This window comes from Callorhinchus milii, unplaced genomic scaffold (assembly GCF_018977255.1).
Source record: "Callorhinchus milii isolate IMCB2004 unplaced genomic scaffold, IMCB_Cmil_1.0 Scaffold16, whole genome shotgun sequence".
In the NCBI taxonomy this organism is placed as follows: Eukaryota; Metazoa; Chordata; class Chondrichthyes; order Chimaeriformes; family Callorhinchidae; genus Callorhinchus; species Callorhinchus milii.
In genome coordinates, this window is record NW_024704757.1 from 9,912,389 (window position 1) to 10,056,567 (window position 144,179).

At 41.9% G+C, this 144,179-nt stretch overlaps 1 protein-coding gene across 1 annotated transcript; it reads left to right on the forward strand.

The window, feature by feature from the left end:
- The first annotated feature begins 20,155 nt into the window (after positions 1-20,155).
- Positions 20,156-118,599, forward strand: LOC103178720 (netrin-3). The gene is made up of 7 exons (XM_042341044.1): positions 20,156-20,300; positions 30,464-31,531; positions 59,284-59,472; positions 78,589-78,738; positions 92,054-92,107; positions 113,342-113,416; positions 114,461-118,599. Exons 2-7 carry the CDS (start codon positions 30,511-30,513, stop codon positions 114,790-114,792), a joined length of 1,821 nt encoding a protein of 606 aa, XP_042196978.1. The 5' UTR covers positions 20,156-20,300; positions 30,464-30,510; the 3' UTR covers positions 114,793-118,599.
- Positions 118,600-144,179: the final 25,580 nt, after the last annotated feature.

The window sequence follows — 144,179 nt, forward strand, 5'->3', positions numbered from 1 at the left end:
GGGAGAGTGTTCCAGAATTTTGGGGCGTAGTGGCTGAATGGTGCGCGATTGCCGATGGAGGGGCAGAGGGTGCGAGGGACGAGCAGGAGGCCGGTGCCAGTCGAGCGGAGGCGCAGGGTGGTGGACTGGGAGTGAGGAGGTCAGAGAGGTAGGCAGGTGCCAAGGAGTGAATGGATTTGAACTGCGCTGGTATAAGTGTGATGAATAGTATGATGCACTTCTTTATCAGAATTATTTATGGTAAATAAGATACTAATCTGGCTGGTTAGTACCATGTAACATTCTGTTAATACTGGATGGTATAGCGTATTGGCCTGGAATTGCCGAGTGATGGTATATGATATAATTGCAGTACTGAAGGTATAGAATACTAAATCAGTAATACTGGGAGATACAATACATAAGTATTATGGGGTGATAGTGTATAATGCAATATTACTGGTTAATACAGCATTATGCACTCTTTTCTGGGTGGCACAGTATAATGAATTGGTATTACCGGATGTTATTCTTTGGTCAGCCGGGTGTCTGACACATACGGAAGCCCCTCACCATGCTTAAGAGTATCCAAACCAAACTGAGAATTTCATGCATCCCACCTACACATGGAAATTCCAGCGATAGATTGTTGAAATGCAATGCACACTCTCCATGGAGGGATGCATCCTGTTTACCTAATCCCAGAAATTATTACGTGTAGGTTGGCAGGAGCCAGGCTTGGGGACACCAGAGTGTGCGTTGGGGTCACTGCTGCAGTCTAACCAGCTAAAACCACAAAGCTTGCCTTTGATAACACTGTCTGCGATTTTTTCCACTGCTTGTCCAGTTAGTACCACCCTACCCATTAGGGTTTTGGCTTGCAGGATTAACAGGAGCCGAGTTCCCCCAGTGACTGGTCTGCCTTTCCAAGTCCTGCCGATGAGCCAAGCTGGCTGTGCTGTCATCAGCAGTGAGCTGGAGTACTGTGGACCTGCCTGGTTCAGGAGCTGGACTATCGAGACCACCAGACAGGATGAGTTCAATTCCGATATTCTGTTGTCAAACATGGAACCTTGGAGCCAGTTCAGCAGGTTTGAGCCCTCACTAGGTGGATGGTAGGCACCTGGAACTCTGTGCAAGCTTCCTGATGGGCAACAAAGCTCAGCATGAAGTGCATCAGAGCATTGCCACCATCTTCCTGTCCATAGCTCGGGCACACGTCCCTTGAGTGATGGTTCCACCAGTTGGAAGTGCGGAGTTTAAGCAGCAGCATCTTACCTCTTTGCAAGCCAATCAAGGTGGATTCCAGGCACTCGATGAATGAACATGTGTTTGCAAACTCGGATTCCAGGTGATATTTTCCAGCAGCTGTCTCCCCAAGTCTCGTCAGCTATCAGTATTACTGGATGACATGTTGCAACACACTGATATCACTGGATTGTACACTACAAAAGACCAGTATTCCGGAGTGGTAGATTATAATCCAATATTATGACTGGGTGAAACTGTGAAACACAACAATAACCATATAATGCACGCATTATACAGCATCCTATGCCACACCTATGTTACTTGGTAGTATGTTTAAATGAACACACATTAGTGAGTTGTACAACATGTACAATATAATTCAATTGTGAACTAGACAGTACAGTGTAATGTGCTGGCATCACTGGGTGGTACATTATAATAGACCAGATGTCTGAGTTATGCAATATAATACACTAAGCTTGCTTTACTGGATGTTTAAATACAAATGATGTGTTTGTGTTACATTGAAAAATATGCACAATACACATATGAACTCTGAGATGTCCCAAGCAGATTCCTGGTAAAGGCCAATTTTGCAATGTTTGCATATATATCATTCCATTGCATCATAAAATCTCCAGCAAAATTCAGTCTGCGGGATATATTATAGGCGTTTGTCAATATATGGATACATTTCCACTATTCTAAATGGAAATACCAGTTTGTAGTAACCACCTAAAAAATAAACTTCTTGCATTGCATAAGTGGCTTTCTTTGGATATTGTGTGAAGGCGCTAGTAGAATCTTAATGTCGTAATTCTCCAACAGAATTGTGGAAAGAAAAATATTTGAAATTCCATTGTAAATTATGGATTGAACACCCTGGCACAGCTACTACTTGGTTTGTTTCTCCGTTATCAGTCTTCTCTCCTCTTCATCTTCTAAAAGCAGGGACTCGCACTGGGCTACGGTTCTGACGGGCGCACATAGACCTCAACTGAGTGATTTCTCTTTCTTCATGTGGGAGCTGAAGCAATGAGTGTTAGCAGAGGAATCCGCTGGGGAAGGAGCATCAAAGCCAAGCTCAATCCTGTTCTAACCCTACATCCACCAAACACTTTCCATCAAGGGTCAATGAATAGCGCTCAAGCAATCCTGATTAATTGTCCCCACTATGAGGTTAATTGTAGCACCTTTCTGTTTAAATCAGCACAGATGGGGGACTGTGCCTGAGATTTTTCTGATCTGTATGGCACCGTTCCATACTGGCAGTGAACTTACCAAGTGAGCCATGAGGATAGCTCACTCCACAAACATTTATTCATCTATATCAGGGATAATTACTTAAAGGAGATACAAAGTATTAATTCCACATACAGAAAGAAGACATTTTCATGAATAGTGTGAACCTTTTTATAATCCGCAACCTTACAATGCTGTACCTTTCGTATGGAAACTCCTTAGAACTGAGCGGTTTCACTCCTTTGAAGCAAATCCTCTTTCACATTCTGTATAAATTGTATGGCTTCTATTATTCCAACAGTCTGCCAGAACACAGCAAGCTCAAAGCAATAATAATATGAAACAGTTTACGTTTTGGGAAATGTTCCACTGCAGTTACTTCTTGATTTATCTTGTCTACTCTCCTGCTCTTTTCAGGCTCAGGCTTGGTCTCGGCTGAAGTGTACACGTTGGCTCTTCATTTTAGTTGCTCAATTTTTTTTTAAAAAAAGACCTTTTGTTTCACTGATACTTTATTCTGAATTCCTCATTACTAAAATATAATTCTGTGCAATTTCAGTTACTGTTACTACAGGTCTTCGCTTTGTTATGAATTTAAAATCTCCCAAACTCCCAAATGTGCTTTTTAAACAAAAAAGGGAAAGATTTTTAAGTGGATTAATTAGCATCAAGGGTTACCAGCAACAGCGTAGCAACCTGATTTCACTCGCCTCTAACCAGACCTAGCCAGCATTTTGGACAGTAACAGATGTTATAAGCTTGCAACCTTGTCCGTTAGTACGACTGCCCGAGAGCAATGTGGAGGGAGGAATGTACAGATGACAACAACAACAACAACTTGCGTTTATATAGCGCCTTTCGCGTCAGACGGCATCTTGATTAGTCGCTTGATGGGGAAATAAAGCACTTGAGGTGTAAACAAGACGTATTCAAATATCATTGGAAAATGGAAAGTGATTATTTTATTGTTTTTCCACAGTTATTGATACAAAGGCCATCATGTACACACTCTTTATGGTCTGGAAACTACTGGCAAAGCACTCACACATTGTTATATGCTGCTGTGTCACTCACCTTGCCACTCAGGAGGTTTCTCCAGGCAGAAGCGGGTGTTACTATACCTTGAGAACACAGCAGACTACAACACAAGCAAAATCCACCAGTGGGTAACTACAACAGTACACCCCAATATCAATCAACAGTCTTATTCACAAAACGATGTCTATGACTCACTTTTGATCATAACAAAACGGCCTTCTGTGTCTCTATTGAAGCAACATACAACAAACGACTGTAACTGAAGAACAATTGCAATAAAACCAAGTGGCAAATAGTCCTCCAATGACTGGCTAAATAAATGCAGTGAGTATTTGAGCCGCAAAGACCAAGAAGATCCCATATTCAATCCCTGTTTGTGTTTAAATTAGATGCTTGAAAAAGAAAATCTGAAAGGATATGGAAAGCAAACAGAAGCATAAACTTCACGATTGCTGGGAACACTCAGCAGGTCAGGCAGCATCTATGGAGAAAAGCAGTGGGTCAGCATTTCGGGTCCATGACACTTCATCAGAACTCTGACCCACTTTGACATTGACCCACTTTCTTTTCTCTGTAGATGCTGCCTGACCTACTGAGTGTCCCCAGCGATCTCTGTTTTAGTTTTAGATTTCCAGCATCTGCAGAATTTTGCATTTTATTTAGGAATGTAAAATTAGATTAGGTGACTTACGTAGAGAGAAAAAGCAGTGCAAGTTTGATTGGCCAAAATAACCTTCATCTGTTGTAACATTTTGATACAGTTGGCATAAACGCTGTCGATTTGGAGAGGGGAAACTCAACCAGGATTCCTGATTGATATCCAGGCATAGAATTTTACAGAACACAAGGAGGCCATTTAGTCCATTGAGCCGGTGCTGGCTCACCGAAAAAGCCATCCATTTAGCCCTGTTGCTCTTCCAATAGAATCACAGAATTTTACAGCAGAAGGACGCTATTCAGAGAGTGACCTTTACTCAATTGTACACATGTTTAGGAGTTGGCTGAGGAAAGGATTGTGCTTGGCTGTGATATCTTTTCCCAGTCACTGTTGTTATGCAGGCAAACATGGCAGATAATGTGCCTGATAGCATCCCAAGTTTTTTGTGCTTTTGGATGAGGGAAGAATACTGACCTGCACACTTGGTAAGTTCACACTGGCTGCATTTGTCTGACATAATGCCAAAGGATCTTTAACGTCCACCTGAAGAACCAGATTGACAGATGCATGAAAAAAGCAGTTTGAGATGTTTCAACCTGATATTTGTCATTCTCCAGTTGTTCGCCACTAATTTCCAACCCGTCTCTTACTCTCTTGAAGGCATTTACTCCATTTTCATTCACTGCAGTATGGTTCTACAGACACCAGTCGACCTCTGGTACCTCATATAAGTGGTCACTATTGATGTAGGAGTGTTGATAGTGAATGTCAGCGTGCTTTTCGACCACCAGGGGTTTATTGTAGTATTCTACCCTCATCATACTTCCAAATATACCATGGCAGCACGACAAAAGTGCACAGATTCAAAGTTCTAAAAGGTAATTTTAGGATAGACACCAGGAAGTATTTATTTATGTAGAGGGTAACCAACAGCTGAAATGTGTTCCTTCGAAGGGCAGTGGAGCCCAGGGCACTGACTTAATTTAAGAAATAGCTTAAAGCTGTAATAGTAAGATGGACAGTGGTGCTTAAATGGGATGAAGGGCTTTGTAATCTTGTGGACATTAATAACTGCACTGAGGGAAATTGTAATGCTGGCTGGATGATAACCAGCTAACACAGCACCAATTTGGAGATTTGTGCAGCTTAGCCACTTACTGGAGATGCTGAGTCATATATTTAATTTAGATTGAAATCTTATTCCTACACAAACCAATTGTATAAGTTACTTACTCGTGTTGCCTCACAGTGAGACTTAATGTAAATGAGATAAGGCAATACACAGGTCATTATGTAGAATTTCCAGTGGACTGGAATTATTAGTGGGTTTAGAATTTAAAGTGCACACTTGTTCTTTCCTGGAATGTATAAATTTAGGACTTTTTCACAATAAAATCGGAAGTTCTTTCGTCCTTTGGCCTGCTGTATAAGGGGAATAAGTAGAAAGTTCTGTAATTGGGTTCATTGAAAACCTAATGCATTAGGAGTCAATGGGGGAATAAATTGACTTGGATAGGTTTAAACAAAGGGAATGTTAGTTTGTGCCCCTGAAATTCTGTACATGTACACGTGAGTAATGGCTACGTTATACTGCACTAATTGGTGCAATGTTGACTATATTTTCAACAGTAATGTGAGAAGAAAGCCACGGTCATACAGCCCATTCACGTCGCTGTGGAGTGGAAGAAAGGCATGCATATTCAAAACACATAATGCTGATTGCTGACTTCCGGTGAGATTTCTAAAGACGGGCAAAAGCTGCCAGGATACTTGGCTCTTTTCAGTCATTAGATTAGCAGTACAGCAGCCTGCCTGAATGGTTTTCTGTAAAACATACAACTTACCAAACGACCTACATGCTATACTTGCATTAGTTTAGCTGCTGCTCAGTGCCACCATCTCTGGTCTCACCTCAAATGTCAAGTACCCCAAATTTCACAAGTTATGCTACATCCACAAGCCTCTATTTACCTAGCAGTAAGTAAGAAGCTGGTTGTTTGTCGATTAGTGGATCAGTTTTCCGTGGATAATAAATCCTTAAAAAAAAATTGGTCACTCAATCCACGACTGTTTGTGGGACACTGCTGTGTGCAATTGGCTGCCGCGTTTTGCCCACAAAATATACTGTCAATTCACTTTGCAGTATATTCCGTGAAGCGCTTTGAGACATCTCAAAGACGTGATGAGGCATTATAACAAATTCAAGGATTATTATTATTATTACATGAATGTTATTCTTCCTGCAGTTGAATGTCAACAAGACCGAGGTGCTCCTGCTTGGCTCCTCTCAGCGCCACCATACCTTGGTCACTAACAGCATCCCCCTCCATGGATCCATGGATGCACTCTACATCTCAGAGCCATTACAGAATCTCGGCATCCTGTTTGACCCTCAACTGCCCTTCATACCTCACATTCGTGTCATGACCCACTCCATCTTTCCCCACCTACACATCATCGCCCAGCTGTGCCACTGTCTCACACCGCAGGCTGTCGGATCCCTCCTTCATGCATGCATTCACAACATCCATGCTCGACTATGCAAACTCCCTACCTCTCCAATTTGTCCCTCCATAGACTGCAGATCATCCAGAACTCTGCACCAGGCTCCGTGACCCTATCACCCATTCCTCGACCAATTCCACTGGCTTCCCGTCACACGGAGGATACAGTTCAAGATCCTAGTCCTCACTTTCGAAGCCCTCCATGACCCCTATCTCTGCGACCCCTCCCATCAACCTGCCTGCTCCCTCTGCTCAGCAGGCTCCGGCCTGCTTCACGTCCCCTGCCTCATCCATTCCACCATTGGTGGGTGGGCAGGCCTTTATCTACTCTGCCCCCATCCTCTGGAACTACATCCCACAATCCCTCCACGTCGCCCCCTCCCTTGCCTCCTTCAAGACCCCTCTCAAGACCCTCCTCTTTGACCCTCGTTCCCTGCCTGCCCTCCACCCTCCCCAATCCCGATCCCCAGTTCGGGCCCGAAGACAGTATATGCTGCACTGGATGAATACATGGCATTATTTGCAATTCAGTCGGTATAGTAATGAAAAGTATTTTTTCCATTGATGTTCATACAATGAGAGAAACCGGAAATATGTTTGGTCAATGGAATTCTAGCCAGTGGGAGTGAATGGGCAGGGTTTGACCCGTTGGGATTCTGCAAGTTGGTTCCAGTTTGTTCTAGTGAAATTCTATGTAATGGGAGTGAGTAATTCAATGCACTAAAACTCGATGCTTTGATGAGAGTTGTGGCTGAATTCTTGCAGTGCATTGGTATACAATATTTCATGTTATGAAGAAAGGCATGCAGAGTCACACCACATAATGCCTGATTATAACTTCATTTTATACGACTGCACCACATATCTACAAAAGAGATGTTCTTAAACATCTGTGATTAAACTTTCTAACCGAGCTTGTTTTTCACCTCAAACTTTGGAACGTGTATTGGATTCTGAGCATTATTTTGGCTCCGCTCTGTTCCAGCATTGAGTCGCCTACCATGGGTGAGGATGAGGAGAGACAGCTCATTTGGACTGACCATTGCCTGATGTGTTCTCATTCATTAATACACTGCACGTGGGCCCTTAAATGGGAATAACAAGAGAATGTGGCAGTAAAAATAGCCAAATATATCTTTGTACTCTTGTATTTTTGTACAAGACTTTGTATGAATGTCCTGCAGATCAGGAAAGCTACAGATACAGAATGAATCAAGGTGTTTAAGATGACACGAGATAGGTGTGTAGGATAGTGAGGGTATTGGGGATATGGAGAAAATGGGATTAAAAAGGATAAGCACTACCATAAACTAATAAAATGGTGGTGCAAAGCTCGATGGGCTCAATAACCCACTCCTGATTTGATGAAGCAGATCTGTCAAGAATGACATTTAAGTGAAATTACTAAAGAAGGTGGCCCAACTCAACACCCCTCTGTCCTTTCGAAGGAAACCAATGATCTTTTGTTGCAGGTTGGAATGACTGCTTTATTGGGTCATTTCTACAATGAGATTGCTCACCTCAAAAACTATTCAAAGTTGAAAACCACAGCACAAAAGTGGATTGACAGCTACTCACAGTCCCTTCTGAATGCACTGTGGGTGGCAGATCATTAAAGGTTTGCCTTATCTTCCTTTGACTATTGTCCTGGGATGGTGTGGTGTGGTGGTGGGAGAAAGGTAAGTGGGTGGTGAAATGCTTGATAGTAGAATGCTGGAATTGAGTCAACCCTCTGAGGCTGTGTTGGTAGTTGGGTGCCTGAACCAAGGACACTGCTGATGACAGACCAGCTAGTCTGACTCCTCTGGTAGGATTGGAGGGGCAGACTCCTCCACATTCGGAGTAGAGATTCTTCCCACTCTGCTCCTGTTATTAACAATAATAATCATAATACTAATCCTTGCATTTGATATGGCGCCTTTTCATGTCTTCGAGACATCTCAAAGCGCTTCACAGAATAGACTGTAAAGTATATTTTGTGGGCAAATCCTGCAAACCAAAGCCATTGACTTGACAAGCAGTGGGAAGCTAGCCAGACAGTGTTCTCAATGGCAAGCTGTGCGGTTTTAGTTGGTTAAATCACAGCAGTTCCCCAGAACACACTTTGGGTCCCTAAACCTTGGCTCTTGCCAACCTGTGCCTAATCCTCTGTGGAATCAGGATGCATCCCTCCAGGAAGCGAGTGTGCATTCCATTCCAGACGCACACATTTCAATGTGTTGGTGACATACATACTGTGTGCAACTCTGTTTGGTTTGGGTACTTTTAAATATGGTGCACGTGTCAGATACCTGGCTGATGAAAAAAAATCTTCCTCATAATTCTTCAGTGCATTTCCAGCCAGTTCTGCAGAACTGTTTTACAGCCATGTCTATAGAATATAAAACCATGACTGGTGCTATAACACCCCCTACTGTACATGTGGAGAAATCTCTGAATAACCGCAGTTGATGCTAGTTGGATTAGTGCAATATCTGGCTGAGAACACTAGTTGATAATATAGGTGTAGATGTTGATTGAGATTAACAATAACTGGAACACAATGATTTCTGTGGTGTAGGAGAGTAGGGGGAATATTGAAGCCAGGGTTACATAATGGAAATGTGGAAGAATGACAAAAAATCAAGTTTTGAATATAAGTTTTGCTTTGATTGCATTTGAGCATTGGGGCTATCTATGAAGAACCCCCAACAGATAGAGTGGGAAGGGTGACTCCCACAGCTTGGGGTAATTGTCTGTGGAAAGAATTGGAATTGATGAGGTGAAAAGCCTTTGCTCATTGAATGCATTCTTATAGTTCCTATTGTAAATTCTCAGACTATTGCTATAAGTCTCCTGATCCACTTAGGTAACTCATAATGAACAAATATTACAAATGGACACATCTGAAAGAGCTATCCGTTTAGCCTCACACCCTGCTCTCCGCCTCTGCCACTGCTCATACTCTTTCAGATTTCCCTTTTTCAAATATTTTTCTAATTCTCTTTTACAAATATTTTTCTAATTCTCTTTTACAAATATTTTTCAAATTCTCTTTTACAAGCTACTATGAATTCTGTTTCCACCACTGTTTTTCGTAGAGCATCCCACATCCTTGTAACCTGTGTGTAAATAAAATCACCTAATCTCTCCCTTTGTATTTTTATTAGTAATTTTACATTGTGCTCTGCAGTGACTCACTCATCAACCAAAGGAAATAATTTCTCCCTATTTACCTGATCAAAACTCCTAAAAAATATCAACACCTCCTATCAGTTCTCCGCTCTGTTCTAATGAAAACAGCCACATTTTTTCGATCTATATAGTGTAAAGTAAATTGACTGTATATTTTGTGGGTGAAACACGGCAGCCCATTGCGCACAGCAGTGTCTCACAAGCAGTCGTGGATTGAGTGACCCAACTATAATTTTAAAAAATAATTTATTTTTTGAACAGATTATTCCCCCCGGAAAAACGATCCACCAACCGGATTCCTAGTTACTGCTAAGTGAACAGAGGGGTGTGGAGTAAGGAAACTTGCCCAATGTTTCGCCTTGCCCTGGAATCAAACCCAGGTCCTCTCTCTTGCGAGGCAAGTGATCTAACCGCTAAGCTACAGGACTCCACAGAGAAAGAGAAAGGTTGGAACCAAGAGGTGAGAGAAAGATCAAAGGGATGAACCTATTTTGCCCAGGAAACTGAGAAAAAAAACCCCACTGGATATTGGAAGAGAGTTGAAGTCTTAGATACACATGGCTTCACGGAAAGTTGATACTGTTGAAGGGAAAGAAACTGTTTGGCACTTAAGAGGAAACCTAGCTTCTTGAAGACTGATTTGGCAGCACAGCCTGTGGCAATAATAAAATATCTCCACATGTCGGAGATCACAACTCACATCGGAGGCGTTGTTCAAAAAATAATTTTTACCTAAGACAAAAGTACCACCGATTTATTGAATATAAAATATTTAATTTGGGGCGTGTTAAGGGTCTCCATTGGTGAGATTGACCATTAAAACTCATTATAATAATAATAATAACCCTTACATTTGATATAGCATCTTTTCACGTTGGGAGGACGTCTCAGAGCACTTCAGGATATACTGTAAAGTTGAGTGACTACAAAAAGCTTTGAGACATCCGTCTGATGTGGAAAGTAGTATATCAAATGTAAGGATTATTATTAATAAATATCTGAAATAGGATCTGACACTTCACATCATAAAGTAACTTCTCCGTTGGAACTAAGCCATACAGACATGAAGGTCTCGGGTTTGATATCTTAGTTGATCCCATCTGGGGCGACAACAAAGGTGCCACAATTGGCCTCAGTGCCACTTGGCTAGGAAGGTGAACTGCTGAAACGTGCTTGTGTGTGGACACAGAGTAGTAGAAAGGATTGGGTTTGACTCTGATAACCCCAAAGTTGAATATCCCAATGCCACTCAATGTAGCTGGGTTCGGATTCAGTAGCACCAAGTCTTGGTGAAAATTTCGAAGAGTTGTGAAATAGAAAAATATTTATCATATGATAACTCCTTAAGCGATCAGGAGGCAGATCAGTTATCTTTCATAGGTATATTTCAAGTGAGGCTCAATCTCTGGCCACACATTGTGTCAGTAGATAAAAGAGGAGATAACAAGAGCAAAACTAAATGAATAAAAAGCAGGAATATTTGATGAGAGTAATTGATATAAAAAATAATCCCAGGCCACTGGGACCATTGTCAGTGGCTCTTATCACCTTCACCTCTAAACCAGGAGATTACACAGGAAGCACCTTTCTAATAATAAGGGCCTTTGCTGTGATCAGTCACTGGTGAAACTCTATTTTCTGAAAATCTAAATCTAACATGGCTACTTGTAAGAAAGTCAGACTCAGTCAGTGCCAGAGAATTTGTTACATTGGATATATGATGTTCTTCTATTGAGTAAACAGGGAGCCTGCGGCCATTATTCAGTGCAGGCAGCATCTCTACAATGTCCTCAGTCTGTCTGCAGATTCCCTGGAACAAAGTTCTTACACAATATCATCGGGAAGCATCTTGAGTATGTTTTTAGGAATCTTTTTGAAGGTGTAATAAATCCCTTAAAAAAATAACAGTGGTCACTCAATCCACGACTGTTTGTGGGACATTGCTGTGTACAATTGACTGCCGCGTTTCGCCCACAAAATACAGTCAAATCATTTTACAGTATATTGCTTTGAGACGTCCTGAAGACATAATAAGACCCTGCATTTATTTATTTTTAAAAACATTTTTTACACAGCACAGAAACAGGCCATTCGGCCCAACTGGTCTATGTCGGTGTTTATTCTCCACATGAGCTTCCTCCTGCCCTTCCTCAACTAAGCTTTCAAGCATAACCTATTTCTTTCTCCCTCATGTACCTATCTAGCTTTCCCTTAAATACATCTATTCTATTTGTCTCAACAACTCCTCGTGGTAGTATATTCCACATTCCCACTCTCTCTGTGAAGAAATGTCTTCTAACTTCCCTATTTGATCTATTTTATATTGATGGCCCCTGGTTTTGGTCTCCCCCACAAGTAGAAACATCTTCCCTGTGTTTACCCTATCAAAAGCTTTCATCATTTTAAAGACCTCTATCGGGTCAACCCTTGCCCTCCTTTTTTCAAGAGAAAAGCCTTTCCTGATGGGTATAACCTCTCACTTCTGGGATCATCCCTGTGAATCTCCTTTGAGTCCTCTCTAGTGCCTCTACATCCCTTCCCTAATGTGGGGACCAGAACTGCACACAGTATTCTAAGCGTGGTCTAACCAAAGTTCTATAGAAGTTTACCATAACTTCCCTGCTTTTCATTTCTATCCTTCTCGAAATGAACCCCAATGCCTGGTTTGCTTTTTTATGGCCTTATTAACCTGGGTTGCTACGTTTAGTGAATTGTATGTACCCCTAGATACCTTTGCTCCTCTACCCCATTTAGGTTGATTACACAGGAAATTCTTTGTATCAAATGCAAGAATTGTTATTATTATTTTTATTATAATCTCCCAGAATACATGTGGAGGCAACACTTTCGGCAATTAAATACAGAACAGAGTATTCGATGCACAAGTGTTGCCTCCACGTGTGTTCTGGGAGACAGAATACTCGCAGGTCACCTGAAATGAATAATCTATGAGGATTAAACAAGGCTCAGATAGGCGTGAAATTCACTGAAATGCCACTGGACTGTTGGGTTCAGGAATCCCACCATTCATTCTATTTGTATTGCAAACTTTGATACTTATTCTAGTTTAGAAGATAAAGTGTGATAATAAAAGTATAGCATTTGCACAGTTAGGGCCCCCTACCTATTAAAGCTTTGACTCACAGGGTTAAGTACATGTCTACATCTCCAAGTCTCATTGATGAGCCAGGCAGGCAGGTTAACCATCAGTAGTAGCCTGGATTATATGTTAGCCATATCTCCCGAGAGCCAATTCAGAGCGATGAAAAGTGTGCTTTCCTCCCCTCCTCCCTCTCCTCTCCCCCACAAAAGCAATTTTTTTTAAGGCATAAAACATATTCATCAACCTCAAAGTTATTCACGGTATACAGAGTTTATTCTGTGAAAAGCTTTGAATCGTCCCACTGATGAAATAAGACGCTATATCAATTGCAAGTATTATTATTATGCTAATTGATGCAATCAGGGATACTAGTGTGGTGTATGCCTGCTGGATATTAATAATACAGTGACCTGCCATGAAATGTATTACTTCAGCAAGATTATTACTAGTAACTAATAAACGCATGGATCATCTCCTTGTTGCGCTTTTTACATGGGGCAAATCCATTGAGGAATTGTTTTGATGTCAGAGGACATTGCCACAGTTTGTGTGTATGCTGGGGTAAGGAGGACACCCAGAGGCAATTAGAGGAACTGCACCCTGCTCCACACATTGCCTTTTTTCTCCCTTTCTCCTCTCACACTGAGGTCCTGGTCCACTGATTCCAGGCTCTCTCCAGTACCAAATCCGAAATTTGGTCCCTCACTCCATGAAGGTTTGTGCGACATTGCTGTGCGCAATTGGCTGCCGCATTTCACCCACAAGGTACACAGTATTTCTACACACCCACTTTACAGTATATCCTGTGATGCGCTTTGAGACATCTTGACAACGTTATAAGATGCTATATCGACTGCAAGGATTAAGTGTTTGAAGGTAGTTCACTGCTTATGGGATCATGAACTCAGAGAGAGAAAGCAATGGGGTCAGCAGTGAGACATTGGTAGCAATCTGAGAAAGTAAAAGGATTCCCATTGAAGTCAGAGTAAAAACTACAAGAAGCCACAGCAGAACCAGGGGAATGAGAATGAGGTTACAGATACCAGCGTAATAATGAATTAATGGGATAAAAGGAAAGTTGGAAATGGAAGGTAAACAATATCAATAAATATTAAAGGATGAGGGATGAGTATGAGCCAGTGGCACTAAGTGATGAATAGTGAAAAGCTGTACATGTCAACAATGTGAGGGTACGAGGAGGAGGAGGAGGAGGAGGAGGAGGAGGAGGAAGATATCATTGGCCAGAATCTGAAGAGTTAACCTGAAGAGGAACAAGGAAAAAAAGTTTGAAGAAATAACAAGTTTTGAGAAGAGAAGAAGGAAAGGAATGTAGCATGTACAAGGTTTTAATTTGGTTCATATCAACTCTTTCCACTTGTTGAGTCCAGCTGGTAAATATCCTCTGGTGACTGTCCTAAACTTTCTAACAGCCTAAATGTGAATGCAGGAATGAGGAAAACGTTTCATTTGACAGCAAGCTGTTTATTTTTCTGTGTATGAAAAATGACTTGTTAAATTTAAACACATTTACATGCTTCTTTTCATTTTTTAAAGAAATAAGATGAGATTTAGAAGTTTCTTTCATACGTTTTCTATCCTTCCTAATCAAAAGATATGACATTGAAACCAATGACCCATGGAGGGATTAATTTAGAGTGAGGGCTGAACGTCTCTGGCTGTATATAATAATAATAATAATCCTTGCATTTGATATAGCACGTCATCTAGACATCTCAAAGTGCTTCACAGAATATACTGTAAAGTGATTGCATATTTGTGGGCGAAACATGGCAGCCAATTGCGCACAGCAGTGTCCCACAAACAGTCATGGATTGAAGTGACCAAATTATTATTGTTTTTTTTTGAAGGATTATTATCCCCGGAAAAGCGATCCGTCAATCAACTAACAACCGGGTTCCTACTTATTGCTCGGTAAACAGAGGTGTGTGGGGCAAGGAAACTTACCCAACATTTTGCCCTGCCTGGAATAGAACCCAGGCGAGGTGAGTGCTCTAACCACTGAGCTACAATAACAACAACAAAATTACATTTATAGAGTGCCTTTCACGATGGGAGGACGTCCCAAAGCGCTGAGTCCATATAAGTCATATATGGACATATATATGGACAAGTCATATAAATCAGAAGCATTCTTATGGCTATTCTGGATCTTGTTTGGTAACAAAAAAGCTCTGTGAGACAATGGGGTTCCTTCAAGGCTGTAGTGTCAAAGCTTTCTCAGGTATTCATAGATTGGTATTCAAATCATACACAGGGAAGTTACTTCTTTCCAATAATCTCCATTCATTTTATTCATTTGTTTTGTTTTTTATTCATATTTTATTGCAACACACTCTCAAAATGCCTGCCATAATAACCTGATGTGTCAATTACTGAATTTATGACACAAATTGATCCTGAATGTACTGATCCAGCATATAATTCATTGCCATTTATTATAATAAGTTAAGATTAGGAATGTGACCAAAATAAGTTTTGATACTGACTTGGGGAATGTTTGAGTCCAGTGAATATTGCATAGGGTCAAACCAGGAGGTGATACTCTTCAGTACCATGGACAGCTTTTGGGCTTCAAGGCTGGACATGGACCAGTTTAATCACTGGCACCACATTATCTTAAGGAATGTAATAAAAAAGTCTATTGTTACCTATGAAAGGACTGACAGGCCAGTACACAGTGGACACTTTATAGATTACAAATCCTTTACAAATCATGGGTTAAAGGGATAACTGTTGGATGGGAAAAAAAACAATCACATCTGGTTTAATGGCATTGCTCCTTCATTGACATTGCAGAATATTGCTAAACACCAGAAGAAGCAAGAATGCTGGTGCTCAAGCTAGGTGTATACCCTATCAAACTCTCTTAATAAAACCTTTGCTGGCTTTTCTGGCATTTTACTTTGCGACTGACCAATTTCCAATCCTATATCTGCCATCTATGCATTCATACATCACATTCCTATGCCATTTAGTGACAGGAATTTGATCCCAAATATCTTGAAATAAGAAAGAATTATTTAAACCATCATAATAAATGTTCAGTTTTCATAATAGTATATATCATTACATTGTTATGAATAGAATAAAGAAATAGATACCTGGAAACTCAGGATGGCTGCCAATCTAAATATTTGATAGACAGGCAGCACATGGATATGGACTAGCACAAGGAGTAATGGCTTCTCTTTGTACAGGTTTATTCCATTCAACCCCCTTCATGGAGAATCCCAAACCCGGCATCCATCATAAAGGAATCAATGACTCAATATACTCCCAAACCCCAATACACCCAAACCCAATGTCAAACAAGCCTCCTGCCCCCCTCCCCCAGTTCAACCCACACTCTCCTAAAAAACTGCTTTCAGCATTGTATTACAAGGGAGGAAAAAAGATTAGCCAGGGTTTCCACTCCTTATTGCTATCCTATGAATCTTCCTCACAGCGAGGTTGATGTATGTAGATATCAGGCATGGACAAGATTGGACTCAGCTGCGATTCTCCCCCTTGGTTGAATAGCCTAATCAGACTCACTGTTTAGACTCACACATGAAGAATGGCCATTTAGTTGAGGCGTTGGACAGATGCCAACACAACAACAACAACATATTCCATTTATATAGAGCCTTTCACGTCAGGAGGCCTTCCCAAGGCACTGGACAGTCAGGGATCCACACCCTAGCTGCTGATCGGGATCAGGAGGGACGGAGGGCGGAGAGGGTAGGGGTAAGAGGGTGACTGAAGCCACGGCCGAAGAGGAAGGTCTTGAGATGGGTCTTGAAGGAGGCAAGGGAGGGGGTGAGGCGGAGGGACTGGAATGGTGTTCCAGAGGGTTGGGCAGAGAGGCTGAAGGCCTGCCGCCAATGTTAGGGTAGGCAAGGTGGAGAACGTGAAGCACCCTTTGAACTGGGCCTCGGCATGAACCAATGCCTTGAGAAGAGGAAGGGAAATAAGAATATTGATTAAAAGTGCCCCAAGCTACTCCAGATGATTGTTATAACATGAATGTCCCATTCATTAACTCGATAGACTCATTGAAATACATCAATGCTCTTCGCGCAATGTGACCTAACATTTCTCATCTAGAATTCAATCAACTGAGTTTACAACATCAGTTTATTCATTTCTCTCAATGTAAATATTAATCCAAGAATCACTTTTGTAAAATATTCTCCTCTTGTCTGCAATTCAAGGCTTTATCAAATCTATTATTTCATGTTATCTTCACATTACTTTAAACTGATTTAGCAGAAGGTGCAACAAGTTTGACATTTACATTTATAGAATGAGGAAATCTCGATATAAATATGTAAGAGTGATATTTTTAGGCTTACTCATACTTTTATTCACTGGCATAGTTGGTAGCAATTTCACCTCTAGATTAGAAGGTTGTGTCGTGCATTGGTCTGTGAACTCAAGCCTAGGCTGGCTCTGGGAGAACACTGATGTCCTTTGGAAGAATTCTTAAACCAAGGTTTGAATATTTGTGAAGTGAAAGAATACCAGATGCCAATGTAGGCATATGTGTGAAAGAGGTGATTCATTTCCTAAAAAATGCTGTATAAGATGGCAAGATGATGACTTGTTTCACACAGTCAGCCTGATTTGGTTGGTAGCGCTCTCACCTCTGATCAGAAGGTTGTGGGTTCATGCCGGAACTCTGAACTCACACTTTGGGCTGTGAGTTCAGTGTAGTATTGGGAGAAGACTGTCATGGGAATCATAAACTGCCACCTAAGCATAGATTATTTCCTTTATATGGAATGGAATATGCACTCTCCCTAGAGGTACATCTAATTGTGTAAAGAATCAAATTCAGGTCAGCAAGAACCAAGCCTTGGCGACCCCAGGATATCTGTTAGGGTATTACTGGTATTTAACCAATTAAAGCCATACAGTTTGGCATTGCAAACACTGTGCCAGCTATCTTATGATTATTCAGCTAGGGCCACTCTACCAGGTCAGGCTTTGGCTTGCGGGGTTAACAAAAAGGAGCTGAGCGTGAGTGGAAAGAATTCTGTCCCCGGTGACCTGCCAACGAGTAGGCCGGCTAGTGTGCCATCAACGTTGTGTTGAGGTACTGTTGACCCACTGGCTCAGGAACAAGTCAACCGAAACCACCACAAAAGGTGACGTGATTGCGATATTCCATTGCCAGGAAAATCACCTTGGAATCAGCTCAGCCCCAAGGAGTCCCAGCTTACTCACCACCCCCTCAAACCACCCCCCCCAACCGACCCCTATCCCAGAGGATAATCACAAAACTGATTAATTGCTGTCTTTCTTCCCAGTGATCAAGCCTGTGCCTAAAACAAATATAAACTTGTACGATCCGTGTCAACTGATGAAAATTTATGTTGCCTGAGATCCTGGGATTTTTTTTTCAAAAAGTGATCTTTCCTAACCCACACGTTTTTAAGATGTCAGCTCAATAATTAAATCTGTGATGTATCTGAGAAACACGGCCAATTTATCTTTTTTTTTAAAAAAAGTGGTTTTGGGAGTACATCCCAGATCCCATTCCATTTCCATGACCTCTTATCAGAGAAACAAATCCATTTCCAAGAAATATTTAAACCGGCAATTCATTTGGGTCTTATTTTAACATTAAAAATAAGAAACCTGATTTTGTAAGCTTTTGTGGCGAGCTCAAAGAATTTCAACCATTTTTGGCGATGATTACTTGGATCCGTGAGAGAAAAAAACTTTTTTTTTATCGATGTTTAGATATTCAGAAATCCAGACGTAGCATCTTTTTAAGTGTGTGTCCTTCCCTTGGCTTTCCCATGTGTGTGATTCTTTTATTGTGTCAAAGTTTCCTCAAATGCAATCCAATTTCTTTAAAAGAAAAACCTTTAAATGTCCATTTCCCAAATATACTCTGGAAAACATTTCCTTGACTTAGTCTGTGGCCAATTTCAATGTTATTTTATTTTATTTTATTTTCAATTGCCTTTATTAAACTGCATCTTGTGTGGAAAGGCGATTAGGGTGAGGTGAGGGGGGGTGAGGTGAGGTGGGTGGGGGGTGGGGGGGGGTGGTGTGGGGGTTGACCACTAGGTGGCACTCAAACGCTGCGAAGAAGATTGGAATTTACCCATACAATAACAGAGGGGGTGTGGGGGGGGGGAAAGGAAAAAAAAACCCTCAGGAAATCCATCACTTGAAAGCAGGCAGCTCCTTTGCACACAAAACTGTTGGAGGATCTTAGTCGAATCATCAAAGAGCACCTGCAAGACGAGTGTTTGGTGACGTGCTGGATGGAGGACATTGAGAAATATTAGTTCCTGAGCCTATTTGGGGAGCACTATGTGGAGTAGATCTGCCCATTACTTGGACAGGAGAGCAAGTGTACAAAACCAGCCCCCCGTTTGCTCCAGTTGAAAGCGTATTGTAAGTAAAATAGTCTAGGATTGATTTATTTTTCCCCAGCAAGGACTTTGTCTTGAGTACCTTGCACTCAGCCTGTGTTTCATTTCATTTTTTTAATATGTAGATATATATATATATACATATTCTGGAAAGTGCAGTTATTTTAAAAGTGACTGGCGAGATGGTGTGAGAAGCTTACCGTTTCTGGGTGGGGGGGGTGGGGGGGGGGGGGACAAGCTAGAAATAATAGGGAGGGTTTATCTGTTGCAAGTGGCTTCTTAGAATGAAGAACCTCTCCAGCATTTTGCATTATATCTTCCCTCGATATAGTTTATAGTCCTTTTGATTTCATTGCGTGTAACAATGTGAGCTTTCAGCTGACTTTAGTTATCATGGGGTGTGTGTGTGTGTATATATATATATATTTGAGTAAATGCCAAAACGGGTTTGTGAAGGGCACTGGGTGGGGGGGGGGGGGGGGAGAGAGAGAGAGTGTGTGTGTGTGTGTTTGTGTGTGTTTTTTGCACTGAAATGTCTCCTTGTGACGGTGAGGGAATTTGATGTCCCTTTTTTTTGTATTGCACTGGGTCTGTCCCGACCACAGCGAAGTGGAGCAGTGAGTGAGTGAGTGAGTGTGAGAGAGAGAGAGAGAGAGAGAGGGGCTCAGAGTCGGTATACGTTGCAAGTGATTTGAGCACCAGATGCAGCGACTGAGAGCTCAGGCTCTTCCTCATTCACATTTGACTTCTTTTTCAGGTGTGACCGACACATTGTAAAAAAACACACACACACACACCTCCTCCTTCTCCTCCTCTCTGCATCTCACTCTCTCTCTCTCTCTCTCTCACTCTCATTAATTCATTCATGCACTGCTGTGGTGGGGTGTGAAATCACAGGACTGGCTATAAGCACTCGCTCGCACCCTCTTAAATGCAGATTGCCCGGTGAGATCTTACTGGTAAGTGAGACCTTGTTTTATTTTCTTTAAGGAGGTAGTAAGGTAGTATTTTTCTTCTTAATTTTCCCTCTCTCTCTCTCCCCCCCCCCCCCCACTCACTCACTCACTCACTCACTGACCCACACACACAGCTCCAGCCTCAACAATATTGAGTGTTTTTGTGCTGTTTCGCTGAAGTTTGGAAAGAGCTGAGGCACTCACTCCAATGTTTTTTAAATCTGGTTTTGATTTTTGTCCTGCACACCACGATCAAGCTTTCATTTTCTGGGCTGATGCGGAATTTATTTATGTTCCCTTTTCTCTTCCCCCCCACCCCCCACCCATTCACCATCCACCCCACCACCCACCCTCCCACCCACCACCTCCCTCTTTAATTTCTCTGAAGCTGCAAAACGTTAAGTGCTCGTGTTACAATCTGCGTCTTTGATTTCATTTTTTTTGGGGGGTGTTCTCTGGAGGTTTTTGTCTTTTTTTCCCCCTCCTCCTCCTCCTCCTCCTCCCTCTCCTCCTGTCCCTGTTCAGCGGGTGTTGGGAGGAAGCCTGACCGTCGGAGGTGCTCTTTACAGCGGGGAAGCAGACCTGTCCGACTCGGTGGGTCTATCGTATGGCTATAATTTGGTCGGATGGGATGGGGGTGAATTACTTTAATGGAGTGGGTGTGGGTGTGGGGGGGGGGGGGGGGGGGAGGAGAGGAGAGGAGGAAGAAAAAAAAAAGTGATGAATAAGTAACATCGCACTTGTCTTTTAATGATTTCAATGCACCTTCTAATTAACGGTCCAGGTCGCTGGTGGTATTAAGACAATAAGTCCTGATGTTTAAATGCCAACTGGGAAATCGATATGTTTTGGGTAAGGTTCTCCCCTCTCCCTGGGGCGGCGTTGATGGTGGGTTATGCAATCTTTAAAACCCAATCCATCGCTCATTTCCCCCCCCTTTTCCCCCCCCCCCCCCCCTTTTTAAGTTGGTGGGAATTATTTTTTTTGACGTTGGTCACAAGAGCTACAGGTGCAGCTCTGCCAGTGCCTCCCCCACCCCCCCCCCCTCTCACCCCGGATTTGAGGCTCACACCCTGGGCTGCCTTTGCACACTCGCCTCCAGGGAGATCTCACCACCTCGGTCCTTGGGACCTTTCTCTATCTCTCTCTCTCTCTCTCTCTCTCTTCCCACCCCCCTCCTCCTTCTCCACTTTCTTCTCTCTTTCCTCCCCTTTGCGTTTTATCTCTCTCCCCCCCTCTCTCGCTCTCTCTCTCTCTCGCTCTCAAGTCAGAGGAATGATCTGCAGTCCCTGTCCCTTATCTCTGATCTTGTTAATGTGAGCTGATAATAGAGCGTAAAATTTGGGGAAATCGCCTAACCAGATAAAGCCCGTTTGTACTTTCTCTCCCGAGTCAAAAGGCGAGAGGTTTGTGGTCAGTCGCCTCGTTCCTCCTGTTTGCAAAGCAGGAACCTCTCTCAGCTGCCCAGAGAGAGAGAGATACAGAGAGAGAGGGAGAGATACAGAGAGAGAGACAGAGGGAGAGATACAGACAGAGAGAGAGAGAGAGAGAGAGATACAGAGAGAAAGAGGGGAAGAGATACAGATAGAGAGATACAGAGAGAAAGAGAGGGAGAGATACAGAGAGAGAGACAGAGGGAGAGAGACCGAGGGAGAGATAGAGAGAGAGTCAGAGGTAGAGGTACAGAGAGAGAGAGATACAGAGAGAGAGAGAGGGGGAGAGATACAGAGAGAGAGACAGAGGGAGAGATACAGAGAGAGAGATGGGGAGAGATACAGAGAGAGAGACAGAGAGAGTCAGAGGTAGAGATACAGAGAGAGAGAGATACAGAGAGAGAGAGGGGGGGAGAGATACAGAGAGAGAGACAGAGGGAGAGATACACAGAGAGAGATACAGAGAGAGGAAGAGATACAGAGAGTCATTGCAATCACATAGAACCGCAGCGACTGTTAAATCTTTCAGGGCATCTTTGCGGGGCCACTTGACTTGGGTTTTTTTTTAATTTTTAATTTTTTTTTAAAAAAGCACTCGATCTAATGATTGCTGATTGAGTTTCTCCGACCCCGGGTTTGTTTTCCTATCAATTACCAACGTTAATTGGTGTGGAGACAATACCCGCTCACGCAGTGGCATTTTGGAGTCTGCAAACTTCTCGCTGATGAATCTCTGGCAAACTCGTCTTCAGGGGGGAGTTCAAGGGGAGGAAGAAAACAATGTGCGTTTTTTTCTCTCTCTCTCTCTCTCTACTGGTTGTATGCATATTGCTAATTTGAATTTAAAAATGGGAACACCGAACCAGTGTGCAGAGAGCAACATCAGAGGCGCTTTATATCCCCTGACATCCCCTCCAGAGGGTATATAATATATATTTTATATATATAATGCAGCTTTGCCAATGTCACTGTGCGTCCACTTGACACCAGAGAGTGAACTCGTAAAGCACATCCTCACTTCCCCTTCGCCTGACTTGGGAGCGATCAACAGCTCGGTTCAAAGTTATTCCCTTCTCCTCCTCCTCCTCCTCCTTCTCCACCTCCTCCTCCTCCTCCTCAACCCCCGGACGTTTAGTTTAAATTCAGAATGGTTTGTTTTCTTAGGATATTCTATTCGCTGGGAAATTCTCCAAAATGCATTTGAATGGGAGAAAATGATGTGTCTCTGTGTGTGTGTGTGTGTGTGTGTGTGTGACAGTATATAAGTTGTCCTCTTTGTTTCTAACGTAAGAGGTTGGGGGAAGAGGGTGAGTTACATTATTTCCCTGTGCCTTTGCCAACTCCATCCCACCCCCACCAACTGGAGTGGAGATGAGGGGAGGGAGAGGGGGGAGGGGGAGGAGGGAAGAAGAGTGGAATCACCAGCATCGTCCTTTTGATGTTTTAATTGCATTATTAATTTTTAATGCGTGCATACACAGTGACAGTAATTCCTATTAGCTCAGCGTGCAAAGGCTTGAAAATTTATCGATGGAGTGGGGTTGGGGGGGGGAATGTTTCCCGGAAGGCAAATTAAGGCATTGAACATCAATTGAGCACACAAGCGACGTTCAATCACGATAATGTGTAAAGGATGGGGTGGGGGGTGTGGAGACTTAACGCTGCATTCAATGCAATGTACTGGACACATTCTGCAGAGAGAGAGAGAGAGAGAGAGACTGGTGATTGCTTTGAGCATTTGCTCCTGTTTGGCCGGACTGATGATGGGCTTCTCTTGCATCCAGTGGAACACAGTCCACCCCACTTGACCCATACGAGAGCAATTCATGTGAGGAACCTTTCTCCTCTTCTCCACCCCTTCAAATCCATCCGAACATCTGTCCATTTTTGGTTTCAATCCGGTGCGATTTTGTTCCCCCCCCCATCCCAGTTATCTTGAATTCAAAATGCACTTGCCAGGTTATGTCAATTTGACACTATTGCAGATTCCTCCTGTCTCCCACTCCCACATTCCTCTTGTCCCCTTTTGCCCAGTCTCCAGGTTGCAGGGGACACATTTGAGAGTCTCTTTGGTTGGGGGGAGAAAAGGCAGAAGCAATCAGTGATTGTAAATGTTATTCCCCAAAAGCCTTCTTTTTTTAAAAAAAAATTCTGGTGAGGTTGGGAGCGCCATAGACAGCTTAACACGAGAGAATTTGTTTCAAATCTAGGAATAAAAATTCCCATCTCAAAGCATCTGGCACTCTCTACATTTGTAAGTCTTGCAGCATTGACCTGCTTGCCACCTGCAGATAGAAAAACCCACCTGTAGTCTTATTCAGTCTTATTTAAAAATCTTATTTATTTATGCGACGCTCCCAAACTCGACCCAACCCCAGTCAGATTTTTATTTAAACCAACTTTTTTAAAAGAAAAGACCAAATTACAACACATGCAACGGGCTGGCTGGCTGCTTCCAAGTGGATGTGGCAGCTTTGATTCATCATTGATGCCTCATCAGGCCTGTATGTACGTGTAAGTCATCATGTCACAATAACGTGGGTCAACTCAACACTCAAAAGGAAACCCAAGTGGATGTTGCTTAAATGTCCAGTCAGATTTGACCTTTCTCGCGGCTGGAAGTTTGGCAGTGGATTGCTTTTATTATACTAGTTTCATTCATATCTATTCCAATTGCCAATACAGTGTGGTCCTGCCCTGATTAATAGTGGACAGACGCCAGCTGTTGGGCATGTTTCTGGGCAAAATGCATTGTAGTTTTCAGTGCATTTGGAGAAGCTTAGGACCACACAACAGTTTTAGCGTGAGATACTAAAAGAAATGATGGGCTTTCTTTGCGTTTGATAACAATCATCAGCTTTATTTTACTCATAGATGTAGGCGAAGGGCTTTCTCACAAGTTTCTCTTTGTTTCTGAAATCGGATGGCTGCTGCTTTGTGATGCTCATGGACTTGTGTATATTATCAGCAATTCTGTCAATAACCTGCATTTGAGAATGAGCATCAGTTACTCCTCATGAAGTGAGCATGTCCTCGGTTTTGTAGAGGTGGCGAGAGCCTGATTTCTCCCTGTAGCACCTGTCCTATTTCTGGGAAGAGGGGAAGTGTCTATAAGATTTTATCTTGCTCCCTCAGAGGGTAATACAGGTGTTATTTAGAGAATTTTTTTTAACCTTCAACAAAGACTGAGGACAAATGCATTCACTAGAGGCAGCAACCTTTTTGGTCTTCTCAAACTTTGACCGTATATGTATATTTCCCCCTTTACAAAATTAACTGGGGGTAAGAAAACAATATCTCTTCAATTATCTTTAAACGCCTCCCAATTCTTGCTCGTTCTCCATCTCTCCCATTGTTAGTCGATTTGAGACATTAATTTGTGCAAATGCACATGTTTTGTTGCCTACTGTAACTCTATACAGTTTATAATTTGAAAAAAAGTCCTTAACTAACTTTTGCCAGACATTCTGAGGTAAAGGAATATATTGAAACACAAATTGGATTTCAGAATATGTGCCGTGAGGCACACTGCTGTGCTATTGGTTGTTTCACACTGGGATTAAAGTTTGGAGGCTGGTGAGAAACTGTTTATGCAAAAATAGACCGACAAATCCTAAACAGTTGCCAATATATTAGCTTTTCAAAAACTTCAGGTTGTTAAAATGTTCACATAAATTAGGGACAAACAATACAGATTAATGCAAGTCGCAGTGAATGGCTTAACTTATTTTTTAAAAAAACTTTAGCAGATAAATTCCTTTTTTTCCAGTTTTATAAATGATTATTATTTGAAATGGAGCTTTTATCGAGTTGTGGAAAGTCTCAAAGTGCGTCGCAGGATTTATTGTACAGTGTAATGACTGTTTTTGTAGGTGAACGCGACAGCTAATTTGCACACAGCAATGTCTCACAAATGGCCATGAATGACTAATTTTATCTGGGGGATTGTTGATCAGGACTGCTGGGAGGGAAACTCCCTTCTCTTTTTGTTTGCAACACTGTCCGGATTTTTTTTAAGTGAAAAAGCTTTTCCTTAGCTGATCTCTCCTGCTGTTTCCTCCTTGTCGAAGCAAAATTTGTGCAGTTAGGTGGCAGTGGGGGTGCTGTAATTGGTCTGTGCCCTCGGTTAGGGAGAGGACAATTAGCTGGGGTTTTGAACCCTTGATTGTTATCCAATGTTCCTTTCTCGCGTCTGCTTGTGTGCACCAAGGTAAGACGTGCAGTTGGGTTTGAAGATGATGACCCCTTGCTGCTCTCACAATCAAATAGTCATCAACAACTCGCTATCTAGGCTGACTTATACAACCTAATGGAAGTGTACCTGAACGTAAGCCAGCTCTTTCAATGGAGGAGGAGGAGGAAAGGAGTGATGGGCACTAAGGAAAGGCAGGAACAAGAGATGATTGTCTGGGATTGCAGTGATTTCTCTGTTCGGTCGCAAGGCACTTGAGCTGCATCTCAGTGTCTGAATTTTGGACTTTACAGTTCCAACTGACCTGATGTGATTTCTCTGCAGAAACCTTAATGACATCACAGGTTTTCGTTTCAATTTTGGTGCTTGCTCTCATTCTCATCAGAATATAGTTAGTGGACTAAATTAAATCATTTTCAGGTTGCTAAGAACATAAGAATTGCTAGACAAAAAAAAACAAGGTCCATCCAGTTTGCCTTCTACCATCCTAGCAGTTGCATGCCCGTGTCACGTCCCAAATTGTTTACTGTATCCTGAGATATTATTTCCTAAAATAAATCTATAATTTGCTTTTGAACATTTCCTTGTTACTTTTTCTTGTCTTGCTGCTCTCAGCATTGCTCTGACCAAAGGTTAGTTTCGTCTCCTAATTCCCAACTCCATCCCCCCCTGTGGCATTCACTTAAAGTGGCATGACTTAAAGTGAATGCCACAGGGATATGTTAGCATATCGTTTGTTAGCTAATAATATGTTCATATTCTTGTTGACTATTCTGTCCTGACTTTTAAAAAAAACTTTAGTGATGAGAAATGGCCCCTCGTTTCTCCATTAATATTATTCCCCATCATGACATCTATGTAATTTTATTTTGAATAATCCTATGGGTTTGCCTCTGTTTGGTAGATTATTTTTTAAAAATTCTCACAAAATTATTCCTTGTTACTAGCCTTACCTGTTGCAGCTTCGCTTGCAACCAAAGAATCCAATATAGACAGAGACACAGACAGACATTTCATCTTTATCTATACTCAGCTGGGAGGACTCCTTGTTGGAGTACGTACATATGTGATGAGCTTGTTTAAGTTATAGCTTTTCTCTGTCGCTATTTTGTTGCAGAATACCATGCAGGTCTCATTTTTGGGGCTTATTTAAAGCATTTTTTAAATATAGCTCATCAACAATAGGAGATCCCTGAACAAAAATACGCCCATGACGCTACCCCATGCAAGACCTTTCCGATGAGGTATAAAGCATGTCTCTACGTCAATCAGTTATTGTGTTCTTGGCGGACACAGACATTTAGTCACACACAGACATTTCGGCTTTATTAGTATAGATGAAGAAGATATCGAAACTTACTTTTCACCAATTTCTGTTCTGAATACATCGATTTCACTTATCTCTACCATTCATATATATATTAGATAAATTCCCCTTTATAACTATCTTCATTCTAGACTGCCTTAATAGTTCCTCCCTTTGCATGTTGAGATCAGTTTTGTTGCTTGTCTGCATCTTTTCTAACGTATGTCTTATCTTCTTATGGTCTGATGGCTAAAACGGAATATAATAGTAATTCTTGCATTTGCCTTATGTTGTTGAGATGTCTCAAAGGTTCACAGGATATACAAACGGATATTCTAAACATTTATTACTAATCGGATTTATATAGCGCCTTTCATGTTCGGAGGACGTCCCAAAGTGCTGGACAAGAATAATAATCCTTGCATTTGATTTAGTGCCTTGTGTCGTCAAGATGTATCAAAGCGCTTCACAGAATATACTGTAAAGTGAATTGACTGTATATTTTGTGGACAAAACAATTTCCCCAGTGCATTGTGAAGTCTTAGGGTAATTTCTGATAACTTGTATTCTGTTGTTCTGGTGATACATTCTTACCCTGTTTAAAAATGTCATCTTGAGTATTGAACAATCATCAAATCATCAAATCAGTACCTGTCTTGAAATGGCTTTTACTTTATGCTGTGTGTTGGTGCTTTGCATAGCTAAGCAGTGTATGCTTTTTAAGGGGTTCTAGGGTGCCCTATGTAACCCAACCTCAAGTCTGTTTAGTTTCAGCCTGTTTTGAACATCTGGAACAACTTCATTTTTTTTTAAACACTCATTTTTTTTTAACTGTTAAACCAGAGTAGAAGTTCTGATGGCAGAGACTAGTTACAAATGTTTTAATGTAATAGAATTGGTTGTGACATTATACTAGGGTATCAGTGAGGGAGAGAGAACAGGATACATGTATATTTAGAAGAAATCAATACATACACAGCCGTGGAAGAAACCAATTGTATATAATAAACTCCTAATTCCCTTTGTTTCTCTGGTTTAGAGCTTCAGGTAATGCCCCTGACATTTACTAGGCAGGTTCTTGTGATCGCAGGACTTACTGCCCAGTATATTTTTTTTCCCTAACTGAATGGAATGCTTGGTTTGGATAGTTGCATATCACTGACCCAGAATGCACAGACTGGCAGAGGCTGCAATAATAGCCAGTGTGACACAAATTGAATAAAATGCCCCGTGAACTTCACAGTATATACTGCTGAAATACAATGTGATATCAAAAGTTTTGCAATATCACCTTGGGGGATTTGGGTGATAGTTGTAATCTGCTCATTTAACTCTTTCATGCTGTTATTCCAAACTCCTTGAATGAATTCCAAACTTTAAGTCATTCCTGGGGATTTATTCCACATACAGTCTGTGCTCCTTGATTGGATTCCAGCCTGTATTTCCCTCCCAGGTACTAATATCTATTTCTGTTGTGCACCTGTGTGCACCTGTGGGCTTTAAAGGAGTGGCTGGAGTTCAGCTACGATGCTCCCATGTCACAATCAAATAGCTCATGGATCCTAACTGTCTGGGCATGCATGAGAAATTGCCTCTTGGTGAAGTACAGTGGAACCTAACCAGCACCTGAAGAATTAATTATGTTAATATATTAGCTTTTATAGACAGAAGAGGGCTGGGGTGGGAAGTGAGATTAGCTGGGAGTAAAAATCGAAATGACGTAAATGGAGAAAGAAATCAAACAAAGGGCAGAGCAAATGTTGAAACAGACAGGAAGAAAAGAGAAAGTAACAAAGGCAAAGAGGTGAAGTTGAGAGACAGAGGAGGGTTAACGGGAGGGTGCCTTGCCTGCTGCTTATAACAAGAATCTCATTATACTGCTAAAAGCTCCTCTACATGCCTCGTGTTAATTAAACCCAGTGTGGGATGAAAAAATGTGCGAGAGTCCTAATTGGAAAACAAAATCTACTCCTGAACTCATTGATGTGTACACCAGCCCAGGTCACAGCTTGTGACGGTGACAGAATCAGTCACAACTCTGCCTTCACTGGCCGATCGGAGGGTGGGGGTGAGAAAGTCCCAAATCCCTTTAGCAGTCTGTTTCTTAGGATTTAACGATTATACTGCTTAGATTCCCCTTTTTTTCTACCATGGTCAACCTTAATTCCTGGAGGAAGCAATCGGGAATGGTGAGGGAGAACTGAGTGACAAGGACGCTGAGATTCATTGATTGAGGGGTAGTGGAGAAAATCATTGTCAAAAGATGTAGGAAATTGTGAGGAGCCTTAGTTTTTTTTTGTTTGGCTTTTTTGGGAGTCATTTTGTGAGGCATATCTTGGGGAAATAACTTGCTTGGACCATTACCAGAAATGGAAGAAATTACCATTTGCAATTAACCATCCAGCTGCTTCATGCAGTTTCTGCTGTGTACAGGGATGCTTTTCCACAAGTCTAAAGTGAATTTGAGTCATGGCATACATCTTTTATGATTGTATGTGAAGCTAATTTGCAGCATTGAGTATTTGATGGGCAGCTTTCATATGGACGTGCACTGCAATGGTTTATCTCAGTCAGCTGGCAGTCATTTCTAGAGTGTACCACAGTCCCTGACCTGCTTGGATTCAACCCGTCAGGCATAGCCCACCTTCTGGGACCTGGCAACCTCTTGCGGTCATTACTAATATGGAAATACTGAGAGGCTAAGTGCCATCACAGCTGAGCCCAATTGTGTCCTCATTTGTGGAGAGTAATTCCACCTGGGTCTAAATTTACTCAATTTATGGAGAATTTAGAGCTTCCAGAATTTGGCAAGTGGTTGAATTCAGTCTTAACTTTCAAGTTGATTTTCTGCAGTTATTATTGAATAACACACTGCATTAGTAGGGTGAATTTTCCACTTCCTACACTAACCATCTCACTGGCTTTGTTGAATAAGAATTGTTGATTTTGTGCTAATTTGTGGCTTGCGATGTGCTTTCAGCCCAATCCCACTAGGACGCAAGTTGAAACTAATCCAAACTCATTTCATATTGGACAGGATATGATCAGTCCATCAGTCGGGGCTGAATTTCAGCCCAAACCCTCGGAGGTTACAAGATCTTCCTCCATCCATCACCAACCAGTCAGCCCCCACCATCCCCCATGTATTCCCTTCCCTCTAAAATGGACGCTAACACTCGTATTTAAAACTTGCTTAATAAGGTGCAGCCTCTTGACAATGGTCCTCCTTTTGCAGGTGCTGCATTGTTCTCAGAGGCTCGAGATTCCTACAGCGGATGAAGGATGGTGCAGTTTTGGATAGTGCTCGCCTTTGTCTGCCTCCTGAGAAGCTCCCAGGCCATCAACGTCTTCGTAGCCCAGCAGAACCCCCCAGACCCCTGCTATGACGAGGCCGGGCAGCCCAAGCGCTGCATTCCTGACTTTGTCAACGCTGCCTTTGCCAAAGAGGTGCAGGTGTCCAGCACGTGTGGGAGGCCTCCAAACAGATACTGCTTCATCAATGAGAAGGGAGAGGTGAAAACCAAGACATGCCAGATCTGCAATGCTTCCGACCCCAGAAAGGCCCACCCGCCTTCTTACTTGACTGACTTGAATAACGCCCACAATCTAAGCTGCTGGCAGTCGGAAAACTTTTACCAATCTCCCTACAACGTCACGCTTACGTTTTCCCTGAACAAGAAATTTGAAATCACCTACGTCAGCTTGCAGTTCTGTTCCCCTCGCCCAGAATCCATGGGGATATTTAAATCAATGGATTATGGGAAGACGTGGGTGCCCTTCCAGTATTATTCCTCTCAGTGTCGCAAAATGTACAATAAGCCCAACAAAGCCACAATCACCAAACAGAACGAACAGGAAGCTCTGTGCACAGATGGGCACACTGACCTTTATCCTCTGACCGGAGGGCTGATTGCCTTCAGTACTCTAGATGGGCGTCCCTCATCTCAAGACTTTGATAACAGCCCAGTCCTGCAGGACTGGGTGTCGGCCACAGACATCAGGGTGGTGTTCAGCCGGCCCCATCTCCTCCGGGACCTAGACCGGCACTACAATGGGAGAGATGGGAAGCAAGAGGAGATCAGCATGATCCAAGACTCTTATCATTATGCTGTGGCTGACTTTCAGGTGGGCGGACGCTGTAAATGCAATGGACACGCATCTTGTTGCGTCAAGGACAAAGCAGGGAATCTGGTTTGCGACTGCAAGCACAATACTGCTGGTCCCGAATGTGACAAGTGCAAACCCTTTCATTACGACCGACCGTGGCAGAGAGCAACAGCTAGAGAAGCCAACGAATGCTTGGGTAAGTCTAACCTGTTGGTGGCCATTGACGGTACAGCTTGCCCTGTATAGTGAGCTGTCTTTTCATATAAAATGAACCTCAAAGCATCTCCCGATTGAGAATTGGCAACTAATAGATCACCAAGGAGAGGGAATCGGAAGGTGCAAAGAAATGTTTTTAAGAGAATTTGAATGTCAGGGACATGAGGAAAGTGTACCTGTGAGGGTGATAGTGACTGAAGGCTTGGCCACTGGCGGTGAGATGGAGGGAGTAATGAACAAGTAACAGACCATGGTAAGACGAGCGGAGGGGACGGCAGGAGAGTGAAGCTGGCAGAGGTTGGGATGATGCAAGATTTGAAGGGTTCTTAAATTTCAGGGTGACATTTTGAAATCCATATTGCAATAGATTGTAAAAACTCCACCTCAGCCAGCCAAGAGGAGAGCTAGTCTATCAGTACTTGGGATGATTGGTGTTTGTTTTTGACTGTCCAAGATGCTGTCTTTCAAAGGTGTCATTGATGAGGGGACTAAACAGAAGCTGTTGAGTAGAATATTAATGAATACCCTGTATTTAACCTGGAACTTGAAAGGATCAGTTCTTGGATGCACTGTTTTTTTTCGTATTCATTTCATCAATGTCTGTTAGTCGTGGTTTTCAAATGGCAAATCTGTTTGAAAACATCATTACTTTGGACAGATTTTAGTGTGTGTGTGTATATATTAAATATATAGAGGTGTATGTGTGTGTATGTGTGTATATATGTAAATTATATATATATATATATATATACTGCCAAACATGTAAACTCCCTTTTGGAAAGGTAAGTGATATGATGGCACTGTGACCTTTCTGGAGCCTCGAGGGTATAGAAACCCAGACATTTTCTACACTGAAGGAGGCCATTCAGCCCTTCCTATCTACCTAGATGGGTAACCTTGTTACCTTCTGGAATCGCAGCAGGGACGTAGATTTCTAAATCGCTCTTTCTTATTGATCCCGCTTTCCTTGGGTTACCTTGTTCATTTACTTTTCTTTAGAACCCATGTTCACCAGACAACTTCACCTTTGGGCAATTATTTGATTGCAGGCTCCACTGACATTACTGTCAATGAAAGATTACATCCTTCCTCTTCTCCGCTCCTCCATCGTCATCTTGGTGTGTGCCATTTACATGCCAGGAGACCTCCATGGTGCCAACCATGTATTCAGAAACCACTCTTGTGCTCATGTGAGACACCACAAATGGACCTTTTGTTGTTCAAAATCCAGGTTGTGGTGATGCTGTCATTGGCTGCCCTAAACCTGGGCCTAAGAAGATTGTAATTCAACGATACCAATACACATAATAGCAATCCCACTAATGTAGGTGAGCCTGAGATTGAAAACAAATATGAACAAAGAATTTTAAATCTTCTGGGCTAGACGGAAGGGACACCTTGCCAAAATCCTAACTATGTTACCTTCCAAAGTGCCCAGCAGGTAGTGTTTTGTGTTCTTTGGATTTATTTTGAGGGAGCAGACATTTAACTGAATAAGCGAACGTGCGACTTGTTTAACATCTTCAGACTTTAATCACAGTTTTCTTGGGAGTGATAGACAGGCTTTGCTCTTATTGACATGTTAATGCATGTGTGTTTGTGTATAAGGGATAAAGTTTGATTAATGTTGTCTCTTCAAGTGGCTAGGGAACACGTCCAATCCTCACCCCCAATCCCGCGAATGCTTCATGAAAAGAGCCATCGCTCTCACTGGAGACTCAAACATCATGTTTCCACTTGCTTTTGCTGTTGACTTTGAACTTTACCAAATGGTGAAATTAAACAGCAGGCTGCACACTGAGGTGTGCGCGGTGTCTGCACACTGACAGCTGCTGTGTGGTTTAACCTGGTGTTTTTTCTGTCTCCAAAACACCGCAGTTGCATTGTGCTGTCATGGTCCAGACAGTGTGGGGTGGGAGGCTAAGGATGCGCTAAGGGTGAGATGCCTAACCAAAGGAATTCTTGGTCTCCAAGACAACTACCAATTGCTATTGCAATCTTTTGTCCCCACTGTGTGGTTGGGAAGCGAGGCCAATTTATTAAGGGTTATTGGCATAAGTATGACCTTGCAGTACAGAGACCCCAGGGTCATTGTCTCAATCTTGCTTCATGGCAAGGACAGGATAGTGCACCTGTATTGGTTACTTCTGCCTACCTGTTTATTCAGGCACAGACGTGGAATGTTATTCATTCAATATATTTGATCAATGCCTCGTATCTGCTGATCTTAGCCCAGCAGGAATTAGGAGGTTAAAATTGATTGCAGGGTCTCTGGATTTGGAAGGGAAAATTCTTCTGAGAGTTTCTTCTGCTGACCACTATTCAGGTCTTCCTGGGATCTGGCTTGGCTGTGATGCCACTAATGGCCAGATAACTTGCTGATGCTCGCTGTATAGCTTTGTTTGTGAATAATGGTGACTTGGACTAGATATCAGCAGGAGCTAGTGGAATAACCTTGCTTGGCATCTATGGGGGATGGGGCAGAAGTGGGATGGAGGATGGAAGCAAAATGGTAAGAATCGCCCATAATAGTAAGACTCTGAGCAGGTCTGTGCGACTCGGGGTTGCATGCTTCATGTGTATTTGTGAAGCTGTGATCACAGGGGGCAGAGAGTTTATTCAAAGATTAGTTTGGTAAACTCGTTCCCTTTGTACTCTCTAATCCACTTTAAACCTCAAAGCTGTTTGTGGAGTGAATGCAGTGCATTGCGTCATGCTGTTACCGGGACAGGGTACACAGCTCTGAGGAAGCAATGATCCCTGGTACTTAGCTCAAGTGGCAGACGGAGTTAATTCAGTGCCGCTCCACTATAGTCTATCTTGGGCATGTGGGTAACTGAATTCCCAATCGCCAGTGATCTCTTATCACTAAATACTACAGACATGGAAGCCTCAACAAGGGCTCTATGTTGCCAGTGTGAGTAGGCATCTGTGTCACAACGAAGTTATAGCAGAATCGCTCCCTGTATAATACTATTATAATACAGTTCTACTTTATAAATATTATTGTTGCATAGAATGTTTTTTTCCCACCACTCCTGAACATGCTGACTGGTGCTGGGAGCATTTCTGTTGGGTGTCCTCGAGTGCCTTACCGAAGTGTCCACGTGTGAGTCTGGAAACCTGAGTTATGCCTGAAATACCAATCCTGCCTACATTTGACAGAACATTGATTGTCCAGTAGGTGGTCACAGGCTGGTGACCAGTAGCAGGTAACTTGGCTGATTGTTTTTCTTTTCTTACCCCCCTCCCCCCATGAAGAATTTCAGGTCCCTGAAATCCTGGATTGCTCCATTCTTTCCCCCCTCCCCACACACACGTACATATTAAATGTCTGGAGCAAATGTTTCTTGATAAAAGAACGTGCCTTTTCCATGTTAAATGGCACTTGTTTTCACCTTGTGCTGGCGAGCTGCAGCATCAACCACTGCTACCTCTGTCCTGATCAAGCGTGAAGGGATAACAAGGGGTTGGAGTTCATTCAGACTGTAAGACTGTCTGTCCCCTTATTTAACTGGATTTAATTAAAGCCGTCTGCGCTGTAAGCCTCGGCCTGGTTTGGAAAGTGTGTGCGTTCACCAACTGCGTAAATATCTAAGTTCCTGACAAAAGAGCTTTGAAGCATTTGTGCCCCACAGACTCCCTCCCCACCTACACCATGCGATTCCCCGTGATTAACCCGAGAACCACAGGGCCCTCCGCAGGCTGGCTGTTAAGGTCCTACCGTGTAATTGAATCATTCTCTAAGGTTTGATCCCGGGTGGGATTGAATTAGGTGATTACAGTCAGGGTGGCACAGTGTCTCTGGGCTAGTGAAGGAAAGATCAGCCAGGGACCTTGCCCTTTCTCTCCACAGCCACCCCATGTGTAAAATAGGTGTGTGTGTGTGAATCTAACAATGTTCAAATTGCTTACCCAGACTTGCTGTTCAGGGACATGTGAAGAATGGAGATGTGAGTGAAGTGCTGGAAAGGTGACTATCATCAGTGGATCCGTACTTGAACTTGAATGTGTTTCCATTTTGGAAGAGAAATACAGGGAAGTAAAGAGTAATAGAAACAGACCAGTGTGTAATTCACAGACCAGCGACAGGCTGAAGTATTTTTAGTATCTTGTTTAATAGCCGCTGCCTGTATTGATGTGTCTCTAACTGTTTCAGAGACTTAACCAAGGGGGGACAGGCAACCTCTTTCTCTTTGCAGTTAATGCTGAGCAAAACATTGTTTTGGTCGCAGACGTTTCTGAATGTTAACTAAGTGTATATGGATGTAAGAACGTTCAAATGACCTACAGAAACTTGCTGTTTAGGAACATGTGAAGAACGGAGGATTGGATGAAGTGCCGGAAAAGTGACTGACAGCAGTGGATCCGTACCTGAGCTTGAATCTGTTTCCATTTCGGAGGGGCAAAGAGTAAAGGTGTCAGCGGAGGCTTCAAAGTTATAATCTTTATAAACCTGTAGTAGGTTTGGAAGTGCTTGATGATGCTGGGGCAGGAAAGCTGAACAAAGCAAGCAACGTACGTCCTGCTGATTCCTGGTGGGAATTGTTGGCAGGCATTAAATCAACCTATCATTTGCTTCACTTCCTTATAGCCAAATAAACCCGGTTTACCATAGGCAGAAACCTGCTTTATGATCACCTTAAATGCCACTCTTGTACTGCCCTGTTCGGTGGGAGGGGTGTGTGAAAAAGACTGATGAGTAGACATCTTAGACTTAACTCTCCCTTACATGGAGAGTAGTGAAATATGTGGGATGGATTACCTGATGAGATGAGGAGGCAGATTACGTCAGCAAACTTCAGAAATGGACTGAGGGATTCAGGTGTTTTCAATGAGATTAATCACTGTAAATCTCATTATTTTCTCTTAAATCAAAATAATGGCAATTTATGAAGATTTTGATAGGTCATATTTTAACCAAGTACATCACACCCCATAGTATCCGATATTGTTTTGTGAACAATCAGATAGCCCAATGATCTTGAATAGATTGTTTGAGTTTCTAATAAGCCAGTTAATGCCAAGGGTTAATTAAATTGCTCTGATGCTTGCTGAAAGCTGGCTTCCCCATGTTGTACCAAAGACATGACCTTTTATTCTCTCTGTGGTTTCAGCGTGCTTTTTGGCTGTCGGTGTGGAGTCATTCCTAAAAGGTATATTGAGGTGGGATTAGAAAGTTAGAAGGTCACAGGGTTGCGATATTAGAATATTTATTTTCATAAGTCTGAGAATACTTTTGTTCACGAGGGAAGCCCAGGCACAATGCACTTCTGTCAGAGAAGTAGAAAAGAAGGATTAGGGTTTAGCATAATCAATGGCTGAGTTCAGATCGCACTGAGGCATTGCGAAAGGTTAGTCGTCTCATTCCCCTGACGCTGTCTGAGCCAAAATATAAGAAATGCACGAGGCTGGTTCTATGGGAAGGGGATCCTGGAATATTTAGTAAATTATTCTCATACAGGCCAGGCTACAGCAGCACCTGGCTGAGACGAGGGATCTTTTGTATTGTTCCCGTTGAATGGTTTTTTATTACTCTTGAAGCAATGGCTTTGCCACTGCTGTTGTTTGTTGTGGTTTGGTTGTGTGCAGTTCCTCTCCTGCTCGATGGAACCGTGTAGAGGTTTGACGTCTCACTGTGCTATGGATTGATAGGTTACCTGGGTACCATGTGGGAGAGAAGGAAGAAAAATGTACTTTCCTGTGTAATATAACTAGCTGACTTTTGAGTGGGAGAGAGAGATACACACATACACGGCTGAAAACGGTCATGGTTGGAAAATGGCAATATGTCATCATCCAGAGTTCAAATAAAAATATTCATATGAAAAAGCTCATCCTTTTAACATGCGACACAGTGGAATGTATGGCCTTTCTAGGTGACAACTTTATTAATAAACTCATTTTCTCTATTTGTCAGTACCCCTCCTGAGTAGGGAGAGCAGGCCAGGCTACAGACGTTGACCTTATTCTGTTTTTTTTCCAACCAACCCGAGTTGTTGTGGTAAAGAGGAACACACTGCTTCCCTTTCTGTTTCTGGAACATTATGTTGCTATTTACTTTTCCATTTTGCGTTGGTGTGGGAGGAAGAAATGTATGTATTGTAATTTGGTGTTAGTCATTATGATGTGTAGCTTCGGAATTGATTTTAGATCATAGTCCTGAATGCTACTCGTGTGGTCTTTCCTTCTGCAGTCTGCCAGAGATTCCACATCACTACATCAATCATGTTGTGTTGCAACATGTCCAATTGCAGGGTTAGTGTGAAGTCAGTGATGTATGAATGTTTGACTGGTTCTGAGTCCTGCCTAGCACATCATCAGGCATGCACTCAACCGAACCAATATATCTACGGTGCCATTTTCACTTGACCACTAGGGTGCGCATGTCAGTAGTCTGGCACCATTTCTAGTTTTTGCATTTGACATAGCACCTTTAATGTCACAACAACAATAAAATGACATTTGTATAAAGCTCTTTAAAGGCCTTAGCTGTCAAGTATAGATTGAAAGTTGGTCTGCTCACATTAAGGTCCCACAAACAACCATGAGGGAAATGAGAATTGATCTGGGGGCTCAGTTCTCAACTCTGGATCAGAAGGCTGTTATTTCAAGCTCCCCATCCAGACTTTGAGCTCTTCTTCCATTGCAGTGTTGCAGGAGTGCTGAATTGTCAGACACGTCATCCTTCAGTTAAAACATTAAACGGCGATCTTGTCTACCTGTTCGAGTGGGTATTAAAGATACCATGACACTATTCAAACAAAGTATCTCCCAGTCTCCTGGCCAACAATTGTTCAGGTAAATTGATCATTCACTGAATGGCTGCTTGTGGGATCTTGAAGTGTAAATTGGCTGCCACTTTTGCCTACAAGTAGTCATTTGACAGTAATTTTTTGTGAAGCGTTTTGGGACATGACAGCATTGTAGATGCTCTGTCAAAGAAGGTATTGTTATTATTCAGTATAGTGAGAGAAGTTATGATCTTGCAATATCTATGCCGAACTAATGCAAGAACTTACTGACCTTGTGCAGAGGGCTCTTACTCTATTTAACCCATCCTGCTTCAGTCCTGATCTGGGAAATTGTTACGACCTTGTAAATGGTGTCCTGTAGTTTAGTGGTTAGAGAACTCTCCTCGTAAGCAAGAGGACCAGGGTTCGATCCCTGGGCAGGGCGAAACATTGGGCAAGTTTCCTTACACCACATGCCTCTGTTTACCTAACAGGAAGTAGGAACTCTGCTGTTAGTTGATTGGCAGATTGCTTTTCTGAGGTAATAATTCCTTCAAAGAATAATAATAATAATTTGTTCACTCAGTCCATAACTGTTTGTGGGACACCGCTGTGCGTAATTGATTACCGTGTTTCACCCATAAAATATACAGTCAATTCACTTTACAGCATATTGTGTGAAGTGCTTTGAGAGTTCTTGAAGATATAATAAGGTGCTATATCAATTGCAAGGATTATTATAACATATTGTGTTGTGCATTCAAAAGAAAACAAATGGGTGACAAAATCAAGAAATGATTGTTCTATTGAATGCTAGTTATTTGCACTCCCCAATTGAGCATTGGTAGTGAGATGCCAACTGCAAGATGTCATTAAACCAGATCCCAAGGGCAGGCATTACTCTTTTGCACAGAAAAAATAGCTTTCAAAACATTCAGCATTTTGAAACCTCTAGTTAACAGTAATGGTCACCAAACTGATTTCATTGTGTAGAGAAAGCCGTTATTTCTCCTGTTATTTTAGAATATGTTCCTGTTGAAAATAAACAGGATAGCTGATTCAGGGGGAACTTTAGATTGTTAATGATTTTCCCAGGTGCTGTGATAGGACTGGCAATTTTTATTTCTATAGTGCCTTTTGTTCTCCTAGATTACTTAACAAAGCCCTAGAGTTTGTAAACTCAGAATGAAGTGGCTCTGCAGTATTGTACCAGCTGATCCAGATATCATTTGGAAATAGGCACCTGGATCCAGATCAATCATTCTCTGGAATTAAAAAAAAATCCAGAGTAAGGAATCTAGTGAGTGATTCAATGTAATTGATGTATTTTCTTCTATTTCCGAGCCAATTGTCATATTCCCTTCCGTTTCTGATGTAATTTTACATTCTCTGTTTCTGATGTAATTCACATTCTCTCCCACTGGTATATACAGAAATCTTGAAGTAAGTATTAACTTGAACCAAGCATAACATTGCTTGATGGACTGGTTATGTGTTGATGATGATCCAACTGCATTGGGGACTTGGGCTTTCCCAGAATAAACATACAACTAAATGCTTGCTCCAATTAGTGAAAGGAAAATGTGTGGGAAATCCATACATCATGCCAACCTTCTTTTTGGTCTACTGTGTATGTCATCCTAGCTAGCTCAATTGGTGGAGCACTGTACTTGGACCAGAAAGATCTTGGTTCAAATTCCAGTGATCCACGTCAATCTTTTTTCCTATATGTACCTTGAGCTAAACTTTGGAGTGAAGTATAGTCTTCACTGGTTTCTGAGGAGACCATCATCGTTTCCATCTCAAAATTGCCAATGATGGTTGATCAGCCTGAGACTTGGAGGCGTCTCACCAGAAGGACGGCACCTCTGACAATGCAATATACTCCCAGGACTGCATTGGAGAGTCAGCTTAGACTATGTGATTCCAAGTCCCAATGTGCGGCTTGAACCCACAACCTTCTGACTTGGAGGAGAGAGCGCTATCACTGCTAAAGGCTGATGCACAAAATAAATATCTTGCTAACATGTTGCTATCATGCAGAGCAAGATGCGAACAAATCAATTCAGTTCAGTGTTTACTGTAAGCAGATCATCTTCAGTGTTAGTTTCTGCTTCCCTGTTACAGATTAAACGTTCCGGACCTCACGAGTTTCAAAGATTTTTGTAAAGTGCGAAGGGGGGTCAGGGTTTAATTGAGTGGAAATGGCAGGCACATGGTGTAAAGCAGAGAGAGAGAGATGCTTATTTGATAAAGAGCTTGGATTTTGAAGAAATCCTAATTTGAATCCGCTTGTGTGAAACTTGATAAAACTTATGCTTTCATTTTCTCTTACATTCTCAATCATGCTCTGGACAATATGTAGTATTTTGTCTTCAGTAGTTTATTAGACTGTTATAATTGGAAATGGTTGCTGGCTGAGAGACTTGATATTTTACTTCGTAAGGAAGAGACAAACTGTAATAAGAAATGTATTGTCTGATCCAGCTAGTCTAAGCTTATCATTTGTGCCCATGGGAAATCAGTGCACACTGCAAGAGCTCGCATCAAGGCACCTTGGATGTAATTGGAAGAAAAATAGCTGAAAATGTAACTGAAAATACAGACGAGTATCCCCCAGTGAAGACTATGGATTTGTTGAGCCAGACTCGGACCCAACCAACCTCTTGCTCCAAAAAACACAAGGCAACGCAAAGTCATTTTCATGTCGAACTTCTCTGGAGTAAAATCCATGACGGGAGCATAATAATACCCCAAAGCCTCTTGGACCATGCACGCAGTTATAATAAGCTAGCTGTTCACTGCGCAGGGAAATCGTGCTTCGCATTTTCCATTGACATTTACTCGCCCTTCCTTTGCTCGAGTTGCTTTCTAAAACTTGGTTTATTTGTTTGTGCCAAATGCACTTTTCGCTTCAATAACATTATCGCCAAAGTACAGCACAGACTGGAAAACAACTCCCTTGCCTGGGAGGCACTAATTACAAATAAATTGGAACTGATTGAACTTTGTTTTCTCCCAAAAAAAACACAGGGATGGGAATGTTTGAAATGGAAATGACATAAAACACACAGGGAATCTTCTTCTGAGAGTGGGATTAAGACAGTTGGTGTGATAGTGGAAAGGGGGTAGAAGCGTGTTCTGTTCCCCAGGACTAACATAAATTGGAATTTTTTTTAAAAAAAGTACTCTGTTTCTGTCTGTGTATCATGTTACAAATTACCGGCTGGGAGAGGGCTGAATTGGGTTTATTGAGTGGATATCAAACTGACTTGATTTCCTCAGTAACACCTGCACTTCTTTTTTAATATTGCGGAGGTACATAATCCTGTGTTGAAGTTTCTTCAGCAATCCTCCAGTTCTAAAATGCCAGCCATAACCCTTTTCTGACCTTGAGTATGTGTGACCTCATTATCTTCCGATCACGGTCACCAAGTTCCCGATCCTCTGATCTCAAAAACAGTTTCCCACCTTTGTCCTTAAACAGAAGGCCAAGAGACTAGTTTGCTTATTTCTGCCTATCCTCCCGAATGGCTCTTAACACTCCATAAAAGCAAAGTCCATTTTAGAGTTCAGCTTGGGAGAGTTTTTCTAGTTCTGCACTTAGACAGGTTACAGAAAATGGTGATCCTTTTCTTATCTCTCAAATGATTGCTTTCCTTCACCCTGAAGTTCTTATCCACTGATTTATCAATACAGGTGTGGCAAATGTTCTTCCAAAACTTGCTCTCTTGTTCATCCCAATCTCCAAAAACTACATGCAACATCTCTTCCTCCTTGTGTTGAAACCTCGAATCATTGCACCTGCCTCCTACTTTCAAAACTGGAACTCATGTCATCTCTGTCCTCCCTTCTCCTATAGGCTTTTAAAATCCAAGCTTGACGCCTCTATTTATTGACTGACTGAGTCTTCTCTCTTTTAACTTGATAATATTTGTTGCTCATGTATCTTGGAGTGGTTTCCCAATTAGAAAACAATATGAGCCACTTTTGAGCAAGTGAACAGACGTGAAAATGTGGCAATTTGGAAACCTGGAGAAGGCAACTTGATAATATTGGGCAATGGGAGTCTATAGTAAATGCCAATATTACTCCCACAATAAAATAATCATAAGCTCCTTGTGAAAGGAAAAACATTTGAGTGTTAGGACTCTGGAGGAATTGTTGGCACCTTTGATATTGGGTAAGTAAAGAGAGTTTGGGTTGGCTTATAACTACTCCTTTCAGTTACACAAACCTCTCCAATGACTGGAAGAGATGGGCAAGTAGAAATTTTAAAACTTGTTTTTCATACACAGATGTGGTGTTTCCGGAGTCTGTTATATATTTAAACATATAAATCCAAGTTGCACATATTTAAAGAAAGAGGGAAAAGTGTTTTGTTTTGATTACCTGTGAGGCAAGTGCCTATTGGTAGCATTCCTCTTGTTCCTCCCAAGCTCCAAATATACCATTTCACACTCTTCCTCCTCCTCCCTGCACCCTCTCTGTCCAAAGCCAGACATGTCCATTGGAGCCAGGGACTCCACATACTGTGGTGCAATGTTTCAGTCTCCCTAAGAACAGCCCTCTGGTAAGACCTCCTGGTGATTGTTACCCTGGGCAGAGAGACAGTGAGTAATTTTTCTCAACAGCAATAACAAATTGTATTTATATAGTGCCTTTCACGTCGGGAAGACGTCCCAAACACAGAGTGCAGCTTTTGAGTTTAGCGACAATGAAGTACCTTGTTTCATTAGCCAGTCTTGATCCAGGTTGAAACTGAATTTACTGTAATTGGGCACCACCTATTTGACAAGTGCAAACTATGGAGGACATTGTGGTTTCCTACAGTCGATGCATGTTTGATGAGGGCAAGAATTTCCTTCAATTTCTCCCTGGATCTCTGAATCATAAGTTCCTGACTGAATCCAAGACTGTTTGTGAGACACTGCTGTGAGCAGTTGGCTGCCACGTTTTGCCCACAAAATATACAGTCAATTAATAATCCTAATAATAATCCTTGCATTTGATATAGCGCTTTTCACGTCGGGAGGACGTCCCAAAGCGCTTCACAGAACATACTATAAAGTGAATTGACTGTATATTTGTGGGCGAACGCGGCAGCCAATTGCGCACAGCAATGTCCCACAAACAGTCGTAGATTGAAAATGACCAATTTATTATTGTTTTTGGTTTTGGAGGGATTATTATTAGGCGCTGTGTGGAGTAAGGAAACTTGCCCAAGGTTTCGCCCTCTGCCTGGAATTGAACTCAGGTCTCTCGCTTGCAAAGCGAGTGCTCTAACCACTGAGCTACAGGACTCCACACTTTACATTATATTCTGTGAAGTGCTTTGAGACATCTCAAAGACGTGATAAGGTGCTACATCAAATGCAAAGATTATTATTATGTTCAAGCACACACTTTTGTTTTTAATTCTCTTTTAAAGTTGCAGACTGTGCATTCCTGTAAACACCTCACACCCAACTTGAGGCTACTAATGTTTTTCCTGAGACTGTTTCTGTGACTGGTTTTATTGCATTCTTCCCTTGGACGGATAAAACGATCGTCTCAGATGTGTCGGATATTTGGTAGACGTCTTTAGCTGCTGCATGTGGGAACAAATCCCACTTGTTTTTCACTGTGCCAGAGACCACATATAGTGGTGAAGATTTTAATCTGTCTATCTGAAGCATCAGCAACGTGTTAAAGCCAGTCAGTCTTGGCAGTAAAGGAGAACCCAGGAAAATCCTTTGGCTTCTAGCTAGCAATGAAGAGACAGGCTGCACAAGCAGCTTAGAATAACAAACCTAGTGACTGTGCGCGAGAGCTGTTTGTTAGAAGTGATAATTTGAAAGGCACACTGACAGATATCCTTCCTAAATGATGTTTGTTCTGGAAATGATTGTGCAGGTGCATAACCTTAGCTTATCAGATGGCTGTTATAAAGATGTCACACAGGAGAAAAAAATCCACCTACACTTTGAGATAATTACAACATTGAGGAATGTCAAAAGACCATTACGGGGGGAAAAAAAACATGCAGACCCAGGCAGATTGCTGCAGGGAATAGATAGGCAAGATCTGGCAAACGTTGTTGTCTGTGTCTTTTGACATGTGGCTAAAGTGAAGCAATCTCACTACGTCTGGTTTGAGTGTTCATTTATGGGTCAGCTGTTGCCACGTTCTTGTCTATCCAAAGTTTCTGTCAGTCAGCACGACACTAAGATTTCTATGTGACTGTAGTTACCTTAGAGTAGAGATGGTATGTATAGATTGATGGATCCTGGGAACATATTACAGACTGAAATCTAATTGAGGCATTTGGGTGTTAGTTCATCTAATGGATCCCTGGAGTGAGGTACAGACTGGAATCAAAGTTCAGTCTTCTAAAATCCACATATGTGAAATATTGGACCCAATGGTGAAATGCACACTACAATCTAATTGAGAATTTTGGGTGGTTTATATATAGAGAATTCTATATGCATGTGTATATAATCTATACTGTATGTATGAGAGGAAGGTATTGAGGTATTTCTGGAAGTAAATTATAGGCTCAAAGTAATCGTGAGAATCCAGCTTGTAGGTGTGTCTATAAGGCAACCACTGAGGGCACCATAAACCATGTCTTTCTATTGGAGGGATATGATTGTAACTGTCGCCTGTCTGTTACTTACTTCAGGAGAACATGATATTGCACAGTCTATCACCATGACCTTATAGCACTCTCTCTCTCATACTGGAATCTACATATCTAACATTTAAGGCATCTCCTCAAAAACTGAATCCCACATAATTTACCCTCTCATTTGGTGTTCTGCCCTGAATACAAAGTTTCACCTTGTTCCATGCTTCTAAATTCCCCCTTAGTCCTGCTTAAACTTCCATTCCAAAGAAAGCGCTGGCTCTTATCTTCAACCTGATGTCCTTGCTATTCGTCTTAGTCATCTTGAATAATTTGACTTCAGTCTTTTGCAGCTAAAAAATCTGTCTGATTGAACTAAATTCATCGTCATTCATTCATGCCTTGATCACTTCCCATTCTTGGTAAATGTTCTTAATTTGTCAGTTTTCTATCAAAGAAAATCAGATATGTATCAATTTAAAATGCTTATGAGAGAGGGAGCCAGAGAGTGTGACACAGTATTCAGAGATATAGAAAAAGAGTAGGGAAATGGGGTTATAAATCACAAGAGCTGCAGGTTTGATGGGCTGAAAAGCCTATGAAGCATCATCAGCCATCATAGTGCTGATATTTGTGACTGTCACATCTAGAATAGTTTAGCTCATTTGTTTTCACCTTTAAAGTTTTGGAATCTTTCTGGCACTAAATTACCATCTTAATAAGGTTAGTAGGTTATCTTATAGTTTCTGCAGTATTTCTTCACAGCTCAGGTGCATAGTTTCATTAATCATTTGGTTGCCCACTGTTGTAACCTCTCCAATGTCAGAATGTTCTCACTGATACTGACGATACATAATTGCAGTACTCTAGAAGAAGCCACATCAGTACTTGGTACAAGATTACTAGAATGACCTGAGATTTAATGGGGTTAAATAAGCAATTATGTGATGAGCCTTGATTTCAACATAATGATTTAAAGTCATTGAGTTTTTAAAGCAAATTGGAAAAATATTTTTGGGTTGTTTGCTCTTGGAATAAATTCTGTTTGTTTCACTCGTGTTAATTATCTCAAGTGGTTGCAAAGATAAGCATTGGAGACCATGAACAGCTTTTCATCCAGGTCAGGGAAGTGATGACCAAACCTTGTCTTGTCCGAGAGGATAGTGGGGCCAGAAGGTTAAATTTGCCCCATTTCCCAGTGAGCTGGTTTTAATTAGCTAGTTGTCCGTGGAGCCAGCTGCATCTTGGAATGGGTTAAAGACAGCTGCTGAGTCTGAGTGACTGTGTGAATCCGATTAGCTTTGCTGTGACTGAAGCAATGTGTTTTCTGTGTGTGGGTCAGCATTCCATCGGAGTGAATTGTTTGCTAGTAAAGTTAGTTTGGCATTGACACTGTCCATCCCATCCTCTTGCAATAATAATGGAACTTCTTGTTTATTGCAGCCACCTGTTGTGTGCTTTGATCTGAAAAGCCGGGTAGAGGGGGGGAAAGATTGGCAGTACGAGGACCTAAGCTTTGTTCTGCCACCATTAAGAATAGATAGGTTTAAAGTGTGTCTTTGTAAGACAAGGGCGGCAGTTGTGTATCATGGCCCAAATGACTTCTCTCCAAAACTCCTGACCTATGAGTGCCCAGTCCTGAGCTCGGAGGTGTGTGATAGGGGGCTGGAAGAGGTGTGTTGAGGAGGTGGATTAGGGGGAAGTGGAGTGAATACACTCTGAAACTGTAGGCATGATCATTCCTGAATGAAGCATCATTGTAGATGTTGCCAGTGTTTAATCTGGAGCTATGGAAACTAGCCTATGATAGCATCAGCTCCAGTGAGCTGGACAGTGATGTGGTGGGCTCATAAAGGTTTCACTAGCACTTGAGTGTTTAGAGGCCTCAGGGGCTTGTAGTTGTCGGAACTAATTGCTCATGATAAACTAATTATTTGACTGATAAAATGTCAGATTCCTCTCCTACTCACTCAAATGGGGAGTCAAGGTTGTAATTGGCAGCGACACCTGCCCTTACTGATTTACAACCAGAGTATTACTGAATTATAGGATGTTGTAAAAAGAGGAGCCGTGTCAGTTTCAGATGCATAGCAGGAGATAAGGGAAAAACTACTGTTTCTCTGGATCAAAGGGTAACTCCCAAGTGCACTTGGAAAGTTCAGTAAAAAGTGACCTTTCTGTTGTGATAAGTCTTGTACAAAGCTCCTGTTTCCTTCTGATCCCGATGGTTAATTCTGCTGGTGACTGACTTAACGGTTTTTCTCTAAGACAAACGGAATAAAAGATTTCCTTGCGAGTAAAAAAAANGTATTAAACTTTTTCAATAACTTTGAGATCAACTGGATGGGCTGCAGTGGCCCTTTCGGATCCCATTATAACAGTAGATTTAGGGGACTCACTGTTTGAATTATCTCTTTCCAAATGATGATGTAAACAGTGATTTGAGAATTTTCGCTGTAGGGGTGGGGGTAGATGTGCCATGGTCAGTTGAAGCTTGTATAATAATAATAATCCTTGCATTTGATATAGCATCTTATCACGTCTTCGAGGTGTCTCAAACTGCTTCACAGAATATACTGTTAAGTGAATTGACTGTATATTTTCTGGATGAAATGCGGCAGCCAATTGCGCACAACAGTGTCCCACAAACAGTCATGGATTGTGGATTAAGTAGTGGCACTTGTTGGTCAAGACTGCAGAGGAAATCAACTTGATTGGCTTATTTTTTTTCTCTGCTAGTGAGGTTCGCTACTTTACAGGTACATGTGTAAAATGGTTACTTGGGTGTAGCTGGTGACTTTTGATTAATTTACCTCAATCTGAGTGATTACCTTTTCAAAAGGAAAGGTGGGGGTGGGAAATTGGGAGGAGGTTTTAAAAAAATACTTTCCGACCAAACACTTAACAGAAGGCTTGTGAAAAATGTACGAGTGAGTGCCCAGCAAACTTCCAACTGTGGGTCTAATAGTGTGCTGGCTGAATTCGGAGGCTATTGCTCCATTATGGAGTTGTGGAGACCTATAGCTCAGTGGTTAGAGCGCTCGCCTCCCAAGCGAAAGACCTGTGAAGCACTTTGAGACGTCTCGAAGACATGAAACCATTTCAACATGAAACTTTAGACATTTATTTTAGTTAAGTGTTTTGAGAATTTTGTGATTGTGAGGATCAGTAAAAATGCTGATAGGAGGGAATTCCTTGAATTATCTCCTCAGTACATTTAAATAGATAGGAACTTTATAATTAGAGACTGAGAAGTATTTATAAGACTGAGAGTGAACACCTGAATTAGCAGGCTGCTGAAATTAAAGTCTAACTCCTGCCAACCACGATATCATCTACAGAACCTCCAAATTATACCCTATAAGGTCCCCTCTACGAGCTGAGGAGCCCAAGCTTATCCAGTTGTTCATCCCACTGGGGATCCATCTCATTGCCTAGAATTTCCCAATTTATTTCCAGTCTTGTGTGAAATGATTAACAATGAATTGGCTACTCATTAACTAATGCATAATTGCCCCCTACCTTTCCTGGTAAGCGTCACAAGGTCATGATTGGTTTGCATGAAGAAGGCCTGACAGCTTATATGATCTCATCTTCCAGAATACCCCCTACTGTGTTTTCATCATTGCATTGGATCATTGCATCACTGAGCTGTTGTTCAAATGCACCCTGGCCTCAACCTTCCTTCCTGGCAACCTGTTTCAGTTAATTACCCACTGGATAAAGAAATAGCTCCTGGTATCTGTCTTGATATTCGTGGACAAGGAAAAATACTGTTTTTTTTTAAAAAAAGGAAGGTATTCTCCAGGACAAGACCCAGCAACAGGATTTCTCCTGAAGACTTCATAGATATGAATTGTCTTCCATCTTTTTTCTTTCTCATAATAATAATCCTTGCATTTGATATAGCTCTTATCACGTCTTCGAGACGTTTCAAAGCGCTTTACAGAATATTCTGTAAATATATTCTGCCCTGCCAGATATCTTTTGCTTGCAAGGTGAATGCTCTAACCACTGAGCCACAGGACTCCACATGACTTAATTTGTTTTTAACACTTTCCATGTAGGAGGTGGCTTCACAATTGAGCCTCAGTTTGTCACTTGAAGCAGTCGTGTGACATTTAGCCATTATCTCTCAGCATCGCCAGAAATAGTGAATTTTTTTTAGTGGGGAAAGTTATACAAAATCAAAAGATAGAAACTTGATCCCATTAAACTATCCCATTTCAAGAGAAAAAACGTTAACACTTGGATTTACTCTACTTTTCTTCCCTGTTCCTTGTAATTTTTTAAGCACGTTTCCTAGAGTAGCTGTCATCGCAATGTTAGCAGTTACCAGCAATCGTCCAGTGGGTCTCTCCCCTTACATTCTGCCATCAGGTATCCAACAGGATCATTTGCAAAGCACCTCTCTGTTGGAAGCTGCTCAGTAAACAGAATCCAAAGCAAGATTCAAACGAGCTTTAACCCATTCCACACCAGTCCCAGAATTTTTTGTTAATTTTTAAGTTTTTTAAATGACAGGAGCATTTTTTTTGTAATATCTCATGTATCCCAGACTCAAATGACTGCACTGCCACTAAATGACAGTCCTAAGTAATCGGATTAGTTATTGGTTTGGAGCATTTCGGATTCACAAATAAATACTTACACAAACTAAAAGGGAACTGATGTTAAGAGGAAGTGTGTGTATGTGTGTGAGTGTGTTTAGACTCCATCACTTCATGTGTCCTTGATGCGTGTCATTCTCCATGAAGTCATAGGTTGTTGAGCAGGATTAGCTTTCCTTGATTGATGTTTGCCAGGAGCTTTATTAAATTGAAACACAAACGGTTACACTTTTCATACATGGCTTGAAAAATTGTATCCTGCGGTGTAATTATGGCTGTAAGAAACCACTTTCAAAGAGCAAAACTCTCAATGAAACTTGTAAAAAGGCTTGAAATTCAGTCGTGATTGATTTATGTATATGACTAGTCGTTAAGGTACGTTGGAGCTGAGCATACGGCATCGCTTGGCTCGGACTGAGGGAACAGAGTTAGTTGCCTCTTAGAGGATGGTGCTAAAGTGCTTGTTTAATCCTTTGAAGCCCTCACCATTGGAAGGGGTGGAGTGAGTTGCCTCTCAGAGTATGTCTCATCATTTAGAATGTTAGGGACACTGATAGAAGGAGAGAAGAAGGTTCTCGCAGACTCCTTATGACTCTGTTATGGGTAGATGTCTTGTCAAGGATATTGGAAACTGAGCCTAAGTGTGGCTATGGACAGCCAAAAAATGTAGCCTTATCCCCATCTTCTGAATGGACCTTCCTACCCTCTGGGAAATGTGCCGGTGGATCCTGGCTGGCGGGCACGAGAACTGTCACAGGGTTAAACTCAAGACCACGTTGAAAGTTTTTGGCAAATTCAGACCAAAAACAAACCGAAGAAATGCCGCACTGAAATTAGAGAGAAATTAGAGAGAACGCAAGGAAAGTCTTTCAATGCAAAGTTGTCACCCAAATCAAGTCTCTTAGGCGAAAGGAAAGCCCTGATATACTCTGATCCCCAAAGACAGCCAAACAAAAGCTCAAGCACATTCACTAAACCTCCACATACATTTTTCTTTCTCCTCCCACCAAGAACTTGCATTTTTATAGCGTCATACCATGTTGAAACATCTCACAAAGTGCTTCACAGATAATTGCTATTAAGTGTTTTTGTAAGTAAACCAGCAGCCATTTGTGTCAGCTGTCCCAGCGTTGAAGTATTTTTACACCTCCCTAAATGCCTGTGCCTATTATCTCCAGGACTGTTCCTAGGCAGATACTTATGCAGTTCTTTCTTGAAGGAGTTGATTGTTTAGGATAGATAGAAAGCGGATGAAGAATAAATCAGATTACCTCCTCACCCAAACCCCAGGTGTCCAAGCGAATTGGTATGACTTTCTCGTTCCTATACTCTTCTTTGACACAAAACCAAACCGGTGGTGAAAGATTGCAGCTGGGCTTTGTTGAGGAGAAAACCAGATTTGATTTGAGGATTAAATAATAATAATCCTTGCCTTTTGATATAGCGCTTTTCATGTCTTCTAGATGTCTCAAAGCGCTGTAAAGTGAATTGACTGTATATTTTGTGGGCGAAACGCGGCAGCCAATTGCATACAGCAGCGTCCCACAAACAGTCGTGGATTGAAATGACCAATTTATTATTATTTTTTTGCTTGAGGGATTATTATCAGGCGTGTAGAGTAAGGAAACTTGCCCAAGGTTTCGCCCTCCCCGGAATTGAACCCAGGTCTCTCACTTGCGAGGCGAGTGCTCTAACCACTGAACCAAACTCCACTATAAAGTTGTAAACTGTATCAAACCTAGTGGGATGTTCAGAAACGTAATAGTGAGAGAAGAGATCAAACCAAAATTAAACTAAAAAGGTTTCCCTTGTGACGTTTAAGGTTTTCTTTTGAGTCCAGACGAGTTCACTTAAGTGCTGTTGTTAATTGTAAGTTGACACCCAGTCTTAAGTATCTAAGCAAGCATTTGTCTCTCCTTATTGTGGGGCACTTGCTGGAAATGTATAATGAAGGGATGTTTCACTTAAGTGTGTGGTTTTATAGCTTGTACACACAGCACACACTCCACCAGCACCTATAACCATCACTCTCACTGCTACCAATGCAAACATGTTCCAGGATTTTTCAAGTGGGTCTGTTTAGTATCTTGTTATTTGCACAACCTGAGCGTAGCCTGTGTCCAACGCGTATATTTTATGGTTGTCTGATGCGTTTCATTTGCAGAAACAGTTAAATCATCTTGGCACAATTTTCCTTCTGCCAACACCACCCCCACCACCCCCACATCCCTTATTTCCTGAGGCATCAACCTTTGCTGGGATACATTTCCATGGATGTTTTTCAACACCTGACTCAAGTGATAGTTCCTCATGTGTGAGCGCACACAGTGTGCATTGATAGTGTCGAGCATCAAGCGATATCTCAGGGGTGGACCTTATAAAGGTACATGAGATTCCTAATGGGATTGAGAGCAACCAAGAATAATACTTTCAGATACACCAAGACAGCAGAAATGAGAGGGAAAAGTTCAACACTGCAAAGGGCAATTTCAGTACAGACACCAGGAGGGATTTCCTTGCCCAAAAGGAAATTAACGACTAGAATAGATTATCAGGAAAGGTGGTTTAGGTCAGGATACAGGAATGTTTTTTGGAAGAAAATGAAGGAAGGTGAGAGGGAAAGTCTCTTCACAATTCCTCTCTCGCATTCCCTCATAGCCCGTGCATTCCCTTGTTCTGCCAAAGACCTACCTGTTATTCTGAGTTCTAATCTGCTGTTTTATGTATTAGCAGTGGGCAGGAATGCGGGAACCACCTGGTGACCTTGGATTTCTCATCCAGTTCTCATCCAGTTTTATTCCCGATCAAAGCTGATAGCTCCTCAAAATGTATTAGTCAAGGACACTTTTTTTTATTAAGAATGAGATGAAGGGCCAAAGCCCATAGTAAAGACAAGTATGGAGAGAAGATGTGAGAATCTTATGGTTCCCATAAGAATGAGTTAGAGGAAGAGAGGGTGTAATTTCATTACAAGAGAGGAGTGTATAGGATTGTGTATTTGTACCTAAGAAGGAATGAGAGAGAGAACAAGAAAGCCAGAGTAATATCTGTGGAGTGTAGTCCACAGCGTATTGGTTAGTGCGCTTGCCTTGCAAGCAAGAAGATCCGGCTTTGATTCCCAGACAGATGGAAACCTTAGGCATGTTTCCGTACTCCACACACCTCTGTTTATTTAGCAGTAAGTAGGAACCTGGTTGTTAATCAGTTGTCAGTCGATTGTTAGATCGATTTCTGATAATAATCCCTTAATAAAAAAAATCCGGTCACGCCAGGACAATTAGTCATCGTACTCTATCCAGGGATGCGACATGGATACAAGAAGAGGTCCCCAGTTACTTGAGCATGCTTCAGGTCTTGGGATGGATTTGGCTTTAATATTGTACAATTTGTCTGTAGTTTGAGGCCAAGCCCAATAGAAAATGTTCCACAGGGATGAAGTATGTTGAATTGGAGCATCCCTTCTGCCTATAGAAGTGCACACTTTGTTCTTAGAATGGCATTTTTTTTCTCTGGAAAATCTGGAGAGGGGGAGAAGGGAATGCCTGGTCTTGGCTGCTGAGTTTCTAAGCAGTAAAACGAATTGCTTAAGTTTGCACTAACGCTGAAACCGCCCTTTGTTTTGGAACAGAGATCTCTAGTGGCATATGCTTGCGTGCAAAAGAAACTGTGTGGAAGCCAACTCGAGAGCCAAGGAGGCACAAAGATCTTATAAAATGTATTTGACAAAACCGGTATGAATTCTCGTTTCAGTAAGTAATGGCTTTCACAGGAAGGTTGTAAAATCTTCAAATAAAATGTGCTTTAATAACAGACAGTTTTAAGAGGGGCCCTTTGCTTCTCACTGTGCAAAGGCTGCTGTGGAGGGTTTTGGTGGGCCAAGGAAATGTGCAGTTTAGCAGATGATCATCATGTTATAAGACTTGATGGCGCTTGTTAAAGGGAAACCAATGACTGCTGTAAATGATGATTAGGAGCAGTGCTTAGTTTTACTTGATCAGCCGAGGGTTTTTGCACGCATCGTGTGTTAGAGTAATTTTTTCTTTGTACAAAAACAGTTCTCTTGTTATACTGGGGAATGATTCCAAGGGGCACTACACCCCTTTGGTATCCCACCCTTGTGATGGTGGTTTACCTGTGTGCCTAAACATTGAGTTTCAATGGGGTTATTTGACTCTGATTGGTGGTTGAGGGGGGGAGACAAGATCAATCCTACCCTCACCCAACTTTGCCACATTCCAGAAGTGAGATTATCAGTCAGGAGACATCATTAGTTGTGCTGTTTGTCCACACTCCTCTAGCCTTTGGGTAAGGAATTGCTCCTTCCTGATTGGTAGCCATGTTGGAAGAGGGGTTCCAAAACATTCTTCTGTTCCTTATCATGCGTTGGAATATTTTCTCGAGGGGAGTTAAAGACTGACACAGAAAGGGGGTGGAGGTGAATCCCTGGCTGTCCCATGCTTGCCACTGAACTAGTGTCTCACTGAGGCTTTGTATTCGGTGGTTAAGGCATTCAGTGGTTGGAAAGATGTTCTCCATTTCCCTACGGACTTTTCATTCCCACGAGTTTTGAATTTTCCAGCTGTTCAACTTCAGCATGAATTCTGTGCGGCAGTGCCTACTTGCTTCCTCTTGAGCTGCAGGCTCTCTACTTGAAAGGAAGTCCCTTCCTGCTCAGTATGGTCTTTCTTCTCACTGTTGACTTGTCTGAGATCCAAATAAGACTTGTGTTTGTTGTCTTATCCCACGCCGAAAACCCAAGAGTTTGTTATAAAAAGAATTTCACCTGAATTACGGCGCTAGTTTGTGTTTGAGTTTACACACGTGGCTTCTCTGTTGTATTCACTGGGTCATTCTGACATGGGTGTAGGTTTATCTGGTTGACTGGCTGGGAATGGAGAGTGGAGTGAGATGTTCTTTCATAGAGCAGATCAACTAGAATGATGCATTTTCCAGCAGCTCTTTTACGAACAGCAGTTGGAGGTTGTCTGCATGTCTGCTCAGGGTTTGTGTGTTTAATTTTGGGAGGAAGAGAGGTAATTTCCGAGCCTTTGGAACTCGCTTCCTCAGTCCCTTCGCCTCCCTGCCTCCCTTCCTATTTTCAGGTCTCTGCTGAAGACCTTTCTTTCCGACCGCGCCTTTGGTCACCTTCCTCCCCCTCCCCCGGCTCAGTCCCAGGATCCGTTACTGTGAAGCGCTCTGAGACACCGTCCGGCATGGAGGACGCTATATAAATCCATGTTGTTGTTGTTACAGTAAGAACCCTTCTATTGGGTCTAGAATGTCAAAATATTTTGAAGTGTTTCATATGAAATTGCTGGCAAGTGTAGTGTTTGTCGAAACCGTGGTAGAAAATTTGCACACAGCAGGCCACAAAAAAGCATGTGGTGAATAATCAATTTAAATGGAGTTTTTTTGGCCAGGTACTGAGAGAAACTCTTTAGAATAGTGCCATCAGACCTTTAATGCCCGCCTAAGCAGGCAGACAAGGCCTCATCTTCATGTCTCACCTGTCCTACAGCATTGCACAGGTGTATCAGCCTGGACTGAAAACAACAACAACAAGATTCCATTTATAGAGTGCCTTTCACGTCGGGAGGACGTTCCAAGGCGCTGGACAGTTGAATTCAAAGCTTCTGGTTTTAATGGGCTTACAGAGGGGAGAGAAAGTTTAAACAAGTATTCTTCACTCTGGATCGAGTCCCTTTTTTTTAGTTTTCCCCTCCCCTGCAATATTCTCCCATCCTTTAAAGTGGAGCAATTTCATCAGAGGCTGTGTAAATAGGACTGAAAACTTCTGTTGAAGATGAAATGTGGTCTTGAGGATGATGAGCTCTGGGAGAAGAAAGGCTCCTTCCTCCCCCAGAATCTGTTTCTAGCACCTTCCATTCCTACAGCCAGCCACCTCAGATTCCACCCAGTGTCCTTACTGTTCCTCTGAGCTTCAAACCTAGAAACCAATTAGTTCCATTGATAAGGATTTTGTCCCTTACTTCTGTGCTGCCCAGGCTAGTGCAGTGCAGAGCATTTGGACTCCTCCCTGTCTTTTGTCTCCCTCACAGAAATCTGGATCTGATTAAGTTTTGAACGAGGACCCAACACCTTGTGTTGAAATACTCCCTCCGTGTCCATGTTCTTTTGACCCAAACTGCACATGCCCAGTAGGTCAGAGATGATGATGATGTGTTTTTTTTCATTGAATGACGAAACCAACATCTGTTCAACAGATTACGCCAATAGATTGGGTTTCAGTGCGGCTCGTCTGGTTGCCTTTAGGTCATGCGGAGCCTAAGCAGGAATGACTGGCAAATTATACAACTTTGTGCTCTCAGTAAACCTACACCAAATTTGAGGAGTATTTGTGTGTTCAGAGCGAGTTTGGCTTGTGATACTGTTGTCTATTGCCTCCAATTTCCACCAGTTCTCCAAATTCGTGCTCCCAGGCGATGGGAATTCCTCTCGATCAGGCAGGCCAAGGGCATCACTTTTCCCTTCAGGTCCTGGACGTGTTTTCCCAGCACTTTGGGAGGTACCACGATTCCCCGCTCAGTTCCAGATGGGACGTATATTTGGAGACACCGAGGGGGTTCCCAAACACACTCCTTCAACCCAGTGCCGAACAGATGTGCAGCACAACAGACGAATGATCTGAATCCACGGCTAACCCATCCACTTTAACTGTTTGATATTGGTAGACCCCTGATTTAAAACCTTTGGCTGCCGAAGCAAACCATTGCCTGATTTCACTGCAGCAGAGACTCCATCCACCGCAAGCTTGTATTCTTCACCCGAGGGGAAAACTTGCACCATCCACATTCCTTTTTATTACACCATCAGAATGACATTATTTTACCCTTTTTTTTCCCCTGAAATAGTTATGCAACAGGGGGCGGGGGAAGAGAGGGAGAGAGAGAAAATAAAAACGTAATTTCAAGGATGAGGAGAAACTGAGAATTTTCCTCCTTCAATTTCCTTCCAAACACTGTACACAATGCTGTTTGAGTGAGAGGGTTCCCTCCACACACACACACACACACACACACACACACACAATGGGAGGTGGAAGAGGATACACAATACAACATACCACCAACTTAGCTTTGCAAAGAGACTGAATCTCTGATACCTTCAGTCACAAGCCAAAGGACCGTCTGTACTGGATTAGAGCCAGTGAACAGTGTAAGTGTTATCCCACAGGATAGCCTGCAGGAAATGACCCTATGTCCGCCCAGAGTATGCACATTTGATTCGCATTTTGTCAGGCTGGAGAGCTTTTATTATATACTATTGTATTAACCCTTGCAAAGCTGTAGCAGAGTGTGCAGGATCGTATGGCGTTTGGGAGGAACAAGAGAGGAATGTTTAAGTGAGCAATGGCATATGTGGTTTTAAACAATACGGAGAAACACCGGAAAGCTGTGGAGAGAGAAATACAGTAAAACTTGCATAAGTCTGCCCTGTATAAAACATATAATCGCCTAAGTCGTACATCTGCCCAAGTCCTGTTCAAAGTCATATTGAATCCACTTAAATTTAGTCGTGCTAACAACCGCTTAACTATTAACACTGCTACCGTACTTGCCGCTACTTAATTTACCAGCTACTGTGTCAAAATTTAGTTTCCTGCACCTGCCTCAAATGGAACACCCCATATGCGCACCCCAACACACTGGGGCTAAGAGAGGAGAAAGAAAAAACAAACTTTGGGCCATTCCGACTGACTCGTGCGGTTTTACTGTATAATCTTCTCTGTTGACAAACATAACAAAACGTGTCTTAATTTTTCTCTTTCCACCCCCCCACCCACACCCAAACCATCCCAAGTCGAGAATTGGGTTCATATGTGGTGCCCGCAATGGTCACGTAACCTGCGGAAACTCATTCTGAGATCACACACAAAGATCGCTTACTTAGCCCCAGGTAGCTGACGCCCATGGAATGATATATCATCCGTGAATCAGCACACCGAGGAGCAAAGGGGAGGTAAATTCTGGGACAAGAAAAAAAGGTTATGGGGACAATGGAGATGTTTCTAAGTCAGCCGAGGCAACTCTTTGCTTCAGATGAAATACGCAAAGCCGTGGCTGACTGAGCCCCACCACATCAAGTTATTCCACCCTCGGGGTCAGGGGTGATTAGAGGAACCCGCATCAGCTTTCACCACCAGAGACAAACTGATACTGTAGGAGAATCGCTTTTCTCAAAATACAGAACAATATCCAAAAATAATAGTCACCATCTTAAATTAAACATACAGCATAAACACTGATTATAATCAGTGTTTATGCAATAATATATTGTCCAAGGACAAAAGATTTTAAATTCTTTATCTAGGTCCAACAAGCTCTTGAAACTGGAGTATGTTTTTTGCCACAGGTTTAAATTTTCTTCAAATTTGAGATATATTTTTAACCCCAGGTTGCTTGACAGCAGAAGGGGAGAGGGTGGGAGAAGTGGGGGGGTGAGAGGGCGTAGAGGAGAGGTGGGGGGGAGGAGAGGAAAAATGAGGGGGAGAGAAAGTGGGGGGGGGGAGGAGAGGGAGAGAGAAATGTGGGGGGAGGAGAGAAAGAGTAGGGAGAGGTGAGGGTAGGAGAGGGGGGGAGAGAAAGGTTAGGGGAGCAGAGGACGGGAGGAGGAGAGGGGGCGAAGGTATAACCACCAAACCTGATCCAATCCTTACTTGACCTCTATAAATGCACTTTCCGGCCTAAGTCGCTCAAGAGTGCTCAGGAATGTGAGCCCTGGTTCGTTTTGATTTACACCTTATCTTGGAGGTGAGGGAAGGCCGCGACAGTCAATTGTGACTTAGTCACTGCTGCCACAGGTAAGTTCCGCTAACTGCACAGACTCAGATGGAACCTCCCATGACTCTGGTCTGACCTAATCAGTGGCGTTACCAGCTGAACTATTGAGCAGAACATCTTAGTAGTATGTTCTTAATAAAGAATTGTAAATGTTTGGGCAGTGCTGGGGTAGGGAGAGAGGGCAATAGCTATCTGGGTTTGTTTCACCTGACAGATTGGGAGAATGTTTCCCCTTTCCAACCAAAGGGTGTTGAGGTCAACTGTAGCAACACCCCACCCCCCACTCCAACCGCCAACACCTCCCACTGAGATCAGCTAAATCAGCACAGAGCAGGGATCAAAGCTGGGAATTTGCCTGATCTGCATGGGTGTTCCTTACTGGGCAGTGCCTTTACCCGCTGAGCTGTTGCTTTCAATTGTAAACACAATGTTCTTACTTTGGACACATTCGTGGTAGGATTACTGTCACTTCACGTTAGCAATTACCTGCAGGTCAATGTTTATGTTTAAACTAAAGAGCAGCACCTGGAAGTAGAGTATTCAGGAAAACCTGTTCAGCGAACTGCTCTTTGCTATTGAGAATAATGTCAGGAAATTCTTGTGCAAAACAGCATTTAACACTGGTGAAACCTCCCTGCCTTCTGTATCGACCTCTGCTTGCATCTTAGTCTAAAGTCAAATTTAAATGGTCAGTCTGGGAATGGGACTGTGATCAGCTACTCGAGACTGGAAAGTGACCACAATGGTACAAGGTGACACTGACCTGGTACTTTTGGGTGGTTCGACTCCAGAAGTGTGAATCACTCGCGCTGTTGTAAGAGTCTTGTGTGAAATGAATTTGGATGGGCAACCTGCTTGTCTGTTGATTCACAGCACAAATCGACTCTTAATTCCCTTTGGTTTTTTTAATGTTAATTCATTTGATTTGTATCGAAAAGTTTTCCTGCACCTTATTAAATATATTTCTTTCTACACAGCTTGCAGCTGCAACCTCCATGCTAGGCGATGCCGCTTCAACATGGAGCTCTACAAACTCTCAGGCCGCAAGAGTGGAGGAGTTTGCCTCAACTGTCGGCACAACACTGCAGGACGCCACTGCCACTACTGTAAAGAGGGCTTTTACCGGGACCTGACCAAACCGATCACCCACAGAAAGGCATGCAGAGGTATGTGGTGACTTTCACCCACAAAATACACAGCCAATCCACTTTACAGTATATTCCGTGAAGCGCTTTGAGACGCCTCGAAGACATGATAAGGCACTATATCAAATGCAAGGATTATTTATATTAAGTCTTCTTAAGGCCTCTGCATCACATAATCAGTCTGATATTCCACCTCATCCTAGCCCATAAAACCATTGAACTTTTAAGACGGCAAGAAATTTTGTGGAAAATTTTATATTCGGTCTTAATCTTTAAAAAAAACTGTTTTCCAAGCTGCAATTTAAGATTTTCCCATTATTCTGCGCCATCTTAAATGTTAAGACAAATGGTATTACAAGCTAAGACTGGGTGGAAGTTCAGACCTTTTTTTGGTCAGCTGAATATTAGACACACATGAAAATCCATCACCCAAGCTGAAGAATCTTCAAACCAAACTACCGAGAGTTCCACATTATTGGAAGGTTTCCCATCAGGACACTTGGAGAAGCTCCTTTCTCTTTTCACATTTTTAATTTTGAAAAGTATAGAATTTGGAAAATTATTAAATTCATTCTTGTTTGGGATGCAGAAAATCGTTTTCCAAATTAAGAATGAATATTTTCTAAAAACATTCTGCACAATCCTAAATTTTAAGAGGACGGTCTCAAAGCTATAACCATGAGAAAATGTTGAGGCCTTTGACTTTCTGTGTCCGGTTTAAACAATTCAGAATTTTTCCAGAATGTGCCGGTCTAAAACCAGGTGGCAGATCTAGAATCTGGTGCAGATGTCAAGCTGTTGATAAAGGGGATTATCTATTCGTTTCTGACAGGATTTCAAATAGCCAAGGGGAATTATGTTGGAAGGTTGATCGGAAAGTAGAGCTGGCTCTAGTCACTTCTTGATGAATGGACGTATGAGAAGCAATGCGTTAGAGGTGAACCAAGGCAGCGAGCATTTTAAATTGAGTTAGCTGGATAAACAAAGAGCGAGGCGGGCTTGCACTCTCAGCCGCTGGGAGAATCTGCCCGGCTTCTTTGTTGCCGTTGACCTTTGGTCTTCTGAGCAGACCGATCTATGATTGGCAGACAAAGGGTGTGAGAAACCAGGCCCGTATTTGTTTTTTCTCTCCTATTTGCCAAAGTCCTTTATCAGCCACGTTCACTCCACAGTCCCTGTCAACGCACAGTGATCTGAATAGTCCTGTTTCAATAATGGGTAAAGCAGACATTTTACTCCTCGTTTGATGTGTCTCTAACGTGTTGTTTTTCAATAGTGAATGTACGAGGTTTAGATTTCCCCCTCCCCTTGACCTCTTACCCCTGATCTAGTGAGATCCCACATTACGCACAAGCTTTTGTGCCTTTCTGGGTCTCCCATCAGGCGAAACCTGGAAAGGGAACCATTTTTCTAAATGGTAGATTTACTTTCAGTTCTCTCTTTCAATGTCTCTTCCTCACTTGCTATCTCTGGCTTGCGAGCTCCTCACAATGACCTGGCTGAACAGCGCTAGTGCCAGAGTGCCATTGCTGTTATATGAAACACTGAGTCTCCAGAATGTGGTAGCATCTTCCCACCAACACTCTCCAAACCTGAGTCCTGAGGAAAGCAAAATACGGCGGATGCTGGAAATCTGGAACAAAAACAGAAGTCGTTGGGAACACTCAGCAGGTCAGGCAGCACCTATGGAGAAAGGAAAGTGAGTCAACGTTTCAGGTCCACAACCCTTCGTCAGAACGGTGAAACGTCAGAAAGTGAAACAATGACTCACTTTCCTTTCTCCATAAATGCTGCCTGACCTGCTGAGTGTTCCCAACGACTTCTGTTTTTATTTCTGAGTCCTAAGGAAACGGTTTAGCAACCTGTGGAGTTGGGTAATAATGAGATAGTATCCACACTCTGGATTCCTGTGGGATCGTCCCTCAACAAAGAGTAAGAGTGTTCAATAGAGTATAAAAATTTGGCAATAAAAAGATTTGATTTTCAGCAGCACAGGCCTGCTATTCTGCTAAAGGTAGCCTTTTATGATACCGATGGGAATTGTACTGCTTCTGCATATGTCAATGCGCTTCATTGGATTTACTGTAAAGTACAGTGACTATTTTGTAGTTGAACATAGCAGCCAATTTGGCCACAGAAATGTCCCACACACAACCATGAAATGAATGACTTATTTTATTTGGTGGATTGTTACCTAGGAAAACTCCCTTCACTTTTCAAATAGTACTATGGGAATTTTTAACTTTCAACTGAACAGGCAGATGGGACTTCAGTTTAACATCTCATTTGAAGGAAGGAAGCTTGTTCTATACAATGGTCCCCCCCGGACTGCATTGAAGTGCAGACTATCCAAGTTCAAAGGCCCAATGTGGGGCTTGATCTCAAAAACTTCTTACTCAGGTAAGAATGCTTACCAACTGAGCCCGGCTGACAGGATATCAATCTGAAGCAGACTCCCTGGCTGATGTCTCTTTCCCCCTCCCTTGGGCACTAATATGAATCACGATACTCTGACTGTTGCCCCATTGATCCGAGAATTCAATATAGAATCGAACAGAAGACCTCCCTAGTCTTTACAGTTCCATTAGGAAATGTGGAATTAAATTAGGAAATTCACCTGGAGCTCATTCCCAATCCGTTGCAGTGCGACAGATCCTGGAAGCTGTCCCAGTTTATGGATGGTTGAGCTCAGCTTGCGGCTCCATAAGCTAATAGAATCTGAAGGGCTGATCTCACTCGGAGTCCTTGCCTTGCTACAGCCTTGACCTCCCTTGTGACTGTACAATATAGCACTGTGCACTTAGTATTATACTATGAGCAGCCCGCACTGCTCACTCAGTCTGACAACCTGTTCTCAGTCCGCAGTCTTGTTTGTATAATTACATAAATCTCCCTGCAGATTGCCTTAGGTGGCTTAATAAAATATGCTTCATATATAAGGGAAGGTCAGCTTAAAAACAAAATTAGCTTTTCTATTTTTGAAATGTGCAAGTAACTATGAATCTTAATGTGCTCTGCCATGCCTGTAACCATCAATGTGGAACCAGACACCTGGAGCCAAGGGTTGTCCAATTCCACCTGAGGTCTGCTCAATGATCGTGGGTGTTTGGATCTTGCAATGGACCATTTACCGCTGATGACTTTCTCCCTCCTTGTTTTATGGTCCATACTAACAGGTCAATATACACCTGGCGTTCTTGCTTTATTGAAGGGAATAGTGCACACAGTGTGTACTGTGTGATATTTCTCAGCTGCCCAGATGACGTTTTCTTTTTAAAAACTGACATTTTCAACACAGAGGAAGCCAACTGGCCCACCGTGTCTGCACCACTGCTGCCTATGTTACTAAATTGTCCACTCATGCTTTCCAACTTGTTCGCTTTATCCCTTAAAGATTCTGCTTGTCAGGTGCTTTCTCTTTGGGACCTTTGTTTGTACCTGTTATTTGTATCTTTCTTTCCCCCCTCCCCCCCACCATGGAAAAATCCCAATTGCAGCCACACAGGGCAAAAGCAGTGTAAGAGCCAGGGGAGAGGGCGTCAGCATCACAAAAGAAGTTTGAGTGGAGAAGGCCCTTTGGCCTATTTGATTCATATTTCCAGAATACCCACCCATCACAGCATCAAGAAATTCTTCACATAGGTTCATTACCTGGAAGTCGGAGTTGAAGGGGGAGAGGAACAGAGATGGCCAAAAGACGTTGAAAAGGTTCTTTAAGGTGGGTTTTGAGTGAGGGAGAGGGCGAAGCTGCGATTGAGTTCCAGAGCAGGGGCAAAATGCCTTGACGCTCACCCCCAATAATGGGGTGGATTGGGGCCAAGCCACTGTTTGTTGAGCAGAGAGAGCGGCAACATACACGCACTTTCCAGCAGTTGACCTATGACTGCGGCTGGAAGTGAGGAACCGTGCTGCTGATTTTCTCTGCCTCCCTGGGAACAATTAGGTTAATTGTATTGCCCTCTGTTGCTGCCCTAACAACAACAGCAGCTTGCATTTATATAGCACCCTCCACGCCAGGTGGCATCCCAGATTGCTTAACTGAGAGGGATTGAAGGAGGGTGTTCCATAGCTTCAGAGCTTAGTGGCTGAAGGCACGGCCGCCGATATTGGAGCGGAGGATTCGAGGGACAAGGAGGAGGCCGGAGCCAGTAAAGCGGAGGCAGTGAGTAGTTGTGAGTAGGAGAGAGGAGTTTGGAGAGATAGAGGATTGCCAAGGCGTGGGGGGGATTTAAACACTACAGTGAGGATCTTGAAGTTGAGTTTGTGACCTAATGTGACCAACTCCATTACTTCAGACTGAGGATTAAACCTGGGACCTTCCTGCTCTGTATGGTTTCACTTCTCTAAAATGCTCAACAGTTTACTCGTAGATTCCTCTTTTAAAAAAATCACTTTCTTTCAGTCAACAGTAGGCAATGAGCTTTAAAGGGGGAAAAAAGAGATTTATTTCACATGCCTTAATATAGCATTGACATTAGGTCTCATGCATCATAACAATCTGGTGCTCTCTCTTCACTGGGGGAGTCTTATCGATCACAATGTAGTCTCTGGGATGTGCTCAGTGACTGAGTGAACAGTGACCTGTACACTGTCGGACTCGCCCTCTCAATCAGAGGCAGTGTCTAACCGAGGTGACAACACACAGCCCTGGTATCTTCAATGTGTTTAAATTTACAAATGGTGGCCGTGGCCTTTCTTTGATCTTTTCCTTTCCTGTTCTATTAGGACAGTAATTCCTTGGTTTCCCCATAGAATTGTGTTGGTATATTAGGCCTTTCACAAGCATTTTATTTTGCTGAACGCAAAATAGTGCAGATAATGGAAATCTGAAACAAAAACAGAAGTTCTTGGGAACACTCAGAAGATCAGGCAGCATTTATGGAGAAAGGAAAGTGAGTCAACGTTTCGAGTCCACGACTCTTCATCAGAACTGGGACATGTTGGAAGGGAGAGGCTTTTAAGGGCTAATAGAGAGGGAGGAGGCAGGGCAAGGAAGACGAAGGAGAAAATGGGGTAGAGGACAGGGGATTATGGGTTAAAGTGTTAATGATGCAAAACAAAGGGTGGGATTACAACAAAACAGGGGAATAGAGGTGTTAATAATACAAATCAAAGGGCGGGAGGAATTGCAACAAAACGGGCAGACCAGAGAGAGAAAAGGTGTGACAGGGACCCAGATGATGTAGTAATGGTCATAGAAGAATGGGAGAGATAAGGTAAGCTGTTATGGTCTGAAATTGTTGAAATCAATATTGAGGCCAGAGGGCAGTAATGTTCCTAGCAGACAGGTGAGGTGCTGTTCCTCGAGGTTGTGCTGCGGTTCATTGGAACAGTGCAGCAGACCATGTAAATCGCTGTCGCACTTGAAAATTCCCTCTGCGACCCCATCACTCCCACCCTCATCCAACTCCACTGGCTCCCCATCCCCCAGAGGATCGAGTTCAAGATCCTCGTCCTCACCTTTAAGGCCATTCATGGCCTTGCCCCCTCCTACCTCCCTGACATGCTGACTCCCTACCAACCTGTCCACTCATCAAGCTCCGGCCTGCTCCATGTCTCCCGCCCTACCATTGGTGGCCGGGCTTTCAGCCTCTCTGCCCCCACACTCTGGAACGCCATCCCACGGTCCCTTCGCTTTGCTTCCTCCCTCGCATCCTTCAAGACCAGTCTCGAGACCCTTCTCTTCGACCGTGCCTTGGGTCTCCCTCCCACCTCCCTGCCTTCCTCACCCCTACACCACTCCTCCCCCATGCTCGGGCCCTGACAGCTGACTGTTCAGCGCTTTAGGACGTCCTCCCGATGTGAAAGGCGCTCTATAAATGTAATTTTGTTGTTGTTGTTTGGGGCCCTGGACAGTGGTATGGGAGGAGGTGAAAGGGCAAGTATTGCATCTCCTGCGCTGGCATGGGAAGGTGTTGCGGAATCACGGAGTGATCAGTCCCTTCGGAATGCTGAGAGGGGAGGGAAAGATATGTTTAGTGGTTGGATCATGTTTATTTTGCTGGTTGCATTTGTTTGGGGCAGATGTTTAAATTGTATTGGTGCATAAAATAGACAGCTACATTACCACAGGTTAGCATTCATCCAAAGGACAGTAACTCCATAACACTGCACCAGAGTATCAGCCTGTCACTATGAGCTTAAATCCTGTAGTGGGAATCCAAAGGCAAGAGGCAAGCTGACATACACCCCATGACAAGACAGCAAGAGAGGTCATAGGTTGCCTGATACTGTAAAGCATTTCTTTACACCGAAGGTTATGGTACTGGATTCCTAAGAATCAGCTTGATGCTGGAATGGGAGGCTAATAAGGTGGATATTCTGGAAGAATGAGATCGGATGAGTTGAAGGGTTTTCTTCCTCTAAACTGCTTGTGACCCAGTGTTGCAATGCACTCGCTCACACCTTTACTCAGACACTTGCTGAAACACCTAATCTCAATGATCTGTCAGTCACATTCTTACCAATAATTTCAAGTTTCACTGTTTTCACATTGATGTCAAGCATTTTGATCACATGACTGCACCTCCTTCCTTACATGTGAGCAAATCACACAGCTAATCGATTTTCACTTTAATAATGGGAGAGGAGGATTTGGGCTATTTTAAGACCTATATCTTTATGAACCTCATAACCCTGCCTCTCCCAAAAGTATCAGGCCCTTGTAACGAGAGCACAATATTTGTGATAAAAGGCTAAGCTCCACTGCAGGAACCAAAGAAGCAAAAAAAAAAGGGTGGCTCTCGGAGAAAGTTGTGTACGTTTCTGTTTGTTTTAATATCTGAAAATCCAGCCTGGGTGGGCAAACAAAGAAAAAAGAGGGATACTGTTGTCTAAAAGCTCTGTTTATTTGTAAGGCTGATTAAAGTGAAGAAACTGTCATCCGAGATGAGAAGTTGTAACTGTAGAAGCGGAAGTGTTCTCAGCTGGCATCCTTTGCCCAGCAAACTAGAATTGCTTCCATCTTGACACAATTTCTCGATAACTTTTACGGGACTTGATCTGTGTTCCTTTTTGTTTCTTGGCCTCTCCCCCACCCCCTCCCACCACCACCACCGCCTCATTCCTATATTTTCTTAAAATTTGAAGTTCAGAAGTGTAATAGAAACCGAGACAGAGAAACTGAGCAAAGCAAAGCAAAAAAAAAAAAAATCTAGTTTTGGCCAGTTCGGGTGTCTTTGGACTTTGGCCCAAATTTCAGAATCCAGGAAAAATTGCACTGGGACTTTGTGAATCTGCAATACAATCCACATGGACAGATCCAGCAATTTCCTTTTGACTTTATAACTGACTTTCCGAAAACCCCTATTTGCATGATAACCTGGAGACATTTACTTGATAAATCTGTTTTCGGGAATTGCTTCTATCCGTTGCATAAGAGCTTGTCCACCACGAGTTATTTTTATTTCTTGCAAATTGATGTTTTTAGTTACTTGCTTCAATTTTCAGCTCGAGTTTTCTTCGCTCCTTTTTGTCACCTGATCTTGCGCTGTGGACATTCACTATTCGCCCAAGTGTCTCAGACAAATCTGCAAAAGACATGTCCAGCGGTGTCCAGCGGTGATTAGCTGGGCCTCCGCCAAGTAATGTTGAATGGAGGCCAGTTCCTCCAAATGTTTGAGATAAAATAAAACAATAACTTGCATTTATGTAGCGCCCCTCATCCCAGAGAGCTTGACAGTGATGGAGCTTATTAGAGATATTAGTAATTATTATTTATACTTGTTAGATTTATTAGTATTAATTAGATTTATTAGTACTAATTATTAATAATTTGATTTATTAGTATTGATTATTAATAATTATTAGATTTATTAGCAATGTCTAAGAACTGTTGGAAGCTGGGTGGCAGAGTAATATTGCTTTGTAATGCTATGATAAATATTCTAAATGAGGGAAATCGCCCCTTCAGTACGTCGCTCTTCAGTTTGATGCGAGTGCATCTTAATTTAGAGCAGCTACTAATTTCAAGCAAGACTTGCAGCCATGCCAGAGTAGAGGCAAGAAAGCACTCGCAGTTCAGGTGCCCGAGAAAGAGTAATTGTTCGCATTGCAAGCGAGAACACTGGGTGATGGTGACTGCTGCCCCGATTCACACAGTGTCAACATCTTGAATCCTTGTAGCAGCTACCCACAGCAGAAGAGGCCACATGAAACCAGGAATTCAAGGCATTTCTGAATGTTCGTTTCCTGGACAGCTGCGAGCACCAATTAGCCATTGATGGTGCTGGTAGTCATTCTTATCATAGCATTACAATGACGTTCACTGGGGTTCAACCCACCCAATACTTGCTCTGTGGACAGGTGCATTTGGGGCTTTGCACTTGGTGTATCTCACAAGGCCTAATTATTGCCTAGGTCAATGTTCAACCTATTTGTAACTTAGTGAAATTATACCATGACAGGTCAGAAATACAAGCACTGCATTCTTCAAAATGGAGTATGGAAATTCTTCTCCAAATCATGCTTTGAAACAATTATTCTGCTCCAATCAGGACAACATATTGCTTATGTGGCCAAGCATCTAACCCTCACAGCAAATAGGTTAGACCACCCTGCTCTAAAGCATTGATTTCTGAAGCAACACAGATTGCTTGCAATACCCTCAATAAAAAAGTAATTATCTCAAAAATACCCTTTCTCCTCACTAACAGTCTGCCCTGCAGGACAGATTGAAGGAGTGCCTCTCTATTTCAGGGATCTGGACCCAAATCTGTTGTTGGATGAAAGCCAACCTCTACTAAAGGGAAAAGATCAACCTGACATCAGTTTCGGGCAAGTTCAACCAAACTATTAATCAGTTTGAGACTGCAATTTACCCCCAGTTGGCAACCTCAACACCAAGACCACAAAACTGGGTTAAGTGTGAAATGCCAATGTAGAATTCATACAGCAATGATGCATTTCTAAGGCTAGAGTTACAGCCAGTTTTATTTGGCTTCAGTGGGAACTTTATTGATTGAATTTGTATTGTGCCTGATAGTAACGTACTAATTATAAATAAAGTAATAAAAAGATTGCTGTGTTTTAGTGATCAGCATGGGAATAAACCACATGGAATATAAAATTCAAAGGTAATTGTCTGATGCACCTGGAAACACGCCATTACACAATGCAAACAAGAGCAGCCCTAACTGTCTTATGTTATAATGGGCTTTATTTCCAAAATATTTTGCTTGCCTCTCCTTCCTGCTGAAGGTGCTGACTGATGCTCGTATTCCACAGGTGCAGGGCATTCCTCTGTGTATGAGGCCAGCAGCACTAGCAGGCTATTTGGCCAAGAAACTAGTCACAATTGAGCCTGATCCACACGCACACTTTCCAGCAGGGGTCAGGTTAATAGTGATCAGATGAGGGACCCTGCTGATTTTTTTTGTTTTTTCTCTTTCCACCTTTTCCAGGCCAGCGCAAGGGCACTGCCGCTAGTCATAACGCCCTTATTGTTCTCTTGGCTGACAACCAACGTTGGCTTCCTCACGAAAGCAGAAACCATAAAACAGTCTCTATAACCACCGCTCAATATATTACGGTTCCTGTAGTGCCTGAAAAGTGTTTTGAGAGAGAATACGAGGCAATTGTGCCCCAGAAAATGTTCCACCTCAGGCCACAAATTGGTAGTTCATGTCACTTGCATTCTGGAGTCCTGCAGCTCAGTGGTTAGAGCACTTGCCTCGTAAGGGAGAGACCTGAGTTCTATTCCCAGCAGGGTAAAATGTTGGGCAAGTTTCCTTACTCCACACCCCTCTGTTTACCTAGCAGTAAGTAGGAACTCAGTTGTTAGAGGAGTGGCGGATCGTTTTTCCGGGGATAATAATCCTCAACAAAAAAAAATCATTTGGTCACTCAATCCACGACTGTTTGTGGGACACTGCTGTGCGCAATTGGCTGCCACGTGTCGCCCAAAAATATTCAGTCAATTCACTTTACAGTATATTCTGTGAAGCGCTTTGAGACATCTAGAAGATGTGAAAAGCGTTATATCAAATACAAGGATTATTATTATGAGGAGAGGGATATACCTTATGTTGGAGATTTTGCTTTCCTTCACCCTTGTGAATACTCTTGGGAGAAAAGCCCTCTAGTGGTCAACAGTTTGCTTGCAGTCTGATTTAAAAAAATAATAATCCTTGCGTTTGTTAAAATGCTCTTCAAGTCGGGAGGACGTCTCTAAGTACTTCATAGGATCTGCTGTAAAGTTCAATGACTCTCTATTTTGTGCCAATTTGTGCTCAGTAATGTCCCAGAAGCATTACCTAAAGTGATTGACCAATTTTACCTGGGGGATTGTTGGTCAGAACCCTGGGGGAAACTGCCTTCTCTTTTCAAGTAGCACCATGCAATATTTAACGTCCGCCTGAACGGGCAGTTTAATGTCTCATCCAAAGCGTGGCATCTCCAACAATGCAACACACCCCAGCACTGCATTGGAGCATCAACCCAGAATATGAGAGTTTCAGGTCCTGATCTGGAGCTTGAATGCACAATCTTCTGACGCAGAAGTGAGAAGCATACCGCTGAGCCAGGCTGACACACAATAAAATAAGTAGGGCACAGATGAGCTCCAACAAGGTGAGCTGCATTAGAGCGCTGACCTGACATTCCATGGTCCGTGCACTATAAATCTTCCCCAACCCCACATCCTCAATATTTTTGCTCCTTAAGTATTTATCTATCTCTTTTAAATCCCTCAATTAATTGGTTTCTCATCTATGACTTTCTGCAATAGTGTTTCGCCTTCCCAATAAGAATCTATTCCCTCATTTTGGTTGTAATCCATTTTTTTTTGGTTATGTCCTCTTGTAACTGATGAATCCAACTGGGGAAATAGTCACCCACTGCTTATTTTGTCTGACTCTCTTGTAATTCTAAACACTTTCATCAAATTGCCTCTCAGCTCCAAAGAATATATCCCAGTCTAATGCTGATCTTTGCTCGGTCATTGAAGCCATCTTTATACTAATAAAGACAAAATGTCTGTCTGTGTGCCAGTGTATCCGACATTCACACAATAACCGATTGATGTAGAGACATGATTTATACCTTATCGGAAAGGTCTTGCATCTGGCAGTGTCATGGGCATATATTTTTGGGAGGGATCTCCTATCGTTGATGAGCTATATTGTATTCTGCAACTACATAGTGACAGAGGAAAGCACACACCGTTCAGAAAGATGCATCTATATTCTGTAACAAATGTAGGGCACTTTTTTCTGGTTGTCATGGAAGCTAGAGTCCTCCCATATTGGACAGAGAGGGAGAGAGAGACTGAGAGAGAATATAGTATAAAGTGTAGTGACTATGTGTTTTGCGGGAGAGACACAGAAAGATTGAGAGAGAGAGAGACTGAGATAATGAGATTGAGAGAGTGCGAGAGAGAGAGAGACTGAGATAGAGAGACTGAGAGAGAGTAATTGGGAGGGAGAGATTGAGAGAGAGAGTCTGAGAGATAGCAAAAGAATGAGACTAAGAGAGAGACACTGAGAGCAAGAGAGAGTAAGAGAGACAAGCGAGAGTGAAAATATATTAATGGAGTCCTCCCACTGAGTCCTCCCAAAAGGAGTCCTTCCAAAGGAGTCCTCTTAGCTGAGCATAGATAAAGACAAAATGTGTGTCTGTGTGTCAATCTACATTTCATATTGGATCCTTTGGTTGCACACAAAGCTGCAACGGGTACAGCTAGTCTATCATAATCCCAATTCCCTGGTCTTTCCCCGTTCGCTCGAATACCTTTCCTCCCCATGTGTTTGTCTAATTTCTTTTTAAATGTCCTAATCAAATTTGCTCTAACGCCACCCCTGGCAATTCATTCCATATTCTGATGACCCTCAAGGGGAAAAGAATTCCTAACTTGTTCCTTTACGCTTCTAATTACAATCTTAGTATTGGGAGTCTTAGCTGATTTTTTTTTCCTCGGAGCAGGTAAAGTCAGATTTACAATGAGTTCAGAGCAATCTGCTTGATCAAAATTGTCATTCTGGGAGCTAATATGATGTAAATCAGGGAAATGTTACACATACCAGGGACTCCGCAATTTTGCCTGAATTAATTTTGCAATCCCGGGCCAGCTCCAAGCAACCATACACTCTTTAGGATTGGGACAATTTTGTGGGAAATTTAAATTTGAGAAAGCAAGAGAAAATGCTTGCATTGTGAATATAATATAATTTGTGGGACACTGCTGTGCACAATTGGTAGCCGTGTTTTGCCAACAAAATATACAGTCAATTCACTTTACAGAATATTCTGTGAAGCGCTTTCAGATGTTTCAAAGACGTGATTAGGCGCTATATCAAATGCAAGGATAATTATTATTATAATTTAGAGTTGGTGCTAATAGCTCAGTCTACAATGTGTGTCAGTTTGGCTCAGTTAGTAGTCCTCTCGCCTATGCGTCAGAAGGTTGTGGGTCCAGACCACATATTGTATTTGTGTTCATACTTTAGTGGCTATTGTATAGTAATAGGGATTCATTGTATTGTTTGAGTTTTCAGATGAGACACTAAAACTGAAGTCCTGTCTGGCTATTTGGGTGGATGTTATAGATTTCAAGAAAAGCTGGAAAAACAAAAAGTTTCTCCCAATGTTCTGGCCAACAATTCTCCAACTAATTTGTTTTTTCGCTTCATGGATACATGTGGGACCTTACTGTGTGTAAAATAGTTGCATACAAAACTTTTCCCTACAAAATAAGTGGTCACTGCAACTCGGCAGTAATTGCTGTAAAGCGCTTTGAGACATTTTTGCGTGATAAGGTGCTATAAAACTGCACGTTGTTTTTTCTTTCTCTTGAAGTGGGAAAGATCTTTTTTTAAAAAAAGATTACAAGCGATTGGTAACACATTAGATTTATGGGAGGGAAGTTCTGCTGTGATAAACCGGTCAGATGTTTGGAGGTAAAAGTATTCAGCTGGAAAATGGCTTTTTAACACCCTTGTTTGTGCCAGCTCTTTGCTCCATTTCACAGAGCCCGTTTTGCTGGTCAGTTACCATAATCCTGATACTTCCTGCTTTCCTGCCTGCCCGTTCTGTGGATGACTTTGAAATTGTATTCAAAGCCTGTATAATTTCTTAATTAGTCATGTGGAACAGGAGTGATGTTTTGCGCTTGTAAATGTGGCTCATGCGCCTTGAACGATAACAGGTGGCCCAGTCTTACAGTAACAGATGAAGCTGGCACAGATGTTTGTGAAACATCTGTTAGGTGCATTCTACTTGTCACAGATGATGGATGGTTTGGATACTTAGACGTCCTTCTTGACCCTGAGGTTAAAACAAAGCTTGTTTTTGAACGCAGTATTGTAGGACTGTGTTAATTTGATCTCTGCAATCTCACATGAAATTTCTTAAAGCAAATACAATGATCATTACCAACATTTGCATCTCAATACACTAACAATTGCGTCTCTTAAAGTGCCTTATCACTTTGGAACATCTCAAAGCATTTCCCACAAGAAGTTACTTTGAAATGTAGTGACTCCTGATAGGTAGGCAACATGGGAGCTATTCTGTGCCAGTAAAGTCCTACAAACAGCAATGAGATGAATGACTAAATGTAATCTGTATTTGATGAAATTGGATGAGGGAGGAATATTGGCGAGGACGTTGCTTTGAAATAGCATCTTGGGAATGTCAGCATCCACCGAAACCGCAGAAAAGAAAGGGGCTGTGTTTACTGTCTCATCCAAAGCAAATAACTTCCAGCAATGCAGCGCTCCTCTACTACTACACTTAGTTATGCGCTGACTTTATGATCTTAAGATCTGTGTGGGGCTCGTACCCACAACCTTTGACCCAGAGGCGTGTGTGCCACCAACTGAGCCAGACTGACAAATATATCCCAGCTGTTGTATTAAAATTTGTTTTGTTATTAAAAAGGAGCATTTTATTTTGAAGAGTGATTTACAGTGATTTGGGGGGGCAGGTTGGTAGATACGTACTTCATTCTCATTGTGATTGAGTTCATTATATTGAGTAGGTGCTATAGGTATACCACATGTTTCCCTAGGGAGGAAGGGCACAGTGAGTAAAGTGTTTCAGGCAGGGTAGAGCACCACAAGCAGAGACCATGGCGAAGTTGGTCTATCTGTGGCCTTGGACCGCAGTTGGTGCATTTGCTCAGAGATACCAAAAAGTGTGTGTTGTCGCGAAATGAAGACCAGTACCTTCCCTTGGGAAGCAGCAAGCAAAAAGATGTCAGTGGCTGGAATGGAACAGCAGTTGTGCTGAACAGCTAACAGACAAGATCAGTGGTCGCAAATTGCAAGAAAAATCTGAAAATTTTCTTCATAGAAAAAGTGTTTTGTCTTTGTTCTAACGAGAGGTCATAGACATGAAACATTATCTCATTTTCCTCTCTCCATGGCTTGCCTGACCTGCTGCGTGTTCCCAGTGACTTCTGTGGTTATACCAGATTTCCAGCATCTGCAGTACTTTGCCTTTTGGTTTGTCTTTGTGCAGCCTCAACAATCTTGCAAAAGCCCACAATGACAATGATGCAAACGCCTTACATGTCCCATTTATAATCATTTCTAATGATAAATGTTAGTACTCGATATCAGATATTTTCTACACAGAAGGGGAGCATTTGGCCGATTGTATCAGTGCACCTGCTCCTGGTTTTCTAAATTGCCCCTTTCCTTTATTAATCCCATTTTCTGGCTATTCTCTCGTCTGGCTCCAGAACAACTATGACCAGACTCTGGGAAATGGCTGATATTAACATTAGCAGTGAAATGACATGGTGCTTCAGGTAAGTACACTGACATCGCATCTCTGGGATCGAATTCATCCGACCAATGGGGTGAAAGTTTTACCCTCCAGTTATCCAAAGGAGTTCTAATCCAATCCTTCACCCGGGTGCCCTGGTTCCTAAATAAAGACTAAATTGACAATCTTACTTAGAGGTCAGCCGGTGTGGGAAATGGAAATATAACACTTCAACAGTAGAAGGAAGGAGCTCTGCTGAGACTTTGGGTGAGAGGGAGTGTTATTCTCCATTTAATGTGCAAATTTATTAGCATTATTTTTAAGAACTTGGTGTCAACGTTGAGTTCCTGAAATGGGAGAATTCTGATGAAATGTTAAAAACTAAGGTCTCGTCTACAAGGATCCCATGGCACCATTTCAAAGGAGAGAAGGAATTTCTCCTAGTATCTTGGCCAATATTATTCCCTCATTCAATTTCACAAAAAAAACAACCAAATTTATCATTGATGGTGCAGATTAGCTGACTGTTTTATACCTAAGTAATAGTCACTGCACTTCAAAGTGCTTTGAGTTGTTTCAGTGGGATAAGACGTTATGTCAAATGCAATTTTTTGTGTGTGTTTTGAAGAATCAGTGAGGATGGTTAACTTATCTCAACTCTAGCAATATCTCAATGTTGTGAAACTCCTGATCTCCCTCGGAATTCTATTCTTGCAAAAAAATTACAGGCTTTTAAACCCAAACTTAATGCTGCTTAACTATTATTTCTTGGAATTATAATTTACTAATAATTAATTATTACCCTACTGTTTGTGGGACACTGCTGTGTGCAATTGGCTTTCGTGTTTTGCCCACAAAATACACAGTCAATCCAGGTTACATTATATTCTGTGAAGAGCTTTGAGACGTCTCAACGACGTGATAAGGGATTATATCAAATGCAAGGATTATTATTGGTATTGTTTGTCTACTCTTTTACTCTGCATTTTTGATTGTGTCCTGCACTCTGGACCTTCATGTGGGTTGCTCAATTAATAGAAAGCAATTTGAAGGAGTTTTTACTAACTTTTAGAAGAGGAATACAGGAACAAGTTGAAGTATTTACGAGCTTTCAGAAATTTATTTCAATGAATAGTGTTTGGCTATAAATACTGGAACATTTCAAATAATGAAGAGCGCTTTGGTCAAAGGACAATGAGCAGACAGTTGTTCAAACATTTATGTGAAGAAACTATGTGACAATTCCGAGTGAAGCCAAGATGGGGATTTGTTGGAATATAAATCGTTAGGAATTCAGAGACTCAAACACATCGAGGCCTTACCCTTAAAACCATGTCCATCAGATGGGTCAAAGGTTCTTCTTCATCCCAACCAATCTTGTGATAATAAAAATAATAATAATCCTTGCATTTGATATAGCACCTTATTATGTCAGAAAGACGTTTCAAAGTTTTACAGGAATTTCTGTGAAATGGAGGGACTGTGTATTTGTAGGCAAACATGGCAACACAATTGAACACAGCAATGTCCCACAAACAGCCATGTTTGTGATCTTGGTAGTGTGCTGCAGTGTCAATGCTCTATTGCATTGCTGTTAATGTAAGCTCCCATCCCTACCTCTCCGACCTGCTCACTTCCCACTCTACCACCCGTCTCCTCCACTTTGTTGGCTCTGGTCTCCTGCTTTTCCCTGATCCCTTCCGGTCCACCATGGGCAGCCATGTTTTCAGCCATTTTGCCCTGAAACTTTGGATCTCCCTCCCTTAATCCCTCCGCCTTGCTCCCTCCTTTCCCTTTTTTCAGATCATGCCTGAAAGCCTTCCTTTTCGACCATGCTTACGGTCACCTTTTCCCTCCCCGCCCCCCCCAGCTTCGCGAATTGCACTATAATCACTATATAGAGCTGAGGGAAATGAAGCCAAAGTGGTGTCATTTGTGAGACCAATACTTCCAAAATATCTGATCTGAACATAAGACAAGGAGTACGCCATTCAGGCTCTCGAGCCTGCTGAGCAATTTAATTGGATTACTGCCTTCCTTCATATTTTTAATGCTGTTTCCTGCTCTTTCTTCGTCCCTTAATACTTTTATATTCCAAATAAATTTCTCCCTTTTAAACACCCCATTGATTCCTCATTTGTGCCCTGAGAGCTGTGGATTTACCCATTTTCAATGACAACTTTGAGTTGCCAGCAAATATAACTGTGCAACCCACTTCAATCGGGTTAGACGTATTGGACAGAAAGGGTTGCTCTTAATAGAGCCAGCATAGAAATAATGGGTCAAGTGACATTCTGTGCTGCAAATATCCATGGTTCTATGGTTAAATTCCACAAACTATGTTGGGATTGAACTGGATTCATTGTTTGACCTGATTTGCAGTGTACCCTGAGTAAATGCAGAACACTTCGAGCTCAAGTGCCAGTTGGCCCTGGTGCTGTTGCCTCTGGACCAAAACATTGTGGACCTGAGTCAAACGTGCAGTACTTGAAACTTTGGAACCCCGATGCTTCCAGAAGGGAATGGGTACAAATTTGAAAGGGGAAGGGAGGAAAAGAAACCTCTTTGTTTTAATTGATTGCATCCACCAGTTTTCCAGTGAAGAATGGCGTCCCTTTTGTTCTCCAGGCCTGAGAACGTTGAGTTGACAGTGCTAATCTAGACCGCACAGCACCGCCAGCCAACAGCACTTGGCTCGTGGAAGAGAAGTCTGTGGTTTTGCAATAAATCAGAGAAGAATATTCTGGGCATGAAATGGATCTTGTCAAATATTTCCAAACTGCTTTCATTACCCACCCAGTAATTACCTTCATAGGAAAGAGATTAGCCCCTGCATCTATGGTGGACCTGTAAAAACACTGCACAATACGTCAGTGAGACGATGTTTATGTAATTTGGTACAGAAATCTCTCAATCAGCCTTGAATGGGATTTTGCCTGAGGGTTGACATTATGGAATTAAAGTTACAATTTGGATGTGAAAGTATGAAAGCATGCTTGCCACATATTGTGTATTTTTTTACATTAAATAGCCAGTCCATACTCTACCTTTGTTTAAGCGCACACTTTTATTTTCTTCTAAGTTTCTCTGTTACTTCTCTCGAAGGAACTAAATCAGGCTGGTCCACGGAGCCTCCGTTGCTCTTGAATGGTCATTCTTCCTATGTGAGCCAACACGCTGTTGCCAGGGTATTTGACTGTAGCATTGTGTCTCAGCCTGATCCTGCTCTTGCCTAATGTCCACACACACATTTTCCAGCAAACATTACCTTGGCTGGTTTCCTTTTGCCCCTCCCTTTTGCAGAGCTATTCCTCCCTTCTTTTTTCCTTTGTTTGGTTTGCTGCCAATGGCATTTTTGTGGCATTCCCTTGGGCTAGGATCTGGTTTGTGGCATAGCCTACCTCCTTTTACCTGAAGCACTTCCTGCGATACTGATGTCTGCTACTCGAAGTGGCTTTATGGCAGTATACTGAGACATGTGGATGCCGAACAGCTTATGGCAGGGATTCAATTGTAGTTATTTCTTTAATTTGCCAGGTCCAATTAGTATAATTATGTAGAGATTTACACGACAAAACAGAGTATGATAGAAATGCACAATGAATCAACATCAGAATGAGAACGAGGGGTGCATCGTACCTTTTCCTGTAATGCAGGAGTGATGCAGCGTTCATCTGGGTTATTGTGTTGCTGCACTAAGGAGAGAGGTGGAATGATACATAGACGGAAAGGAATGAAGAAAAGTTCCCTCCAGGGAGAATGCCCTCACCTGACTTGCTGCACAATGTAGACTAACATATCGCTCCTGCTGCTGGCCACTTGGTCCCCAACTTGGGGTGCAAAAAAACAGAACGACGAAAATTTCCGTGGCCAATTCAGGAGGGAAAAAATTGCCCCGAAAATTCCTTCCCAACTCAGAAGACGGTTAAGAGAAAGCAGAGCCATCCCCAGCACAAGAGCATTACTTAATATTTCCTTTTTCTTGTTGCGCCTCATTTAACAACACATGGCAAAATATGTTCTCAATCTGTAGCTGGGACAAATTAGCAATCTCATCCAGAAAGGTCACAAAGGTTTTTAGTTTGGGGAAATATAAATATCACGCTGTGCTGTACAGTTGCTAGCTTGAGATTGGCATATTGTGGGGGTAGAGCAGATGAAGTTAGCCGAGACATTTTTCTACATGTCAGGTGCTAATTGCAAGGTGTTGCTGTACTTGGTACTAGTACCAGGCACCTGAAATTAAAAAGAGTTAACATTGATGGACTTAAAAATCTTCCGTGTTTCACAAATTCTTCACCGTTACAATTGTAATGACAGTCCACACAGGTGTATGAATAATTCAGTGACAGTAGGTCCCCCTAGTGAATACCTTTACCGATAGGGCTCTGGATGTACCAATGTAACAGACTTTGCTTTATTTTTATTCAGCTTGTGATTGTCACCCTGTTGGGGCAGCTGGCAAAACCTGCAACCAGACGACAGGGCAATGCCCATGCAAGGACGGAGTGACAGGCGTGACCTGCAACCGGTGTGCCAAAGGGTACCAGCAGAGTCGATCTCCCGTTGCTCCCTGTATCAGTAAGTTTCTCCATTTCATTTTCTGCTGTTGCCTTAGTTTGCCGTGTGACTGACTTCAGCAGGAAGGTTAGAGAACAAAATCATACTGCGCCACATCACAGATGGTGTGTAAGCACTCTCAACGGCTCAGCTGGTGAGAGAAATAATGATTATGGACTTCAGACAGCAAGGTCCCAGGTTAAGTACCTGGTTAATCCCTTAGATAACTGAACTCAGTTGAGCGCCCTGCAATCGCTTCAATGTCTCTGGAATAAGTCAGAGAAAGAGCAGGCAAGGTTTCATTGCCCACCCCTCCCTAAAGTATTTTCATGGACATGTTGGGTTGCTTGAGGGTCACCTGCAATGCCCCAAAGGGACTGCCAACAGTTACTGATGAAACGTAAAGAACGGTAATTTGTGTGTGACCAGGGAGGCTGCCTGTGGAGATGTACAACAGCTCATGTCAGCTACAGGAGAGGAAAGGTTGAGGAGGAAAAATAGTGTAATTAACTGATTTTATTCCCACTGTAGGAAAACACGGTTTATGTTTTCTCAAATATTGGAATTAAATAACTGCCGTGAAATGGGATGCCAGTGTGATCTATGATGAGAGTCTGCAGAAACTAGAAGTGTTTATACTGGTTAAACAAAGATTAAAGGGTATAGATAAGATGGACTCCCACTCTGTTTGATGCAGTCAAGGGTTAATGGACTTGAGCTCAGAAGAGTGAGCCAAGAATTAGATTGGTTTATAGGATGTCAGTGAGGACTGGTGGTTTGAGAGAGAGAGAGAGTAAGCCTTGATATTTTAAACAATGGGACAAGCCTGATGGACAGCAATGGTCTTTGCTGATCTTGTATGTTCCTGTGTTTCAAAATCAAAACCAAGAACCAAGGAAAGAACTGTTGGGTTGACAGAGAAATTATCCTTTAACATGGCAAATATAGAGAGGGAGAGGTGTTCAAATCCATAAAATGAAGCACCAAATTTCTATTAAATTTCAGAAACATAGACAGTTACATATAATAACTTCCTTTTCCCCCTAAAAATTCATTAAAAGATAACACCTGCAAAATGTATTCCCTCCCGGATCTCCCTAGAAATACTTGGCTTCATTCTGTGTCTCACTTGTCAAATGCTGCTATTTATGACATGAGATATTGGGTTGCGTGATCCTGGTATGAAATGCTTGAGATCTAGCTCTCTGGCTCACCCATTCTGTCAGTTCCTCATTGGTGGAAGAGGCAGTTTTCCAAAAACCTATCAAGACAACAAGCTTGTATTTACTCATGCAGCAAAGGTTTGTGCCAGGATATGGAACACAGTGTTTTTGCCACAAGTGCACCAAGGTCAGGTACAGAATTTACACGCAAATTCCTTACTCCAACTATGTGCCTTAGCCCCTAACCCTTGATGTACCAATGTAGTCGTCTTTGGGCTCTTTGAATATTATCGCCAGTTTAGTCCTGAATTCGCGGTAGATTTATGCACACATTAAGATTTGGGTGAGTCTGATCTGATTTCCAACAGCCAGGAGTTGGAGACTGGTATCCCATCAGTTGCCTAGATTCAAATCCAAGTACAGAGATGAAAGGACATTGTGGTAATCGATTGTACCTTTCAGTCATTCAGTTTGTGTTGCATCACTTCCCAACCAATTCCTCCCTGTGTAAAAGTTATGTACCTTACAAATTTGACTGTTTTGAGTATCTCTGCGTCTTGTTGAATATCTGCAATATATGAACATTGATTGACACTTTGGAATGCGACACTGCGAAAAGAGTCAGCAGCTGTTCAGAGTAACACGCTGATCTGGTATTTCTTTTTTACTTCTTCAAATATTGTAACTCAGAACAGCCATACTGTGAGCTGTGAGGGAGGGTGGCCAGTGTTCTTTTCTGAGCCTTCTTGGAGCCCTCTCTCGCATCTCCAGTCAGACAGATCAGCAGCACAGTGGTGGAGACCTGCAAACTGACATCCAGAGAGCAACAACCACAGGCTCAATGTTTTGATATGGCAGCATCGCCCAACTGATTATTCCCAGGCTTTCTCTCAAATTCAAATCCACTCGGCTCCTGTTAACCCTGCAAACCAAAGGGTCAGGTGGTCCAAGCTGGACAAGCGGGAAAGCTTGCTGGACAGTGATATCAATGGCAAGCTATGCGGTTTTAGCTGCTTAGCAGTTACCCCAACGCACACTCCGGGGACCCCAAGCCTTGGCTCTTGCCAATCTCCGCCTAATACTTTCCGGAATTAGGTAAGCAGGGTGTGTCCCTCCAGGGAGAGAGTGCGCATTCATTCCAGCAATCTATCTCTGGGATTTCCATGTATAGGTGGGAAGTGTGGAAATCGCAGCTTGATTTGGATACTCTTAAGCATGGTGATGGGTTTCCACATGTGTCAGACACACGACTGACCTAAAAAAAAATTGGAAACAGGATGGGTTTGACAAAACCAACCACCTTCTAATTGAACTGACTGTGAAATTCTGAAACCTGAGGCGTAGTCCCAGCATCCGAGGAAAATGTAACCAAATTTGAAATTGGGGGAAACCAAGGAAGAGAAATCCAGTTACACACAGAAGTGTTTGATTTTGGTGACTACAAGAGATCAAAGAAAGGCTTATTTCCAGAGGCAGCTCTTCCTAAACTCTTTGCCATTTGTGTTCTGTTCATTGAGAGATGAAACTTATGATGTGGGCAGAAACTGTGACCACATTTCCTGACCAATAATAGTTTGCACTTAAAAGCATTTGGGAAAAAAACTAACCATACAAACAGTACTCAAATGGTCACAGATTTATGATGTCTCATTTGAAGAAAACAATTTGATGGAATGTGTGTTGCAAACATTATCAATCATTTTTTGGGTTTCATCACATGGTATCTAATTTAGTTGTGGCAACCCATCACCGTGCTTAAGAGTATCCAAACCAGACTAAGAACTCTCCATACACGTATGGAGATTTTCCTTTGTCTGGAAAGGTAGAGATTCACTTTGTTTACCTAATTCCAAGTATTCAGCCTCCGTTTGGTGAGGATCGTGGTTTGGGGCCACAGAGTGTGCATTGGGGGGTACTTCTGGAGTTTAACCAGCAAAATCCTTCTGCTGTATGCAATACTCTAGGTGTGGGTGAACCAGAGCACTCTACCTCTTATATAATGTACCTCTAAAGAGTTCTGTCGGACACTGACAAACCTTTAATTCATCTGTTTGATTTTTGTATTCCATCCTCCAATTCTGAAGATGAATAGAACTCTTTACATCCCGATATTAGTACAATAGGTAATGTAGGGGGAGCCGCAAATGCTGTGGTCTGCCTGCTCAATGGATGCAAAAAGCCACAATGATCCATTCTATGCCTTTAATAAGATTTGGGAAGGGAAGCCTTGAAGTCTGGATATATGCCCGTACTATATACCTCTAACTACATTTCACCGACTCTCATGATGCAAACCATTATGCATTGCGCCCAAAGACTGAGCAGTACAAGCTGTGTTTCCACAAGAGGACAATTCCAAGATGTAAATCATAACTGCAGCATCATTATGTCCACTTGTGGCTCTCATAACATCATAATTCTGTTTGAGGAATGCAGCATAATTTACAAGGCCAGTAAAACTCACAACTGTTCACCAGAGCTATGTTGCTTTATTATCACCTCCCTGTTCCATCCATTTAAATAGGCTGTTCCAAAGACCACACAAACATCAGGCCGGCAACATTTATCAGCAGCAAGGCCATGCTCTAACTTTTGAACTTGTGCAGCTGCTGTCTAATTCCTTGTTTTGGGGAGGTTGGTTAGGTGTGGGGGAGGGGAAGAGATTGAGGAAGGTGTCTCAAGCTGCTGAAGATGTATAATTTCACTGGTCACCCCTGGAGAGAGGTGTGTGGAGGGCTTGGCAGACATGAGAGTGCCATAGCAAATGAGTGACATGTAGGTTTGGCACAAAAGATTAGCACGCTGGCTTTTTTGCCTCTTTTTCCTGGATTTGAATCCAATCCAGACTAAAAAGATGGAAGTCTCCATTCCCTGCTGGCTGTAAATGTTCTGTGTGAAACTGAAATGTCTTGGGACAGTTTCAAATAGTCCATTTAAATTCGGTTTATAATTTGCCTTTCATGGTGTAATTGAGGAGGCTCTACATTGCACTTGTATTTCACTGGGTCTATTATTATGAACATGTAATTAAAATGTCTGGGCTCTTGCTATGTCCTTGTGACATACGAGGCACAAAATCAAATGCTGAGTTGCATTTATGGTATTAGACTAAGTTGAATGAACTTTTTCTAACCCTGTGTAGATCATTGATGAAGCAACATTTGGAATACTGTGTACAGTTCTGGGCTCTGTACTTTCAGAAGGACATTGAAGTATTGCAGATGGTTTGAAGAAGAGCAACAAGATAATTCTGGGACACCAAGCTCTATATTACAAGAAAAGGCTCACAGAACTGAATGTGTCTCAATACAAAAAAAAAGATTGCGAGGAGCTATGTTAAGGTCTTTAAGATAGATGATGTAAGCAGACAGCTTGACTTAGACCATGAGGGCACAACTTGAGGGGTATAGGTTTAAAACTAACAACCATAAATGGAAATATAGATTAGTTGAATATCCCCCCCCCCACCCATACACACACAGACAGATTTGTGGATAGGAAGGAGCAGCTGATGTTGCATTGACTAACTTCTTAAAAACATTGGATTCAAATCTGCTTCACAACACACAGATTGGTGCAAATTGAGATCTACAGGACATAATGATTCTTGGAATGCTGTCTGGGGAGGAAACAAGTTCTTGCTTGTAATTTCACATTGGGGCTCAAGGAATACACAGGAGAAGGGAAATTATTTGGGAGTGATTATTGTTCATTTGGTGAAAATCCCGAGTTAATGTGAATTTAGCATCATCGGGTTTCTCTTTTACGCATTTTTCCAAGAGAGGTACATGGCATGTGTGAACCAGGGGAAGAGGGAGGTGTCTCACCTTTAGGTAAAACAAATCATAAATTGTAACTTGCTTCCAGTGATCATAGTGAAAAGTGCTGGGTTCGTCAGTCTCTCCTTATAGATCTGCCCCCCTAAATTCCGGAATTAATCTAATAATCTCCAGTTGACATTTAGAGAATTTATTCAACACTTGGTTACTGTGCAGACAGAATCGTTTCCTAACTGCTTTGAACCCACTCTGATCAAAGATGATCCTAACACCCTGTAACGTGAAAGAATAAACCCTGTGTGTTTATTTCAGATTGTTTCCATGACACCGGTAATATTGATCTCTATGGCCCCACTTTTGGTTCACAGATGCTTTCCTCCTCACATTGGTTGCAGTGTCTGATTTTTCATTTTTTCTTGGCAGTCCGCCAAGGTTCGTTTCCAACTATTCGTCCACTTGACATCAATGAAATGTCTCCTTATGAGAGCGAATGTCAGCTATTGACATCTTGTAAATGTGATCAGTTTACCTCTTTGTGTGTGTGTGAGAGAGAGAGTGAAATATCCTAGGGGAATTTCAATAAATCAACATTATTGCCTTTTCCTGTAGAAGTTGCGTAACTCGCATACTCTTGCCTCGCCCACTGCAACCCCCCCCCCCCCCCCCCACCGCCCATTATCAGGTCTTCAAGTCTGTTGAGGTTGGTACTCTAGTCAACCTTGACTTTACCACAGGGTTTGGAAGCCTAATACTAATACTGTTTAGTGCCTTTCACATTGGGAGGACATCTCAAAGTGCTTCACAGGATTTCATGTAAAGTGTAGTAATCGTATTTGTAGGCAATTTTGATAGTCAATTTCCTCACAGCAAATGCCCCCACAAGGCCATGAAGTGAGTGATCAATTCTATCTGGGGCAGCAATCTCATTGAGGCAGGTTATATTCCCCCACTGGAGAATTTACAAGTGGAAAGTCCTCGTCTGCATTTTGAAAAGTAATTAACACAGGCAATTAAGGAGAAAATTATGAATAAACCAGGAAATATTGCCTCCAATAAATTAGTAATTGACATGTAATGCGTCTTTTTTTACAGGAGTGGTGGGTTTTACAGACGTACAGTCAGTACACTGGAATTTATAGAGCAAAAACACACACACACACCATCTAGACACTATCCATGTGCATTTCATAAAGACATGAAATTGAACTTAATCTTCTAAAGGGTGGCTTGATGGATTCTGTTTCAAACCAAGTGTTTTCATGAATCTCCATGATTAGAGAATAGAGCAAACTATCCGTGCATGCTGCCTGTACAACTACACAGCGGAGTACTTGGATGCTATGATTATCCCAGGCCTCATTGTGCTTCATTTCCTCAGCTACAATTTTCCTGGAAGTGTGCCCATAGAATCCTAAAATATAGCTCCTCCTCTTCCTTCTCCGTTAATGGCTGCTTACTGTCCACTCGGCCACGCACTGATGGACAATCGGTCTTGCCGGGGGTGACTGACAGCTCCGTCTTTTAGCCTTGGCCAAATACCGCTTTAAAATGGACATCTATTTTCTCTCTCTACTGTTCAAGTGTTATAATGATGCAGCTATGGTCATTGCACCTCTGAACGTTTCTCTCCTGGTCCTTCTAAACTTTCCAAATTTTCTACCTTTTCTTCCACCTGTATCTCATCTTCTCTCCTGCTCCAAGTGTCAGCTTTGCTTAGTTGGTAGCAACTCTTGCCTCTGGATTATAATAACGCTGGTTGATGCCCTGACATGAGCTTGTAGTCCATGTTGCCACTCCAGTTGTTATTCACTTCATTGCTGCGTGCAAATTGGCTCCGGCCTTTGCCTACAATTACACAGTTACTACACAGTTGCTACACTTGACACCAATTACCTGTGAAACATTTTGAGACCTTTAGTGTTATAGGCTGTATATGAAATCCAAGGATTATTTTAGTATAATGGTTCCACAGCATTTAGAGACTTTCTCTGACCTACCTCACCCAGTTGTTGTTGTTCATGTGTGTGGCTGGATAGTGAGTGGAGGTATTTGACCAGGAGGGGACACCTCACCATCAATACACAGCAGGTCAAAAAGGAAAGCTTGGCAGCTCTACAAATTTCAGATCTTCCACATCTTGAGTTCCTGAAAAAAGAATGGGTAAAAGTAGGGTGATATCCCCTCGCATTTAATACATGCTACCCCGCATGAAGGACACTATATAAATACAAGTCATTGTTGTTGTAATGTAACCATTCTGTACCCTCCCTTTTAGACCATTTGCTTGTGGTTAGGTGGCAATAGGTTGACTTTCCCAATCCAGCACATTAACTCCTAAAAATCAAAACTGATTAACCCCAAAGTCTTGCAGTCTGCATAGAAACGGATGCTGCAATCATTCCGTATTAACTATTTAAGTTGCATATCCTGACCAGTTTAGTGTTACCCTCACAGGGTTCCTGCAATCTTTTTCTGCCATTTTGTAATTCAGCCTAAGTAGGGAAATCAGTGATCTGTGTCTACGCTGTGACTAGGTCTGGCCTGGAAGAGCGCATCAATATGGCTTAGTCTCCCTGTAGTTGGTTCTGCTTCCCCCTCTCACTTTAATGAACAGTTTGTTTGCCAATCCCACTGACACAGCACATTGACCCAGCACGCTTATTACTGTTCTCCTGCTAATTCGAGCAGACAATATTCCTTTACTGTCGGCCAAATTTGACTATGATTCAAAGTCATACGAAGAAAATCAAATCAAAGCTGCACGGCATTCCTTTTCAAAATGTTCCAACATTCCTCAAATTCCTTGCACTTTCATTACATTTCATATTGTACACTACAGAGAAACTTAACAGTTTCCAGGCTTGTCTGATATCTGCAGAACAGCTGTACTTTATATTATGTCTAGGTATAAGGTTTAACTATAGTAATTGGGATTTTTGTTCTGCCTCTTTCTCTACCCCTTCCCACTCCGTTCCCTCCGTAATGGATTGAGTAAAGACTGAAATTGGACTTGTTTTAAGTCCAGGGTCTATGTTGACACTGTGCCATGCTCTGATGAGGCCCTACCTTGAGTACTGTGTCCAGTTCTAGGCACCCTACTTAGATTAGCATGTGCAGACACTGAAGATGGTGCACCAGAAGGGCCACCAAGCTTATTCAGGTCTGTCTCAGCACGAGAAAATATTAACAACAGTTCAAGTCTGTTCCTTCCTCACTCCGTGCAAAACTTACTCTATTGTGGACTCCATTCCTACCCATTTCACTTACTTTTGGAAGGTTCCCTTTGATATTCCCTGATTCCCCTTTTACTCATAATATTCCCACTAGAATAGAGAAAATTAGCAATGCTAGAAAGCTTTCCCTAGAGTGAAACAGCTTCACGCGAGCGGGCTCTTACCTCCTCCTGCACTTGGCCAGTAATACATCCTACAGGGAGGAACCAGTGATTTTATTGGGAGCAGCAGCTTTGGACAGACATTCTATTCCGAGAAAATTTACTGCAACAATTTGCATTTATATAGTGCCCTTCACATGGATAAGGTGTTGAAGTGCTTTACAAAGATAGTATTGAATGACAAGAAGGAGAGGGGAAAGGGGGAGATGACCATACACACAGTCAAAGAGAGAGGATTTAATATGGGATTTGAAGATCAGTTGTCAGGCCAGATGGAAGGGGGGAGAGAGAGAATTTCAGAGGTTAGAAGCATAGTATCTAAAGGCTCAATTACTGATTGTGTCAGAGAGGAGGCGGGGAATGTGTGGCAAGGTCATGTCAGTCAAGAAGAGGAGGAGAGTAGAGCACTGGGAAAAACAAATCAGAGATTGGGAGATGCTGGGACATGAAGGGCTGATGGTGAGGAACTTGAAATCTATCCTCAATGAGAGGGTGGAGGCTGGCAAGGACTAGAGAGTTTGGTGCAAGTGAAGATGCAAGCGGTAGCATTTTAAATCATCTGGATCTTGTGGATGGTTCAGCTAGGGAGGTGAAGCGAGAAGTGCATTTGAAGGTAAGTGGATCCCTTTAGGGCTGAGTTGGCTCCAATGGAAGATTGGAATAGAATCTCAGTAGTCCAGTTTTTGAGGCAGATCCACAGTACTCCAGGGTACTTTTGAAGATTGATTTGTAGTCTTAATCAGAACTTGAAGAAGCAAACTAATCTCTAGGGGAAGGCATTCCTCCCACTCAGCCTTTGTTAACTCTACAAACCAAATCCCCAATAAGTAGGGTGGACCTAGATGACGAGTAACGAGAAGGTTGCCAGTGTTTGTAATGGCAAGCTGAATGGATTTAACTTAACTCAAGTGGCACTTGATCCCGAAGCTTGCCTTTTGCCAAACTGTACCTAAACTCTGAGGGATTAGGTGAATTAGGGTGTGTGTTCCTCTAAGGAGAGAGTGCGCACTACATACCGGACAAACAGAAATCATCCATGTGTGGAATTCTTAGTAGTTTGGTTTGGAGGCTGTTAAAGAATGGTAATGGTTTGGGGTTTCCCTGTGTGTCAGAATCAAGGTTGATTTAAAAAAAATAAAAGAATTTCAGAACTTATTTTTCGCTGTTCTTTAGTGAAATGCATTGTGAACACATTGAATTTCTCTCTAGATTTCAGGTCCCCTGCACTGTGGTACATTGTTAATCACAGACCTGCACAGAGCATGGATCAGCAACTGAACTAAAGTACAAACCTTCTAAACTCTCCTCTCTCGGCTGCCTGTGCAGTATTTTCATCTTGTACCTCTGCTGGGCTTGGTGCCAGCCTCTCTTCGCTGTTCCGCAGCCCATTTTTACCTTTGCTAACCTTTGCGTTTGCTGCCAGTCCATTTATTTTTCTTTCCTTCCTCCCTGTTGTAACACAATATGTTCCTAATAAAGAATTTCACGTCCCCCACCCCATTCCAAGTGTCAGCAGCTCTTCACCTTTAATTTGTTAAATTTGCCCAAATTTGTTATGTTAAAGCTCATTCGTGTACACATGTGGGTCAGCGGAGGTTTGTCTCGCTGCTGATATTAACAGTATGCTTGCTGGCTGCCCTGCACAGCATACCATCATCCTGTTGGGTCCACGGCTATTTTTCCACATCTGTACGAGGAGTATGAGGGATGGAAGAGTGGAATATTTATTTATTTTTTACTTTGGGACCAGCCAGATGGACCACAGAGGTCTTTTCTGACCCTGTACATTCCTATGTTCTTATGTCTGCTTACAAATCTCCCCTTCAATTTCCCCCGTTTGTCTCCTGAAAGCTGGATGCCCTGATACCTCGCTCCCTGTGGGCAATCTTCACACATGAGTCCAACACTGAAGCTATTGAAGAATGGAAGGCTATCACAGCTGAGTTTGATTCTGTCCTCCCTTGACGTCTAAACACATCCACTTTCCAACAAGAGTCACTCGATTGGAATCCAGAATAGAATCCCTGAATGTTTTTCCCCTTTCCTAGCCCACGAGTGCTGAGGTCATTGTAGCACCCCATACTTGTGGTCAAATAACTCAACATTATACTTACCAACTGAGCCATCAGGGAGCTTTCTGTGTGCTCTATTATTTCACGGTTTGGGGTCTGCATATATAATACACCCAGGGTCCCATTAACTTTGCATCTCTAGCTTGTTAGTTCAATTTATGCAATCTAATCTCCCCAAAGTTGGAACTAAACTGTCTCTGAGGAGACACACAAAGCAAGGCATGTCTGCAGTAATCCACATAATCATTAAGGTGTCGATGTATCCTCGTCCCCTCGACAGCAATGAGTAGGGCAGTCCTATCGGGACAAGTGTCCACTTTCTTCATCCATGTTCTATCTTTGAGAGTAATGGGTTAGTTTTAAGAATTGAAGTAGCAAAGCAAAAGAAAAGAGACAAAATGAGGAGAGAGAGGAGCTTGGAAGAGTTATATTGAGAGAGAAAGAGAAAAGAAAGTTTAAAGGTACTTAAAGAGATGCTGGGTAATCACTTACACTCTGGAACACTGACCTCTCTGTCTGCTCTGTGCTTTGAGTTCCACCATCTGTCTTTAGAGAGTTTATTTAGACAAGTCTGCGATCTCTCGCGAGTGTCTGGCTTGCTCTCAAATCTGTGGCCTGATAGGATTGCAACCAGGCAATGGGGTGGAGGCTTGTGGTGTTTAACTTATGTATTCATCTGCTTTTCTGATCAACGACCTGCACCTTCAGTTTTGTCCCTGTTCTATTCCTTATCTGGGCTCCTTTGAGAGGTTGGCCATAACTCTGGAAATATCCATTGGATCAGCTGCTGAAACATAAGCAGTACCCCTTCTTCAAGATGTCTTATTTGGAGTGGAAGTGAAGGGTTAATGTGGTAACGTTCCACAGCAAATGGTCTTCCAAGTGGCCAGACCTTGGAATTTGCTGTGTTTGTGTAGGATCGGGTGAATGGTAAAATAAACCGTGCAGAAATTGGGAAAGAATAACAAATGTGCTGATTCAAGGTTGTCGGGCATCAGTGATGGGGTTTTCTCTCCTGGTGGATCTGTTACACCGTCAGTTTCATGTTCAGAAACTTAACCAGGATGACTGCACCCAATACTTTGGGGGTGAACCTCCAGGGCGAGGAAAGATAAGCTGGGTAACACCAATCTTTTGGATGATCCAAGAGATGAGGACAGTGTTGGCACTTAAACTGTTTTTGGATAGTTCAACCTCAATTCATTGTGATTAGAAATCGAGCTGTGGTAAGGATAAAAGGGTATTCAGTAATTGTAATTACATTTACAACTCTTTTCAGACTTAGTAACTCTTTCTAGCCCAGCGCTCTGTTACTATCCATATCCTTACTGCTGTCAATTGAGTCCCATACACAATTAGGATTAATAACTTGGCAGCCAACACCTTGTATTACCTACTGTACCTCCGAGGTACCATGTTAATGACATTCTCTACTGCTTAATGGGGGTGTGGGGGTTCTGGAAGGATGAGATCAGATGGGCCGAAGGGCCTTCTTCATCCAAATCAATCTTGTGATTGAAAGATTGCTCTGCTTTGTTCTCGCACATATGGAGCGTTGAGCAATGTACTGCTGGTATCTACTGGGTAGAGTGCAATGAAACATTAATAAAATAATTAAAATAACATGAACAAAGAACGTGTTAGTGTGTGATGGTCAGAATATTGCCCTGGGTGCAAGCTGTGAAATAATTTATATAAAAAAAATTCTACCACTACCTGCCAATCATTCTTCTCGTCTGAAATAGCTGACTCTCGTGGACTATCCTAAACAGCTTTCATTTTGAGGTCAGGTACAGCAAGTGTACAGAGTAATTCTCCTTCTACATTGTCCCATCCAGCGCTCCCAGGATCACAGGTTATATACAGGGTAAACAATAACAATAATCCTTGCTTTTGATACACTGCCTTATCATTTCATTGAGATGTCTCAAAGTGTTCAACAGGATATTCTCTCTAGTGGATCGACTGTATTTTGTGTGGAAAAAAATCACTACTGCCAAATAAATACAGCATTGTCACACAAACTGTCATGGATCGAAGTAACCAATTGATTATTTTTTTGAGGGATTACTATCAGGCGTGTGGAGTAAGGAAACTTGTCCACTGTTTTGCCCTGCCGGGAATCAACTTTCACTTGCGAGGCGAGTGCTCTAACCACTGAGCTACCAGACTCTGAACTACATAGAATTACATAGAATATACAGCACAGAAACAGGCCATTCAGCCCAACTGGTCTATGCTGACATTTATGCTCCAGATGAGCCTCTTCCTGCCCTTCCTCAACTAAGCCTATCAGCATAACCTTTTATTCTTTTCTCCCTCGTGTACTTACATAGCTTCCCCTTAAATGCATCTATGCTATTCGCCTCAACTACTACTTGTGATAGCAAGTTCCACATTCCCACCATTCAGTCAGTCAATCAGGCTTCAGTGTTGCAATGAATTTAGTTGGAGTTATAATAATAATATAATAATAATAATCCTTGCATTTGATATAGCGCTTTTCACGTCGGGAGGACGTCCCAAAGCGCTTCACAGAACACACTGTAAAGTGAATTGACTGTATATTTGTGGGCGAACGCGGCAGCCAATTGCGCACAGCAATGTCCCACAAACAGTCGTAGATTGAAAATGACCAGTTTAATTATTGTTTTTAGTTTTGGAGGGATTATTGTTAGGCGTGTGGAGTAAGGAAACTTGCCCAAGGTTTCGCCCTCTGCCTGGAATTGAACTCAGGTCTCTCACTTGCAAAGCGAGTGCTCTAACCACTGAGCTATAGGACTCCACAGTTGGTGGTTCTGCATCTCTGAATTGCATTCCTTCCACCATGTCATTGCCAAAGCAGACCTGAGAGTGATTGAGGATTTCATCTTTGCCCTTGTGTTCCCTTCAAAGCTGCGCATTACAGAATTTCCTTTGTTTTCACAGAGATCCCAGCTGTACCACCGACGTCTATGGTGAGCAGTACAGAAGAGCCTGCAGGTGAGTGAGCCTCTGAACCCATTACCGTAACAAATGCAATTAAACTAAGATGATTCTTTACCCTTAAATATGTGCTTCCTCAGATCCTGGTTCTTTGGTTAGAAGTATTGATACTGAATTATATTGTTCAACTTGGAGTCCTTGAAATGGATTCAAACAACACCAGTTCTCAAGCACCTTGAGGATTTTGTATGATTCTGCCTTGTTTTTAATCTTCTACACTTCAATATCACGTGGCTTCTGACCCAATCCAAGCCAGACTGATACAGAAATGTTCTCTAATGGTTATAATGGTCCTATATAAATTAAACTTTAATGGCCATGGGCAATTAATTTGCTTCGAAAATGGCAATCTGACTTCAAGCTGACAAAATGGCTAATGTAGGGAATGAATGATACCATAGCTCTCCTGAGCTTTACTCTACCTAGCTATACTGAGAATGGGATCAGCGCAAATAACTGGGTAGAGAGTTATAACAACAACAACAACAAGATTCCATTTATAGAGCGCCTTTCACGTCGGGAGGACGTCCCAAGGCGCTGTACAGTTGGGTCAGGACCCGAGCAGGGGGGAAATGGTCATAACCTTTGGTCTGCATCTGTTCAATAACCTGGATACGTTCCATGGAGACACCAAGACCTTGAACTGTTGAACTGTTTCATTCTCAGCCTCCGCGCCCTCTCACCCTCCCCATTCCACGAGCAAAAACATTTACCCCCCCCCCCAAATTACATCTATTTTATGGTCTTACGAATTTCACTTCAAAGCCACGGATGGCCCAGTTTTCCTCAGAACTTTGTGAAAGACTCCAAGGCTTTTTTCTTTGATTTGTTGTACTTTTTTTTAAGATTCTGAACTCTGACCAAATCTCACGTGAGGCATGACAGAGGTATTTCATACAATCTCCCAGTGCTTTATTCTAATTTAAAACAATAGTGTTGAAATCTCGCTGGGGGTAGGGAAACATAACCGTTGAGAGAACAGCTGAGACAATGTTATATTTAACATGGTGAGGGAGCAAGTCAACAGTCCTGGTGTCAGTCTGCATGTGCTCGAGCTGAACCCTGGCGTGGCTAGTTTATTTTTGTTTGCATTAGAAAATCAATTGGTTACAATTCCAGGCTGACCACTGACAGCGTGGCAACATTCAGTCATTGAGAAGGCAATCCAAAAAGGTTTCCCGGTGTAAGGGACACGGCAGCTGGGAAGGTTAGCTCCTTCCTATCCACAGGTTATCAATTTGCTTTCAGAGCATATGTAGTGGGACATACTGAGAGATACTGGAAGAGGGGCATCAGAATGTGTAGGACCAGAAAAAAAAATACGGACTATTTTCAAATCCCATTACTCCCAATTTCCCATACACCGCAATCCTTTTAGCCATCAAAATTAATCCAATTCCCTATCAAAACTGTCTCTAGACTATTCAACCTATTTTGTCTGTAAAACAATTTCCCAAAGTGTTGAAAGTGAAGCACATTCTGTTGAATCACATATTATGAAGGGTGGTGCTGTGCATTCCCCCATTCATGACTTGATACTCCAGATAAATTGTCTACTGCCACACTGCCTAGAAGAGGTAAAGGCAGGATAAAGAACGGAGATGCAGATAATTTTAAGACTTTAAAGGATCATGGAATATTTACACAGAACTGTTCTTGAGGAGGTTGAATAGCATGCACCTGGCACAGGCAGGCGTCATGGCTTTAACTTTCCAGTGTAAAGAAATGAAAGGCTAAGTACAAAATGTTTATTATCAGTACGTGAAGGAATGGCGACATCTTTTACACTGAAGTGCGCAGAGTGGGAGATGCACTGATCCATTAATTATACAGGATTTTTTATAAGATTTTCTTTACAACTTTTCTACATCAACTAAGTCTTTACAATACTTAGTTGAGGTAGAATACAATAGAACGTACTTCACCTTGAATTAGCGCTGTACTGCAATACAAAGATTTATACATGCATTAATCAACTTGGTTGACAACAACAAATTACATTTAAACAGTGCGTTTCACGTCGAGGACATCTTAAAGCAATTCACAGAACTGAATGAGCCCAAGTGGCAGGGTTGCGGGAGACCACTGAGATATGGTGGGGCAAAAAGACTCGTCAGAGAAACTGTCGCATAAAATAATAAACCTTGCATTTGATAGAGTGCTTTATCATGTCATTGAGACATTTCAAAGTGGTTCAGACAATATATACAATATATTGTCCAGTGTGTTTTGTGGACGAAACATCACAGACAATTGCGCACAACAGTGTTTCACAAACAGTCGTGGATTGAGTGACCAATTCCTTCTTTTTTTGGGGGGGGCGAAGGATTATTACCCCTGGAAAGCGATCCACTAATAGACTAACAACCGGGTTCCTGCTTACTGCTAGGTAAAAGTGGCGTGTGGAGTTAGGAAACGTAAGGTTTCGCCCCGCGTGGGAATCAAACCTGGGTCCTCTCTATGCTACGGGTCTTTTGTGAAAAGTTCAGCTTTCAAAGTGTCCCCACAACTACAAAAAAATATAATTGCAATAAAGAAGCATCTTGAATCTTAAATCTTTCAGGACAGTCCGTTTAACACTAGCAGACAATGTAGCAGGAGATATAAAATTCCTTTTTCTAATTTTATTCATGGATTCAAATTATTTATGAGGTACTTGCTGTAATAAAAAGGCTGAAATACTCCCTTGTTATGACATTGCAGGCTGTAACATATTAAAACATTTATTTCTAACCCTCTTCCTTCCCCAAGGATGCCATTGACCTCTACAGTGTGTTCTGAGTGGCCTTTGGAGGGAATTTGCTGTACGTCAGCCATTTCCTTCCAGTCATCTGTGTTGGTTTCCGCAAACCTGGGCCACGCCAGTCTCAACACTCGGGCCTAAGTGCTGGACCACTTCAGTCACTCTGGCAAATTCCTCGTGGGCTTCCACTCGCACTGTGTGGAAGGGAGGGCCTGACAAAATTCTTTCATTATTAAAAAAATACACAGGCCAACTGATGTGGTATTTTCAGGCTTATTATAGCTGAAATGGCAGCAGTAACAGTATCAGCCATCAGTAAAATGGAGAGACAGGAAAATCCTGTTATAACAAGTTATGTTATTCCAGACTGCTTGTTCCCACCATCGCCGTTTTTCTCCCTATTGAAGCCTCACCAGGTCAGTTTTTTGTATCACGAAGGAACATCACTGGTGTATAAAAAAAGCAGTGGTTCACCATAGGATTCGTGAAGAGTGACCAACAGTCGCTAATGGTAACTGGTAGTTTACACAGACTGACTGTGATCTACTTGTGGAGTTTTAGAGTGGGATTCCCATGGTCTACTTGGGTGGTTTAAATAATCTCTCCATTGGATATAATGCCTTCCACACCAACAACAACAAAATTACATTTGTTGTTTCACGTCAGGAGGACATCCCAAGGTGCTGAACAGTCAGGGATCAGGACCGGAGCAAGGGTGGGGGCAGGGTTGGGATGAAGAAGGGCAGAGAGGTAGGAGGGCGGCTGAAGCCACGGTAGAAAATGAGGGTCTTGAGTCGTGCCTTGAAGATGGCAAGCGAGGGAGCAAGGCGAAGGGACTGTGGGATGGAGTTCCAAAGGGTGGGGGCCGGGAGGCTGAAAGACTGGCCGCCAATGCTAGGGCAGGTTGGGTGGAGGACATGGAGCAGGCCAGAGCCTGTTGAACGGAGGGAGCGGACAGGTTGATAGTGGGGTAGCAGGTCAGAGAGGTAGGAGGGGGCAAGGTCGTGGAAGGCATTGAAAGTGAGGATGAGGATTTTGAATTCTATCCTCTGAGGGATAATTAAACAGTATAGCCAGGCAGAGTTGATGGGTTCACGGAGCCTGGTGCGGGAGAAGACACGAGCTGCAGAGTTCTGGATGATCTGACAGGCCTAAAACGCTTCACTGTATTTGGTAATAACAATAATCAATGCGTTTGATACAGCACCTTATATCACATCGTTGAGACCTCTCAAAGCACTTCACAGGATATACTGTTAAGTGGTTTGACTGTGTATTTTGTGGGTGAAATGCGGCAGCCAAATACACACAGCAAATATCCCACAAACAGTATTTGGGGGAATTTGTTGGGCAAGGACAGTGGGTAAAACTCGAATAATGGCATGGGATTTATTATCATTATTTGAAGGGATCTTTAACATCCGCCTGAACAGGCAGACGGGACCTCAGATTTATGTCTCATTTGAAGGAAGCATCACGTGTAGTGATTGTGTATTTTGTAGGTAAACATAGCAGCCAGTAACCCAGCACCAGCCTCTGTTACACTACACCTCCTTCTGTTATATCCGTTACCACAAGATCATACAGAACCTCCCTCTGTTATAACTGTTGCACTGTGCCTCCATCTATCTGTTATGTTGCATCTTTGGGATCAATGCATTTGAATTATTTACAGCTGTTTGGCTTGAAATTTGTGCGCGTGCAAAATACAGGGAGTGTTTTATGTCCCTTATTTTATTATAAAATGGCTCCCGCATCGCATTTTGACAATGCGATGCAAGGCTTGAACTTCTATTTTAGACATGTACCACTGTTTTGGTATCACCTAGCCACCATTTAGTATCTCACCTTCTATTCTTTTGAATCTCTGTGATACCCTGAAATTGGGCACTGGTCTTACATCTGGGTTTCTGAATAAATGCTGCAATGAACTGCTTTAAATCTCTAATCAAAATCCCTGCACATTTTGATATTCGCCAATATTACAAGCATGTAATTAAATGTGCCAAACATTGCTGGCGTAACAATCCTTGCATTTGATATAGCGCCTTATCACGTCTTCGAGACATCCCAAAGAGGTCCACAGAATATACTGTAAAGTGAATTGACGGTATATTTTGTGGGCGAAACGCGGCAGCCAATTACACAGAGCAGTGTCCCACAAACAGTCGTGGATTGAGAGACCGAATAATTCTTTTTAAATTATTTTTATTTTTTTGAAGGGATTATTACCCCCGGAAATTGATCTGCCAATCGACAAACAACCGGGTTCCTACTTAATGCTAGGTAAACAGAGGTGTGTTGAGTAAGGAAAGTTACCCAACAGCATGACACTGAGATGCACTTTGCTCACATTTCCTCCTAACCTGCCCCTTTTACATATATTTATAATGGCAGTCAGTCATCGAGACAGAAGTTAGACCGCTACTGAGGAGAGCTATTAAAATGTGCTGTTTTTGGAGCATTATCTGACGCTGCTCCAGGCTCTGAGTGGAAATTAATCTCAGTTCCTGCACCTGAATATATTATGCAAATTATAAACCATTGAATGGTAACATTTTGTTCAATAGCCTGTGACCTTACATGAGTGGCATGAAATATGTATACGCATTTTTTCTCTCGCTCTCTATGCCTCTGCGTATATGCATTTGTGTGTGTGTGTGTGTCTCTTGAGCTCTCTTTGTCTCTGTGTGGCTGCCTTGCTGTCTGCCGGGGTCCATTTGTTGTTATTCATTCAAGAAAGGCAAAATGGAAGAGCTGGGGCACTAATAGGCAAATGAATATCTGGCCGATTTTGAAGTAAACTGCTTGAGGTCATAATAAGAAATATTGTTACTGAACATTTCAAGTGAATGGAGCTGATAAGGGCTACACAGCTTAGGTTTTGTGAGGTTGAGTGAATTGATCAAATAGGTTGAGGAAGTAACGATGAGTGTAGATAGGGGAAATACGGTAAATGTTAATTATTTGGACTTTCACAAGGCATTTCATAAAGTGTCACATAAGAGACTTGTGGCCAAAAATTAATATTTCATACCACTGCATGTGGGATTCATGGAAAAGAAATGGTTAGAGGACTGGTTGAAAAGTGGCGATCAGTAGTTGGACCAGAGATTGGTGCCTTCATTGGAGGATCAAACACTGATACTAATGTGTGTTGAATAACCTCCTAATGTATCAGAATTTTACAATTCTATGGTCTGTAACTGTGTGTTGCGGACCCTGTCTATGTTTGTGTTTCTTTCTGACTTTGTGAAGTGTGTCGGTCTGTGCATTCTGCCTATGTAAATCTCTTTACATTGGTTTATTTGCCTATCTGTCTGTAAAAGGAGATTATAAGAAGGCACGCTTCTAGAAAAGACCTCTGAGGTCTACCTGGCGGTCCCAAAGTTACAAAATATCTTGCAGTAATCCAGCTCCATATGTCTCAATTGATTTATTTTCTCACCTCACAGACAAAAGGTTTCTAACTGGGTGGAAATCACTGCTAATCTTCCAGCACAGACGAGTTGGGCTGAATGGCCTGTTTCCATGTATGTTACACTGTATGGAAATGGGAGATATTGTGGATGATCATTGGATATAGCTGATGTGTGAAATTAATTCTTTGAACAGTGGCAAATTTCAGATCCAATCATTTTGACTCTCAATGACACGGGTAGAAATAAAATAATTATTTCTAGTTCACTGGGTTGGCAGGCAGTTTGGGTAGGTTCGTGGCAGCAGCCACTTACAGTTACTGCCAAATGCAACCCACCACATTTTTGGCTCTTGCGATTTTTAACTTGCTACCTGGTAAGTTAAGCCACCCATGTGGAAGAATGTTAATACTGTTCAACGTTACTAACTTTCCAAGTATAAATGAAGTACTTAATCTGAATTTTTCTGTCTTGTTGCTCCAAACTCCAAATTTACTGCCTTGCATACTATTCCTTCTCCTTACTCTATCTTTACATTGAATCCAAGCTCATCAAACCATCGCTCTCATTCTCATTTTTCCCCTACGCATCAAGGCTGAAACTCCTGCCTCCTTCAAAATGTCCCTTTCTCACACTCTCGGCCTACTTTTAATACCCAAACTTGACATTATCTGACCTTGGTTTATCTCATGTGTCTTGAAGGAAGCAAGGGAAGGGGCGAGGTGGAAGGACTGTGGGATAGAGTTCTAGAGGGTGGAGGCAGAGTGGCTGACGGCCCGCCAATGGTGGGGCGGGCGAGACGGGGGACGTGAAGCAGGCTGGAGCCCACTGAGCGGAGGGGGCGGGATAACTAACTAAATTTAAGTTAGTTAATAGGAAAGGTTAATGAATCATCTAAATAGCACAAGTAAGCAATAACGGTAAGCAAAGCAAAGAGGCAATAAACCCTTTGCCAAAAAATATTGTGGAATTATTGGTTAACAAACTGGTGCATGAGGCATTGAGATGTTTCAACATTATTAGTGGTGTATCACACACAATATCACATAATACACAGTACATCTTCTAAAAGAGTCTCAGATGGTTGATCAAAAGCCATTTATTTGGCTTACCGCTATCAGTTCGGGATATTATCTCCCCAACAATGTTCATAGGGTTTGTTAGACACAAACTACACTCTAGGTAGGCTAGGTGGGCTTCTCTGTGCTGCAAAAATTTATAAAATATCCATCAGTGGTTCACAGATATCTTGTCTATGAATTCTCTGATTCATATGTCCTAAGGAATTTTTTTGTTTAGCTCTTTGAGCTTACATGAAGTGTATTGGTAGCTGTTTACTACCTTCTGATTTTCTTCATTTGTGTTTCTTAGGGTAACAAGGGTTCTGGGCTGGAAGACGTTATTGAGTCCAAGAGTGTGAGGGAGTTGGATTAACATCAGTGGAGACATATTCAGTAACACAGGGTGGTGGCTAGTTATTGAGCCGACAGAGTTGGGGGCTGGATGTGCTCTACTTTCACCGCAACCACAGGTGGACTCTTTGTGGTTTTTCTTATTCTCCCTTGGCGCGAAGCCTGCCAACACTTACCCTGTTAGCTGCACACACCCAGCTTTTTGTGGTTCATACAGCTAACAGAATTTAATCCATACAATAATATTGAAGCCTGTGTTCTCAAGTGTGAAGTCAGTCTGCTGCAGGCATTATACTTTTAATCAAATTAAATGAATTTTCACAGAAGTGAACGAAAGCAAAACAAGCTGCAAAATCCCACTGGAGGCGCCCAGTCCATAACTTTGATGCCGTTCTGTGCGCTTTTACTATATCCCCCACTGAGTCTTGTACATTCAGATCATTCCTCTGTTTCTACTCCCTGCACCTCACAGGACTGAATGAAACTACTTGAGTGGAACTCAATGCCATCCAGAAGGAGCACATTTGTCAAAATGAATGATCTGAGACATGCTTCTGAATTGCAAGGACTATCAGCAGAGTACCCAGGCATGGTTCAGTGGTTGGGCAATGCTAACAATGGTAGAAGGAAATACAATCAACGTACTGCATTTTATGGTTAGGGTTAAGAAATAGAAGCCTTAAATAGAGTATAAATAACCATAGGGTAGTATTTTTTGTTCTGTGGACTCGGAGGTACAATAAAATACACATGGGGGTCTATCTTTATAATAACAAATCCTCCCATTACCGTCCACCAACACCTTCGCTCTGTTCAAATCTAAGCCCAAGAGCTGATGAGTCTGTACAGTAATTAACGAACAGGTAAATCTAGGCCGAGTATAATAATAATGATGATAATCTGGTATTTGATATAGCATCTTATCATGTTGTTGAGACATCTCAAAATGCTTCACAGAATATGCTGTAAACTGTATTGACTGTATATTTTGTGGGCGATAAGTGGCAGCTAATTGCGCACAGCAGTGTACCACAAACAGTTGTGGATTGAGTGACCAAATTATTATTTTTAAAATTTTTTTGAAGCGATTACCCATGGGAAGCAATCTACCAATCTGCTTACAATTGGCTTCATACTTACTGCTATTTAAATAGAGGAATGTGGAGTAAGGAAACTTGCCTAAGGTTTTGCCCTGCCCGGGAATCGAACCCAGGTCATCTTGCTTGCGAGGCGTGTGCTCTAACCAATACGCCACAGGACTCCACAATGATAAGAATGATTAGTGCATTATATAAAGTGCGAACAGATATGTCCAGGCATTAATTTTCTCTCCTGAATGAGAAAAAATCAATAACTGGTCCAATCTTAGCATTAAAAAAAATTATCACGAAATGGAAGAGTTCACAAATCAATTGAACAAAAGTTTCATTTTTTGGAAAGATCCTTGATGTTTATTGCCAAATTAGATTATTTAAAGTTTAACAACTAAAGGCACGATTGGACCATGGTACTACATAACATTTGCTGTAATTTGAATTAACCAACCTTTTGCAGAAACTTAACCTTTACTCCTCGCTCCCATTCCCGGAAGAACGATGCAGTGAACCAATACAAATTGATTTCTCCCCACCCCAAAATGCTTGAGTGAAAATAATCCTGCTCATCTGTCACATTGAAGTGTTAACATGTAAGATTATAAGTATGAAACTTGACTGAGATTAACATGGAAATACAACACCTGTTAAGTATGACAGACACCAGGTTGCCCACAAACCTATGTAAGGAAACATTGATCAATAAATTTAGTTGTGCATAATTTTTAAATAAGTTAATAGAACGGTAAAAAAAAATTAGGAAGCAAGGAAATGCAGCTGCTGCTTTGAATTACACTGCTTCCTGAAATTCAGGGTGAATAACACTCAAACTGTTTTGATGCATTTAGAGTTCAAAGCATACAAAAAATGTTTGGCTGTCAGGTTTGCTTAGCATAAGAGCCATTGCTACTGAGGAGTGTGGGACTGCAAACAGCAACTGAGTGTGACTGAAAATAGTAGTCATTGCGTTTTTCACCTACCTATGTATTTCTTTTAATACTTTGTATAGTACCTTTCATATTGAATCAACTTCTTGCAGCACTTAAGAATGGTAGGGAGCACTGACGAAGATGAAGGAAGGAGACTTTGAAAATACCCAGCATTTGTTTGTTCACAATTTTAACGACAATACTTTTAGGTACACAGGATGCAACTCTTTGTCCTGCCTGACACTCCCTTTTCTATAGTGTAATGGAAATGGACCAGGAAATTAAATAGTAAAATGGGGATAATCTATGTGTGAATTGGAACAAGAATGTGTGACTTGCACGAGCCCTGGAGAAAATGCCAATAAATGTACTTGAGACGAGAGAAAATGAGGGAGAGCTTTGTATGAAGGTATAGGTATAAGAACAGGAAATGTAAGTATGGTTGTAACAGTTGTTAAGAACAGCCCACCCTAATCCCGTTAAATCTTGACAATTCGATCACAGCCAAATCTTGCCGCAGGATTTCTGTAGTTAGTTTGGGGCTGTAAAAATAAGACTTGTTTTTGTCCCCGAATAGAAAAGGAAGACTTCAGAAACTCTTACTTAAAAAGCAAACGAATACGAGGATTGTTTTCTTTACATCATCATATTCTCTCTCTTCCCGCCCCCACCCACCCCCCCACCCACTCATCACCACCAATGCTATCCCTAAAATTTTTAAACTGAACTGATGGATTCTTTCACGAGGAGCTGCTATTTTGGGGCATCCTTCCCACTCAATCACACTGCTGAGCTATTCTTCAGACTGTACTATCTAGGATTGCAAACGGAAGCCCACGCATTAGAGGAACTGATGCAAGAGCAACAAGCCACGTCTGAGCAAGGCTGCCTACACACCAATGGAAGAGCTACTGCAAATTACAGGGAAACTGTCAAAGGACACTATTCAGCACTAAAAGTACAAACAGAATGACATTGAGGAGAAAGGATTTTATTCAGTGGTCTTTGACTTCAGCTCTGCCCACCCCAAATTAATTTTTTTGAGGAGATTATTGCTTATTGCTCAAGAGCACTGATTGTATCGCTCGGGAATGTAAGTTTTGGCTGTCTATGTCAGTGTTGAGTGCTTCCAGGATAAGATACAGTATGGGTTACAAACAGAATAATGCTCCCTCTACTCTGTTCCATCCAACACTCCCACATCTAAACTCCTTTAGATATCCATTCATGGCCCTTCAACGCATTGAGCAGGAAGTAAACCCATTCTCTTTTCTCTCTGGGCCTACCACCAAACAGCCCTGATTCCTTTCTCTCTGAGTCTCCAGACAAATTTATTTTCTAAGTAAATTAAATTCAAAAGGTGGGCACTGCTTTTTGGGAAAGTATGAGGTTTTGGCAGAACTTTATTTTCCAGAAAACTGTTTAAAGAAGGTGAGATTTGGATTTTCAGATATTCTTGGATGCCAGAAAATGCAACTTCAAAGGATAGGCAGCCCGAACTCTGTGTAAAAGCCGCCAATCGTTTATGACCGAATTGTGAATTATAATCCCTGTAGGAGCAGCAATAATATTCCTTAAAACCTTCCTCACTCTGGGGGAGTGTTGCTACCAGTGCTGGCTATGGGATCTTGTGCACACTTTTTAAAATTGCTTTTCTTCAAATTTCTCCTCAACCTTTCTTTTTCCCTTTCCTCCACCCCATGTTCAAAGGTACTGGCCCATGCTGAGGATATTTCCATGGAAACCAGAGTAGTCCAATACTTTTTCTAACAGGCAATTCTGTGAGTCTAGGTAGCATTGGCAGTTTGATTGCCATTGAAACTCTGCCTACTTCAGCAACGTGTCCCTAACAATATGGATCAACTCCAGCTTCCTATCTCACACATCTCAAAGGAGGCTTGAACCCACAACCTTCTGACTCAGGAAAGAGCACTGCTAACTGAACCAGTCTGACACATGCAAGTTGGTGTTGCTGTTAAAAATCAACTGTTCTTCTTTCCGTGTACAGAGGTATAACACATCTCTTGTCTGATACACAAACCAATATCGTTATGTGCATTATTTGGTTTCTATTTTGGTTTGAAGGAATGGCCATTTCTGCAGCAGATCTGAATTGAGTAAATTAAAATATTACAAACAAATCAACCCATTGAAATTCCAATACAATCTTTAATTTACCACAACCAATTATCCAAAGATGAGTCTAAGTATTCAGCCTTGAGCCAGCAAAGTTATTAGGGGGCATTCTACCCAGTGGAGAACTTGGCATCAAATTCACACTTGGGTCTGCAAAGGTCTACATTGCAAAGAAATCGATTTTTGACTCAAGTTGGGTTTGGGAGCATAAAGCTCTGGCTGAGGAGCAGAAGGTACATTTCAGGCCAAAGTCAGATTCTAAAGTTTTTTTTTAAGTATTTATCAAACGTTTGTTTGAGACCCTTAGGGCAAAGGAATCTCTTGGGGGTCAGCCTTTGCTATAAATCCAACAGAATCAAATTCTGATCAAGTCACTGTGACACTAGGCTGAATATGAGAGCATTTAGCCAACTCTTGGCTGCATAAGGCAAACAGAACATTAATTAAGAGAGCAGCAATTGGCATGTTGACTGTAAAACTTTGGATTTGAAATCCTTTCTGTAACACAATCTAAGAATCAACCATTAGCCCGAAATTGCTCCTCGCCTATACGGCAATTTTGTCATAAAAGTTAAGATTATGCAAAATTGTGCAAAATTCTTCAATTCTTTCTTGATTTGAAAGGTGGTTCTTTTTAAGAACTCCCGAAAAAGCTTCCAAATTAAGACTTAAGTTTAAAAATGTTCCATAATACCGGGTAATTATGCGCGCTGGGATGCTACAATGCTCTATCAATGCAAGTTGTTGTTGTAATCTTAACTTTTAAGGCAACATGTTTTAAGGCTAGGTGTTATTTCAGGCTTAAGGTGCTTTTATGAACCCTTTAGTTTGGGTAGCCTGGTGGAGTTGCGTACACCTACTTGGTGGTAAGAGTCAAATCTTAACCTCATTTATTTATTGATGTGAGTTAATGATACATATTCTGTATAGAGAAACTTATCGGAATTTTATTTCAGTTCGGTGTTGATTGAGGATATAATAGTGTTCCCAGGAATCATTCCGAATTCTGGGGGGTTTTGGTCACATAGTTTGGGAAATTTTCATTTCTGAACAAACACTTGAGGATTCCTGAAGTGTGAAGTGTTCTTTTTTTTAAAAAGAGAGCGGACTTTTTTTTCCCTGTCAGTCGTAAATCAAGGTCTGTGTATTGCTAACTGCCAAAGAGACTGTGGCTTTAGGAGAAACACCACTAAATCACATTTTGGTTCAAGTGCGCAGCAGAGGCCACGGGCTGGAAACTTCCTGTGTGTGTTTGAGTTACGAAGTGAGTGAGAAAAGGGCCGTTGCTTTTGGAGACAGGTGTAGCTGAGACTTTGTGCCTAGCCCATCTGCAGGAAATCCGGCCCAACAACTTGCTCAATGGACCGCTACTGATGAAGTAACTAGTACAGACAGAGAAGGCAGATGCCATCGATTCATCTTTAGTGTTTTCTGTAAAAGAACGAAAGCTAGCACCTTCCCTCCATTCCTCGCTCAATGACTCAATTAGTAAAGCCACCGATTAATATGAAACATAGAAAAAGAAAGGATATTACTATCATTAAACAAGAGAAAGCCATTAGACCCATTCAACTTGCTCCTTCCACAGACCAGGTAAATCCTAGTGTATTAAGCACCCCATATAGAACAAAGATGTTCTGAGTAAATCCTTGGTCTGTGCTGAGTTTGCTGATTTCAATTGGGGTGGGGCATTACAATTGGTGTCAATGTGTTTGATAGGGAGTTTTTTTTTGCCACCGATCACTATTGACCCCTGTTGGAAGATACATATAGTGAGGGCAGTATCGCGCTTTGCTTTAATGCTGCATGTCCTCCAAAAAGTTACTGTCAAGCAGTGCATAGACCGCACTCTGACATAAGTCAGTACCTTCAGGAGTGGGAGGGAAACAACTAGAGTACTTTACAAACCAAATAAGACAACAGATGGTATGTGCTGTTTGCAAACCGTAATACAAGTGTTTGAAGGGGCCAGGTGCATTTTAATCTTTTTACTCTCAGGAGTGGGCTGCATAGGCCAAAATGCCTCCAGTTCATGATATGGAATTCAACTTGTGTCTGAATGTGAACCGGCAATGCTGTTTGAGTTTGGCCCATTTAAAAGCCAGCCTCGGGCAAGTTTAATTTCATACACATCATTTTCCTCTGCGCAGATTCAAGTGCCAAGAAACTTGAATCGAGTCATAAAATAGAATTGTGTTGCTGGATTAGATCACATTTATGTATAGTAATGCAATGAAGTCTATCACACAGATTGCTAAAGATTGTGATCTTTTTATTTCGCATAGCAAAAATGCACTTTTTCCACAATTAGCCTGTGGTAGACTCGAGTAAATAAAATGCCACAGTGGTCAGACACTCTCAGTTGAGATGGGATCAATGCTCATTTCCGCAGCTGAGCAATAGTCCCTGCTCCCACGCATCTCTTGTGTTCTCCTGTAACTGAGTTTTTCATGTTTTTCTTCTCTCCTCACACAGCATCTGCTCTCTACTATGTTTCTAATGTGCATGTGGCAGGCATTGGGGCTGAACATGGTGGCCCCTGAATCTTTATTCCTGCATCCGTGGCATATGACCCTGAGGATCCCAGAGCTCTTGACATCTGTCGACTTAAGTCTTTGAGAAACTTGGTCCAATGTGTGAGTTAAGGACCTTACCTAGAAGTATGAGAAGTATGCGACTCCAAATGCCTGGTTTACAACACTGCTGCAATACTGGAATATACACTGACTGGACTTGGGTTTTCTTTACTATTCTTTACCATTTTGCAGCAGTTGAGTGGTTAATGAGGCTAAATCAGGACTGTATTCCGTGTTCCAACACCTGCCACTCCTCATATTGTTTACCACTCTGGCAAAACTCCACAGAACAAATAAAATACGGAGCACAAAACAGCTGCCCTTTTAGTCAGTGCAGCCCGACCAGCTGTGTATTGCGAGTTTTTATTTAGGGTTAATATTCCAAATCGGTTTAAACTCAGATGATATAAACAGCTGAGGGAAGTGGCATTCAAAGAACCCCAATTAACTGCCATTTCTCTTTTCAAATACTTGCTGTATTTCATTCCTATTTGCAAAAAAATATTCACTGGAACAGAGACAATTAAGAAGGGATTGAACAGAAATGTTTAAAATTATAAAATGGTTTAAGAGTTAAATAGTGAAAGATGATTCCCACTGGTGGATAAAACAAAGGGACATCAACTCGAGATTATTACTAGAAGCATAAAGGGGAGGTTAATTGAATTGTTTTCACATTAAGGTTATTTGCATGTGCAATGCATTATCACTGGAGGCTATTGAAGCCAATTATGAATATCATTTAAAGGGGAATTTGATGAGCAGTTGAAGATTAAAGACATAAAAGGGTATAGGGAAAATACAGCTAAATGGGATTACAGAAGATGCCATCAATGAGTAAACTAGCACAGCACACACACAATGGACTAATTGATCTCGATGGCAAAATGTCTGACTCTACGATGTTCTGCATTTGACTTCAATTTCAGAACAAAAAAGGGAAGTTTTGAATGCTGTTACATGGATTCAAAACAAGAGGAGATTTAATAGAAATGTTTCAGAATAAATAGTGACAGATTATTTCCATTGCTTAGAAAAGAGACTAGAAACATAAAGATCCTATGCTTCCGCAAGTTTCTAGCACAAGGAAATGTTCTATACAACATACCAGCTGGACTGAGATATTCATGTTGAAAGGCATTGAGATAAGATGAGATAACCATTCAGGCAGAAGTCAAAATCATATTAGGTCTCACTCAATTGGTAGCATTCACACTTCGTGTTCTGAAGATAGTGGGTTTGAGCCTCATACCAGAACTTGAGTATTAAGGGAGTACTGTATTGTCAGAGATGCTGTCCTTTGATTGTGATATTAAACTGAGCACCCATCTGCCTGTACTGATGGATGTTAAAGATTAACTGGTACTATTTGGAACAAGGCCAGTGAGTCAGTCATAGCCAATATTCCTCCCGACGTGAAAGGCGCTTTATAAATGCAATTTGTTGTTGATGAAGGGAGCTATATAAAGATGAGTTGTTGTTGCTGCTATGTTAAAATGGAAAATCCACACTCATAGTGTAAAATATGCTGTGAATTCCATATCATAACTACCCATGTGCTATTATTAGACCATAGATGCTGAAAACCGAGGAGGGGGAAATATTTCATTTCCTTAAGTAGAATATAACCAGCAACAGTGAGTTCTGTCCTTATCTAAGACCCATGTCAACATGATACTGAAACTTTAACCTGACATCATAAACTAGACTGACTTTTATAGGCTTTGTCTGGCTTGGTACTGGAATTAGAGGATTCTGAATGAACTACAGAACCCTGTAGATCTATTTATCTACTTAGGCTTCAGAGCGCGTGAGCATATGTCTTCTATCAGAAGTTATTTTATGTGGCCTCTCCCAGGATTAGGAAATGGCAGAGTGTGGAGGAGTTAGTGGTAACTAACTATAGGGAAACTTCATTATAGTGTGGTCAGCTGGGTCTACTGTCTCATGGACCGTGTTATAAATGAGGCCAACTTCCAGGACGTCAGATTGTTGCTGATATATTTGCAGTGTATTGCACACAGATTCTCATCTTTGTTCTTTCTCAGCATTCCTTGCCTGACCACCCCACCGAGCCTGCCCTGGTCAAAGGCACAGTGAGAATTGTCACAAACAACATTCTCTCCATCTGCGTCCAGGCTGCTCTCTGCCTCCTCATTCTCCTTGATCTCTCTGCTGCCTTTGACACCGTTGACTACTCTATCCTCCACCACCTCTTCTCTCTGCTGCATCCTGGTTTCATTCCTACCTATCCCAGCATCTCCACTTTGTCTCATTAAACAGTTTCTCCCCCCTTCCCCACACAGCAGCCACATGCACATTCCTCGGGGCTTTAATTTGGCACTAAATTGTCTATTACTGGACCACATAGTGAATGGATGAGGAAAAATAGAAAATCACCTCTGCTTAGAAATGGAATTTTCAAGTATATTGATAGATCTTGTAGTGGTAACTTTGCTTTGTATCTAACATGTGCTGTACTTGACCTGGGTTTATAGGACGGGCCACTAAAGAGGAGGTTTATACGGTAGCTAATGAAGGTTGTGTCTGACACCAAGGATATCTAACCTGTGCTGTACCTCCCTAACTTGCGAGTGCTGAGTATATAAGTACTCAAAACATTCTGGTCTCAATATCTGTCACTCTATTGAGTACAAATAGATGCATCTCCCTCTTCTCCTCCATAACAAAATATTCAAAATTTGTATAAATATGTGTGAATAGTGAGACTATTGAGCATAAAATAATATTTTTTTGGGCCCAGAAGCTTGAAGATGATGTGAATTTGGCTTCTAACTACACAACTGTCATTCAAAAAACTTTTTATAGGCTGAAATGGTGAGCAGGTGTGGCTTAGGAATGTAGAAACTAAAGCACTAGAGAAATAACAAAGCCATGTGCCAAAATATGCACAAAAATTGGGTAACAATGTTTTCATGGGACGTGAGTAAACTTGTGGAGCATTAGCAAATGTACAATATGTACTGAACCACTAACTTGCTGGTGATGGTCAAGAAAAATGCTTTCTGTCCATCACCATCTCCACCTTATGGTAAGGTCCATTATTCTTTCACTTAGAATAATAATTCACCCACTCAATCCACAACTGTTTGTGTGCAATTAGCTGACGCACTTCGCCCTCAAAATATACAGTCAATTTACTTTACAGTATGTTCTGTGAAGACATCTCAAAGACTTGATAAAAGCGCTATATCAAATACAAGGATTATTATTATAGTGTTGCTTCTGGACTCAGCATAACCACCTCATAACAGTAAGAGCACAATGCATATACTGTGTTAATGTTTCCATTTAAAAATGTCTCCTTTAAGACCTGCAACAAACGACTAGGTGGAATTTCAACTGTTCTGCTTCCTTATTGACTAATGCACAGCGTGCTATACCACTGAACCTTTCAGATTACAATGGTTCCAGGTATAATTCCTGGTTTGTGCAGGTATCTGATTTGACCTGGAAGAGAGTTGGTAACTTTGGAGAGAGTGGTGGGGTGTGCTGGAGTTGGTCTCAATGCCTCTGGGGAAATGGGATAAATAAGACTGCTCAGCTACAAACGTATACTTATGAAGGAAACTCTTTTAGATATTTTGACAGTGAAATAAAGTACTATATCAAATGCAAGGATAATTATAAATTAAGACAGAGTGGTTGAGTGATGAGAATTTCATATCAACAATAGTGACTTTGACATTGAACACTGCAATAGTTATCCAAGTAATTTTGCATCCTCACTGCACAGCCTTGCACATGAAGAATGATCAAATGAGTAAAGTACCAAGGAGCTGCTCAATCAGTGGCACCAAGAGGTTAACAGACTGTATGAACATCAAACAGCCAGCAGAGAGTGTAGGGCTGCAGTTCAAGCTCTGAATTTTCTATTGGAACACATTCGTTGAATAGTCAAACTTTAGTTATTCTGTACCTTGCACTATTACAAAGCTCCTGGGTATGTAAGATACAGATATTCAAATTTGTGCAGGTTAAAAGGTATATTTATTTTCAGGTAAAACTCTAGCTTGCTGACAGACAACAGCAATAACTTGCATTGATATAGCACCCCTCACGCAGTGTACTGTCCCAGAGCGCTTGACGGTGGCGGAGCATGGTGCTGAGCTGAGGGGAGGTGACTATAGGCAGGGTCGAAGAGGAAGGTCTTCAAGCCCGATCTGAAGATGGAGAAAGAAGGGGCAAGGATAGAGGAAGAGTGTTCCAGAGTTTTGGGGGTATAGTGACTGAAACACAGCCACCGATGGTGGAACGGAGGGCATGAGGGGCATGCAGGAGGCTGGAGCCAGTCAAGTGGTGGCAGAGGGTAGGGGGGGTTGGGGAATAAGCACGTCGGAGAGGTGGGGAGATGGCAGGGCATGAAGATATTTGAAGACACATCAGATTCAACTCTTGCATTCCTAGTATTGCTTACAAATGTTAAATTAGGCTTGATCAAAAATGTTTGGATGCAGTAGATTGTATCAAAATACTCCAGATCCAGGGGTTATTTTACAGATTATTATATGGGGTGGGCCCCATTTGCTGGATTCTTTCTTCATGTTTTTCCTGTTGACATGTCAAAGAACCAATGTGGGACCAGGCACATGTTGGTGATATTTTCTCTTTACACCCCAACCCTCATATGCAAGAATCATTGAACTCCTCATTCACTCTTTCCCAGCACCTCAAAACTGTGGTCATTCCTTTCCTCATTCTGTCCTTCCTTCCACAATCTAATGATTTAGCATCAGCTAACCACCCCTCTCCATTGTTGCATCTAATTTTCAACCTTGATACTGAAGTGCTCTGTGGCCTTTCACTGTTCTTTCTCAGCTGTGCCAAATAGTGTCATCTGAAGCAGTCGAGACTGCCGCAAACCAATTTAACCCGGAAAACTTAATGCTTGTGGAGAAAGAGAAAATTGGGCCAGATTGGGTCTAGTCCACTGGAAGTCAGTCCTGCAAAATCTTAAAGACAGTCACAAAACAAAGGCCCGTGGGATGTTTTTCTTTGTTGCAGTGTGATTACGTTTGCCATTCTCTATAGCAGGGAACCAATTTTTTTAAAAAAGTGAAGCATTTAAAATCATCAGCAGTAGCAAATTCTGTCATTACAAGCAGAAGTGTGGAAGAAAGAAAGCTCTGGAGAAATTATTCACCCCCAAATTTAGTTGAGTTGCAAATCTCCCAGTGGCATACTCGGCTTCAGAATCTGCAGGCTGAGGACAAGGTGAAAGGAAGTCTTCCAGATATCAATCATTTTGTCTTTTTGTGCTGCTTTGAGCTTATGAATGACAAATTATGAGTGAAAGGCCAGTGATTAATGCTGAACAAAGCTTGGCATCTCTGGCCAGGTTGTAATGTGACTAAGCCACACAAATACCTTTAGGCTCAATGCAGCTGGTGTAACAAAAGGTGCATTTATTCAATGCAGTCAGTTGCTTGGGCTCATTGCAATACGTGGGCAAAATGTTGGTGCAGTGAATGTACTTAGAGAATAATATGGAAAGAATTAATTAGAGATAAAGTAGTAGATGTTTGTGACAGAATAAATGGTGGAGATGAGGAATTTCTCATTTAAACAGAGAAGCAGGTGATCCGTCCAGCATTAACAAGTTTATAAAGAGCTCTAAAGATCTGAGTGCTGAGGAGGAGAAACAGCCCAGGAGGGGCTGTTATACTGTTCTCCTCTTATTGTCAAGAGCCAGTGATGCTTGCTGATTGCAGTTCCGTAACCACTATAAGAAGGAGTTTGCCATACATTAGCTTCTTCCTTACAGTCTGGGTTGGTTTCTGCAGCCCTGGGCCACGACAGTCTCAACACTTGGCCTGAGCTCTATAACACTTCAGTCACTCTGGCATGGGCTTCCGCTCACACTGTGTTTAAGAAAGAGTCTGACAAAACCCCTTCATTATTTAAAACAAAGTCTGAACAGTTCGACTGATGTGGTATTTTCAGGCTTGTTATAGTTGAAATGGCAGCTGTAAATGTATCAGTCATCAGTAAAATGGAAAGGCAGGAAAACTCTGTTATAACAAGCTGTGTTATTCCAAACTGCTTGTTCCCATCATCTTTCTCAACTCAGCAGATCAAACCTCAAAACAGCAAGAAAATCACTGTAGTTTATGAGGGTGAGGTGTGTTCATAGTGTAAAATTTCTATTCATTACCTCACACCGTCTAACACAGTGGTGGCCAACCTTTACGGTCGGCCAACAAATTACATTTTCGTGATTGAATTTCTGAATATTTCTTGGTATATGCCATCAATCAAGAAACATTCAATCAAGAAAAAACTGAAAACAAACTACTGATCAATGGGTCGATAACACAGACTTCCCCACTTCTGGCTCGCAGACATAGGTTGGCCACCACTGATCTAACAGTTAACATTTTTCATTCTTTTTAGCTTTTTTTCCCCTCTCCTGTAGATATTGGCTTGTTTTGGTACGGTTTTGTAAGTCCTGGCAGCCTGCAGGTACCTCACTCCAGTTTCTGTTTTTCACCTGTGACTCTAGATGAGCAAGCGAGCACAGACAGGAAATTGGATGGTGGGGTGCAAAAATATATGCGAGTGAATAGTACCAGACTGGTTCTATTCACTCACTCATATATTTTTCTGGCTCAATTTTCATCGTCGTCGTCCCCGCAGCCCAAGGGTTCTAAGACCTATTGTTAAGATCGGCTAACGCAATGCAGATTAAGAATCAAATTGCACGCAGCACAACAGTCAGCCACAATGGCCCACTCAGACACCGCTCGCCAGGGAGGTCTATAACCCCTTCCGCAAAGCTCACTCCAACCCACAGGGTGCACAAAATATGTGGTGAAGCAGAACAATAGATAAATGTATGAGAATCTGTGGTAACTGAGAACAATTGCATTCAGTAAAGACTGCCTCTCGTCTCTTCCCCCAGATTGTGAATCCTACTGCAAACCTCCAAAAGGAAACCTGAAAATCAATATGAAAAAGTATTGCAAGAAAGATTACGGTAAGGTCCATTTATATTGGATGTACTATTTATATTGTTGTTGGCACGATCCCATGTTTTACAGGATTAGCACAAAGTATAAAAATGTGCAGAAACTATGGATGTCAGCACATCTCATGGTAGTTACTATCACAGCCTACCTTCACAAGAAATAGCTGATGAAAATTTGTATCTAATAAAAACAACAGTGGAGGTGCATTATTGAGATGTCTCAATCTTTCATTTTTTATGGATGTTGGCTCTTCCATGATTCTGTAGCTCGAAAACTGTTTTGGTTGGATGAAAAATAATTGAAATACACTTTATTGACCCTCTGTCTCTGTAGCTGCTCTCACTCTCTTTCACTGCATTAACACTCGCATGCTTCCCTTTTCTCTTTATACACTAGTGAGCCTATTGCCCCATTCTTCAGTGGCTCAAGTTCATGATCCTCTTTCTCATGTCCAAATCACTCTACCATCTCACCCCATCCTTCCAACCTCCTTCAACTATCCCGACCCATCCCGGAGTCCCTCCGACCTGCTCTCTCTCCTCCCCTTGTTCAAGGCCTGTCTCAAGACATACCTCTTTTGGTCATCTTTCCCTTCCCCAACCCCTTTAGCTCCAATTAGCAGCAAGCATTGTCAGAAGATTGGGGACATCCTCCCGATGTCTACAGGGTGATCAAAAAGTTGTGATATCTACCCTATTATCTAAAAAAAACATAATTTCTTTAAGACTAATTGGGCATTGTAATGGCATCACAACTTTTTGGTCATCCTGTATAACAACAATAACTTGCATTTATTTTGCGCGCTTCATGCGAACCTAGAATCATAACTAGAGGAAGAGAAGTAGATTTCGGTGTCATCCAGAAGAAGTTATGCTCATTTCTGAAGATGTTTTGAAATATATAGTCCAACCAAAATGCTGAACATTTTAAACAAGTGTTTTTCTTTTTTTGGACCGCAATGAAAGGACATTTGTTAATGGTTATCAGATGCTGTAAGATCCTGAGTTTATTCCTGACTAATTTTTGTGTTTTCCTTCCCTTCGACAATCCAGCTGTTCAGGTCAGTGTTCTAGATATGGAGACTGTGGGTGACTGGGCAAAGTTCACGGTGAATATTGTGTCCGTGTACAAGAGCAGGGATGAGCGCATTAAACGGGGTGATCAGTTCCTATGGATTAACATGAAGGACCTGGCCTGCAAGTGTCCAAAAATTCAGATGACAAAAAAGTACCTGGTGATGGGCAACACCGACAGCTCGTCTGAGCGGCTAGGTGGACTGGTGGCTGATAAGAACAGCCTTGTCATTCAGTGGCGGGATGTCTGGACAAGACGACTTCGGAAATTCCAACGGAAAGAGAAGAAAGGAAAATGTGGGAAGGCTTGAGACAATTGCTTGGGAAAGACTCTGTATGTCTATAGCACCGTGGGCCACAATGTAAATAAGACACTTTTCTTTCAAGATATTTACCTTTCAGAACTGCCAGAAGAACCTTTGATCAGAAGGAAGAGACTGGAGGCAGTAAACAATAATATGATATTCAATCCAGTGTATTACGGCAATGGCAGATTACTGACAAGAATGCTTTTAGAGATCAGTCTACCCTTTCCAGAATGAGATCACTTAATCACTGTCAACATACAAAATCAGGCTACAATCCTGATCTGATTCCCAGATGCTGAGTTGGGTTCAACCTGCTCAATGCCCTTACCCTGATACTTTTCTCCTTTGAATGCTGTCTGTGATTGGTTAGCTGTCCCAACTGAAGCCTATCTTGCTGCTTGTTTATTTGGTTTCTTAGTTTGCAAACTATTACAATTAACTACTGGCAAGAGGCAAAATTGTTTCTGTGTGTTGTGTGTGGTATGTGTTATGTGTGTGAATGTAAGTGAACCCTACTTCTGTAAATATGGACTGGTTCCAGTTATCTTGTTTTTAAAAAAAATTGGCATAAGCAGGCAGTCTGTTAACATTGCATTTGAACCTATATTGAAAAAATCCATCTTAAAGGATCCATTAGTACAAAGCAGCTCTGACCCACGGTATTCTAATCCTCCACTGAAACAGCACGTATTGACATCCAGTGGCCCATTGCACACGCCCGAAAAGCTCTAGCAGTAACAGTTCACGGCAACACTATCAAATTTACTCTGTTCTCCAATCAAACATTTACCTATGCCTCATTAATAATAAACCCTTTAAAATATACTACTGTTATACATCTAAGACACCATACATAGCTTCTGATATAAAAGCCATTGTATCTGAAAAATCTACCAACCCTTAATGGTTGTAATATCAGTTTCCAGATTTATGTACACGATGGTTTCAGATGCTTCACTGGCTAAAAAATCCCATAAAACATGTTCTTTAGAAGGCACTCGCTGAAATGTAGTTTGTCTATAACTTTCAAAGGGTAATATTATATCTGCTGCATCCTGCATCCTGTATTCCATCCAAAGATAGGAGAAATGGCAAATTTGTGAGCTCCATAAGCCATCATATGCTGACAGATCTAAGGAACCAAGTGAATTTATTGCAAGCTATGTACCGCGAGTCTGGTCGCTACTCAGCCTAAAATACAAGTCTAACTAGTTTTACTCAGATTACCACAAAAAAGTAATGTAATTAAATATTTTTAGAAAGGAACTATCCCATAAAATTAAACGATTATGCAATTATAAACCAGGTTGCATTCATTCTATTTGTGATGAGAGTGATCTCAGACAATGACGTCGCAATCTGCCCGCAACATCCAGCAATGGCAATTAATCCTTAGCACCCAATATACTGTACAAGCCACACAATGCACTGGCTGACTGAGTGCAAGGCATTTTAACAAGGGCAAAAGTGACGAGGAGAAAGTAGTGGAAGTATAAATAATGTTGCGTAGATACCAATGTAATTTTTTCATAAGTCATGTTGCAAGAAATGGGATTGGTTTGGATCTTTAGTTCTGAATGCTAACCCTCTCTTGAGGACTGCTTGATGTACTTTTTTAAACTCTAACCTCTCTGTTGACTGTGTAAAGCATTGAACTCAGTTCCTTATGCTTGTAGGTGCACAGAGCAATTGCATTCTCACTGAGGGAGATTAGAAAGGAGTAGTTGAAAAAGAGAATGCAAATTGCAATCAGGGTAAGGGATGCTCTTCTGAGATGAGATTTTAGGCATATGTATTGAGCAGTGTAGAGAAGCTTTACTTCGTAACCCATGTTGTACTTGATCTTAGAGTGCTGGATAGAATTAGTATAGAGGAGCTTTTTTTGTAGCTAACCTGTACTATACCCATCTGGGAGTGCGTCAAGATGGTTTATTCTCCACTAATAACTCACCCATAACTGCATTTTCAGACTGTAACATTTAAGGCCCACAGTGCTCCACAATCATAATTGTTGATTGTGAAGAAGGAAAGTACAATAACTGTTAAAACAATTGTGAAACATGCTTTTAAAGTCATCAATTGTGAGCTCCACAGCTTGAAAGCCTAAAGTATGCAATTTGTGTATATACTACTGATCTTTTCTCTCTTTCCCCCACCCCCTTACACTGATAGGAGCTTTACTTTGTAACCCATGCTGTACTTGACCTGAGAGTGCTGGATAGTATAGAGGGAGCTTTTTTTTGTAGCTAACCTGTACTATACCCATCTGGGAGTGTGTCAAGATAGTCCAAGCTGCCCTGCTTACTGAAGGGTCTTCATCGATCATAGAATCTCATGTTATTGAGGTATGGACTGAGCCCAGAGTTTGCCCAAACTGGCCACTCTCTGAGCTGGGTCTGATGCTTCTATAAAACAAAACAATTGACACAAATGTGCAGAAGGAACAACATGTCTCCTGTTTGCAGTCTATCATTATTTCCAATGTTCAGATGAACTGTTGCTGCTGTAGTGTGACTGGGCCCAGTCTCTGAAGTAAAGTGTAAAACTTTATAAAATATATATTATATATACACACATCTATATATAAATCTACCTGCTCTGCGGTGGTTGCACGTGACTCTGGAAGATCACGTTAATGGAAAAAAATGAATTGCCTTTTACACGCTCTCAGTCAGCCTTGGTCTAAATAGATTTGGAAGTGAGACATGTACTTTCAGAGCTAGGTTTGCATACCATCGAACTGGGGAGATAAACACTGTGTTGTTGTGGTCACATGTGCACCAGATTCCCAATGATTTGGAAGGGGGAGCAAGGAGTTGTATGTGGTCTTCAAGACTATCCTTTCAGCAAAACTCCTCCGTGTTATTTTTGTTTTTGTGATTCTATTCATGTTGCCATTTGTTCTGTCCACAAGATATTCTCGACTGACTCACTCCTGAAACTGCAGAATAATTTCATCTGAATTGAAGGAGCATGGTTAATGGCCACCATTTTGACTATACAATTAATGCAAACAAGTCCCTCGGGGCTGGAGGAACGCTGTTTCCCAATTTCCTCTTCTGCTACAGGCTTTGCATTGAGAGCAATTTTATTTCAGGTTGCTTTATATCTGCACCCAGTGTGTAAATAAATCCAAACACCATCCTGTGTAGTGCGCTGGTGCTCTTGAAGGGGGGAAGGAATTGTCATTTTGTGAAGATTTTCAATTGAAATAACCTTGCAACCCACAGAATGTAATAATGATCCAATCAATGAGAAAACAGAGGCTAACATATACACTAACCAGATTGGGACACATTGGATCGAGTCTCCACCTTGGCTCCTTATAGCCACAGACTATGATGTCAGTTGTCCTTCCGAGGTTAGCCTGTGCTTCAGATTGTCTCCACTACAAGCTTTTCAATACAGCATGGCAAGTTCTGACTCCTGTAAATTTGCATGAGATTTTTTTTTAGCTTGTTTATTTATGTGATTTTTTTAATGTTTATATGAAATAAAAACTTTATTGAGTTTCCTCTGTTATCTTCTTGACTGTGCTGCATAAAATGCAGTGAAACTCCATTGGACATAACTGACATAGTCCCTTTGACTCGACGCATTTGGACCACATTGCCCGCTATGGCTGCCTGGGTGGGTTGTGTTCCGATTGTGATATGGTATCGTTGATGGTATTGTTGCTTGCAGTGTAAAAAGTGGGCATGGGCACTATCATGTGGCACCACAGTTGGCAATGTGGCAGCGAATGAGTAGAGTTTGAAAAAAGTGAATGTTTTTGTTAAATGAATAGAAATTAAAAAAAGTTTTAAAAAAGTTCTTTGGTGTCTTTCTATTCTATTATTTCATGTGAAGTGTACAATGAATACCTGAGCAGGGAACATATTCAATGCAAAGGGATGGGGAGAAAAGATGAAGCATTGAAGAATTGCCATAGATTTAACGGCAGAGCGAGGGGCCTGTTCATGGCAAAATGACCTTTTCCCTTCAGAACTCCCCTCCCTCCACAGTCGACGCAAAGCGTACCCTTTGCGCTACATCCAGTTGCTCCATCTCTTGGAGGAAAGTGCAAAAACCCTCTTGAACCTCCAGAAATCCATGCCCACTGTTCAAACCTTCTCTCCATAAAATCTGTTCCACCCAGCCCTAGTTGCACAAAAATCATTGTGTCCCAGGGACTATTTGTTTACCTCTGTCTGCACCTAAATAATGATGCTTTCTTACACATAGGTTTTTTTTAAGTTAATCTAAACAGCATCCACTAAGTTTGTTTGGAATCTGTTCCATAGACCTACTGCTCTGTGAGGGAAAGATCTTTTTCATCTAAGTGCTGATTCAGGACTTTTATCATCAGCCTTTCCCCTTGAATTCCACTCTCTTCCAACACAAATAGGCTGCTGACCTGGATCATGTTCCCCTGAAAAGAAACTGCTTAGTAATTGGGTGTTACTACCCTTTATTTGCCATTTTAATGGGATGCTATCCTAATGTTTCATCCTATTGGGAGATTCTCCAAATAATCGGCAAACTTTGCAACATTGCTGACCTCACTGCAAAGTTATGCAGCCTAACTATGCCTTTCAAAACCAACAAAAAGATGAATGTATAGGATGAATTACCTTAATTACGCACGCTAGTTTCTGAAGGTTTACCTTTATATTCTGATTGTTGTCTCATAATCCATTTGAATACAGATCTGCACTGAAACACAGCATAGAAAATGGTTGCAGTTTTTAACTGCATCAGTGTGAGTGCAGCTTTCTTGGCTGCCACTTTTGCCTTTACTGTGGAGAATTCCAAGTGACTGATAGTTACCCAAGAGCTGGAACCTGTTGAACCTCACATTGTAAGGATTGGGACAACTGCTTCAAACTGCCATGCAAATATATCCATATCAATTGGGAATTGTGGCATTGTTTTGGAGAGGAGAGCCACATAATGTAGAGCTAAGGGAGGAAAAATGGACATAGTGGAAGGGTCAGGTTACAAAATCCATATTTTAAAAAGCCTGCCTCATACTAACATAAGTAATCCTTGCATTTGATACAGCGCCTTATCACATCATCAAGATATCTCAAAGCTCTTCACAGGATAGACTGTAAGGTAAAGTAGCTGTGTGTCTTTTGCGGGCGAAAGCAGCAGCTAATTCGCGCACAGCAATGTCCCAAAAATAGTGAGTGACAATGTTTATTTGGGGATTGTTGGTCAGCACATCAGGACAAACTCCCTTCTCTTTTCAAATAGTGCCACAGGATCTTAACATCCACACGGGCAGGCTCACGGGTCTTCAGTTTAACATCTCATCCGAAGCATATCTGACAACACAGCACATCCCCAGTACGGCATTGGTGTGTCAGCAGATTATATGGGATCCAATTCCCGACGTGGGGCTTGAATATACAGTTAACCCCTCCTTCGTCCACCCACCCGACAGCCTGCACTGATCCATCCAGCGGGGGGTTTAGTGTTTATGAGAATTGACACAAAGCATGTCTGGAATCTGCCCTTACCAGCAATTTCTTATACATGTGTCTTACTCATGGGTATAGATTTAAATTTTCCATACATTTTTCCTCCCCAATATTCACATTATTCAAATGGAGAGAAAAAAAATCTGCACCTGCAAATGTTTAATAACTGAGGTCTGTTGGAATGGTACATTGCTCAGAGGTCCTTTGGGAGACTATAGTGCGCTTAAAAACAATCTGAATCCCATTCTCCCATGGCTCTGCCACTTATGCAGTATCAATACTAGCAAATAAAGTACCAGTCCTGGTTTGATACCAGTTGTATTCTGTCACAATTTGCATGCTGTCACTTGTCAATCAAAGCAGTTCCACTAGTTGAGTTTGCAGCTATCGCTTCCATTAATCCATTTAAATAACATAAAATTTTAAACAAAATAGCCTCTGGTATTTGGTACTTTATCCTAGATTAGATCAGTGTTTTGGTGACCTCTAAATAAACCACGTAATAAAATTTTACGTTTAGAAATAATAGCCTCGGGCCACAAGAGAATATAACTGGTTTTATTCATTTGCTTGAAAATGAAAGAATGCCCATGTCAGGTTGGATTTTTCATCCATAGTTTCAGATGCATCTGATTCCGAAATATGAATGATTAAACAGCTTTGTTTTTTAAACAAATTGTGTGCTGTATGTTTTTACTTCTCATGGTGATGGATGGAGCTTCAATTTACAGGGGTTTTGTTTTATTGTACTGCACTCCCTGGTCAGTTACAAAGCAGGTTAAATTTAGGGAAACGTTGCCATCCAGCTCCCAGGTCAGGAATAGACTTTGTTAGGTTCTGGATTGTAGCCATGCTTCAAGCACCCGTTAGATTGACAGGGACCCCAATCTCCACTCTCTTTGGATCTCAACATCCCTCCAGTTTGAGCTTCGATTTAGATCCAAGATGTTATGATTATTGAAACCCATTGTATCAGTTATTGCCTTAGCCTAAAAGTGACTCAGGCACTGGATACGGCAATTTTGAAATTGATGGGTACAGCTAAAAACACAGTACCTTTACATGACTAGTTGTAGGTGTAAGATTCAGTGGCAAATGATTCTATTAAATATAAGCTACAGTCCCAGACCAACTAAATCAAATGAAACATTATTGCCCTGATTGAAGTGGACAATTTTCCCAGGTCAGGGGCTACTTGTTCAACAGGACTCAGTACTATCTGCCACTTTGGAGAACTACACACAAAACACACTATTCATACTCTGGTTGGAAGATGTAAATAAAAAAACGTTAACATCGTCTTTTCTCCGAATTGCTCCTTCACAAATCTACCGTGACTTTTGCTGCTACTCAGAAATGAGAAATGTCAGCCAGAGTATCTGGCTCCTTTGGAGCAGGAAGTAAGTGTTACCTTACCGACCAGGTCCACCCTGAACACAAACATACTATATAAAAAGTCTTGTCATTTATTGCAGGAAAGTGCTCATTCAGCAATATGCAAAATTCTGGATCAGGGACAAGAAGTTTGGGTGTCTTTGTTTGGTGCGGTAGTTAACATATAAAGTGAATGAAAATTTGCATGGGATTAAAAAAAAAGTACAAGCCCTAAATAATAGAATTTATTATATTCTGTTACAATTTCAGAGTGAAGATTTCAGTCACATTAGAAACCAAATAAAGGATTCTCAGAACAGAGTTACAGACAGATACTAATTGAGGGTTTCAGGTGGTTTATATACAGAATAATGGATGCCTAGGAGTCGGTTACAGTTAGATCAAGAGGTTCAGATGGCTTATTTTCAGAAAACCAGATTTCTGACTAAGTTACATGGCAAGTTCAAACATGAGGCAGCAAGATTGCAAGAGCAAGGCAGCAATAGTCAGATAGGGAGAGCAAGGTAGCTCTACTGAACTTATGGCTCAAGCTTCACTTCTCATTGATATCACCAGGGCTGTGGATTAGAGTTTCTGAAGCTCCGTGACAGTTGTTATTTATTTCCATACAGAAGGTGCCTTTGTTACAGGCCAATACAATGATAACTAAAATAAGGACTTACCCAACCACTGCTATCCGGAATATAAAACCACAATGAGCTCATTAGCTCTTTTGGGATGCTGTATATGATGCAAGAGAAAGTTCGTTAGATTCAAATAAAATGAACCAAAAGGCTAAGCCCTCAACAACACAGCCCCCACAGGACAGAGAAGAAGCAGGCTGGGGCAACGTAAATGACCAGTCTGATTGCCATTTTGATATTAAATGTAGCTGGAAATAAAACCATTCTGCCGCAAAGCAACCAGACCCACAGAATACAGACCATATGTATGGACATAATTACTTCAGCTCTGCTTCAATTTCTGCCCAGAATAGTGTTCTCTCTGACCAAACAAGGTGGAGCAGAGCAGGTGTGCCAGTCTCTATTTGAAAAGGAGCTAGGAACTTTTGAATGGAGCATCGGAGCAGAGCAGAAGCAGAGAACGTTTAAGAAAAGCAGAAGCAAAGAAAGAAACAGCAGTGACCTGAGGTTCCTCAGCACTGTTCATCATGAGGCAGAGGATGGTTCTCAGTATTGAAGTAAATGCTCTCAAACCCTGGGCAGGTACTGGTAACTAAACTGCTCAAATGGTCTGGGTGTGCAACAGACTCCTCTTCATTCTTAAAGGTTCCATCACGATACGTTTACCGTATATTTTTTGTTGTCACTGTAAAATGCAAATGGGGGCCTGCTGAGAAAGAACGGCAAAAATATATTCACAGAAAAGCTACAGTTTGCAAAAGGTCTTCAGAAGAATAATGTGCCCCCAGAGGATTGAGTACTCTAGAGTTCACAGCACAAAATGATTATTCTTTGAGTTGTTTTTCATTGCATAATTTGCACAAAAAAATCCTCTTGTCTGATCCTGTGGATTGACCTGTGGATTGGCCTTCCAGATGGACACAGTTATTTGGTGTCAAGACCGTGCTGCGATGCTGGTGAGAGCAGGCTGGATATAGTTAGGATGTGCTTTACTGAGCCACAGCACATGTAGTCTCTCAGGAGGGGGTTCTCTCAGGCAGCTCCATATTAACCATCAGTGGACACGCGCTGAAGCTTAGCTGCCAAAGTACAAGCAAGTGGGGGGGAGAGAGAAGAGAAATTGGGACTCAAAGCCTTAGTGGTGCAAAAATTGTGGCAGAGAAAAAGGCTCTGCCTCTCAGATGTGGACTCGCTATGCATTTTTTTTTGCTCTTTATTCCCTCTTTCACTTGCTGTCCCTCTAGCTACACCTTTCTCTTTTTTTTAATTCACTCTCTTTCTCTCTTCTCTCTGACTGACTTCCATCTGTTAATTTTCTCAGCCAATCGTGCCAATCAGCACAGATGCAGATTTACGAACGGCGATTCTGCACGTAAATGTTGGAACCAACTGAGGGCACGAAAAGGCAGTAAAGAAATGAGTTTAGAGTTTGGAAGAAACAATAAAAGAAAATTCTAATGAAACAGTGACCGTAGTAGTATCAATAAAACACAGAAATATTAAGAAAAATTGTGAGAGAAAAAAATTGGGAACTAGCACTGAGAGAGGTATCACTAAACCCCGATGTCTAAGCTCCCGCAGTCCCTCCACCTCGCCCCCTTCCTTGCTTCCTTCAAGACTCTTCTCTTGGACCATGCCTTCAGTCTCCTACCTTCTACCCTCCCAGCCCTCCACCCCTCTGATCCCCAATCACCAGCTCAGGTGTGGATCCCCGACTGTCCAGCGCCTTGGGACGTCCTTTTCACATGAAAGGTGCTATACAAACGTAATTTGTTGCTGTTTTCATTACATAACACACCAACATTTCTCTTGTGTGGATCACAAGACAAGTTATCTGTCCCTGAAGTTGAACAACTGTGCAACCCGACACAAAGTGTAAAACCCAGTGGAACGGTCGTCAAAGGAGAATGAAGGCAGGAATAACAAACACGAGAAAAGTTAACCTAGACCAATACACTCATCTCTTTTATTTAAACTCTCCACCCCAAATATTCCCCCATCCCCCATTCTCTCTCTCTCGCTTCAGAGATAGTTGCTTCTTGAATCAATTGATGCTGTCAGTTTCAATGACCTTCTCCTGGTAACCTATTCCACATGTTTCACCTGGCTTCCCTCTAACTTCCGAATATTTATCTTCTGTCCCCTGATGTTTGAATCCATTCCTATAGAGATCAATTTGTCCACATCAACTTCATAATCCCATGAACTTCCAAAGAGAACAGATCTAATTTCCTTTTTCTTTCCTCGAAATCCGAAATCTTCCTGTCTGCTTTCACAGGCAGTATTGTCTTTCTTAAGATTAGGTGACTGGAACGGCACCTATTAATCTTGGTCTTTAGCCTCCTGGCTGCTTGTGGGATATTTCTATGCACAAATTGTTTACTGAGATTATTTCCAAATATACAGGGCCTATAGTTAATGATAATTACTGTAAAGGGCTTTTGAAACTTTGATGTTTCAGGTGCTGGACCAAATGCAAGAATTATTTATTGCAATGCAATTTGTCCTTTTTTTGTCCATCCTCTCCTTCGTGGTTGAATATGAAAGGAACCAGTCAATGGAAATTGAAAGGCCATATTGACTCCTGCTTTTACAGCATATCTTCTGCAGTGTTTCTGAATTTGCTACATTTGTTCTTTGCTGTTGGTTGTGTAATATTTCTTGGATTTAGTCACGCTATTTTGTTACTGATGCATCTTGGCTTCATTGTCCTACATCAGGGGACTAGAAATTCCTATCAACTGAGTCTTGCCTTACCTAGTGTGCAGTCGTCAATTTTTCCTTGATCTATTCCACTCACTGCAAATCGGAGTCTGTGAAGGGATGTGGCAGGATTCTGGGATGGACAATGGAAAAATAAATTCCTTACCTTGGGTTCCTGATCAGCTTAGGCCTGCCTGAATTTAATATACAATGTGACTGAGTGATTTACTGAGCTACATGCTCGTTGCTCTGGATACATTTCCAGCATGTTTAATGTCAAAAGATTTATTTTTTCATCTTAGAGCCAAATGCACATGGTACACACTAACTGCTTGAGGCTTTGCATGTTGTTTTGGTATTAAGAAAATAAATTTGTTTCAACAGTTCCTAGTGGATAAGGCACCACAAAACTGCCAGAGGTAGCATTAAATTGGTACCATCACCCAGAAAGCTTGGTGAGAGAGAAAGAGAAAATGTCACCAGTAAATCACTGGACGCTCTTTTGATATTGGTGGCAAGAGCTATTTCACTGTTAATGGAACAGTGCAGAGGAACTTTACCCTGCAGTTAAACCATGCTGTATCAGACCAGAGAGCGATGGATGGGTCAGCATAGAAGAATTTTACTTCATACCTAACCTGCATAAAGATTCCTCTTTCTATCCCCAGCAATACCATCCAGAACACACTTTCCCACTAGAAAAACCATCAAGTCAATCTCCTGTTTCCCTTCATTTTCTGCACAGAAGATCCCAGGCTTTAAGCCTTGCCAATGCTGTTCAGAAATTCCAGGCACCAACCTGCACCCACCAAATCCCAATGATTCTGCACTCATGTCTCCATTCCACAAAGACTATTTTTGGGCATTTTATGCTTATGAAAGCGAGGGATAGAGTACTGGAATACTCCCATTTTGGTTGCCTAGCAATGACAGCAAACATTCCTCAGACAGATGTGGTATGGTTAGATGGAAGAAGGCTCCCTCTACCCGCTTTTGATCACACCACTATGTAATACACAGCGTGAAATGTATGTCTAGGGTCAGGAAATATCAATGAACAGTCACTCTATTGCCAGTTAGGTCTTGCACTTGGAAAAATAAAACTCGATCGCACATCACATGGTCGCAAAGAAAACATTCTGCCCTATCCCAGAACTGGCCTATCCCAGCACAATACGGTTAGAAAACTTCCAAGTAAGAACAATTGAAGCCAAACAAATGCTCATTAGATTCTACATTGTATGTATTTCATAAATACATTCTATATATAAACTATATATGTGGGGAATACATTAACCTTTGGTATACCAATTGTGCATTTTGCCATCGCCTGACACGATGTACTGAAGATTTAATGCAAGCATTAGTGCTGAACCTTCCTCATCCCACCCTCCTGTGTAGCAAACACCCTCACAAAATAATTGGGTGCATTGGCAGATTCAGTAGTCATTATTAGCACAGAAATCACACTACAGGGTGATGTGATGTGCAGCATGCAGAGCCAGAATACAAAGCACCAATACATTGTGGAGGTGACGTGGCAGAAGAGTTGGATGAGGTACGGCAGGGGGTGGGGGGGGAGGGAAAGGTATCTTGTGTCACAAAGGTTCAGTTGTGACACTACTGGTTAGCTCAATGAAGTGCACACAGTTCCCTTAGTGACCAAAGAACCACGTAATAAATAGTATCCCCTCAGCATAACATCATAAAGACAGAAAAACCCAGTGTAAGATTCCAAACGTGGAAAGTACTTCATAATTGAAAGATTTCAAATTTTATATTGCGAACAAGAACACAGATGACAAAAAAGTTAATTTGCAAAAGGGTGAGGACTCGAGCCAATTTTTTTTCCTTCTTTCGAGAATGAACAGACAATAATCTGTTATGGGAAATTAAATTATTATGGAAAATGTTATGCTTCAATCGGGATTGGGCAATAAAACCTGGGTCAGGAATTTTATGACAGGATGTGATTTAGTCCTTTGGAATTAATGTTTAGTTGTTGTTGTGTTTATTTGGCGTTTGATGCAGTTACTTTCCTCAGTTGAACCAGCTACTGTGACTACATCCACGGGAACCTAGTCACATCCTTTCCTTCTAGCAGAGTTCCTGCTGCTATTCACTATCTAGTGACCTCTTCTGGAAAGTGTGCAGATGTCAGCATAAGGCCAGAAGTGAATTGTTTGATGATGCCCCTGTGATTCATTAGACAGTTACTGCTCAATGTAGACATGTCATTTGGATGAAGTACTGGAGGGTAAATGACTTCTATGGACCAGCATAGAAAAGACTTTACTCAGTTACCCCAACAAGATAAAAAGGCTGGGAAGGTGGTAGTAACGCGCAAAAGCCTCAAGTTTCAGATTAAATTTATAAAGCACGTTAACTTCACTTTGTCACACTGTCTGCCTCACTTAAATTAATTTCTAGCCATTAATGGGAGTAAAAGTCTAGGATTATTTTTTTCTATTCAAGCCCCTCCCTCTAGGGATAGAAGAAATAAAACATTGTTGGATTTTAGCTGCAATGAGAATTCATACTTCTTGAAGCCCTCGTCTTTTTTTTGGCCTGATGCATGTAGAAAATGCTTGCTTAGCTTAAGTCTCCAGTCTCTCAAGGATGAGGATGCCTGTACCCGGAGAACACAGCTGCAGGTTAGCATATGCCAAGACTTTAGGGAAACTAAAGTTACAAGCGACTGGTAATTTTCCTGCAACTTGTCCAGTTGGGACCAACCTGCCTGAAGTACTACAGAGCTGCCTGACTCAGGTAATGGGATCAGCAGAGCATTGAATCAGCAAAGCTCTGCTTTCAGTAGGCTTATTACAATGGAGCAGAAGCTAGTGGGAATCCCTCCAAACCCAAAAGGATGGTTAGAACATGGTCAGACACAGCTACTGCTGTACTAAAAGTTGCTCCAGTGTTTCAGGGTGGGTACTGGGTGGTTCCGTTAGTTTATCAGGGGAGTCAATTTAACTGAACTTCAGTGCAGACCTGGAGTTGTCAGATCCCATAAACCATAATTCTGGTGAACAGCAAGAAAAACCCAGTAACTATTGAGGCTCAGTACAATTGCAACAATTTCACGCTACTGCCTCTGAAGACATCGGTTAACTCACTACAGACTAAGGATCAAACCTGGGATCTTTGTACTGTGGGTGGTTCAGTTCCATATTGGTAAGTGCGTTTACCATGGGGAAAACTGGGGCAAATCTTTGAACTGATCTGTGATTCTTTCTGGGAGAGCGAGCTTCTCACTGAAAGCATTGGGCCCCGAGATTGAAAGTCCCCCCCACCTGAACTCCAACAGCTTTTTCTTCTTAAAGAAAATTACAACAAAGGCTTTTTTGCTCCTTTTCTTCTTTTCCGACCAAGGAATAGATCTCAGGTTTGTCATCTCTCATTATCAGATTTGAACCTTCACACGTTAGCTATAGCTGCATCAACATATTCCTATATAACATAGAACCAGATGTTAACTTTTAAAAGCATTGGCATCAGTTACTCGATGAAACAAATACTAAATGCAATAGCTGTACTCTGAGAGGGAGGTTGATGTTGATACCTCTGGGATCTCTGTGCTCTTTCGGGGGATGGCTTTGTCCATTATTTTGCTGCACAAATCCATCTGTTAGGAAGCCAGGAACAGGCTACTCAAGTCTATTCCATTTTTATTAAAAGACCATAGCAGATCTTTTAATTCCACTTCCCTACCGTTTCCACACAAGCCTAAAAAACATTACTTGCAAGTATCTATTGATCTTCCTTTTCAGAAAAGGATGGATGAATTATAGACAGGAGCATGCAGGTTCCAAGACACAGCGTTGCAATTAATGGGTTTTTGAAAGTCTACCAATCTGGAATGGTCCAGTTTTAGATGACAATTGGACAAATGCACCGGAAGGAAGTCCAAGATAAAGGACAGTGTGGATATGTGCTGCTGAGGAAAGCTTGTGGCATCCACTCTCATACAGGTGCAAGTCTTGATGATGTAGATTCTTTTTCAATAAAACTTCCACATTTATAAAAATGATTGCAGCACAGGCAATGTAAAGTATTGTCACCACATTATACAGTCTATGTAATTGCTTGATAATTTACTAAACTGATACATGACACAGGTTTGATTGGCAGTCATGCCCCTTTAAAGTAGTGCAATGTCAGCCTGGCTCAGTTGGTAGTACTCTCATCTCAGAGGCAGAAGGTTGTGGTCTCCAGCCTCTATGTCGAGACTTTGAGCTGATGGTTTACGCTGACATTCTAATGCAGTGCTGGGGAGCTCTGCACTAGAGTGCCATGTTTCAGGTGAAACATTAATCCAAGGTCTCGTCTGGCTGTTTAGGTGGATGTTAAAATTGGTCATTCATTTCATGACTGTTTGTAGGACACTGATTGACTGCTGCTTTTGCCTAGGAAATCACGTTAACAGGAAGTACTGCAGTTTACAGTAAATATCCTGATGTGAATAGCTCTATATCACATGCAAGGATTATTATTGTTGTTACAGAAAGCTCCTGAGTTTTCTACCAGTTTGGATTCCCCCCGCTCTAAAGGTCTTGTTTACTTCATTGTAGATAATTTTGAACTACAGAGGTCTTCCTTTCAAGTGCCATCACTGGCACTTATCCAACATTATTTTCTTTCTGAGATCTTAAAACTGATAATATCACTTTCTCTACCATCGTAAATATGGTAACTTTATTTTTTCAAATAAGCCATTGAAATTGACAGCTGTGTATTAAATTACTTTAATATTTAACCACTCTATTTTTCATTTCTACATGTTTTTTCGCATTAAGTCTTTTATGTCTGTCTATTCCTTGTTTATTTTTCAGTTTTTCCTCTTTTTCTTTCACTTGTTCAGTTTCCGTTTTTCTCGTTTCCAATCCTCAGCTTGTCCTTTCCCATTATTCGCTGCTTTGCTTGGCCGTTTCTGTTTCTCTTGTCTTGAGTTTCCTGTTATCCCGGTGTTTTCAACCTTTTTCTCACATTAGACCAAGAGTAAAAGTCAGCAAGGAGTAGATAAAACCTTGAGAGATCCCAGGATCATCCAACAGCTTGTGGGAAATGCTACATTGAGATGTACATGGAGGAAAGGGGAAAGATCTGGACAGAAATTAGGTGAAGACTTAGCAATGCCAAGTTGAGGCAGTAGGTGATGGGAAGGAAGGATGAGAGATAAATTTTGGATCCTGCACACACACACAGAATCTATTCCTTTCATAGAATCCTACTCCACAGAAGGAGACCATTCGGCCCATTGTGCCTGGACCGGCAATTAGTCCCACTCTTCTGCTCTTCCCCCATAGCCTTGAATTTTTTTTTCTTTGCAGTAAATATCCAATTCCCTGTTGAGTTATTATTGAATTATTGAACCCAATTCAGGCAATGCATTCCAGGTTGTAACAACTCGCTGTGTAAAACAGATTCCCCTGGTCTCCCCTCTGCTTCTTTTGCTCTTTTCTCTCAAGTTCAGAGGTTCAAAATATATGATAATGGAGTCCTGTAGCTCAGTGGTTAGAGCACACGCTTTGCAAGTGAGAGACCTGAGTTCAATTCCAGGCAGAGGGCGAAACCTTGGGCAAGTTTCCTTACTCCACACAGAGCCTAATAATAATCCCTCCAAAAAAAAAACAATAATTAAATTGGTCATTTTCAATCTACGACTGTTTGTGGGACATTGCTGTGCGCAATTGGCTGCCGCGTTCGCCCACAAATATACAGTCAATTCACTTTACAGTGTGTTCTGTGAAGCGCTTTGGGACGTCCTCCCGACGTGAAAAGTGCTATATCAAATGCAAGGATTATTATTATTATTATTATAGAGCAGGAGGTGCCAAGAGTGAGTAGATAGAGAAGGAAGTGAGGATACTGATATCCATGTATCAGGTCCCTTTGTGAGAACCAGAACCAATTATACCAGTGAGTCTCTTTGACTCAGAGTCCAGGCTATTCTTTGAGTTACATACTGTACTTACTCCCTCGTGGTAACAGTTTCATTTCAGTTTGACTGACAATTTTAACTTGCTTTGAATAATATTAAAGGAGACATGCTTAGAACATTAATACTGAATAAATAGGAGATGTCATTATACTCCAGCATTTCCAATGAGAACAGATATTTTTGTTTGGTATCGACTGAAAAGTATCAGATACTGAATAGATCACAAAGCGTTACTATACAAATATATCCAACTGATAATTAATCTACAATTTAATCTGCAATTTAATCCTCTCTGGGAATGCTGTGCACTGGTGCTAAAGTGATTCCAGGCGCTGTGAAATACTTCTTCCTCTCATGGTGGATGAAGCCCTGTATTCTTCATTGTTTTTAGCATCATCTCTCTCCATCCACACACTGTCTCTGTGGTTCTTTATGATATATGATGCGTGTTGTGGTTGAAATGTGGAGCATTCGGTGAGATAACTAGGTTTTCCTTCAGACACGTACAATGTTAAGATGATTGAGTCAACCTTGTTCAGTTACTCTTGCCTCTGAATCAGAAGGTTGCGGATTTAACAACAACAAAATTACATTTGTATAGCACTTTTCACTTCAGGAGGACATCCCAAGGCACTGGACCTAAGCTGGGGGTCAAGATTGGGCCAGGTGGAGGGCGGGGGGGGGGGGGGGAAGGAGGGTGATCGAAAGCACGGTCGAAGAGGAGGGTCTTGAGATAGGGCTTGAAGGAGACGAGGGAGGGGGCAAGGCGGAGGGACTGTGGGGTGGAGTTCCAGAGGGCGGGGGCAGAGTGGCTGAAGGCCCGCCTGGTGAGGCCGGGAATGTGAAGCAGGCCGGAGCCCAACTGAGCAGAGGGAGCGGGCTGGTTGGTAGGGGCTTAGAATTTGGCAGAGGTTGGTGGGGGGGGGGGGGGGGAAGGAGTGAGGCCATGGAGGGCTTTGAAGGTGAGGACCAGGATCTTCAACCGTATCCTCTGTGTGATGGGGAGTCAGGCGAGGATGGGGTTGATAGTGTCACAGAGCCTGGTGTGGGAGAGGACAAGGGCTGCAGAGTTCTGGATGATCTGTAACCTATGGAGGGAGGAGTTGGGGAGGACGACTAGCAGGGAGTTTGCAATAGTCAAGCCTGGATGTTATGAATGAGTGTATGAGTTCCCACTTTGGGACTTAAATCACATATAGTATATGCTAACACCCCAGTACAGTGCTGGTGTGTGCTGCATTGTCTGAGGTGCCATCCTTTGGATGAGATGTTAAATCAAGGTTCCATCTGCCTGTCCAGGTGACTTAACAATCCAATGGCGCTATTTGAAAGAGAAGAGTTTCACTCGGTGTCTCGCCAAACAATCCCCCAAATCAAATTGGTCACTCACTCCATGGCTGTTTGTGAGGCACTGCTGTGTGCATACCAGTTGCTGCATTTGCCCACAAAATACACACTCCCACCACAATCTTGCATTAGATCCTGGTCCTCACCTTCAAAGCTCTCCATAGTGTTGTTCCCCCCTACCTGTGTGACCTCCTAAGCCCCTACTAACCTGCCCGCTACCTCCACTCAGTGGACTCTGTCCTGCTTCACGTACCCCATCTTGCTCACCCCACCATTGGCAGGCAGAGCTTCAGCCATTCTGCCCCCATCCTCTGGAACTCCATCCTGCAATCCCTCTGCCTCGCCCACTCCCTTGTCTCCTTCAGACCCATCTCAAGACCCTCCCCTTTGACCATGCCTTCAATCACCTTCCTTCCTCCCCTGCCCTCCACCCTCCCCGATCCCAACCCCCAGCTCATCCGAACCACTGATTTTCCAGCCCTTTGGGATGTCCACCTGACATGAAAGGTGCCATACAAATGTAATTTTGCTGTTGCCACATCACTTTACAGTATATCCTGTGCAGAATAATCAAGGATTATTATTAAACAAGGGAGGGATGCAGTTTGTAGGAAATATTGATGATAATAATTCTTGCATTAGATATAGAGCCTCATCAAATTGTCGAGACTTCTCAAAGCGCTTCACGGCAAACACTATAAAGTGGCGTGACTGCGCGTTTTATGCAATTGATGTTTTCTGTGTTACACCCTCGTCTATACAGTGAACTTTAGTTAATTGCTATAAGTATAATTGCTATAACTCAGTAGATATTTGAAACTGGTGAATAATTAAGGGATGTTTTTACTAAAAGTTCAACAATATCTTTTTAAAAAAAACTCAGTGGCCTAGTTTATTGAGGGAAAAAGAGTTGTAGCGGGGAGGGTGCGAGGACAGGTGGAGCCCATGTAGAATATTGACACTGGCACAGATTAGTTGGGCCAAATAGCATGTTTCCGTGCTGGTCTGTTGTAACAGAAGTATGTGAAGTCTTTCATGTCAGACCGTTTCTTTCTCTTCTGTTCCATCTCGCTCTTCTCAATGTGAACAAGACTGAAGCCATTCTTTGGCCCTTGCTAGCACTTATGCACCTCTGGCTGCGATTCCACCAACCTCCCTGGCTCTGAGGCTGATCCAAGTGGCAGAAAACATATTCAAAGTGAATCAGAAGAATATTATAGGTGTTGACGAAAAGATGCAATTGAAGGCGAGTGCATGTTTTTTTAAAGAGGGTTTGAAAGCAGTACAAAACAAATTTATATAGAGCTTTTCACGTGAGGAGGACATTCCCAAGCTGGAAGAGATGAAATGTGAAGAGTTTTAGAGGGCAAGAACATAGGAGCTGATCAAACACCATTAGCGGAATTTGGAGGGTTGATGAACAAGCAACAGACAGGAGGCGTGAGAAATAAGCCATTAGAATTGAAGAGTGGAGGTGCAAACGAATAGTGCCAAAGAATCCACATCACTCATAGTCTAAGATGATACCCCAGGGTAGTGCTGGGGGAGCTCTGCCAAAAGAAGCCAAGATTCTTTGACTATCTGCAAGCCATTTCTATCTGCAAGGCATTTCTCAACGAAAAGAATTAGTCATCACGCTCTCCTAGATTAGACAACTTTACAAAACTGTAGCATTGTTAAAAAGATAAGGCAAGTCTCTGCGATTGGCTCTAATATAACCTAATCCACTGAACAGCCAAATGAAAAGCAATGATGTAATGATCCTGTTGAAAAGCCTAAGTAATGAGTTTTGGATATCAGAGGCCCAGTCCTCCCAATTCCCAGGGGCTTTGTAACTTTAGTAGACCAGTTTTCAATCTTTTTATAATCCCAGAGGAAATCACTCATTAGCCCGTTAATATTATCCAAACATTTCTTGGGGGTATCCCTAGAGAGAGAAGGCTTAATAAATAAATGAGCTTAGACATGATATCCATTTGAATCACTTTCTCACTTTTCCCCGTAGAGGACAGAATGCTGTACTGTTCTACATCCCAAACAGTCTCTGAAAATATGGAGTTACATTACCTGGAACCATCTGCTCTCCTTATCAAGGGAGTCCAAGCCCTCTACCCATCTGATATTTAAATGATTAAGTTGCCCATTCCTCCTCCCGCTCCACCCCACCCCCAACAAGCTGGCTCAATGCATCAAATGGTGATGCAGACACACACACACAAGGGAGGTCTCACTTGCATTTCTTTCACAGCCAGCAACAGAAACACAGCCAAGCTTTGAGAGAGTAAAGTCAAGACCAGTTTGTCAGAAATTGTCCTACTATTGTGCAAACTGTAGGTTTATTAAATGAATCACAGATCTGAAAATGTATTTTCCGATTCATTTAATCAATTGTTTGTACTCTCTATTGAAAGCAAACCACGCATTTTAAAAATGAAAAATAATCCTTGCACTTGATATACAGTAGTGTCTTTCATATAACGCCAACAACAACATGCATTTATATAACGCCCCTCCACATGGTAGCGTACATCAGCAAAACTTCTCAAAGCACTTCACAGGATTTATACTCTAAAGTGTAGTGTTCTGTCCTTAGTTTATGAGTGTTTTCCACTCTGCTCCCATTACCCTGGAAGGCAAAGCATTAACAGGTTGATTGGTCCTCACTATACAAACATCTAAGGCAGTGTTTTTAATAGTTTTATCTGGTTAAACTCCAGCAGTACCCCGATGCACACTCTGGGATCCCCAAGGCTTGACTCTTGCCAACCTGTGTCAAATAGTTTCCAGAATTAGGTAAGCAGGGTGCATTGCTCTGAGGAGTGAGTATCCACTTCATTGCAAGCATGAGAATTTCCATGCATAGGTGCATACATTTGTGGAATTCTCAGTCTGGTTTGGATACTCTTAGTCATGGTGATGGATTTCTGTATGTCCAGACACCCAGCTGGCCCCCAAAAAAATCAATTCACATTTAGCTCACTCACTTGTCATTTTAAGGCTTTCTCTTGGGTCATTCATTGGATTCTTTATTGAATGCAAATTGGCCAGAATCTGCCACTTTGTGTACTTTGTGGCCCAAATGAAGCAATGTGGAGTGGGTCCAGTAAACCAAACTCACTCCACAGCACCACATGTGTGTTTCTTGGGATGAGGCTAAGGCATATTTATTTGCAGTGATACAGAAGGAGCGTGACAAGTTGGCAAAAGTTTTTGTTTTGGTCAGCTGGGTGGCTGATCCATTTGGAAACGAATCACAAGAGTATGCAAATCAGAAAGAGTTCCACATACGTAAGCAATCTACACTTAGAAATTTCCCTGCGCCTAGAATATAATGCATATACTCTCCCTAGCAGGCACACTCTGCTTACCTAATCTGGAGAGTATTAAGTACAGGCTGCTGCCAAACTGTGGTTGGGCTATAACTGGAGTTTAATCAGGTAAAACAAAAATTGCATAGTTTAAAAGCTTCCCGCTGCTTGTCCAGCTAGGACCAACCTGCTTGTTAGGGATTTGGCTTCCAACATGATCAGAAGCCAAATGGGAAGGATCAGTCTGCCGCTCCAAGTCCTGCCATTGCGCAAGGCCGACTGGGCTGTCATCAGCAGTGCCTCGGAGTACTGCAGACCTGCCCAGCTTAGGTACCCGACTATCAAGACCGAAGAATAACACAGACACTTAACGTGATTCTAACATTCCATCTCCACGTCACTGATGGGACAAATGTGGGAAAGGGTTCCATCCAACAGCACAGACAGGATGAACACAGATAAGTTACTGGAAAATGCAAGTGGTGTAAAGGGAGAAAAGGACAATTTGTGTACAGGCACAATTTATATCTTAGCAACTGAATTTGCCGAGTGGGTAACGAGGATCACAAAGAAGGTGTTAGCAATTGGGATCTCCTCCCAATGTGAAGGACACTTTATAAATATAAAATTGTATTGTACTGTATGCTCAGAAAAGAATTTACTAGAGTATAGTAAACAAATGCTCCTTGAGCGAGTAACTTTTTTTTCCAGTTACTCTACAACTTTAATGATGTGCCCTTATCAAAATACACTTTACATGTACTTACTCCAGAATTGGACCATTTCTGCTTCACATTAAGAGTCTTTCCTGTTGTAGCCAATCAAGTGACACACTTTTGCCAGTGTCATTCCTTGCCAACAGGATATGCCTGAGATTAGCACAAGTAGGTAATGAGGAGGATGGAAGAGAAAATAGGTCTGAGCTTCCTACTCTATCTTCATGGCACAGTTGCCAGCTCAGCAACAAAAGAAGAACTGTGAGCACAAAGGCAGCACTCCACAACACCACACCCTAATGCACAGCCACACTGAAGGAGACTTGCGTACTGCATGTGTTTAAGGGAAGTCTTAATAAAGACCGGCGGAGCAACCTGGAAAGAAATCTAAAGAATATGCCAAGGAAGCAGGAAGTCTAAGGAGTTTAAAAACAGCAGGTTAAAAGGAAAAAAATCCTTTCAATGCCTTTTTCAGAAGGATTTGGTGCTGGCTTCATCTTTCATGTGCTCCAGCCAGCCACACAGTAATAACATGGGCACGTCTGATGTTTATTGTTTTGAGGTCAAACACCGAAGATGGAGGTCATAGGAAGGACCATTAATTCCAAACAGGTGAGAAACTGCGGTAAGCAAAGAAGAATGCGACAAACGTAGCAAGCAACATAAAAAAGTCAGAAATCCAGATCAAAGGGGGAATTATTTTATTTTGAAAAGGTCATATTTTACTGGCAGAAGTGTAAAAGACCATGAAATTGATTCAACAAAACAGTGTTTGAGCGTTGGCAGGAACTCATGTGACCAACAAAGCTTTCACAAAGGGTCAGAGATGAAAGTCTAAAGAACATGCTGTTTAATATAACAGTCAGCTGGAGAGGCAGATGTGAGCCTTCCAACTCACGGCATTCTTCGCAGCCTGAGGCTGGTGCAATGCCCACAAAGTGAGAATCAACTAATGGCACCAATAGCCACAGTTAATCAGGGAGTGGGTGATGCCTCGCAATTCTGAATTGCAGTTTGATCCTGGCAAATTAGAAAGGGTTCAAAGTCTTCCTTGTGCCCATTGATGAAAGGAGTTTGCTTGCTCTCAGTCCAGCACTCCAATGAAATGAGTTCACATGTGTGAATTACAGTACATTCAGATTTGGCAACGATTACCAAAAAATAGCAGATTGTTCCCATAGGGTTCTCAAAACAACTTAAGTCTCACCAACAGAGACTTCCACTGTAATGTGCAGCAGGCGGCCTGATCAAGTTGTTTCTCTCCCACTCCCCCCCACCCCACAGTGGCTTGTGCCCAACAGGGGTCCCAATGGTGAGACTCTCTCCACAGCAAGAGTCCCAAAGTGTAAGGCTCACCCCCATCCTCTGGAACTCCGTCCCTTCACCTCACCCCTTCCCTTCTTCAAGGTCCATCTCAAGACTTTCCTCTTTAATCGTATCTTCGGTCATCCTCCCACCTCCACCCACCTCGTCTTCTGCTCCTTTTGACTCCAATCCCCAGCTCAGGTGCAAACCATCCAGTGGCTTGAGATGTCCTACCAACGGGAAAGGCACTCTATAAATGCAATTGTTTGTTGCTGTGTTTACTTTTATTATTAGAAGCTTAAAACTCAAATGACTCTTGTCAATTGGAGCATCACTGTTGCCATCAGCCAACTCAGCATAGGCAACATTATGGTCTTGTGTCTCAGTAGCATGTCACTTGGAGCAGGCACTCAATATACCATTGGGAAGCCATACATACCTTATTTACAATACAGCAAAAAACATGATCCATGAACAGCAAATAATATTTTTACAGCTTTGTGACAAGCAGCTGACATCATCTGATCATTGAGAAGTGACACAGCTAGTTTTTGCATTTGATGCTTTTGCCTTATTACATCGTTGAGACTCCTCAAAGCATTTCACAGGAATTTACTATGAAATGTAGTGACTGTATCTTGTAGGCAAATGTGGCAGCCAATTTGTGCGCACCAATGTCCCACAAACAGCCTTGGCTGACACTTTTGCCACACAAGCCAAAGAAAGAGTTAAAATATCCCATAATCCATTCGCGTGAGTTATAGAGGAAGTTGAGTGGAGTATAGAAGTGTTGGCTGCAAATCATGATTAGTAATTCTGCTTTCACACGAACGTTCTGACAAAAAAATGTAACCCTAAATTCCACGATTTACACAATTCACATTCTAAGCCATCTCTTTAAGATTCTAGCACTCTCGAACTTCTTGTCCCAACAATAACATATACAGTGCAGTTAGAATGAAAGTGCTAGCAGATGTTGGAACAGTCTGTCACTATGGTTTCAGTAACTGTTTAGTTACTCTGCGATCAACACAACCTTTCTCCTACACTCCCTCCTTGATTGATGTCTTGGTATATCCCCAAAACTCGTGCTGAGATTGAAATCTAGCAATAATCTGCTGTGTGATCCAGGGAAATTCCAATCTCCCACAGCAAAAAAAAGTGTTCGGTGCACACGCTGCAGTAACTTCTAATGTTCCAGTTACTTGCAAGTTAGGAGTAGCTTTATTATTTTAACATTAACCCAACTAGTGTATGTGCACCACTAAACATCTTATACTCATACTCATAGACTACGCTGTTACGAAGAAGAGATGAGTTGGTGTCATTGCTAAAATGCTCTGATTTCTGACTTTGATTAAACCTACTCAAACAACTAAACAAGGAATTTGACATGTAAAATTAACTCATTGTTTTTGCTTAACTCCCCAAATTATGGCAGACATCTTAATTTACATCAGTCATGTTTTGTATGTAATTTCAAACTCAAGGTCTCTTCACTGGATGGCTGACGATCTAAATAAAATAGTGAAATGCCAACAAGAGGGTATCAACTCAAATTATTAATAGAAACATGAATAAGAGATTAAAATAATTCTTCTCACAAAGTTATTAGGGTTATTAAGATGTGGAATGCAATATGGCAAGTAGCTATTGAAGCCAAGTCAAATACAACATTTAAATAGAGAATTAGACAAACATACATACAATAAAGATATAAAACGGTGTGGAGAAAGAGCAGAAGTGGGAGTCAAATAGATAGCTCCATGGAGGGTAAGAACAGTACAAGCATGATAGACTGAATGGCCTCCTCCAATGCTGAAATTTTTAAGGTTTGAAGAAGTTTAAGTCCAAGCTGAACCATACACATTGAAACAGGTTTGCTTCAGATGGCAGTAGATTATGGGAGTCTAAGGCTTGTCAATACCTTGTGCCAGGTACCCAGTGCAATTTTTCAAGGTCTTTCAGTGCCCCCAGCAGCTAAGTACACAAGGCATCTGTCCTCAATACTGATGCACAGAAAAATAGCAAATGAAAGGTCAATTACAGTGAGATTACTCAATGAAAAACAGCAATAGACGAAAGCGGTCTGTCCACAGGAATTTGGGAAAGCAAAAAACAGACCAAACTCTGCAATTGGTCAACACATCACAAGATAAACTAAAAGGAACACAATGCACAAGTTTGGGCCATTTCACCCATTAATCCAATGTCAATAGTAACATAATGAGAGACACCAGTTCAGTTGTGTTCTCTTTGTCTCTCCCATCTCTACTCCTTTTATGCGCTCTCTCCCATTACGTTCTTTGTCCCCTCGCTTCCCGCTGTACTCGCTCCCTATCCCCCCCTTTCACTGCTTTGTCTCTCCCCGCCTGTCACTTGGTCTCTCTCACCCCCCTTCCCACTTGTTGGTTGTTCCCCATCCCACCTCCGCCACTCGCGCTCTCCTCCTCTTCCTCCCCCCACTGCTCACTCCCAACAGTCACTTGCTCTTTCCTTCCCCCTCCCACATTTGCTCTCTTTGCACCAAACCCTCACTCGTTCTCTCCCTCGCCCCCATGCTCACTCTCTCCCTCCACCCACATTCTCTTTCTTGCTCCTCCTGTGTTTGCTCTCTCTTTCCCCCCAACCCATGCTTTCTCTCTCTCTGTCCATATGTAAAATATACACACACACAACATATCTCATATACATGTAATGTAACATACCCTAATCTGCTATCAGCTAAACTGCCCAAATTCCAAAAAATGTTTTAACCACACAACCAACCTAATGTTCTTACTTCTGCCGCCTCTCCTGACAGCCAAACTACAGTAGACAAGACAAACACAGCAATCTTACCGTGATTTCAATCATTCATTATTGGGAGTCTCCAACATTGTCATCTGATTCTGCCTTGGCTGTTAACCAGATGGCTTGATTCTGTTTCACTAAGGTTTATTTTCTTCTGAATGACTGAAAGGTCCAGATTGTTTCCTGGTCTTTTTTACCTCTCACTGTCCTAGGTGAGGCCAGTTGTTACGTATGGTTCAATGGGGTACAATGGGAGAAGTCTTGCACATGATATTTTCCTCTTTCCCCCCTCTCTCTCTGTCTTTCAAGTTTCCTATAATCATGCATGGTAGGTTTCCCTTATTGAGGAGCACCCCTTACCTACTTGTGGGTTTGGTAGAGAGTTTCTTGACTCCTCTCTCCCTGTAATACTAATTACCATGCAGCCAACAGGTGATGAATATTTATCATTCTATTGCACCCATTGAATGCAGGGTCAGAATAATTAAGGTTTACATAAAACACCTGATACATTTTAAGATGCTAAGCAGCGAGGCAGCCAATTTCAGCCTCTGACATTTCCTTGATTTATTAGTCTGGTATTCCAATACTTACTTCTGATTTAAATGCAACGAGTTAACACATATTCCCAAATATTCAGTTGATATAAAATTAACAAGTATCAAATGAGACTAGAGAAGAGCAAAAATTTGTACTTGGATGGTCCTTGTGGGTAGGATGATCTGGGCTCACAATTGCTTGGACAATTCCAACCTCTATTAGAGGGAAGTGAGGTGAAATATTTTTACCAACACTTTCTAACTTAAGAAAGTTTACAGCTGTAAACCTAGAAAAACACAATATATTGTATTGGGCTGCATTTCAGGGTCAAATGACTACATGAGAAAAATAAATAGCAAGGATTATTAAATTAACAGTACTTTGGCAGCAGGACAAGAACCATGGCATGTGAAGGAACTTTAGGAAAGACACCAGAAGTGTATCTTTACTCAGAGGAGGATAATACCTGGAACAGGTTACCAGGAAGGGTGTTAGAGGTTGGATTAATTTAACAATCAGCTTGATGCTGTTACGGAGTGATGTTATGGTGGCTTATTCTGGTGAATAAGAGACCAAATAGGCCAAACAGACTTCTTCAATGGAACCTCTCCTGTATTCTTGTAAAATTAAAGAGGAAGAAAAGTTGAGAGAACTAATATTGTGGTCAAATTACCCCACTACATGTAAAGGGTAAAAGCACAGTTTTAAAAGTAGAGGAAATTCGTCAAGTATCTTTTGCAAAATTGTTGAATGTGGGCTCGTAAAAGGAAAAGGGAATAATGTAGAAAACATACAACACATTTTCTTTTTCTAATTGTGATTCTCTGGATAACCTACGCAGATTCTAGCCTTGACACACTACTCGTTATAATGCCAGGATCATACCAGTGCTCTGGAAGAGTTACCTTGAGAGAAAGCAGAGAAGAAATTTCTCCCTGACATAGTAGGTGCATAGAGTTTAGGCCCATATGGCAGTGTTTAGTTCTCTTGCCCCAGAGTACATTTTTTCTACACCACAAAGGATACCTGTGGCCTTAATACATTAATGAACAGAAATTTTCTCAGCTTCCTTTTAGCATTCCAATGCTTTTCTTCTAAAGAACTGATCTATCTTTCAGAAAACATTTTCTCAGGGCCCACACCTTGAACACTGCTTCAAATCCACTTTAATAGAAAAACAAACCTACATTGGGGTTGTTCGTGTGTGTGATAACACTGGCACAGCAATGCCCAGGGAGGGTTGATCAACAGGTAGTACATGTGTCTCAAAGACCTTACACGTGAATACCTGAGACTGCAAGCATTCCATCCATAGACACAGACAGGAAGCGTCCATTTTCTGTGTCAGTTGCACTTACACAGTGTAATGGTGGAAGCTACAAGGCCTGCAACCTGATCAAGGAATTCTGATGACTACATGAACATTGAGATCCATAGACTTTGAACATCATAAACAGCTCCCCTCCACCTGATTTCCCTCCCCACTCCTTCCCCCAGAATGGAGTGAAATCTTTATTTCCCTCCACTGTATCTTTGACTTATATAATTTTTGAAGGGGAAAATATAATAAATTGCTAACACATGCTGCTATAATTGCATTGCCAGGGAAACAGGGACTTCGAAGCAGTAATGTGGTTGCAGAGAGCAACAGCAGCTGATGGTGACATCTGTGTTGAACAACATTATACCTTTTACAGCAGCTTAGCAAGGTCATTTTGTACTTAAATTGTCTTTAAATTTAATAATATAAATTTGTTGTTGTTCTTTTGTTGTTGGTGACAAGGGATAAGCTGCAAAATAGAAAGTATTTCTCTGGCTGTGTTGCACTTTGCCTGGGAGCTTGAGAAATAGTAATGTGTTCCATTCTGTAGCAACAAGTGATTGAAAAAGTGCCACGGCCATCTCGTGGGATCCCAAAGATAGAATCATATTGCAGTTCTGAATGAAGTAACAAAGACCCATTCCTTTCACAGAAATAATCAAAATTTCGGGATATAGTTTGTCTCATGAAAAAAAAATTCTCTATAATAAGTCTCTATAATTTGCTGCTTGATTCTTCTGGTAACATGGTCTCCTACCCCAGCAACACCTCTCACTCTCCCAAAGCAACTGAACTAACCATCTATGTCCTGGTGATAGCATCCCTCTTTCTATGATGAATAACCAAATGCACAATGTAGAAGCCCTCACACCCGTCCAAGCCACTGAACTTGTGTTTCAGAATTGAAGGCTTCCTCGATAAAGTGCTATGAAGTTAAATCCTGGAGAGCTGCTACCTCACTTTTAACCAAGTCATCGGCCTGGATTTCAAGACATCCAAAATCCCTCAAAAAATCTAGTTCATTTATCTAGATGCGTGGAGCATGAAGTTTGAGGCAGATAAAATAAGTGCAACGAATATGAGTCACAGAGATAAAGTGGAGCAAGCTCATGGAGGCATTTTGACGATAAGGAAAAGGATTCTATAATCAATCTGCTGGGTAATAGGAAGCCAATACAGCCTGGCAAAAATGGGGGGAAATGGACTTGCAGGAGAGAATGCGGGCTGCAGAGTTTTGGATAATCTGCTATTTATGAAGGGTAGGTTTGGAAAGGTCAGTAAATGGCATTGGAGAAGGGGTAGCTTCAGTAGATGTAAACATTGAGTGTTCAGAATCATTGTTAAGACTAGTATGACTCAAATACAAAACAGCATCATCCAAAGGTGATATTAGCGCTCCCAGGGCTCAAAAACACTTAGTTCCCAGGAGATTCCGAAATTCAATGCATCATTCATTCTATTGATCTCATACATTGCGCATGACAGGCATTGCCATCAACATATATGCTGTTTGAAAGCTGAGCTGCCCATAAATATATTTTGTCTTCAATTTTATTATTTGGAGTTCAGCTGGAACAAGACAGAGAAGTTTAGAGAAGCTGGGGCCATTAATAAACTAAAGGCAAGAAAAGAGGAAAAGGGATGTTAAGTCTAGAAGTGAGAGAAGTACCGTATCAGCTAACAGACAAGCTTTTTCTTGTATCCTCTCCTGGAGTGCAGGAACAGTGCTGGAATTCTATGTTTTGAAAATTGTAGGATTCGTGCCTGGGTGATAAACAAAATACTTCACCTGTAGATGTGCTTGAGCATCTTAATCTTCTCAAGGCAAAATATTAGCCCCTACGGCTCTTCTCAGTTACAATCTCATCAGAAATGACTTAATCTAGTTGTTGGAAGCACTTTGTGGAGTCGAAGTTCGGTCACTCTGGTA

Bases quoted from the DNA above. Each gene is read 5' to 3' on its own strand.
- LOC103178720 (XM_042341044.1), top strand. From the start codon at position 30,511: ATGGTGCAGTTTTGGATAGTGCTCGCCTTTGTCTGCCTCCTGAGAAGC. The intron at 92,108-113,341 runs GTGAGTGAGCCT...CTCTTCCCCCAG, and splicing joins CAGTACAGAAGAGCCTGCAG to ATTGTGAATCCTACTGCAAA. The intron at 113,417-114,460 runs GTAAGGTCCATT...TCGACAATCCAG, and splicing joins GTATTGCAAGAAAGATTACG to CTGTTCAGGTCAGTGTTCTA.